Genomic DNA, 115,251 nt, shown 5'->3' on the forward strand with positions numbered 1-115,251 from the left:
CCACCTGCCGGCGACGCCAACGGCCCCAGAGACTTCCCCAGCCGCGGCGCGTGGGTCTTTGTGCGCTCGCCGGCGACATCGCCTGCTGAGGTGCAGCGCGGGCGCTGACGGTTGACTTGGCCTTTACTGGTCTGACCCGCACGAAGGTGCGGAGCTTGCTCCTTGCGGGTGTCGGCCAGACCGGGTTGCCAGCCTTGGGCTACGGAGGCGGAGGAAGCGCGAGGAGGAGCTGAGGTGTCCGCGGACCCGGAAGGCTCCACCCGAAAGAAGCTTTCGGCTTGAGCGGCAGGATGGGGCCCACCTCGTCTGTCCCTGCCCCTGCCCCTGCCCCTGCCCCTGCCCTTGTCCCTGCCCCTGCCCCTGCCCTTGTCCCTGTCCCTGCCCCTCCTCCTTCCCCTGCCCCTGTCCCTGTCCCTGTCCCTGCCCCTGCCCCTGCCCTTGTCCCTGCCCCTGTCCCTGCCCCTGTCCCTGCCCCTTCCCCTGCCCCTTCCAGGGCGACCCAACCTCCCATGCCTGAGACAGGCTGCACCGTCTGCGCATCCAGCGGATATGTCGTCCAAAGGAAAGAGCTGGCAGTGTTCCACGAAGCTGTCTTCTTGGGTGAGCTCGAGATCGTGCAGGAGATCGCTTCCTACCCCTGCTCTTCCTGCTCCAGAGAGCTGCTGAATGAGACAGACAAGAAGCACAGGTAATAGGAACCGTGAGCCCGGGGCTGGGGGGCGTGTGGGAGAAGCCCCCCTTCCTGGGCCCTGCGGGAGCCCGAGCCCTCCTGTCGCCCAAGGGGCTCGGCTTTCTCCCCTCCGCGGGCTCCTGAGACGTGGCATGAGGAAACCCTGGAGGGGTCCCGCTCCCAGGCCACCTTTGTGAGCAGCTCAACAAAAGCAAAACTTCATTTGGTTTCTGATCCTCTCCTAATCCCCCTTGTAGAGCACTGTATTGACCATTTTAAAGTGATTTACTTAACAAAAATTAGCACACGCAACATTTTATTTTTAATGTACACATTTAATGTATGCATTACAGAAAAGTACATAATGAGAGGAATAATTCCTATAACATATCAACTTCTGGGCTAAAACTTCTTTGGATAAAATCCAACATCCACTTTCTATCAGTGGGCCCCTATGTATATGTGTACCTATTAAGGGACCTTAGAGGGCAACTTTAAAGTGGGAAGATGATTCCGTGTTCCTGAATAGGAAGACTCATTTTCCCGAAAATGTGAGTTCTTTCTATGTTTGTTAATTTTACATCAACCCATTACAATACCAAAGTTTAAAAATTTTTGATTTGCACGTGGTGTCTGTCTTTTATTATTGTGATGACATTAAGAAATTTTTTGTAATGGTGTGAACAAAGACTCGCTCATCTAGATATCCACATGTGCTATTAATTTCCACAAATTGTTTACTAACATCTGAAAAGACATGTAAGCAAATGGAACGGCATAGAAAATCCAGAAACACTAAAATATAGGTAAGAATTTAGAACTTAATAATGGTCACATTTCATATTATTAGCAAAAGATGAATTTTTCAGAAATGAGATGTCTGTTAACTGGAAAAAACTAGGTAGATTTTCTTATCACAAAACTAGTTCATGATGAAATATACCAAATGAAAAAAGTACTAGAAAAAAAACCCACAAATGCATATTTATATAGATAACAATTTTATGTTAATGAAGCCCCTCCTAAAAATGACCTCACACACAAGCTTCCTGAAGATTGATTTAGCAAAATAAAAGTTAGAACCCCCGTATAGCAAAAAAATTAACAAAATAAAGGAAAACATACTTGCAAAATATTTATAACAGATATAAATAAATGAAAATAGATCTTCGTTTTAGAGAAAATTCTTTTAAATCAACAAGAAAAGAACTCTAAAATTGGGTAAGGTACATTTGTTTTTTACAGATCTACAGTTGACCTCTGAACATAGGAAAAATATTTAGTGTTCCTGGTAAGAGGACGAATTTAAGTTAAAAGAGGAATGAAAAATTGTTTTCTATCCACAAAGGTTTTGAGGATGAAGTGCAGTGGTATTTATGCTGGTGATTAAAGTTTGAGTTGCTCATGACCTGTCAAATAGACAATTTGGTAGTACCACATTTTAAAAAATGCATACTCTCTTTACCCATCAGGTTCGTTGTACTAAAATATCTTTAGGAAATGTTAATAATTTGAGATCCATACAATTTGTTTTTCTCAGCACTGCTTAAAGTAGCAGTGTATTAAGAATAACCCATATAATGGATTTGAAAATAAATTTCAGTGCATCCACAGGATGGAATGATATGTGACCATTAAAGGTGGTGTAGACACAGATGTTTGTTGACATGCAGAGGTGAACTTTAAAATATCTAGTGAGAAAAAAAATCAGTTTGGTTATAAGGTTTTCCTTTTTTACTGTGATTTCTGCAATGAGCATGTATAAAAGTTTTAGTTAAAATTTGTTATTAATGAAATCATCCTTGGGAAGGGCAAGGGTATGAATCTTGCACAGGAAAAATACTTTCCCATTTTCTATTAATTAGTTTGGATTGGTATCTTCTGCTAACTTTTAGTCTTTTCTAAAGTAAAGGAATGTTTATCTGTGCTTGTAGATTTTATTATGTACACATTTTATCGTGTACATATATTTTCACTTATATGTATTTATTACATATATACAAATCATTATAGATTAATCATTTTATTTGTGTCCTTAAGAAAATAAAAAATAGTGAATATAGATGATTATTACCATTGGAAAAGTATTGCTTTACTTTATGAGTTTTTTAAAAAATATATTGAACTCTTCAACTGTACTTATCTATTCTTTCAGTCTACTTATTCATAAAACATTACTTCAAAATCTATTACATAGCAGACATATTCTACTATCTCTCAGGGCCATTCCATCCTTAAAGCTTCATGTTTTACCTGCCCTGATGCAGCAAGTTGAGGGATTTAAAATTGTTGTATTAGGACTTGATCTCAAGTGAAGCTTTTCCTCCCTGCTTTCAAACAAAAGCATTTCTGAAGGTAGAAAATTACAAAAGAAAACCTTTAAGTGCCCTTTTGAAATTTTATAACATTCTTAAATACTAATATTAGTCATTGGAAATATCTGATTTACATATATTCTATAAATCTAAGTACTGAATAAAATGGGCCATACCTATTCATTTGAGTCCTGCATTTCCTTTGGTTTAAAGCTCTTTGACAATCAAAGTAAGAATTAACTTTGTTTAAAAAATGCATTGTTGTTGTTACTTCAGCCCTCTTTTTTCATAGCACTTTTAAAAACTAAAATTTCTTTAAATGCCAATCATATGAAAAGAACTGCAAGAGACCTGTTGTATATACCAAATTTCATTTAATGTAAGTCATCATGGATTGTGTGATGGCCCATTATCTTATGTATCAATAAGATAATTTTTAAAATGATGCCAATTATAGTTATAATAAATCATGAATTACAAGTGGCATTCCAATGTCAGTGGTGTTAAAATGTGAAAAAATGAGCATTTTAGAATCATGGAAATACAGCTGTATCTCTAGTCTTTAAAATGTACCACAGGTTAGATATTATTGTATCATTTTACTTAATCAGAATGTCATCATTATTAGGTAGTAGTCATGGTAATCGTTATAATATCTAACAATTATTGAGTTGTTATTTGTGCTGGGAACTCTTCAAAACACTTAGTGTAGATTCTCACGTAAGCATCACAGTGGTATCCTGGGAGGTATCTCCACTATTCTCATTTCCATTTTAATAGTGAGGAAACTGAGGCACAGAAAAGCTAAGTCACAGCTAGCAAGTGACAGCTTAAAGGAGGATTCAAACCCAAGTTGAACTGAATCCAAAGGCCAATGTCTTTGTATTCCAATAGGCTGCTCTTTCATTAATGCCGTGAGTACTAAGAGCTAATAAATATTGTCCCATCTTCACAAGAAAATTAAAGATTTGTTTTGAAAACAGATGGGCTACCATGAGATTTAATGTTTACAGTTACATGAATATGTTTTGAGATGGTGAACTACAATTTTCTAAAAAGTCCTCTCACCTTCATAGGACTGCTCTCCATTTGGCCTGTGCCAAAGGCAATGCACAGATGGTAACTTTCCTGCTGGGCAGAAACTGTGACCTTAACCCCTGTGACAGAAAAAACAGGACACCTCTGATAAAGGTATATAGCTGCCAACTATTTCAGCATGAGATGGGTTTACTTTAAACCCACAGAATAAAAATGAATTTATCTCATTGAAATATAACTCATAAGTGAAACCTGTGAAATGTTTATATTGAATTCCTAGAATTTACGGTCTATTTCTTGGTCTGACACTGACAGGCCGTACAATGCCAGGCACAGGAATGTGTCATTCTGCTCTTAGAACATGGTGCCGATCCCAATGTTGTGGATGACTACGGCAACACTGCTCTCCACTATGCTGCCTATAATGGGGATTCATCAATAGCAGCAAAACTATGTGCTCATGGTGCCACTCTGGAAACGATAAACAAGGTATAGATCAACCAACTTTATTTTCAAACTATTGGAAATGCCTTTGTTTTAACATTGACATAATGTAAGGGTCAATTTTCCATATTTGGAAGTTCAGGCATTCTCTGAATGAAAATATTTTGAAATAATTATCTAAGGTTTTACTTGAAATATTGATACTTTTAAAGAAGCATTAGAGGGTACAGCTTCTTTTATGCATTTATGGTAAATATTTGTGATAACACTAAAGGTAAAAATTTTTTTCAAATTCTTTTTCCACTCAATTTTTTTTTTTTTTTTTGGTTTTCTAATTAGTGCAAAACAACATGGCAAAGCAAATTGACCCTGGAAATGGGCTCTATCGTAAAACTCAAACAAAACAAATGCATTTCACAGAAATGGAAATCTTGCTGTTGTTGAGAAGTTCCTATAAAAAAGTAATTTCTATGAACATGGTTTACCTCTCAGTGGCAAGGCTAAAAAGGGAACAATGGACAGGGAGAAGGAGAGCTACCAGAAATATGCAGGCCAATTTGACAATTATGTAAGTCAGGGAAAACACCAAGAAGAGGTTTTTTGCATGTCCCCCCAAAGTTTTTATGTTTAGACCAGGAGCTCTTCAGCTGTGGGGATGATAATTCTCAGGTGGAGAGTGTTAGTGAGTGGTCATCCTGCCCAGGCATCCACTGTAGGAGGACTCCGAGGAAAGCAGATTGGTGGTGAGTAGGTGGTGATGAAGTGGGCAAGAAGAGGGAAGAACAAATAATTCATTGACTGATTATCCTATTGTGGCAGGAACAGCAACTTAGATAAGAGTCTAAACTCTGCTCTCAAAGCTAGAATGTCTTGATGGGAAGGTGGGAGAAGTAGCAAAACCAAGTTGTATTTTGAGTTTACTGGTCCCTGTTCTCCCCCTTCCCAGGAACATTAAATGGAATTTTCAGTAAATGACTCTACCTCTTACTCTTTCCTCTTTTTGGCCAAATCCCCAAATAATAACAGGAATTGGCCACGTGGGTGAGACATGAGGCTAAAGCGATCGTCTACTGCATTAGTTCTCAGCTAGAATTGTGCCGCACAGTGACCTGGGGAAACTAAAAAAAATAATTTGCAAGTCTAGGCTCTGCCCGAGAATTTTAATTTAGTAAATCTAATAAGGTCTGGACATGTATATTTAAAAATATTTCCTCGAAGCCAGGCACAGTGGCCTGTGCTTATAGTCCAAGCTAACTGGGAGGCTGAGGTGGGAAGATCACCTGAGCCCAGGAGCTCCTGAGTCCAGCCTGGGCAACATAGCAAGACCCTGTCTCTAACAGCAACAACAACAAAATTTCTCTCGAGATTCTGATCCACTCCTGGTTAAGAATCACTGAAGTGTAATATATGAATTTCCATATCTCAAAAACAAGAAATATCTAGAAGAGTTGGAGTTTGATAGGTGCTACTTCCTTCACATCTCTGCTTTCCAACAATAGTAGCCTGACTTTTATCTGTTTTTCTCCATCTGTGTGGTTGAGGAGTTAAAAGGATCATTATAGGCTTTATCTATCAGCTTACAAAATAACATCTTTCCCTTTCAACCATTCACTGCCATTGAGAGGGTCTTTTAAATAAGAAATTTACTTATGGGTAGTCTTTGAATACATACAGGCCGACCCTTTGAGAAGTTCCTGTCTTTTTGTTATCATTCAGGTGATTAGGTCAACACATGTTTATTACAATTAGGGTTTTCTCAGTTAGAATAGTAGCAAGTCCTGAACCTTTTTTTCAGCTGAAGCTGTGTTATGAACTATCTCAGTGTGTCTGTTAAGATCACAGAGCTTCAGCATAGTCAGGATGGCAGTTTTAAACACAGAAACCCATGAAGTTAGTAAGAATACAAATAGGAATTCTTTTAATAATTCAATTTAGGCAGTTCCTATGAACTAGTTATCCATTTGGTTAACAATCTGGGAGAATTAAATATAAATAGTAACTGAATAAATGCTGGAAAAGCTTTTGAAGTGGGTATTGTAAGTCTTAGCAATTTTTATTCCATGTTGGGGCCTGATTATTTTGTTAAAACATATGATATGAAACAAAGGAAAGATTTTACATGCAAATACTTGCTTTATTCACAACCGTTTGGAAACACATGTGTAGCAAATATAAAAGCACTAGGTGTGTAGTCTAAGTGAGGTTTAATATGCTTCGATAAATTGAGTCAACATGTAAAATTTAGCAGACATGCAGAAATCTGGATTTCACGCTTCTCTTGAAGAATCAAATCTGGTCTCAGGCATCTCTTCAGAAATGTCAAGGTGTCCCTTGAGCCCGTCTTGCTGGTTGGTATGCTGTGCAGAGGTTGCCCCTTTATATGACGCATAGATTGTCCGGTTCGGTACTGTGCCCACCTGGGTCCTGTACTTACTCAGGTCACCTACTTTGCCTCTGTAAGTATTTGAGTTTATGACTCCTGTGTTGTATATATGTTGGTAAAGGTTTCAAGGTTTTCCAGACAGTTTATCTTTATTTACAATGTATAACCTATATTTTATATGAATCCCTTAGTAATGGGGTTGAATCTTAGAATTCAGAAGGTGGCTTTTTAAAAACTCTTTTTTCTTAATATATGCCATAAATAATTGTCTTCCTATTAGACTGCCTATAAGCCTTTTTAGGTTAATCATGGTTATGGTTGGATTGGTTATGCACATTGCAGATGATGTTATATGTTTCTTCTCAGCATCGTCCCTTAAAAGTACAAGTGATTTAGTGACTTTACTTATGCTAGAAATAATTCATACACGTCAGTAGTAGAACTTTAATTAAAAAAACCATTATATTTCTATTTCTGATTCATATTTTACCTAAAATAAAAATAGTTTTAAGTAACAACTAAAAGGGAAACCAGAATAAAAATGGATTAAAAAGGTAGATATGCATTAGGGTCCTAGGATTACCATTATCATTGAGAATAAAATTTCATACTGAGTTTTTTAACAGCTGAGATAAAAATCTGTGATTTTGTAATAGGAGAAATTCCACGGACCATTTAATAATAAGCAATCAAAGTTCATTTGAAACCTGTCTCTTTTAATTCAAAGCCCATTTCCTTAATGACCCACTTGAGCAGGAGTGGCAGACATTGGCATCTGGGATCTTGTCACCATTGATAGAAGAGAGTCAAGTGAGTTGGCATCACCTGGAGAAATCCTCCACCTTTGTTGAAAGCTTTCAAACCTGGATCTCTGTATCTCTAATTTCTCAAATGTTAATGTTTGCCACACACACACAAAAAATGTATTGTCAAAGAGGGATTAGGCAAATTTAGAAGATTGCTTTGATACTGGACATATAGTGCACAATTTTGTAATATTTTTCACAAATAGATGATCATGCAAACTTTCTGTTGGGGTACATTACTTCTTGTAGGGCAGATATTCTTTGAAATATAGTTTAGGAAACACTGCTCTAGAGGTAATAATTTAGATCATTAGCTCAATAAAAATACTGCAAATGTTCACTACTATATCTTAGGGTCTGGGGGTGTAGAGACAATAGATCCTGCCCCTGCCCACAAGAAGCTCTTTTTAGATGAGAATCACTAAAATCATTACGATATACCATGATAAATGCTGTGACAGAAGCAAAGATTCTTGGGAGCAATGAGTGTCTGAAGTGAGCTTTGGAGATGACCAGAGCTAACGCGGTGAGGCAGAGGCGGCGTGTTTCCAAGGGAAGGAGCAGCACATGGGAAAGCACAGGGCTGAGAAGGAAGGGGCTACTCTTTACTCACTTTCTGTATTATATGTACATTCTTAGGATCTTATATAAGGTGTTCACTTCAGTTGAGAAATATTGAATTTTGTCAATTATTAATAGTTTTTGCTGTATTACAGGCTCATCTCACACCACTTTTGCTTAGTCTGAGAAAAGGAAACGTGGAAGTGGCAGAATTTTTAATAAAGGAGAAAGCAGATGTAAATGTGACTGATGCCTTGAAAAGGTACAGTAATTAGTTCTTTTTTAAAAAAGTGTTTTTCTAGAATGGTAACAGTCACTCAAGTCAGAAATATTAAGTGAATAAGATGATTCCCTTATAATTATTGGGGTATAGTGAAAAATATCAACAGAAATCTTCAGTTAGAAAATCAGTGATTTGTATGGGACAATGTAAAGAAGAGTATACAGAAGGATTCATCTTCTTTTGCAATATTGACTGATGTTTGTAATTTGATGTTTTTCATCATATTATCTTTTTTCAGTGCTATAATCTTTTTTGGCTAAAGGGGTTTCATATTAGTTTTATTAGTTTTATGAAGTGTGAACTTTAACTTTTAGATTGCTTTATGACTCAATATGAACTTCTTTACCCCGTCAGAGTATTTGTCTCACCTCTGCTTCTTACATAGTTTTCCTTTAAAAATGCTGTATTTCACACAGATAGGAGGTAAAATTCATTTTGTCTTTTGCATTACTCAATGAGTCTTTGCTTTAAGTTGCTTTCTTTGAAGTATATTGATGTTAGGTTATCCTTAAGTGACTATGAATTGCTATTACCAGACACTGTGGATTCATCAGCTTTTCCATTTGCATTTCTAGTGTATTTTGGTGTTTTTATTTTTAATTGGTATGGGCAGAGGGAAGAAAGACAGCTTTTATTGGATAAACTTTTCCTTGAATGAAGATGAGCCATAGGTGGGTGACAAAGAGAAAAGAGATAGATTTAGACTCCCAGAAACCTGGGTTCAATTCCTGGCTTCCCACTTGCTAGATGTGCACCTTGGGGACATTATTGATCACCACATATGTTTTCTGATATGAAAAGGAGGATCAAAAGATATCCACCAAGGGTTGCTGTGTGTGAGATTATGTGTGTGTGTGTGTGTGTGTCTGTGTGTGTGTACAGCGTTTACTTCAGTGCCCAGCACATGCTTCTCATCATCGATACCTGAAAGTACTCTGAGTACAGTTCTTACTGTTATTACTAATATTGTTGATGTAAGGCTGTAGGTAGCTTTTACTTCTGTGACCCCTACCTGACTTTGAATTAAAATATATTCTGTTTAGACTAGGGAAGAATGGATAATTCTCCATTTAAATCTGGGCCTATTTTAGATAAGTGACCTCAGCATAGTTTCTTGCCCATCAAAGGACTATAAATTAGCAACTTGTACTATGCCATACCCCAGTGAGACGGGAGGCTTTCTTTTGTCCCTTTCTTTTAGCCTCAGTGGTAATTTACAAAAGTGAACCCTTGAGCACCCAGGATTCTTGTGTCTACAAGTACATGTAAATGGTTAACTGTACACAGACAGGCAAGATAGTGAACTGGTAAAGTATATCATATTAGTTGTTTAAGTAACTTTATTAAAGTTCCTAAGGGTGGAGTTATCTCTCTGTTATTTTAGAACACCCCTCATGCTTGCCATACAATGTGAATCATCCAGTACAGTCAGTCTTCTGCTCCAGCAAAGTGCTGATGTCTTTGCTAAAGATTACCAGGGACGGACTGCAGAAGATTATGCTGTTGCTATTCAGTCTTATACGTAAGTGTACCCATTCAAAGACTAGTTGATACTAAATTGGGGTATAAGATAATTATAGCTATTGCATCTTATACATCAGGGGAGATTTCATAGTTTGGTTCAGGTAGTGCTGGAATGGCCGCGAGGTAGTCCACTTCATGTGCCGGGAATCAAGCAAAAGGCTAGCCTAGTCAGAAGTAGCAAAGGGTGCAGGATTCTTTTCCTCAGGACATTTAAGACCTTTATCCTTAAGGATCTCAACATTGTCCATTTTATTCCAAGTATAACCCCTATGCATGGGATAAAAATAAGGTCACATCCTTGATACTTCTAATTCGTTATTTGGGTCTTGAAATGTCCAGTTTAGCAGAAACTCTTGTATCATGCCCTGGGGGCTATCTCCTAGACCAGCGGTCCCCAACCTTTTTGGCACCAGGGATCAGTTTCATGGAAGACAACTTTTGCATGGATCGGGTGGGATGGTTTTGGGATAATTCAAGTGGATTACATTTATTGTGCACTTTATTTCAGAATTATTATTGCATTGTAACATATAAGGAAATATTTTTACAACTGACCATAATGCAGAATCAGTGGGAGCCCTGAGCTTGTGTTCCTGCAACTAGATGGTCCCATCTGGGGCTGATGGGCGACAGTGACTGATCTGACAGGAGGTGGAGCTCAGGAGGTGATGTGAGTGATGGGGAGTGGCTGTAAATAGAGATGAAGGCCCTCACCTCCTGCTGTGCAGCCCAGTTCCCAACAGGCCACGGACCAGCAGCAGCCTGCAGCCTGGGGGTTGGGGACCTCAGTCCTAACCTTCTCCTTGAATTTTAAAGAACTTAAGGGGTTCCAAAGTGCAAGGAAGATGATCCTCTTTTATAAGTCAGAAGGAGGAAAAAAAGAACATTCTAATCATTCAGTTGTTTCCCTTGATGCGGTTGCTGCATTGTTGCTATGGAAACTGATCCTGCCATCCGGTAATGATGACCTTTGGTACGAGGACACCCTTGCTGGTTCAGATCCCTCAGTCTTCATGGTCATCCATACTTAGACTTCCAAGTAACATTTTTTTTAGTTCACGTGCAGATGCTCATGTGCTCAGCCATTGTTCCCAAAGCAGCAGGACTCTGCTCTGCAGCTGGGCCTGCTAGCTTTAGCCACACACATAGTGAGCAAGTGACCCTTCCCCCCGCACTTCAAACCTTACGTAGAACCCACATTTCGGCTTAGACTTAGTCTAAACCTTCATGGTAAGTTATCCTTTGAAGCCCTTTTCTCAAGCAAATGTTAGTTGAGATTGTTCTAAACTGTCAGAGAGGTTCAAACAATGTTGCAGGAATAGATCAGAGTTCCCTTTCTTCTTTGTTACCAGCTCTGTACCCTGAGGTCTGTTTGTGTCCTGGGTAGCACCTTTTCTGAGGTAGCGAATGGTCCATATCATCCTTCCTGAGTAGTGGGCACCAACTTGCCCTTGGCCCTGAAGTGATCTCTTCCCCATAATAACAAAAATCTCCCAAGCTGCTTGGTTCTCTACCTCAAGGTTTTAAAACATTTTCAAATTCTGCTTCACAAAGAAGCCATTCAGCTGAAACCTCTGAGTCTAAACTAGGGTAGTTGGATGTAACAGGGCTAAGCCTCACCCAGGACTCATCGATACCCACATACAGAGGTGGGGCTTTGTGCTTTCTCTGGCAGCACGTATCCTAAACTTGAAACAATACGGAGCAGTTAGCATGGCTCCTGTGACAATATGATGTGCTCATTCTTGAGATGCTCCATTTTTGCACAGTCCCTGGAAGGTCATTTGACTGTTTGCTGACTAGATCCACCAAAACTGTGAGTCCAGCACAATGGGCGGCACTCAATATCGAAACTGTGATGTTCTTTACAAAGATATCTGTGTAAGGTAATCTATGAAATGAGAATGGAGCTTAGCAACACATGGCATGTTGTGTGCACATATGTTGTTGGTATGTAGCTCAGAAATGAGAAAATGTCAACTTCCTTTGTGGAACTTAAAAAGGTAGGATTTTATCTTCCATGTCGGTTGGAGATGAACATGGAGGTTAAGCATCATTCTAACAAAGGTCTGCTGGTTCAGAGTCTGAGCAGCTAGGGAGGGAACAGTAGTAGTGCAAGCCAGGTCTTGACATCTGTTTGTTTTCTGCCCTTTGCATGACTGATTGTCTCAGTGATGGAGACACTAATGTTATCTAATTTAAGGAGATAATGTATTTATAAATACAGTTTGTTAAAAATTGTGAAATAGCTGAGATGGCCTGAATTATGAGCTACAAAGAATAGAACAACTAACAACAAAAATTAGATCTTAATATGTTCTGAAAAATGCAACATTTGAATATTAGAACCTTGAAAAAAGACGGATTGGGTTTTATTTGAGCTTCTATAATAGCTTCAGCAATGAAGTTCAGGAACAAAGTATTCCATTGCATCACCATTTCTCTGAGCATTTCAAAAATGTTGTCTCAGTACATTTTTATAACAACCTAATTAAGAACCTAGTTAAGGCAGTAAAATACTTACTTTTAGAAGAAAATATTGAGCCTAAGAGAAGCAACATGGCCGTGAACAAATAGCTGTTTGTGGAGCTAGAACCTATTCTGATTTCAGGATATTTTCCATTATGTCTAGCTGGCTCTGGTTAATGTAGTGAGTTAATTCATGAGTACTTCACCTTTTTTTCTTTACTAATTAGAAGCTGTATAAGAAGTTTGTAGATCTTACAAATTTGAAGTGTATAACATTCTTACATTGGCTGTGATATTTTCTGAAGTGCTCTAAGAATTTACTATATTTAGTAAAAGTTTTTTATATCTGTATTAAAATACTAATTTTATTTATTTTTTATATATAGCTTTTTCCATCAAATTTTCAAATATAAGAAACAAATGAAACATTATAATCCTCCTCAAAATTGCAGTCCAGGTAAGACTTCTAATAGTGAGTTGCTGTTGGTGGTTCTACCATAATAAGAGTAGGAGGTTGTGACCACAACAGAGAAGTTAAAAAATTTTTTTTTTTTTTTTTTTGTTGAGACAGAGTCTCACTTTGTTGCCCAGGCTAGAGTGAGTGCCGTGGCGTCAGCTTAGCTCACAGCAACCTCAAACTCCTGGGCTTAAGCGATCCTACTGCCTCAGCCTCCCGAGTAGCTGGGACTACAGGCATGCGCCACTATGCCCGGCTAATTTTTTCTATATAGATTTTTAGGTGTCCATATAATGTCTTTCTATTTTTAGTAGAGACGGGGTCTCGCTCAGGCTGGTCTCGAACTCCTGACCTTGAGCAATCCACCCGCCTCGGCCTCCCAGAGTGCTAGGATTACAGGCGTGAGCCACCGCGCCCGGCCAGAAGTTAAAAAATTAATATTTAAATTTCTTAATTTCTTTCTTAGCAGCCTCAAATTCAGAATTACTTAAGAAGTTGGTTGTAGGTAATTTGTAATGCAAAACAATATTATGAAAAAAAATTTACTTAATTACTTATGGTCTCTGAAATCTTAAATGATATTTTTGTATGAATAAGAAAAGAGATGTTTAAGTTAGTATGTTGTAAATTTCCTCTATAGTCACATTATAATGAGTTGGACTTGCTATAAAAATGAATCTCCTATTTAGTATTATAGTAAATGTTTTGCATTTAGTAAAGGAATATTCATTACTGTTGACCCTTGAACAACATGGGGGTTAGAGGCACCAATCCCCCTTGCAGTTAAAAATCTGCATACAACTATTTTTTTTTGGAGACAGTGTCTTGCTCTGTTGCCTGGGCTAGAGTGCGCTGCCTCCTCATAGCTCTCTGCAGTCTCAAACTCCTAGGCTCAGGTGATCCCCTGCCTCAGCCTCCTGAGTAGCTGAGACTACAGGCATGTGATACCATGCCTGGATAAGTTTTAAATTTTTTGTAGAGATGGGGTCTTGCTCTGTTGATCAGGCTGGTCTCTTTTTGCCTGGTCTCAAGCAATCCTCCCAACTCAGCCTCCAAAATTGCTAGTACTATAGGCATGAGCCACCATGCCCAGCCGGTGTATAACTTTTGGATCCCCCTAAAACTTTGTTAAGCGTCTATTACTGACTGAAAGTCTTACAGATAACATAAATGGTTGATTACCACATAATTTTGGTATGTATTATATGCTGTATTCTTACAATAATGTAAGAATATTGTACTGTATTCTTACAATAAAGCTAGAGAACAGAAACTATTAAGAAAATCATAAGGAAGAAAAAGTATGTTCATTACGTGGAAGTGGATCATGATAAAGGTCTTTACCTTCCCGGTCTTCACATTGAGTAGGCTCAGGAGGAGAAGGGAGGGAAAAGGTTGGTTTTGCTGTCTGTTGGCGGCCGAGGTGGAAGAAAATCTGCTTATAACGGGGCCCTGCAGTGCACACCCCTGTTATTCAAGGGTCAATTGTATTACATAGTGATTTCTGTCAACTAAAAAAGTAATGTCTGTGAACTCAACAATACCTTTGTGGTACCATAAACAAATGGCAATAAGAAGTGCAAAACGTATCCCGTGTGCACCACCAGCAATAGTTGGTCATTTCTTAAAGATACCTACTGGGTAGAGAAGTCAGAAGGGCAATTCTTTGTTTTGAAGTACAAGGCATGTTACATATTCTTGTGCCAACATATTGTCACTATTATCGACTTCATTGCCCATAAGTTGAAATTGAATGAAATACATTTACTTTGTTAGAACAGGATGTGTTCTTCTCTCTGCTCAATAATTGCCACAGTATCTATCAGCAATGTTAGAAGAAGATATTCTGTTACCACTGGCTAGAGTTTTGTCATAATATTCCAATAGAACAACTCTGGGCACAACAAATTATAATAAAATTACAAAAATGTTTCACAGTAACAAAATGCTACTATGCTACCTCAGTCTGATACCAAATGCATTGTATAATCTAAATTGTAATGTAGTCTGTACTTCTGAAAGAATTTCTGTAACTTAAGTTTTGCAAGTTGCAGGAGAAAGAAGATGGAATAGACTTAGTTTAGTTCTTTAATGTGCTCAGAGTGGAACTATTTCTATTTATTAAGAATTTCTGTGATTTTTCAAGAGAATTGTCAAAGAAATCATTTTCATGCATTTATTCCCTTGCCCACTTAACAAATAACTATCAAGTCAAGTGTCTTTTAGGTGTGAAGCATTTTTCTAATGTTCCAGAAGACAAACATTCAAAAATACTGTCAGGAGCTGGTTATTATCATTGTCCTTTTTATTATTTACTACTTTATTCAGTGTTTCCCGTGTGTCTGATGCCCCCCGGGAGCACATAGTGACCACTTGTTATGTATTTATTATGTTAACTGTAACATATGCCTGACACTTTATGTCCATGGGGAGAAATTAAAGCTTTAAGAAAATAGGTAGGATGTGAAGTGAGCATGGCAGAGCGAATAAAAGTCTGCCAGATGAAGAGGCAGAAGGATGACGCTTGGCAGGAGGAACATCTTAGAGGATTGCGTGCTTGTCAGAAGGAACGGCAAGTGCAAAATCTGGTACTCACGAGTGAACTTTGCAGGGTTTAAAGCAGTTCGGTTTCCTACAGCAAAAGTGTAATGTGAGAGTGGCCGGGAATGAGGTGACTGCCTCGCTGAGATGAGCTCATGAAAGGCTTTTTAATGTACAGAAATGAGCAGATCTTCCCCTGTAGGCCATGGGCAATTTATCAAAATGCTTTTTGCTGTAGACAGCAGATGACCTAACTAACAGTGGCTAAAACCATAGGGACAAGAGTTGCTTTGGTGGGTCAGTGTCATCAGGATCCCACTTGTTGTCCCTCTTTCAGCTGTGCTGCTGGTGGCATTTTGCTCTTGTCTCCTTTCATGATTGGCTAATTAGCAACAGCTCCAAGCATCATGTTCTCACAGGACAGTATCTGAAGGCTGAAAGGCCTGCTTTTCTTCACATGTTTCTGTTAAATAGGGAGAAAACTCAGAAGCTTGCAGGGGACTTCCTGTAATGCTTTATTGGCTGGGTTACACCATGTGCTCATTCCTAAGCCAATCGCTGGGAAAGCAGATGTAATGACAGTGATAAGCTTAGAATAATCATTTCTGGTTTGGGAGCTGGGTTGGCGTATTGGGCTGAGAAATATCCAGCTAAGATTGTGTTTCCCCAGCAAGAAAGAATAAGGTGGCTGTTGTAGGGAGCCAGCAAAGTGTGCTGCAGGGATTCACTGGTGAATTTTGAGCAAGGGAGCCACAAGATTAGATTTGGTCTAAAACAGAGATTGGTTATGGTCTAAAGTAGAGATTGGCAAGCTCTTTACGCTAAGGGCCACAGAGTGAATGTTTCAGGCCAGGTGGTGGTCTCTGTCACATCTACTCAACCTTGCATTGTAGTGTGAAAGCAGTTGTAGACGGTATGTAAGCATATAGACACGCCTGTGCTCCAGTAAAACTTTATTTACAAAACCATATGGCAGGCTGGATCTGATGAGTGGTCTGTAATCTACTGAGCCCCCACATAGGGGATAGGTGGAAGGTAACCACATACAGACACTGGGAGACAAAGGAAGCTTTTGCAGTAGTCAAAGCCATCGTTTCCTTGTCACCAATTCTTGGAGTAGTCTCGATCTATTAATATTAGGAGGTTTTCACTGATCCGTGGTAAAATACAAAAAGATAGGGAGCTCAGTTTATTCATTTTAAAATGTTGGTCTTTTTCTTGGCATTATGCCTTTTCATTTGTTTTGCTTAATGTTTTTAATTTAAGAAATAACAATAATAGTTGGCAGTTTATTCTTCCTGTGAAAGCCATCCATTAACAGCACGTTAAACTAAGAAGTATGAATATAATTATTTTATATGTGAATACTTATGTATATGTTTCCAGTGGTAGTAGAAACATAAAGCAGAGGCAGAAAAGAGGTACAGTTAATACGACTATTGAGCGTGAAATGTTAGGGGGCAGAGAGAAATTTCAAATGATCCATAGATTTCCATGCTGTACACTGGCATTTAAACTGGACATGCGGAAGGAATAGGAAATTGTCAGGTAAGCAGAGGGGAGCAGCAGGTTAACAGGGAAGACTATGTTTTTTCTATACATACTGTGTTTCCTGGGATATTCATGTAGGAGATTTTCAGCAGGTAAGTGGATAATAGACATTTCTAGCTGGAGATGGAACACTGAGGTTGGAGATGCAGACTTGGAATAATCTTATTCTAATTATCAGGCAAAGTCGTAGATCTGAATGAACTCATCCACGATGGGGAAAATGCAGAATGAGAAGTCCAGTGGGAAAACCCTGGGCATATCAACATTTCCCAGAGGAGAAGCAGTTAGTGTAGAAGACTGAGAAGTGGTTAGGCAAAAGTAGGAGAGAAATCAGAGGAAATGATGTTGCAAAAATTTTAAAAAGTGAGAATTTCCAGGAGGGAGTATCTATTCTAACAAGTAAGATTACATGACATCCTTTCCAAAAGAACAAATTTATAGTTGTAAAGCCTACTGTTTATGTGATTGGTTGTTCTTGCATCCAAATGTGGAGGAATATAGCTGCCAAGACCCTAATCAGTTTCTGTAAGTGCAGCAGCTACCTATGCAGGATGAGGGAAAATGGTCTAGACTGGTGAGTACACCTCTCAGCACTTTTCCAGAATTGCCAAAACCTAAGGGTCACGTGTGAGGAAAAGTGTTGTCTTTCTTATCTGCCTCTTGTGGAATTACTTGTTTCATTCTCAAGCCCTTGACAAGCTGTTCTGCATCCATTCCAAACCAAAAATCTGGCAGTGAGAAATGGAACGTGCTGTCAGATGTACCTGCCCTCCCTGTGGCATAGGATCGTAACACAGTCATGTTTGGGCAGTTTCAAGTTGTCACCAGAAACAGTTTAGAGGCCAGCAGTTTGGAAAAACTGACATCTTTTAAATATTTTATTGCAGAAAATTAATATATATATATATATCAAAAGAAAAATATAAGGTGATATGCTGAATTTACTAGTTCTCAGTATTTTGGAAACTTTGCTGACATCGGTAGAAAAATTAGCTCCTGACTCTTTTTTGTTAGTGTAATTCTCCTCTCATTTGCATTCTGCTGATATCTCTGCTTTTACTGTTTTTTTTTTTTAATTTCATCCCAAAGGAAAATACTATCATAACACATTTGTGACATATGTATGCTTGACAAATGTGTATTATTTCCTTTTGAGAGAATTGGCTGCCTGTCCTAAAGTAGATCTGGCATTCTATTAGTTTCTCTTTTCTTTTCTTTTCTCTACTCTTCTTTTCTTTTCTCTTCTTTCCTTTTCTAGATAGGGTCTAGCTCTGTCACCCAGGCAGAGTGCAGTGGTGTCATCACAGCTCACTGCAACCTCAAACTCCTGGGCTCAAACCATCCTCCTGCCTCAGCCTCCCCAGAAAGTAAGATTGCAGGTTCATGCCACCATGAGCAGCTAACTTTTTTATTTCTTGTAGTGACAGTGTCTCACTTTTGATCAGGCTTCTGTTAGTTTTTCATGCTAATCTTCTTTATATCTTTAGCACAGTGACTGTTACTGATGATTGTTTGCCAGGAGTTTAAGAGTCTGTGGAATTGTCAAATACAAATTGTTTTATAGTTTTCATGGGAAGCACTTTTCCATTACTATATTTCTTTAGAAATTGGTAATCGGTGGCTTAACTAGAATATGTAGTTAATTGGATTACTTTACTTTTAACCATCTCTATGTAAGATAACTTCCCTTCTCCCCCAAACAAGTTAAAAGTCCTACTGAACCTTAAAGATTAAATTCAGTGTTTCTGCATAGCAGTGGATAGCTCCTCCTACAATGTGGATGTAAAGTCGTAAGGCAGCCCTAAGGAAGGAGATGCCTGTTTATCTGGGGAAGGAGGCAAAATGAAGGAGACCTTCACATAGCAGCCTGAGTCTTAAAAGATGGAAGGAAATTTGTCAGAATAGCAGAGGAAAGCATTTGCGATATGAGGAACAGGGTGTACAGTGCAAAGGCACAAAAAGTGAGGGTAATTGTAGCAATGTTTACTGAGAAGCACATGCGCTGCATGTGGATAAAAAGCTAGGGTTACTGTTATGAAGTAGACAGCAGTACCCAGTGTTCCTTTCTATGTTTTGCTATACCTTACAATTTTGTTGTGTTTCTCATGGCTTTGTTCATTTCTGGTGAGTGGATGATTTTGTGAGTGGATCTTTGAGATGCTTGTGTGCCAGGTGGCTGGTGACATCCGGTGCCTCCGTGAGTGGTGTCTTGAAGTTTTACATAATTAGGAGAGATTTTTAAGCACCTAAACATTTTGCTACCTATTAAGCTTCATTTACAGTCTCTCAATTTATACAAATCAAAAGTCTTTAATTTTCTGTTTTTATGAGGACTAAAGTTTTTATGGATTCGTTCTAAGTAGCTCATTTTCACTAAATCTGTGGAATTGACAGCAGAACATGACTTTGTGACTTCAGAGCAAGGGGAAGAAGAGCCTAAAGGACCTGAAATTCCGGTGATACAGGTACCAGAAAATTACAATCAAATTGAATATTGTTTTCTTTGCATGGCTGAGACGACATAGCACAGGGGGCATTTGCTTTTGCAATTGCATTTTAGAATGAATGGGTTATGATTCTATATTTAATTTTAAGTACCTTTTAAGTAGTAACAAAACTCAAGACATCCTTCAACTAAAGAGTAACTTCTAGCTAATCGTTTCCCTTTGAGTAGAGGCAAAGGCTTTCTGGAAGTTTGTGTCCTCTTTAATTTTTATCACCTCCTTATATGATGAGGAAGCCCACATCAAGAACTGACACATAGTTCTAAGCAACCCAAATTATGAACGATTTCACAGTGATGGCCATTGAGTTGGACTGATATCAAAGAGTAATCATGGGCAGTATTTGAAGATGTACATTTCCATATTGCCAGTCAGCAATGGCTCGATTAAATATTTCCTCTGCCGTGTGGTGTCTGATTCCCTTCAGTGTCCACACTCAGGGAGAGGATGGGGTCACGGGGCCTGTGCCTATGAAGAGATTCGTACCTCCCAGAATGGGGTCTTCAGTGTTAGGCTACACCAGTAAACGTCCAACTGATTTCCATGAGGGAAGTGATCAAATGGTACCGAAATTATTACGTCCGGTGTCATTAGTGGTAGTTAGAATACGCTAGGCCTGGACTGAATGAGAAGGTCTGTGTCAGTATAACGCTGTCATGTTGTGGTGTATGATCTGCATTAAGATTTAATGTTTGGCTTTCTTTTCTGACTGGATATGATTTGGGCTCCTAGTTTTGTAAAGTTTACATAGTCTCCAAATATTAACCTCTGGAAGCAGTGTTTAAATACATTATAGGAGTTGACTATTGAAAGTATGTTACACTTTCTTTCAAAGCCCACTAAGCATGCCACCATTTGGGATGTTCTTCCTCAGACAATGGGTGAAGGAAGACTAGGGGTGGAACCAGCCAGACCAGGTATGTATATTTGTTGTTGTTACTTAGAACCAAGGTCTTGTGGTTCACCGAGGCTGATGTGCAGTGGCCCAATGAGGGCTCCCTGCAACCTCAAACTCCTGGGGTAGAGGTGTTTCTGCGTCCATGAAGTTCCCAGTTCATGGGAATCCCTGACTTTGTTCGGAAATTGAGGGAGGTGAATGAGGAGAGTGCGTGATTTTTCTAATGTTTCAATTGCTTATTGGAATTCTGATCTTTTCCTGGAGGAAAGCATTCTGCTAACATGTCAGTCATGGTTTACCTTTAGTAACTTTACCTTATTGTCGTTATACTCATGATATTTAGGGAGTTATACGTTGCGGTTGTCTGACTTTATGTCTGTGTGTGTGAGGGGGGAAGGTATCTGTGAATAATGAAAAGGGGAAAGAAATGAATCATTTCTTAAGGACTCTTTGGTAGACTGCGTCTTTAAAATGGTGATCCTGAAACTGTGTGGGCTTAGGGTCCTTTTGTAGGATCAAAAGACATTGTGTAGAATGAAGCAACACCTGAAAGTAGCCAGGTATCATTCCCATGCCCTCTCATGACATGGTCCTACATCAGTGTTTGGTTGTAAATATTGTATAGACCTTTTTTCCATGTTCTAAAATTTTATATAAATAGTGTGTACTGTATGTATCTTTCTGCATTTTTGTTCCTCAACATTATGTAATGTCTTTGAGATCTATCTGTATTGATACAAATATCACTGGTTTAAGTTAAGTTCCCTTTAATACTGCCTCACCTATATGTACCATATTTAATGAAATATTTCATATGTGGATAAGAGATGGCTAGTTGGAAGTAAAATTACTGGGAGATTGCTGACAGCTTTTACATTAAATGCTGTGTATCCTTTGATGTTTAGAATATTGTACATTAAAATGAAAAACATGTAACAAAAAACAAAATTATCTGTCAATGTATTCAGTTACAATACATAGTATACAGGGCACAGACATTTTAGATTGGAAATATTTCTGCAAGCTGTCATTCATTCGTGTCAGGACTGCCTTGCCTTTGTTTAGCATTATTGCCTTCTACTTCATCTCCTTCCATTTGCTTATATGCCTCTGGAATTCCTTTTCCCTGTAGTAGTTACAGTAAAGTCTCTGCAATGGGAACAAAAAGATGACCGTTTCCTTCAATTATTACTCTGCTACTACCTTCCAATTTGATATAAAGCTCTCATAATCTGACTTCTGCCCACATGTCCATCGTTAGCGCTCTCCCTGTCTGCCTTTTGCTGTGGCACTGTGGATAGGAGGAAAGGCCTTTTCACCGGTCCTCTATGTTAGACAGATGCACATGCACTTTCAGGCTTCTCTCTCGCTCCTGCTGCTTCCCGGCGGCCTCTCACTTTCTCCCCGTCTTCTAGAGCTTTTCTTCGGGCTTCACCTCCATCTTTAAGTCTCAGGGCAGGTATGACCTTTGGAAAAGCCATTTTCTTTTTTGGCCCCTTAAGCCCAATGCCAGTGTTTATGGAGCAAAGTAGATAGAGAGTGTTGTTCCAAAGATGTTTTGGAGGGTTATTCCCTACGCTCCAGGAACAGAGGGGACAGCCATGGAAAGAAATGACTGACAGTTGAGGTGGGGATGTTAGAGTAGAGACATCAGTAAGGTCCTGAGGCAGCCCCAAGGAAGGAGATGCTTGTTTCTGTGGGGAAAGAGCCAGAATCAAGGAGGACTACACACAGGAACCTGGGTCTTAAAAGACGAAAGAAAGTTGTCAGACTACTGGAGGAAAGCATCTCCGATATAAGGCATAGGGTGTTCGCTGCTAAAGCTACACAAAATAAGAGTGATTTTTTTTTTTCAATCATTAGTAAGAAGCACATGCTCTGCATGTAACTCAGAAGGTCCTGAGTATGAAGTAGACGACACTATACAGTGCTCCTTTATGTGTTTCACTGTAGTGTTCAGTTGTGTTTTGTGTCTGATGCTTGTGTTCATTTCTGTTGGGTGTGTCAATTTTGAGTGAAGGTTTGAGATGTTTGTATGCCAGGTAGCTGGTGACATCGAGTGCCTCCCCCGAGTGGTTTCTTCAAGTTTTAGATAATTAGGAGCATTTTTTTGAAAAGTAAACATTGTGCTATACTTTAAGCTTCATTTGCCGTCTCTGAATTTATAAAAGCAAAAAGTCTTTAATTTTCCATATAGTTTTATGAAGATGATAGCTTTTACGGCATTGCTCTGAGCTCATTTTAACTAAATGTATGGATTTGACAGGAAAACAAGACTTTGGCACACCATCAGAGGAAGACGAAGAAGAGTCTACAGGAAGTGAAATTAATGAGACACGGGTATGAGAAAATTATGTATAAGTTTCTTGTTTAACATTGTTTTCTTCGTATGACTAACATGACACAGCAGAGGGGATTTTTTTCCTTTTGGAACAGCATTGTAGAACCAGTGGGTCGTAATTTAATATTTCATTTTAAAAATCTCTTAAGTTGTCATGAACCTGAGAACATTCTCAAACTGGATGGTAAGTTACAGGTAGTCTTTGCCGTTGGAATAGACGCAAAGATTTCTGAAATTGTGTTCGTTCCTTAAATTTTATACCCTCCTGACGTGAAAAGGAACGTAACATAAAACTGAATCGCATGTCTAGGCGATTCAAATTGTGAAAAATGTCACACTCATGGCCTTTCGTTGGACTCACATTTAATGAGTCATCATTCCCAAAGTTTCAAAGTTTACATTTCATATTGCTGGTCAGTAAAGCCTAGGTCAAATGTGTCTCCTGCCCTGTGGTCTCTGATTCCCGTCAGTGTGTAGGTTCAGGGAGAGGATGGGCTCATGCAGCCCGTGGCCCTGAAGAGAATCGCACCCCCCAGAATGGGGCCTTCGGTGAGAGGGTCCGCCAGTGGGTTGCGACTTACATTATGCAGGAAATCAGCAAATGGTTTGAAAGTCATTTTGTCACCTGTCCTTAGTGGGCATTAACGTATACTAGACCTGTAGTTAAGCACAGAGTCTGTCGGGTACTTGACACTGTCCTACTATGGTACAGAGTTTGAATTAGCATTTTAGGATTGGCTTTCCTTTCTGACTGGTGTTGATTTTCTCTACTAGTAATGTAAAGTTTGGCTAGTCTCCACTTATTAACCTTGAGAAACAGTACTGAAGTGCATTGTAGGGGTTGCCTATTGAAGACATGATACGCTTTGTTTCAAAGGACACTGAGCATCCCCTCCTGGTGAAAATTGCGAGACCAAAAACAGCTGTATGCGACAAGAGGCTGTGGACATCGAGATTAGGTAAATTTTTCTGTTGTGTGGAGGCGAGGTCTCGCTGTGTCTCCCAGGCTGGTGTGCCGTGGCCCGAGCATGGCTAACTGCAACTTCAAACTACTGGGCTCAAGGGGTCTTTTGCCTCCGTCAGGTTCCCAGTGTGCCATCCCTGTGTTGGTTAGGGAATGGACAGAGGTGAACTAGGAGAGGGCATGATTTTCCCAGTGTTTCCAATGCTTATTGCAATTCTCACCTTTACCTAGAGGAAGGCTGTATGGGAGCATGGTCAGTCATGTTTTAACTTGAGTTATGTCATCTGATGGTCATTACACTGATGATTTTGAGGCAGTCCTGAGTTCTGACTAGCAGACTGTGTTTTGTGGAGTTGGCTTGGGGCAGAGGTTTCCGTGATCATTGAAAACAGGAAAGTAATGTATGATCTGTTCATGACTATTTGGTAGACATAGTCTTTGGAACAGTGATCCTGAACCTTTTTGGCCTTAGGGTCCTTTGGTAGTATTGAAAACTATTGTGCCGAATTAAGCAGCACCTGGAATTAGCTGGGCTTCATGGCCATGTCCTTTGAAAATATGTTAGTACCTAGGTCTACGGTCATAAATATTATATTGAGCCTGTTATCAGGTGCTAAAATTTTACCGAAATGGTGTACACTGTATGCATCATTCAGCAGCTGTTTTACTTGCTCCCTAGTAGGCAGTATTTTTGAGATCTATCCATGGTGACACGTGTATCTGTGATTTAATGTAAGTGCCTTATAATATTGGATCACATTGAACACACCACATTTAACTAATCTCTCTGCATGTGGATAAGAAGGGGAACTAATGGAAGTATAAATTCTTGGGGATCCCAAGGAGCTTCTGTTGATCTTCATTAATATTTGCAATATTGTACACTAAAATCCAAAATATGTAAAATACGAAACCCATATTTCTCTATGTAGGTATGCAGTTAAAATGCATGGTAGACAGGGCAGTGATATTTTATATCTGAAATGTATCTAAGAACACTCGTTCATTTCAGGCCTGCATTGCCTTTCTGTGGAATATTGCCTTGTACTCCGTCTCCTTCCATTTCTTCATATGCCTCCGGAATTCCTTCTCCCTGTAGTACTTAGAGTGATGTCTCTCCAGGCCCAAGAAAAGGATGAACCCTTCCTTGAATTATGAGCATCGAAGTAGCTGAGAATTTCATACAAAGTTTTCATAACCTGACTTCCGCCCCCATGTCCACCGTTAGCCCTCTCCCTGTCTGCCTTTCTCTGTGGCACTATCCAAAGGGGGAAAGCCCTTTTCACCAGTCCCTCTATGTTAGACAGACGCACATGCACTTCCAGGCTTCTCTCTTGCTCCTGCTGTTTTCCCGGCGGCCTCTGACTTTCTCCCCGGCCTCTACAGCTTTTCATCGGGCTTCGCCTCCGTCTTTAAGTCTCAGGCCAGGCATGATCTTTGGAAAAGCCATTTTCCTTTCTAGCCCCATAGGCCCACTGCCAGTGTTTATGGGGCAAAGTAGATAGAGATTGTTCTTCCAAAGATGTCTTGGAGGGTAATTCCCTATGCTCCAGAAACAGAGGGGACAGCCATGGAAAGGAATGACTCACAGTTGAGGTGGGGAAGTTAAGAGTAGAGAAATCAGTAAGGTCCTGAGGCAGCCCCAAGGAAGGAGATGCCTGTTTCTGTGGGGAAAGAGCCAGAGTCAAGGAGGACTTCACACAGGAACCTGGGTCTTAAAAGACGAAAGAAAGTTGTCAGACTACTGGAGGAAAGCATCTCCGATATAAGGCATAGGGTGTCCGCTGCTAAAGCTACACAAAATAAGAGTGATTTTTTTTTTCAATCATTAGTAACAAGCACATGCTCTGAATGTAACTCAGAAGGTCCTGTTAATATTATAAAGTGGACGACACTATACAGTGTTCCTTTATGTGTTTCACTGTAGTGTTCAGTTGTGTTTTGTGTCTGATGCTTGTGTTCATTTCTGTTGGGTGTGTCAATTTCTGAGTGAACGTTTGAGATGTTTGTATGCCAGGTAGCTGGTGACATCGAGTGCCTCCCCCGAGTGGTTTCTTCAAGTTTTAGATAATTAGGAGCATTTTTTTAAAAAAGTAAACATTCTGCTACACTTTAAGCTTCATTTGCCGTCTCTGAAGTTATAAAAGCAAAAAGTCTTTAATTTTCTATATAGTTTTATGAAGATAATAGCTTTTACGGCATTGCTCTAAGCTCATTTTAACTAAATGTATGGATTTGACAGGAAAACAAGACTTTGGCACACCATCAGAGCAAGACGAAGAAGAGTCTACAGGAAGTGAAATTAATGAGACACGGGTATGAGAAAATTATGTATAAGTTTCTTGTTTAACATTGTTTTCTTCGTATGACTAACATGACACAGCAGAGGGGATTTTTTTCCTTTTGGAACAGCATTGTAGAACCAGTGGGCCGTAATTTAATATTTCATTTTAAAAATCTCTTAAGTTGTCATGAACCTGAGAACATTCTCAAACTGGATGGTAAGTTACAGGTAGTCTTTGCCGTTGGAATAGACGCAAAGATTTCTGAAATTGTGTTCGTTCCTTAAATTTTATACCCTCCTCACGTGAAAAGGAACGTAACATAAAACTAAATCACATGACTAGGTGATTCAAATTGTGAAAAATGTCACACTCATGGCCTTTCGTTGGACTCACATTTAATGAGTCATCATTCCCAAAGTTTCAAAGTTTACATTTCATATTGCCGGTCAGTAAAGCCTAGGTCAGATGTGTCTCCTGCCCTGTGGTCTCTGATTCCCTTCAGTGTCTAGGTTCAGGGAGAGGATGGGCTCATGCAGCCCGTGGCCCTGAAGAGAATCGCACCCCCCAGAATGGGGCCTTCGGTGAGAGGGTCCGCCAGTGGGTTGCGACTTACATTATGCAGGAAATCAGTAAATGGTTTGAAAGTCACTTTGTCACCTGTCGTTAGTGGGCGTTAATGTATACTAGACCTGTAGGTAAGCACAGAGTCTGTCGGGTACTTGACACTGTCCTACTATGGTACAAAATTTGAATTAGCATTTTAGTATTGACTTTTCTTTCTGACTGGTGTTGATTTTATCTACTAATAATGTAAACTTTGGCTAGTCTCCACTTATTTACCTTGAGAAACAGTACTGAAGTGCATTGTAGGGGTTGCCTATTGAAGACATGATACGCTTTGTTTCAAAGGACACTGAGCATCCCCTCCTGGTGAAAATTGCGAGACCAAAAACAGCTGTATGCGACAAGAGGCTGTGGACATCGAGATCAGGTAAACTTTTCTGTTGTGTGGAGGCGAGGTCTGGCTGTGTCTCCCAGGCCGGTGTGCCATAGCCGGAGCCTGGCTCAGGAAATGGGGATCACTGTCCTGGCTGAGCTTACACTGAGTGGCCGAGCCTGCCTCAGGTGGTGAGGAGCGCACTCCTGGCCGAGCCTGCCTTGGACAGGGTGGCTGCTGCGGCTCAGAGAGGAGGGTGGTCGCAGTGCTGCAGCCACAGAGAGGAGGAAGGTGGACTGGTTCTTGCCCCCCAGTTTGAGAGCAATACAGGAAAACCATGGCCTCTTCCCCTTTCCCTCCCCCACCATAGCAGCTGCTGGAGTCCTCTGTGCTGAGTGGCCCCTTTCAGTGCCTGGTATGCTTTTTCACCCTGAGCCAGCAGGGCACTCTCATGTGGTGACCTTCCTGCCCACAGGTGTTTGGCGTGCCTGCCTGCTGATGGTGGGGCAGGAAGGCATGGGGGGAGGATCTGGTTTCAGGGTCAGGCAGTGAGTGAGAGCCCATGCCCATTGGGAGGATATAGAGGAGCACAGGAGAGCAGGAGTCTGTAAATGCATCTGCTCCACCCCTGCCCCCCAGAACTGCCATATTGGGGTTTACTGAACCTGGGGGACCCAATTTGCATAAATACTGGTTCCCATGGCAATTGAGTGCCTCTGGTGCCTCAGGCCAAATCAGAGCAGCTGCCCCCACCACCACTCAATTTAATAGGGAATTCAGCTTGATCCAAGAGTTCCTTGAGCTGCCACTATTCCCCTGGTGGAGCGTCGTCCTGTTGGAGTTGTCTGGGGTTAGAGAGCAGACTCTGTGTTTGACTGGCGCCACTTTAGCCCCTCCTCAGCAGCTTATCCCAGAGGTGGGGAATGGTCCTTTAGTCCCTGTGTACCTCTTACCAGCATTTGTGGAGCTGGAGGGCAGGCTCACCCAGCCTAACCTTGCCCAGCCTCATTCCCTGACCTGCCTCCGTTGTGGTGGTGTTGGTCACAGGATCCAAAAACAACACGGCAGCTTGTTCCCTCTAGCAAACACCACCTACTAACAGGAACCCAGCAAAGAAAAGAAAACTATAGACAAATATCCCTTATGATTATAGATGTAAAAATTGCCAATAAAATCCTAGCAAATTGAAGTCAGCTGCTCATGAAAAAAATAATCCATCATGACCAAGTGGTCTTCATCCCAGAGATGCAAGGGATGGTTTAACATACCAAATCTATAATGTAACTCACCACATAAATAGAAGCAAAAACAAAGACCATATGATCCTTTCGGTAGATGCAGAAAAAGCATTCAACAAAATTCAGCACCCTTTTATGATAAGAATGCTTAACAAAATAGGCATAGATGGGAATTACCTCAAAATGATAAAAACTGTGTATGACAAACCCACAGCCAACATCATACTGAATGGGGAAAAATTGAAAGCATTTCCACTTAGAACTGGTACAAGAGAAGGTTGCCTTCTATCACCAGTTCTGTTCAACATAGTGCTGGAAGTCCTAGCCAGAGCAATTAGACAAGAGAAGGGCATCCAAATGGAGGCAGAACAGGTCAAACAATTGTTCTTTGCTGATGATATGATCTTATATCTAGAACACCCCAAAGATTCTGCCAAGAGATTACTGGCATTGATAAGTAATTTCAGCAAATCCTAGGGTTACAAAATCAATGTACACAAATCAGTAGCATTCATACAAGCCAACAACACTGAAACTGAGAACCAAATCAGAGACTGAGTGCCTTTCAAAATTGCAACAAAGAAAATAAAACACCTAGGAATACATTTAACTAAGGAGGTGAAGGACCTCTACAGGGAGAACTATGAAACACTGAAGAATAAAATAGCAGAGGACACAAACAGATGGAAAACCAGACCATGCTCATGGATCATCAACATGGTTAAAATGCCTACACTACCCAAAGTGATCTACAGATTCAATGCAATCCGTATTAAAATACCAACATCATTTTTCACGTATCTGGAAAAGATAATTCTACACTTCATATGAAACCAGAGAAGACCCTGTATAGCCAAAACAACCTTAAGCAAAAAGAACAAATTGGGAGGCAACAATTTACCAGTCTGCAAGCTATACTACAAGGCTATAATAACCAAAACAGCATGGTACTGGCACAAGACTAGAGACATAGACCAATGGAACAGGACTGAGAACCCACACATAAAACTATCCTCATATGGTCTTCTGATCTTTGAAAAAGCCAACAAAAACATACACTGGGGAAAAGAATCCCTATTCAATAAATGGTGCTGGGAAAATTGGATAGCCACATGTAGAAGACTGAAACAGGATCCACACTTTTCACCTCTCACAAAAACCAACTCATGATGGATGATAGACTTAAACCTACGGCATGCAACCATAAGAATTCCAGAAGAAAATGTTAGGAAAACTCTTATAGACATTGATCTAGGCAAAGAATTTATAAAGAAGACCCCAAAAGCAATCAGAGCTACAACAGAAATAAATAAATGGGACTTGATCAAATTTAAAAGTTTCCGCACAGCTAAAGGAACTACCACTACAGTGAATAGACAACCTACAGAATGGGAGGAAATACTTGCATGCTATACATCTGACAAAGGGCTATTAACTGGAATCTGTATAGAACTCAGGAAAATCAGCTAGAAAAAAATCAAACAACCCCATTAAAAAGTGGGCAATAGACATGAATGGAAACTTTTCAAAAGAAGATAGGCTTATGGCCAAGAAACATATGAAGAAATGCTAAACATCTCTAATCTTCAGGGAAATGCAAATCAAAACCACAATGAGATATCACTTAACTCCAGTGAGAATGGCTCTTATCAAAAAGTGCCAAAACAACAAATCTTGGCACGGATGTGGAAAGCATAGGAGCACTCATACACTGCTGGTGGGCCCGCAAACTAGTACAACCTCTATGGGAAGTAATATGGAGATACCTCAGAGAACTACCATTTGATCCAGCAATTCCACTACTGGGCATCCACCCAGAGGAAAAAGAGACATTCTCTAATAAGGACATCTTTACTCGAATGTTTATAGCAGCACAATTCACAATTGCAAAGATGTGGAAACAACCCAAGTGCCCATCAATACATGAGAGGGTTAATAAAATGTGGCATATGTGTACCATGGAGTACTACTTAGCCACAAAAAAAGATGGTGAGCTAACACGTCTTATATTATCGGGGATGGTGCTAAAGCCCATTCTACTAAGTGAAATATCACAAGAATGGGTAAACAAGCAGCATATATACTCGCCATCAAATTGGTGTTAATTGATCAATACTTATGTGCACATATTGAAGTTACATTCATCAGGTGTCGGGCAGGTGGGAAGGGAGGAGGAGGTGGGTATAATCACACCTAATGGGTGTGGTATGCACTGTCTGGGGGATGCACACACTTATAATTCTGCCTTGAGCAGTGAAAGGCAATATATGTAACGTAAATGTTTCTACCTCCATAACATTCTGAAATAAAAAAATAAAAATAAAAAAACAACAACAACTGCCAGCCTAGAATCTTGTATCCTGCAAAACTAAGTTTCCCATATGATGGAGAAATTAAGTGTTTTCTAGACAAGCAAACCCTGAGGGAATTTGCCACGACCAGGCCTGCCCTGCAGGAAAAAGTCAGAGCATAATTATACATAAATCAGCACAATATATACCCACGAGTGTAAAATCACCCAAAAAATCTAACGTCCACAGCTCTTATAAAACAACAGCACAAGAGGGAAAACAAAGCAATAAGCTACTACCCAACATGATGAACAGAACAGCATCCCACAGATCAATTCTATCTCTTAACTTTAACGGCTTAAATGTGCCACTCAAAAGACATAGGCTGGCTGAATGGATGAGAAAAGACAACCCATGTATCTGCTGTCTCCAGGAAACACATCTAAACCACAAGGATGCACACAGAGTCAAGGTGAGAGGATGGAAAAATATTCCATGCAAATGAAAACCAAAAGAGAGCAGGCATACCCATTCTCATATCAGATAAAATTGCCTTTAAATCAACAAAGGTAAAGAAAGACAAAGAGGGTCATTATGTAATGGTAAAGGGAGCAATTGAACAAGAAGACATAACAGTCCTAAATATACATACACCTAACACAGCAGCGGTCAGATACATAAAGCAAATTTTACTAGAGCTAAGCAAAGAAATAAACAGCAGCATCTTAATTGCTGGGGTCTTCAACACCCCACTGTCAGTGCTGCACAAGTCATCAAAAGAAACTGACAGACATTTATAGAAAACTTTACCAAAAACTACTGAATATACATTGTTTTCAGCATCACGTGGGACATTCTCCAAGATTGATCATATCTTAGGTGGCAAAGCAGGCCTCAAGAAACTTAAAAACATTGAAATGATACCTTGTATCTCCTCAGAGCTCAGTAGGCTAAAACTGGGACTCAGTCACAAGAGAAACACTGGAACCTGCGCAAACTCACGCAGATTAAACCACCTGCTGCTAAACGGTCAAGAATGGAATTAAGATGGAAATGAAGATCCTTTGAAATGAGCATCAGTCATGTTTTAACTTTAATTATTTTACCTTATTGTTGTCACATTGTTTTAAATTTAATTATTTCATCTCATTGTTACACTGATGTCACTAATGCCATCACATGTTTTGATTAGCAGACTGTGTGTGTGATATCTTTGTTTATTGAAAATTAGGAAACACTTGGCCGGGCGCGGTGGCTCACGCCTGTAATCCTAGCACTCTGGGAGGCCGAGGCGGGTGGATCGCTCAAGGTCAGGAGTTCGAGACCAGCCTGAGCAAGAGCGAGACCCCGTCTCTACTAAAAATAGAAAGAAATTATATAGACAACTAAAAATATATATATAGAAAAATTAGCCAGGCATGGTGGCGCATGCCTGTAGTCCCAGCTACTCGGGAGGCTGAGGCAGGAGGATCGCTTGAGCCCAGGAGTTTGAGGTTGCTGTGAGCTAGGCTGACGCCACGGCACTCACTCTAGCCTGGGCAACAAAGTGAGACTCTGTCTCAAAAAAAAAAAAAAGAAAATTAGGAAACACTTGAAGGTGCTGACTCGGGAAAGGGGGGGTGGGGAAAAAAATATGAAACTGTTGTTTTTAACTTGCATTGTTCACTTAATATTTTATCATGAATATTTCCCATATTATTTCATATCATTGTACAAGAAATAATGTATACATTATGAGGACATACTGTATCTAACAAGATATACTGTTAGACTCTTTGATTCTGTAAAATTAAATTGTTATTAATGATAAAAAAAAAGATTACAAGGGCAATTAGATTCCAATTAGATTCTGGAGGAGAGGGGTTTTTGTATGATAGAAAACATGGCCAGATACTATGAAAATTATCATGCTCTTAAGTGATACTGAAAGAATAAAAGAATAGATGAATGATGAGTAGATATTCATATGCAATAGGAGTAGAAAATGAGGAATTCAATGTAGATAAATTGGCACTAGCATCTAATAACTATTAATGCTAATTAGACATTTATACTTAAAATTTTAAAAATCCTTCTATTATGCCTGTGTAAGGTATCATTTCTAGAGAAACATTTTGAAATTATAAGGTTAAATTTTTCCATTTCAGAAATCTAATTGCCTTGTATATTTTTTATCAGTATTCACATCAGGGGAATCTGATTATACAGATATTTGTTTTATTTTTTAAACCTCTGCAGTGTATTGAAATAAATAATTATTTTTAATTAAAAAAAAAAAAGAAAATTAGGAAAGTGATTAATCATTCCTTAATGACAATTTGGTAAACACAGTCTTTTATAAGAGTGATCCTCAAAATTTTGGGGTTTAGGGTCCTTTTGTAGTATTTTCTTTTTTTGAAACAGTCTCACTTTGTCAACTCAGCTAGAATGCAGTGGCGTCCTCATACCTCACTGCAACCTCACACTCCTGGGCTCAAGCGATCCTCCTGCCTCAGCCTCCTGAGTAGCTGGGACTACAGGAACAGGCCACTACGCCCAGCCAATTTTTTCTATATTTTTGTAGAGATGGGGTCTCACTCAGGCTGGTATTGAACTCCTGACCTCAAGTGTTCCTTCTGCCTCGGCCTCCCAAAGTGCTACGCCTTTTGTAGTATAGTATTAAAACTATTGTGTAGACAAAACCAATACCTGGAATTAGCTGTATATCATTCCCATGCACTTTCAAAATATTTTACTATATTTATGTATGTCATAAATGTTATATGGAATTAGTTTTCATGTCCTAAAATTTTACATAAATTGTGTACAGCATATATATTATTCTGCCACTTTTCAAAATATACTCAACATTATATTTTTGAGATTTATATATACAGTATCCCTGGTTTAATTTAAGTTCCTTACAAAAGTTTATCACACGAACGTACCACATTTAACCAAGCTCTCTGAATGCTGATACAGGAACAAAGTCAGTACAAATGATTGGCGTTTCCTCAGAGCCAGTTGTATTAAGTGGGTTGTATCCATTGATATTTACTATATTGCACATTAAAATTGAAAATTTTTAAATACAAAACCCAGATTTATACATTTATTTATTCAATAAAAGCCTGTTTGTCCAAAGATGTTTTGAAAGATTGTCCCCTACGGTCCAGGAGCAAAGGGGATAAACATGGGAAGAAATGACTTACAGTTCAGGTGGGATGATACAGTAGAGAAATCAATGAAGTGCCTAGGCTGGCCCAAAGAAGGAGATGCCTGTTTGGGGGAACAGCCAGAATCAGGGAAGATTTCATGTAGCAGTCTCATTCTTAAAAGATGGAAAGAAATGTGTCTGAAGAACAGAGGCAAGCATTTCAGATACAAAGAACAGGGTGGAAAAAGTAATAGTAAATGTGTGAATTTATTAGTAAAAACAACATACATACAATGGTGTTAAAAAAAGGCCCTATTATGAAGTACAGAACAGTATGTGGTGTTAATTTATATGTGTTTATTGTATTTTTATATTTTGGGTATTTTTCTGATGGTTTTGGTCATTTCTGTTGGGTGGATGAATTTGTGAGGGAATCTTTGAGATGTTTGTCTGCCAGGTACCTGGTGGACATCTCGTGTCTCCCTGAGTGGTTTTTTGAAGTTTTAGATAATTAGTATTTTTAAAGAAGTAAATATTCTTCTACAGATTAAGCTTCATTTACACTCTCAATTTATAATAAGAAAAGAAGTTTAATTTTCTGTCTACTTTTATAAAGACTGTAGCTTTTATGGAACCATCCTCAGTAGCTCATTTTGACTAACTATATGGATTTGACAGCACAACAAGACGTTGTAGCAACATCAGAACAAGAGGAGGAAAAACTGGAAGGAAGTGAAAATAACCAGCCACAGGTATAAAAAATTTAGATTTCAGTTTCTAGTTTAACATTGTTTTCTTTGCATTAGTAATGTAGGCTAGTCAAAAGGAAATTACCTTTTGGACTAGCATTTTAGAATCAATTTGTCATAATTTGATATTTATTTTAAAAACCTTTTAACTAGTTATAGCACTTAAAATGTTCTCAAAATGAATACTAACTTATACCTAAATTTGCCCTTGGAATAGAGGCAAAAGATTTCTGGAATTTTTTTCCCTTTAATTTTTATACATTATTGTCTCCTAATAATGTTAAGTTCCCCTAGTCTCTAATGATATGATAAGGAAGGTAACATCAAATATCATATCATATTACTAAACAATAGAAGTTCCGAACAATGTCACAGTGATGGGCACTGAGTTGGACTCAAGTTAAAAGTTTAATCATTCCCAGTGTTTCCAAAGTTACAGTTTTACTTTGCCCATCACCAATGCCTAGGTGAATTTCGTTGTGGTTTTTTTTTTTTTTTTTTGCCTCATGGTCTCTAATTCACTTCAGTGTCTACATTCAGGGAGAGGATGGGGTCATTAAGACTATGCCTATGAAGAGAATCGTACTTGCAGAATGGGGCCTTTGGTGCTAGGGTACAACAGTAAGTTTGTAACTAATTTACATGCAGGAAATTAGTAAATAGTACTAAAATTATTTTGTCCAGTGTCACTAATGAACATTAGAATGTGTCAGACCTAGACTTAAGCAGGTAGTCTGTGTATGTACGTAACACTGTCATATGATGGTGTATAATTTGAATGAAAACTTAAGAATTGGCTTTGCTTTCTGAATGACATTGATTTTGTCTCCTAATAATGTAAAGTTTACCTGGTCTTTAGTTATTAACCTTTAGAAACAGTACTGAAATGCACTATGGGGGTTCACTAAGGTATGGTGAGGAAAAGTCTTTTTAAGTGAGGAGGGCTTTGCCATACTACAAATCACCTGCTAATGAATTTTTGGTAGATTTAAAACATAATAAGTTAATTCTAAACAAAGAGTGCCAATGTTAAGTGTTGGGTTCATGTTTTTCTCCCACCTTAGGCTGAGGAAAATTATTTTTCACTTTATGTGAGGAAGCCTTTGTAATACTGTAAATCATCTCCTAATTTATTTTTGGTAGATTTAAAACACAATCTATTAAGTGTATTCCAAAGAAAAAGTGACAACATTTAGTTTGCTGGTTCATGGTTTTTTTTTTCTCTGTTTTTTTTTTCTTCTTAGTTATAATCCAGTGATTTGCAGGTAGCCAAACATAGATTAAGAAGTTTAACAGTTAATTCAGTAAAATTTTAATTATTTTCTAATATTTCTTTGCCCATTCTTGATTACTTAAAGTTATTTTTAATACATGCACTCTATCAAAAAAGATACCTGAGAAACAAAAATTAGCAAATTAATCATTTACTTTTTCTTTGGAAAAAATATCTCAAAAACTAAAACTAAATAAGGATTATTATGGAGTGAATATATCTGTATATTCAGGTTGTCCCTATGTGTAAAATATGAGGAAATATGAATCAAACAAGACAAAGTAGAGTGGAGGAATAAACTAAAGCTCATCACAGATGAGTTAAAACAGAGGTTTGGTGAAATTTGTGAAAAATGTAAAATTACTGTTTCCCTGCGGAGGAGTTTCCCCAGGCTAACTAACTCTAAAGGAGGAACAACCTTAAAGGAAATACCCTCTTATTTGACAAATAATATGCTCGATTGTGGGAGGAAAAATAAGTACCTCAAGTACCTATCTTGGTAGTATTTGTGGCATTTCCTGAACAAGGCCTCAGTCTCAGAGATGCCTTTCCTATGACGCATACTCTAGGTCCCTAAATGTGCTTCTGTCATCTTCTAAACTTTATTGAAATGGAAATAAATTATACTGTGAAAATGATAACTGGCAATGAACATGTTTTTAACAAAGATGGGAAAATTTTTACAATGATACAGAAATTATAAAAGCAGGGATCTCAGAAGATGTTAGAGTTGAAAGAACACCAAGAGTTTGATATGCAAATTACAAAAAATATCAACCCAAAACCCACTAATTGGAAATAAGACATCAGAAATATGCCTCAGTCTAGTAATCTAAAAAGTCTTTTTAATTTGTAGCTTACCTACCACAAAGAAATGAAACATATAATTCAAACAAAAAGGCACACTATTTTTGCTGTTACAGACACTTACAAGAAAAGAAAACCAATGCAGGACTTGTTCCAGGGACCATTATATGAGAACCACGATGCTAATAAATATAAACGCATGAAAACTTAATTAGAAAATGTGAGTTCTTGCCCACCATATAGTGACAGAACACCAAAAGCTTATTAAAAGGAATTACAGAAATATATGCAAAGGTTTGTAAATGAGGTAGGCATGTTACAAGTAGAATTCCTGGTTTTACAGCAGGAAAAAGTTCAACTTCAAAAAGACGTAGGGGCCCACTCGCTGCCACTCTTTTTCTCCCTGTCAACTGTGTGATCCAGTCTCATTTTCTGCTTATGGAAAGGCCATGTGTAAAATGGCACTATTGGACTATGTAATTGTGTGTAGAAATAGGTAATTTCTGCTATCTAAATGATTGGAGTTCAGGAAAACTTTCTCATAATCTTTGTTCTTTAACCATCCTTTGTCTCTCTATTAGTCATCAATGTGGTCTATGAACTGGTAATGTAATTGAGCCATATACCATGTGACTTTGTAAACCAGGACGGGCATAAAGAAAATTGCTAAAAAAATATAATAAGCTCCAGCATTTTTTCCCTGTTGACTTGAATGTGAACTGCATTTATTTAAACAATAAAATGGGAACACAATGGGAAGGAAACAATGACTGAAAACAATTTAAAAAAAATGTCTCTAGGCTTGAGAGTTGCAATAAATATTCCCAAAGGAATCTGTTTATTGTACTTTCATATGTACAAGTTTATCTGTTTAAATCAAACTGTTGGAACTTATAAATCCATCACTACCACTTTAAATATTTTTGACAGCAAATATATATATTTCCATACATTTAAAAAAAAAATCACCACTCTCAAATGTTTCTATTGCATCAGGCGATGACAGTATGTTGTTTAATAAATGGTACATTTTGGCATGTATGATCTTCCTCTCAGCCTAAAGTTTACCATTTGACTCCAAAGTAGAAAGGTGAGTTCAGTACATTGAGTTTTGAAAACAGACAAAATCTAGAGATTCTCTTCTTTAAAAGTAAAGCAGGTGAGGCCTCCCACCCCCTGCTGAGGCACTACATTACTTTGCCAAAATCACACTTTTAACTTTCTTGATTACTTTGCTGAATTTATCAGATGATTTATCTGATTCAGCATTGTGGAATTGTGTCATCTCTTTGGTGCCGTAAAATGCTAGGTAATGGCACTCTAGGAGCTTTGGACCAATCACTCTGTTGGCTTTACTTCCATTACCAGTAGATACTGGGGCTGAAGCAGATAATTACTTATAAATCCTCTGGCTATCAAATTTGATGGCTGCTGAAAGTGAATTTGGAAAGCATCTCATTTCCCCGAATTTCACACTCACAACTCGACAGTTTTGTTTTGCTTTTTGTGTTGTGGCAAACTTTGGTTTCAGTGAGCACCTTCAATTTTGTAATATTCCAGGATCCACTTGAAAAAAGATTGATAAAATGTAGTGGGGAAAGTATGGCTTAGTGCAGAAAGGGGCATCTTCCTTTCCATTCCTGAAGCCCCACAGTGTCACGTCCTCTAAATCTGGCTGTTTAATGTAAAATCCAGGTGTTAAAGATAGAAGATGACACATTTTGTGTCTTTGTCTTTTTATTTTTCAATTTTGGTCAGTCAAATGGGGTGAAAATTCATATTAGATAGCAAAGAGTAGATGGCCATACAAGCGAAAATTAATAAAGGTCCCTTTTTGATACCTGGGGAAATTCGGTTTCATTTACTCCAAGAGAAATGAAGCAGACTTTTTGAATAGTTCAATGAAAAATTATAACAATTGCATCCCATAATTATATGATAATACTTGTATATAATGATAAAATTAACATGATGACAAAATAGTTCTGACTATAATCATGACAATTGTTAATGTTGCATAAAACCAATGAAAATAAAAAAGTGCTTTTTATTGAATAAAGTCACAAATATTATTCTTTATATCAATCTTTTCTTCTAGGTTGAAAAAGCAAGGAAGAAGCACAAAAGTATTGAGAGAGAAGTATTTGAAAACTTCTGTGATGATGTGACTGATGACAGCGATGGTGACGGATTAGTCCAACAAAGAACTGTTGGAAAAACTGACCATCGGCAGTTTGCTAGGAAAGAGAATGAAGAGCGGGATAGGTGAGCCTGTAGCAATATTTAACAGTAGATAATTGTCATTGTACTACAAAATGTGTTCTAATTTGGGCTAATATTTATGATTAACAAATTTTATACTTTTACTAGGGATATTCAGCCTTTCCTGGTAATTAGAAAAATGCAAATAAACAAGCAATGAGATATGAAACTATTGTTTTTAACTTGCACTGTTCACTTAATAATTTATCATGAATATTTCCCATATTATTTCATATCATTGTACAAGAAATAATGTATACATTATGAGGACATACTGTATCTAACAAGATATACTGTTAGACTCTTTGATTCTGTAAAATTAAATAAAAAAAAAAAAAAAAACAAGCAATGAGATACCATTTTTTTCCATTCATCCTGATATTGTATAAACAAAATAATAACCAGTATTGGGAAATGTAAGGAAAAAGGTATCCTCAGAGACTGTTGGTCAATAAAAGTGGTAAAACCTTTTGGACAGGTAATTTAGCAGTGGGCATCAAAATCTTAAAATGTCACTCACTTAACCTAGCAGCTCCAATTCTGGGACTTGATCTTACAGGAAAACATGACACGTGGAAACACACAGACATGTTAAGAACATTTATTATCTGTGATACATACATATAATAGGCCAATGTATATATAATACATGTGAAGATATATAATATGTATGTTAAGGATATTTTTATAAATATGTTATATATATGTGTATGTTATAGAAATTTATTATAGCATTGTCATATCAAAAAGTTGGAGATAGTTTGATTTTTTTGTTGGTTTTTTGTTTGTTTGTTTTTGAGACAGAGTCTTGCTCTGTTGCCCAGGCTGGAGTGTCATGGTGTCAGCCTAGCTCACATCAACCTCAAACACCTGGGCTCAAGCGATCCTCCTGCCTCAGCCTCCTGAGTAGCTGGGACTACAGGTGTGTGCCATCACACCTGGCTAATTTTTTCTGCTATTTTTAGTAGACTCGATGTCTCACTCTTGCTCAGGATGGTCTCAAACTCCTGAGCTCAAGCGATCTTCCCACCTCGGCTTCCCAGAGTGCTAGGATTACAGGTGTGAGCCACCGTACCCAGCCAAGGAGATAGTTTAACTACCCATCCATAAGGAAATAGTTAAAATGCCAACCCGTAAAATAATGTGGTATGCAACCATTTTTAAAAATGAAGTTAGAGCTACAGTATACTGATCATTTCCTAATTAAAATATGCCTAAATCATTTAGCTTAGTGACACAACTTCAGCAAATTTTCTAAGAATTTTTGTAGTATCTGCTGAGTTGCAAAAGGCAGCTATATGCTATACTGGCACTCTCTGTATTACCAAGAAAGTTACAGGCCATTACATTTTTGTTTCTTGTTCTCAATGCATGAGTATTCAGATGTTGGAACCTCAAACTAATCTGAATAGTACCAAGCTATTCTATATTCTAATAAACATTTCAGTATATTGGATAAAACTTATTACAATATATCAAAGGATGTTTGATCTACTAAAACAGGAGTTGGCCAACTTTTCTATAAAGAGCCAGATAGTAAATATATTTTAGGCTTTGTGGGCCGTAAGGTCTCTGTTGTAGTCCAAAATCTGTCATAGAAAATAAGTGAATGGGCATGGCTGTGTTCCAATGAAACTTTGCCTACAAAAACAGCCAGTGGGCTGCATTTGGCTCGCATCTACTTGTTTTCTGACCCTTCTGATAAAACCAAGGTGCTGCTAATGCAGCAAGTTTTGTTTTTAAAGTTACCCTGCAGGCACGCATTATCCTTCCTTTGAACAGATTATGTATTTCAGTATGCGCCACACCATAGTATTCAACAGATCTCATGTTATATAATTTATAAAATTTCAGTTTAAAAATATGAGTATTTTTTGCATTTCTCCCCTTTTAATTTCCATTACAGAATTCAATATTTTAATGTGACTAATTACTTTGTATATTGGATGAGTATAAAATATCCTACAGTTGGCTGACTTTTTTTTTTTTTTTTTTTGAGACAGAATCTCACTTTGTTGCCCAGGCTAGAGTGAGTGCCGTGGCATCAGCCTAGCTCACAGCAACCTCAAACTCCTGAGCTCAAAGGATCCTCCTGTCTCAGCCTCCCGAGTAGTTGGGACTACAGGCATGTACCACCATGGCCGGCTAATTTTTTCTATATATATTTTTAGCTGTCCATATAATTTCTTTCTATTTTTAGTAGAGACGGGGTCTCGCTCTTGCTCAGGCTGGTCTCGAACTCCTGAGCTCAAACTATCCGCCCACCTCGGCCTCCCAGAGTGCTAGGATTACAGGCGTGAGCCACCGCTCCCGGCCCAGTTGGCTGACTTTTATCAAACCATAACTACTTCCCTTCAAATTTTCAGTCATTCTTTAATCTTATTTATAAACATGAGCAAAATGATAATCTCTTATAATATAGAAATGTTCAAATAGTCTTTTTTTTTTTTTTTTTTTGAGACAGAGTCTCACTCTGTTGCCCAGGCTAGAGTGAGTGCCGTGGCATTAGCCTAGCTCACAGCAACCTCAAACTCCTGAGCTCAAGCAATCCTCCTGTCTCAGCCTCCCGAGTAGCTGGGACTACAGGCATGCACCACCATGCCCGGCTAATTTTTTTTCTATACATATTTTTAGCTGTCCATATAATTTCTTTCTATTTTTAGTAGAGACGGGGTCTCGCTCTTGCTCAGGCTGGTCTCGAACTCCTGAGCTCAAACGATCTGCCCACCTCGGCCTCCCAGAGTGCTAGGATTACAGGCGTGAGCCACCGCGCCCGGCCTAATTTATAAATTTTTATTGAATAACAGTGTGACATTTCTAAAATTGTCATATATATAATCTTAAAAATGCTTGAAGTATTGAGATATACTATATAGTTATTATATGAGGATTGAAAAATGCAGCTGAGGAAGAAGAAAATTAGGTTGTTCATGATCATGCTGCTCAGGTATGATACCCTTTATAGAATTCTCTATACTCACTGGATCATATTTGCATTTACTTTTGACTTCACTTGAGTAATTTTCACTCCCATCACTCAGCCAAAATTGTTTTTCTCCAGATTACCACTTATTTCTCCTTTTGTTAATCTAGACATAATTTCTCAGACCTCATTGTATTGACCTACCAGCAATATTTGGCCCAGTGGCAAACTCTTTCCTCCATAACTCTTTCTGCACTTGGCATTCAGGATATCACTCACTCTCCTGGTTTTCCCCCTGCCTCTCCAGTCCATCCATCTTCGTCTATTCTGTGGGCTTCTCCTCCTCCCCCACCTTTTACTCATTGAACTGTCCCAGGACTCAGTCCTCGATCAGCTTTCTCATGACTTTTACTACCTTGTCTATGCTAATGATTTCCAAATTTATATCTCCAGCCCAGATGTCTCTCCCTAATTCCAAACCTATACACCAAACTTCTTACTTGACACCTCTCTTGGGTTAGCTACTGGGTGTCACAAACTCCTCAGGTCCGTGACTGAGCTGCTGCTGATCTCGCGCCACCCTCACGCAGTCTTTCCTGCTTGAGTTGCGGCAAGTCTTCCAGTCGCTCTGCCAAGCACCTCAGTGTCACCCTTGACTCCTCTCTCTCGGACAGCTCACATCTACTCTGTCAGCAAATCCCGTCAGGTCTTCTGTGAAAACATATCCAGAAGCCAGTCACGTCTCCCATGCCCAAGTGACCACCATCTGCTGTCTAGATGAGTGTGAAGGACTGATAATTGGTCGTCTCGTTTGTCCTTTTGTAAAATCCTCTTTCCAGCAATTCTTAACCCAGTGGACCTAGGAGAGTATAAATCAGATTCTGTCATTCCTCTGCTCAAACCTTCTAACTGCCTTCCATTTCACTGAGAGCATATTCCAGTTCTTCCTAACACCTAAAAGGCAGTGCGTGATCTAAGCTGGTATCTGTCTGACTTCAGTGTCTATTTTCCCATCCCGTTTGCTCTGCTCCCGCCACATGGAACTTCTCACTGTTTCTTAAGCTCTCCAGGCACACGTGTGTACTTGGCACTGCCCTGTGTCTGGACTCCTTTTTCCTCAGACACCCTCCTGGCTTGCTCCTTCCATCTCTTCGGCTTTTTACCTCAAAGCCACTTTCTCAGCAAGGCCTTTTCTGGGCATCTAATATTCCCACCACCCCCCTGCAACACAGAGAAATTCATTTTCCTGCTTTAGTTTTTCTTCTCTATCATGCTGTGTATGAATAAACAGTCAGATAGATAAATAAACGCCTGGCGATCAATTCCTTTAGAAAATTAAATCTTGAGCTTATTGAAGGTAGGTTTCCAAAATTGCCTAGATATAAAGGCTTCTTACTTTTAAAAAACAGAAAGATTCAGAAATGTTTATTTATAGTTATAGCCAGAAATTGAATGACTATATAGATCCATCTGCTATAATATCACTTGAAAACAGTTGAAAATACATATGACTTTCGTAGCACGTCATGAAACACGTGTTTTGGAGCCAGAACTGCTGGGTTCGAATGCTGGGTCTGCCACTGATCCGCTGTCTGTGCTCGGGCTGATTACTTGGCCCTTCTGTGCCTGGTTTCCTCCTTTATAAAATACCTCAAACAGTACCTACCTCATGGAATTGTGAGCATTAAAATGAGTTTAACACAGGTACAGTGCTTTAAATAAGACAGAGTAAATGCATAGTAAGTCCTGAAAGTGCTGAGGGATAACATGATTAAAAAAGTGTTTCCCTCCTATAAGCATGTAAGTAATATGTTGCAAATAAGTTTTAATGCCAGCAAATGGTTTCTTTGTTGAAAAGGACAATGAGAAAAACCCGGTATATTTCTTTCTGTCAAATAATGCAAGTAACATGTTTTCCCTTTTACTTTGAATGTCAGAAAGCTTGATCTAAATTTAACTCTTTATTATGACACTATTTATACATGTTTTCTTCATCCCCTAATGGTACTCTGTTTATACTTTAATCCCTCTTGTAGAAAATTATTGTATTTTACATTACCTGTAAAACAAAAAATCTGAAAACTTTATAAGCAGGAGAAATAAATGACAAATGCAGAGATTTTTATAAAACACAATAGTTTTAGATATTCTTTGTATGTTACATATTTACTATTTGCCTGAAAGAAATTATTTGTTTTTATTTGTTTTAGGCCTACAAAGAGAACATTTAAGAAACAGAACAAGGTATTGTAAAATATAAACCATCAACCAAATTATTGTTAAAAATACATTATAAAAGGTAGAGTAAAAACTAGAGAATCTTTTGTTAAAGACATTTGCTTTGAAAAAGTAATTAAGAAATTGTAGCCATAGATATCCTTTTAACACAAATCAGTACTTTTAAGAAGTATCTGTGTTTTTGCTCTTATATAAAAAAGGATAATTACCACTCCTGTACATTTAGTTTATGCTATACATATTTCAGGGACATTTTGAAATAGTGATATAATGACTATTTTATAGATGAGAAACCAAACACATTCTATGGATGACCGTGACGATTTAACCTGCTCATCTGAAGCAGCCTCAGAGGATTTTGAGTTGCCTTCCTTTATTTATAAGAACTTTACATTGTTCCCTAAACAACTTGGAAGGCATCGTACAGGTAGGACCACTGCATAAGTATAAGGCCTTTTTATGTACCTTCTAGTAGTGAATGAACACATTGCTTAGCGCTGCGGCGTAGAGCACCGATTTCATGTCAGAAATCCGGTTTATGTTAAAATAGAATGAGAGCTGGCATGTGTTGTGCACTCCCAGCCACAGAGCCATGGGAATTCCACTGTACCTTCTTCAGTGTGAATGGCACTCCTGGTTCTCTGTTGACTCTGCTTCTCTCCTCTGTCTTTACTCGAGGTCAGATTACCAGTATCTCCCACCTGGCATACTGCAGTAACCTTAGCACCGTTGTCCCTGCAGCCCCGTCTCCTGAAACCATGCTCTGCCTGCCAACCATATTATATACTGTTAAAAATTCAGATCTGATCATGTTAACCCCCCCCCCCCTGTTTAAAACCCAGCTACCACTTCTCATTGCTGTAAAGTTAAAGATCTTAATTCTGGCTTGTCCTGCATCGTTTTATACCCTCTTTCTCTCTGTGTCCCAGCCACTGTGTTAGGTGTTTGTTCCTTCAGTCAGTAGCTTTAGTGAGGTATAATTGACATATGATAAACTGCACGTATGTAAAATGTACAATTTGATAAGTTTTGGCATATGTATACACATGTGAACCCACCACGTATTGAAGAGAGTTAACATATCCGTCACTTACAGCGGTCTCCTCATGGCCCAGTATGCTCCCTGGTTAAGAAATTGCTAAATTATTTTCCAAAGTGTTTGTACCGTTTTCCATTCCCTTCAGTTGTTCTGTATCATTACAAACAGTTATTACCATTGTTTAAATGTTTAGCCATTCTGATGGGTGAGCATCGTGCATATCATTGTGATTTTAGTGCCCCCCACCCTAATGACGAATGTCGGGCATCTTCCCACGTGCTTATTTGCCAGCTGTACATTTTGTTTAGTGAGATGTCTCTTCAATCCTTTTGCCATTTAAAAAGTTAGATTGTTTATTTTTCTATTTGTTTAGTTTTAAGAGTTCTTTATATATTCTAGACACTGTTTCTTTATTAGCTATGTTTTTTGCAGGGAATTTTTCCCAGTTTGTGGTTCAGCTTTTCATTTTCTTAATAGTATCTTTTGAATAGCAGAAGTTTTAAATTTCAATAAAGTCCAGTTTATCTATTTGTTTAATTATGGATTTTGCCTTGTCATATCTGAGAAATCTTTACCTAGTGCAGGGTCACAAAGATTTTTCTCCTATGCTTGCTTCCAGAAGTTGTATAGTTTTAGTTCTTATATTTAGATTTATAGTCCATCTTGTGTTCTGCTTTGTTTATGGTTTGAGGTATGGATTCAAGTTGAGTTTTTGGAAATGGAGATCCTGTTGTTCCAGCACCATATTCCAAAAAGGCTGTCCTTGATCCAGTATATTGCCATTGTGCCTTTGTCAAAAAGAATTTGGCTGTACCTGTGTGGGTCTGTTTCTGGACTCTCTGTTGGGTTCCACTGATCAACAGATTCTCCTCAACTATAGGGTTGCATTCTGATAAAATCATCAGAAGTTGAAAATTCATTTAATGCCCCAACAAACCCATCATAAAGTTGAAAAATCATAAGTCAAACAGTCTGAAGTCAGGGACCATCTGTATTTGGCTCTCATCATACAGGATGAGCATCCCTATCCCAAAAATGTGATATTTGAAAGGCTCCTAAATCTGAAACTTTTTGAGTGTCAGTATGACACCAAAAGTGGAAAATTCCACCCGTGGCCTCATATACCCCAATTTGATTTCATGCACAAAATTATTAAAAATGAATAGAATTCCCTTAATGCTATGTATGTAAGATGTATATTGAAACATCAGTGTATTTCACGTGTAGATTTGGATTCCATCCCCAAGATATCTCATTATGTATGTGTACATATTTCAGAATCAGAAAACAAAATCCAAAATCTGAAACACTTCTGGTCTCAAGCATTTTGGATAAGGGATACTCAACCTGTGCAAGTATCATGCTGTTTTGATCACTATACATTTATAACAATTCTTGATATCAGCCCTACAATATTGGTTTTCTCAAGGTTTTTTTGGCTGTTCTAGATCCTTTGCATTTGCACATGAATGCTGGAGTCAGCATGTTCATTTCTAAAAAGTTGCTGGCCTGCTGGGAATTAGATTGGACATCTGATGAATCTATAGGTTAATCTGGGGAGAACTGACATCTTATCAATAAGGAATCTTTCCACTCCTGAACAAGGTTATTACTCCATTTGCGTAGGTCATAGTTAATTTTCTCAATGATGTTTTGTAGTATTCTATGTGTAGGTCCTTCCCTATTTTATCAGATTTATCAGTATTTTATATTTTGAGGATGTTGTAAATGCTATTTTTAAATTTTGTTTTTATTTTTTACTGCTAGTATTTAGAAATACAGCTGATGTCTGTATGTTGATTTTATAGCCTGTACCTTGATAAATTCACTTATGAGTTCTAGTAGCCCTTTTGGTAGATTTTAACATCATTGGAATTGATTTTTTAAAGTTTTGTTTAGAAGTTTTTTACAGACTTAATTTTTTTTACAGCCATTTTGGGTTTACAGCAAACCTGGGAAGAAGGCACAGAGATTTTCCATACACCCCCTGCCCCACACATGCGTAGCTACACCTGTTATCAATATGCCTCACCAGGGCGGTACAGCTGTTACACTGTGGGTCACAGATGAACCTACACTGACACATCATAATCACCCAAAGTCCATTGTTTACTTTAGGGTTCACTGTTGATGCTGTACGTTCTGTGGTTTGAACAAAGGTATAATACCGTCTATCCATCATTATGGTATCATACAAAGTATTTTCACTGCCCTAAAAATCCTCTGTGCTCTACCTGTTTATCCTTTGCTCTGCTCCCCACCCCTGGCAACCAGAGATTTTTTTTAACTGTATCTGTAGTTTTGCGGTTTCCAGAATGTCATATTGTTGGAATTGTGCAGTATGTAGCATTTTTTAGATTGGCTTCTTTCACTTGATAACATGCATTTAAGGTTCCTTCATGTGTCTTCATGGCTTGATAGCTATTTCTTCTTAGCAGTGAGTGATATTCCATTGTATGGCTGTACCGCACTTTATTCATTGACCTAATGGAGGATACTTTGATTGCTACAAAAATGGTTGAATTTTGATACCCATGCTCATGAGGGAGTATTCTTTTTTGTAATATCATTTTCTAGCTCAGGGTAATGCTAGCATTATAGAAATGAGTTGGGATGTATTTTTCCTTTCTATTTTTGGGGGAGAGTTTGTGCAGAATTTTATTTTTTCCTAGAACGTTTGGTAGCGTTCACCAGCATAGCTCTCTGGGCCTGGAGTTTTCTTTGTAAAAAGATTTTCAACAACAACTTTTATTTTATAGCTTTAGGGCAATTCAAGTCATCTAGTCCTTTTTGATTGAGGTTTGGTAATTTTTGCTTTTAAAGGAATTTTTCCACTTCATCTAAGTTGTCATGTTTATTCACATAAATTTTATAATATCACCTTGTTATTCTTTTAGTATATGTAGACTATGTAATAATGTCGCAGTGCTCATTTCTGAAATTAATAATTTATCTTTTCTTTTTCCTGATCAACCTGGCTAGATATATTTTTATCACATTTATTGATCAGCTCAAAGTGTTTGGTCGTACTGATTTTCCCTGTTGGTTTCATCTTTGATGTCATAGCCTCCTCAGCCTGCTACGAAAACATGCCACACGCTGGGTAGTTTATAAGCAACAGAAATCGATTTGTCACATTCTGGAGGCTGTGAATTCCAAGATCAAGCACTGGCAGATTTGGTGTCTGGTGACAGACCACTTTCCGGGTCAGAGGTGCATTCTTTTCCCCTGTGTCATCACAGGGCAGAAGGGGTGAAGGAGCTCTATGAGGTCTCTTGTATAAGGGCACTGATCCCATTCATGAGGACTTGGCCTTCAGGACATAATCATCCCCCAGAAGACCTACCTCCCAGCACCATCACCTCAGTGAGGAGGTTTCAGCACAGGAATGCTGTAAGGAAATAGACATTGAGACCATAGCAGATGGTTAGTATTTCCTTTCCTCTTGCTTTGGATTTCATTTGTCTTTCTTTCTTCTTTTCTTTTTTCTTTTCTTTTCTTTTTTTCTTTTTCTTTTTTTTTTTTTTTAGTTTCTTAAGGTAGATATCAAGGTCATTCATTTGAGACTCTTCTAATATAGACATTCAGTTCTAGCAATTTTTATTTAAGAACTGTTGTAGCTGTATTCCAAAAATTCTGCTATGATATATTTGCATTTTCATTCAGTCAAAATACTTTCTAGTTTCTCTTTTCATTACCTCTTTGACCCAGGGTGGTTTAGGTATGTTTTACTTAGTTTCTAAATATTTGAATATTTTCCAGAGATATTTTTGTTATTGATTTCTAATTTGATTGCTTTGCAGTCAGGGAATATACGTTATAGGTCTTAAATCCTTTGGACTTAACCTTTTTATTAAGGGATATTGAAATCTCAGACCGTACTTGTGATTTTTGTCTATTTCTTTTCACAATTCTGTCATTTTTTTGCCTCATGTATTTTGAAGTTGTTATGTTACTAGATGCATAAACATTGAGGACCATTATGTTTTCTTGATTAATTGAATCTTTTATCATTATGAAATGACCTTGTTTATTGCTGATAATATTTTTTTTGCTATGACATCTACAGTACTTTGGTACTAATATAGCCACACCAGCTAAGCCTTCTTTTTCCAAGGGGTAGTGTGGTATGTCTTTTTCCTTCTTTTATGCAACTTGTGTCTTGACATTGAAAGTGCATTTCTTATAGGCAGCATGTATTTGGGTTTTGCTTGTTTATCCACTCTGACAGTCAGCCTTTTACTTGGTGTTTTCAGACCAGTTTCATGTATGATGTGATGAGTGACATAGTTAGGTTTTCTGTCATCATGCTGATTGCTTTCTATTAGTCCCAGCTGTTCTTTGTTGTCTGTTTTTTTCTCTTTATGCTTTCTTTTGTATGAGTCTACTAATTTTTATGCTTCAGAGTTTTTTTTTCCTTTTTATTTCAACATATTGTGATTCAGTTTTTATCTCTCTTTTGGGGTGATTAGCTACAACTCTTTGTTTTGCTATCTTAGTTGTTGCTTTAGGAGTTTTAGTATATGATTTTAACTTATCACAGTCCACCTTCAAGTAATATGATACCACATCACATATGGGATAAGAAAATACAACAGTATAACTCTTTTCTTCTCTCCCAGCCAGACCCATCGTGCACCTGTGGGATTATAGTTTTTACTAAGTTGAGAAAGTTTTTGACCATTTTTTATCAAATTTTTATTCTATCTCTCTTCCTCTCTCTTTGGGGACAAATATTACTTCCTTGAAGTTTTCTCATAGATTACAGCATCTCAAATTTATGATTTTTTGTGATGTCTAATCTGTGTTTATTTCTATCCAGTGTAGTTTATCTCTTACAGTGTAATTTACATCTCTATCTTTTCAGGTTGTTTAAAAAAAAAAAAAAACATCTTCCATGCCTATACTTACTTATCTTGAGTTATGTATTGCGATAGAGTTGAGTTACTTATAAAGAGCTTGATCTTCTCTGGTCTTGCTTTTATGATTTGGGATGATGCCCTACCTGCAAGGCAAGACCTTTTTGATGATTCATTGTCTTGTGAAGTCTGTGTTTGTCCGGCCCTTTCTCATGGTAATGAACACGTCTTGGCACTGTGTGAGCACCAGGCATGGTTTCCTCCAATTTATTTATGTGGTTTTCCCCTCAGTCTCAAGTAGTTTCCTAGCACACATGTACTGCTCATAACTCTGTTCACTACCTAAAAAGGAATCTGCAGATCTCCAGGGTTCTTTACTCTTCTCTCCTCTTCAGTGTTCTGTCCTGTGGTCTCTGTCTGCTCTGGTTTTTTCAGACTCTCAGCTTCATCACTGCAACTCAGGGAGTCTGGTAGAGTCTACCTCAGTGTTTTCTCCATGTGTCATGTCCTGAAAACTCTGTCAAAGCAGGGATCTGGGACATTCCTAAGGTTTCCTTCCTTTGTTTTTTGTTTCTCAGGGATCTTTTTCTTCATTGCCTAAAGTCCACTGTCTTAAGAATCTTTGTTCAATGTGTTTATCTGTCTTATTTTATTTATTTTTTTGGTTGTTTCAGGTAAGAAGGAAACTCGGTACCTGTTCCTCTGCCTTGGCTAGAAGCAGACTACGGTAGAGCTTCAGCACCTGCCCTAGAGTGTCGAGAATGCTTTTCTTCCCCCTTTGCTTCACCGCTCGCTTCTCACCCTCCATTCCTCAGTGTAGCCATCTCTTCCTCAGAGCCATCTTCCCTGGGCCCAACACGGACCAAATCGTCCTGTGTGATCACACAGCTGTTTTCTCGCAGCACCTATCTGAATTTATAATTGCCACCTTTTTGTCTTTGTTCTTCACTACACCAAAGCTAAATAAGAGCAGAGGTGCTGTCTCTGTGATCTGCAGAGCTTAGTATAATGTGTTCCCCATTGTATGCACTCAGTATATGTTTATTCAGTGTATGAATGAGTGAGTGTAAAACTGTGCAGTCCTTTATATCGAAAAAGTACCCATGTATTTTATTTCTATCTTTTTTTCACCCTGATACAGGCTCTTTTAAGCTATTGAAAAAACATATCACAGTTCTTTTACATGAAAGAATGGCAGAACTTAAAAAACTTACAGAAAAAGCTAAAAAAATGGAAACTAAGGTTAGCATACTTCAAAAGGAACTATCTGAAAAAAAAGGAATAATATCAGAGTTAGAGCGACAAAAATTTGAGTGGGAACGAGAACGCTGCAGTTTGAGGTATGACATTCTAGTTTTAAAGAAATGTTTGAACTGTTTCCTTTAGGCTACAAATATGTTGGAGATTTTTTGAAATTGCTGACTTACCTTCTGGGGTTTAGCAGGGGAGAAATCATCTTAGTCTTGTGGAGTGTAACATTCTTGCAAATAATATAACAAGTTTGTAACTGTGAATATATCTAATAAATGCATATTTTTAAAATCATAATTTTAATAACTATGTTAGAAGTTTATCGTAGAGAAATCTCATTATTTATTTAACAAAGTAAATTTGGGGTTTAAAATTTTTTGTATTATAATTAATGTTGTGAGAACATTTTTATATAAATCTTTTTCTATATTTCAAATTATTTGCTTTAAATAAATTCTTCAATATAGAATTATTTGGTTAATGTATTGGAATCTTTTAAAAATGTCTTGGATCACTATTCCTAAATCGTGCTCAAGAAAGTTTATACTAATTTACAGTTCAACTAATAGAGTATGAATTGGTTCTTTTCTGGGTTCTTTTCTCAACCCAGAAGAAGTTTCTTTAAAAAATTACACACTTTTGTTCTTAATATGCAGGGAATAAAAGATAAGATGGGAAGTGATTATTTATTAGCTTATTCAACATCTCTCTCTCCTAACAGATAAAATTAAAGTTCTATGTTGAAAACACATTACTCCTTATCATTTAAGTAAATATTAGACCTTGTTTTTTTCCCAAAGGGATTTTAAAGTTGTTTATAAAATACATAGTAGTTAACAAGATAATTTGAAATTGTTTCTGAAAAAAGAAACATAGAAACAGTCAGGTAGCAGATATTAGTCTCCTTAGCCTAGACTTGAATTATAGTAAACCATAGGTACATGTTGTGTGAAAGACATCTGAAGGTGTTCTCTTACACTGCAAATCAGTTTTAGCAATACCCACAGTATTTTGTGAGGATGGAAATTTATTTCCAGTGAATTTATCAACTAGTTTGTAAACAGTAACTTTTTAATTAGTTATCTCTAAATGATCCATCCAAGTTGAGGGGTCATTATGACTGTAAAAAACGAGGTAATTTTCAACTTGTAACTTTACTGAATAATTTTGAGTCTCTTTTCCCATCATATTTACCAGAGTAACTAGTAAAAGAAACTTACCAATTAGGAGAATGTTTGTTCATGTCTACCTTGCAAGTGTTATGTCCTTTGGAAGAAATTCAAGTGACAAATTCAAAACCTCAGAACTGGAAAGGAAACATATTTAAGAACATAGAAATTTTATTAGGATAACAAACCATATGTGATGAGCCAGATCACAAAATAAACTTTCCATTTTCTAACACAATTAATTTTAAGAAAAATATATTTAACTGCAGATTCACCTTAAGACAACAGGAAGAGAAGAGGAGAAATGATCATATAGTGTCTGAAGAAAGTAGAGAAAAGTTAAGAACAACAAAGGAGCAACACAGGGAAGCAGTTGAAGTAAAACAACAACTTGAACAGACTCTGAGAACACAAGATGTGGAACTGATGGCTCTAAGAAAGAAATTGAATGAGATCAATCAATCTTGGGTAAAAATTTCATGATTATTTTATTTCATAAATATTACTTATAATATTCCTTTGGTTTAATATTTATTATTTAGTGCTAAAACAAACCCAAAATGTTACCCTAAAAATACACTATGACATTCAGAGCTAAAGCTATTTATTATAAATCTTGGCCTCCAAGTAGTATCTTATTTCAGTACAAAGAGCTTTTAAAAATGATGATATGCGATATTATGTACTTAATGATGATTTGAGTGTTTTGTTCCTAATAAAATAGTACAGTGCGTTTCCCCCATTTCACATTTATTACTGTCTCAAACATAATGAGAGAAAACAAAAATGACTGCAATAGCAAATAATCTTCTTCTTTTCTATGAAGACCTCTATAAATTTTATCTCATTTATCATTAATTTTTTTTTTTTTTAAAGACAGAGTCTCAGTCTGTTGCCCGGGCTAGAGTGCTATGGTGTCAGCCTAGCTCACAGCAACCTCAAACCCCTGGGCTCAAGCAATCCTCCTGCCTCAGCCTCCCGAGTAGCTGGGACTACAGGCATGCACCACCATGCCTGCCTAATTTTTACTATATATACTTTTAGTTATCCATATAATTTCTTTCTATTTTAAGTAGTGATGGGGTCTCACTCTTGCTCAGGCTGGTCTCAAACTCCTGACCTTGAGTGATCCTCCCACCTTGGCCTCCCAGAGTGCTAGGATTACAGGCATGAGCCACCACACCCGGCCTATCATTAATGTTTTAAAACAGAAATCTTCTTGAAAGGGTGGAAACTTACAAGGTGCTCACAGTGGGTGGAGAAGGAATTCTCAGACAAAGTTTAGGACGGACAGAAGTACAAAGTTTATTTATTTTCCTGAAAAAGAAAAGGAAAGAAAGGAGAGGAGAGGAGAATGGAGGGAGGGAGGAAGGAAGGAAGGAAAGAGGAAGAAGGAAGGAGAGAAAGAAAGAAAGGAAGCAAGGGAAAGGAAAGGAAGGCAGGAGGGAGAAAGAAAGAGAAAAGAAAGGGAGGAAGAGAGGGAGGAAGGAAGGAAGAAAAGGAAGAGGAAAGGAAAGTAAGAGAAAGAAGGGAGGGAGTAGGGAGAGAGAAAGAGAAGTAGCCATGCACACAGAAGAAGAAGTGAAAATGATGAGTAGAACTCCATGGGATACATATACCACATTTTATTAATCCACTCATGTTGATGGGCACTTGGGTTGTTTCCACATCTTTGCAATTGTGAATTGTGCTGCTATAAACATTGTAGTGCAGATATCTTTTTTATAGAATGTCTTTTATTCTTTTGGGTAGATGTCCAGTAGTGGGATTGCTGGATCAAATGGTAGTTCTACTTTTAGTTGTTTGAGGTGTCTCCATATTACTTTCCATACAGGTTGTACTAGTTTGCAGTCCCACCAGCGGTGTATGAGTGTTCTATCTCTCCGCATCCATGCCAACATTTATTGTTTTGGAACTTTTTGATAAAAGACATTCTCACTGGAATTAAGTGGTATCTCATTGTGGTTTTGATTTGCATTTCCCTGATGATTAGAGATGTTGAGCATTTTTTCACATTTGTTAGGCATTAGTCTATCCACTTCTGAAAAGTTTCTGTTCATGTCCTTTGCCCACTTTTTAATGGGGCTGTTTGATTTTTTTTTCTTGCTGATTTTCCTCAGTCCCTGAGACCTTTCAAGCCAGAAGGGATTGGGGTCCCATTCTTAGTCTTCTCAGAGAGAGTAATGGCCAGTCTAGAATTCTGTATCCTGCAAAACTAAGTAACGTATATGAGGGGGAAACAAAGTCTTTCTAAGATGAGCAAACACTGAGGGAGCTTGTCAAGGTAAGACCTTCCCTGTAGGAAGTACTCAGAACTGCATTATACACAGATCAGCACAATAGACAGTCACCGGTGTAAAATCACCCAAAAGCTAAAGGTCAAAGACCAGATACCGCAATGGCTCAAGAAATAAAGTAAGGCAACAAAGTCCTACCCAACAGGATGAACAGAAATCCACTCCACTTACCAGTTTTTTCAATAAATCTGAATGGCTTTAACTGCCCACTGAACAGACGCAGGCTGGCTGAATGGATAAATATATACAAGTCAAGTATCTCCTGTCTTCAGGAAACACATCTAACCCACAAGAACTCATTTAGACTCCAGGTGAAGAGATGAAAAACAATATTCCATGCAAACGGAAACCAAAAGAAGGCTGGTGTAGCAATTCTAACATCAGATATCTTAGTCTTCAAATCAACAAAAGTAATGAAAGACAAAGATGGTCATTATATAATGGTAAAGGGAACAATTCAACAAGAAGACATGACAATTCTAAATATTTATACACCTATCACAGGAGCACCCACATTCATAAAGCTAATCCTACTCGATCTAAACAAAATGATAAGCAGCAACACCATAATAGCCAGGGACTTCAACACCCCTCTAACAGAATAGGACAGATTCTCCAAACACTGCATAAAGAAACGATGGACTTAAACAGAACTCTAGAACAAATGGGCCTACTAGACATTTACAGAACTTTCTACCCAAAAACCACTGAAATTACGTTCTCATCAGTTCATGGGACAGTCTCTAAGACTGACCACATCCTAGGCCACAAAACATGGCTCAATGTAGAAATTATGCCATGCGTCTTCTCAGACAACAGTGGAAAAAATTAGAAATAAACTCCAACAGAAACACTCATCTCTATACAAAGTCATGGAAACTAAACAACCTAGTGCTGAATGATAGGTCAAGGAGGAAATTAAAATGAAAATCAAAAGATTCTTTGAACTAAATGATGAAGGTGACTCAAGTTATCAAAATCTGAGGGATACAACTAAAGTAGTCCTGAGAGGAAAGTTCATAGCCATAAATGCCTACATTCAGAAGACAGAAAGTTCACAAATCAATAATCTAATAATGAATTGTCTCAAAGAACTGGAAAAGGAGAGCAAAGCATTCCCAAACACAGCAGAAGCAAAGAAATAACCAAGATCAGAGCAGAACTAAATGAAATTGATAATAAAAGAACTATACAGAAGATTAATGAAACAAACAGTTGGTTCTTTGAAAAGATAAACAAAATTGACATGCCTATCACCAGATTAAGCAGAAGCAGAAAAGAAAGGACACTAATAATCTCAATTAGGAATGAAAAAGGAGAAATTACGACTGATACCATGGAAATACAAGATATCATCTCTGAATAGTATGAAAATCTCTATGCACATAACTTGGAAATGTGGAGGAAATGGACAAATTCTTAGAAACAGACAGCCCCCCTGGGCTCAATCAAGAAGAAATGGAATTCCTGAACAAACCAATATCAAGTACCGAAATTGAAGCAGCAACAAAAAAATCTTCCAAGAAAAAAAAAGTCCTAGACCAGATAGTTTCATACCCAGATTTTACCAGACCTATTAATACAAAGAACTGGTGCCTATCCTGCAGAAATTATTCCACAACATTGAAAAGGAAGGAATCCTTCCCAACACATTTTATGAGGCCAACATCACCCTGATACCAAAGCCATCCCAGAGACACAGGGATGGTTCAACATATGCAAATCAATAAATGTAATTCACCACATAAATAGAAGCAAAAACAAAGTTCATATAATGCTCTCCATAGAGGCAGTAAAAGCATTCAACAAAATTCAGCACCCTTTTATGATAAGATCGCTTAACAAAATGGGCATAGATAGAACTTACCTCGAAATGGTAAAAACCGTATACACCAAACCCACAGCCAACATCATAATGAATGAGGATAAACTGAAAGCATTCCTGCTTAGAACTGGAACATATGTCTTTTAAGTGGAGCATTTAAACCATTATTGTTGAGTGATAGAATTTATATGGCATGATGTTGTGTTCATCATGTTGGGTAGTACCTTATTGCTTTGTTTTCCCTCTTGTGCTATTGTTTTACAAGAGATGTGAGGTTTAGCTTTTTTATATAATTTTACACTGGTGGTTCCCTATTGTGCTAATTCCTGTATCATGAAGTTACGAGTATTTCCTGCAGCACAGGTCTGGTCATGATAAATTCCCTCAATGTTTGCTTGTCTGGAAAAAACTTAATTTCTCCATCAATTGGGAAACTTAGTGTTGCAGGATACAAGATTCTAGGATGACAGTTGTTCTGTTTAAGAAGATTGAAGATGGGGTCCCACTCCCTTCTAGCTTGTAAAGTTTCCACTGAGAAGCCTGCACTTAGCCTGATGGCTTTTCCTTTGTAGGTCAGTTGTTACTTTCGTCTTGCTGCTTGTAGAATTTTCTCCTTCATTTTGGCTTTGGCCAGTTTGATTACTCTGTCTTGGGGATGACTTATTTGCTATGAATGTTGCTGGTGTTCGATGACCTTCTTGTATCTGAACGTCTGGATCTCTGGCGATATCAGAAAAGTTTTTCTGAATAATTCTCTCAAATAGATTTTCCATGCTTTTAGCTCTTTCTTCTCCTCCCTCAGTGGTACCTATAATTCGTATGTTAGTTCACTTCACATGATCCTGCAGCTCTCCAAGTGATTACTTAGTGTTTTTTATTCTCCTCTGCCTCTTTAAATGTCTGGGTTACCTCAAGAGTCTTATCTTCAAGCTCTGAGATTCTTTTTTTTTTTTTTTTTTTTTTTTTTTTTTTTTTTTTTTTTTTTTTTTTTTTTTTTTTGAGACAGAGTCTCACTCTGTTGCCCGGGCTAGAGTGAGTGCCGTGGCGTCAGTCTAGCTCACAGCAACCTCAAACTCCTGGGCTCAAGCGATCCTCCTGTCTCAGCCTCCCGAGTAGCTGGGACTACAGGCATGCACCACCATGCCCGGCTAATTTTTTCTATATATATATTTTTAGCTGTCCATATAATTCTTTCTATTTTTAGTAGAGATGGGGTCTCGCTCTTGCTCAGGCTGGTCTCGAACTCCTGAGCTCAAACGATCCGCCCACCTCGGCCTCCCAGAGAGCTAGGATTACAGGCGTGAGCCACCGCGCCCGGCCTGAGATTCTTTATTCTCCTCAGTTTAGTCTGTTGCTAAAGCTTTCTGCTGTGTTTTGAATTCCCTAAATTACTCTTTCATTTCTTTAAGTTCTGTAGTATTTTATCCTCTCTTATGTTGTTTGGCACTTTAGTGACTTTTTCATTAATTTCCTGAAATATTTTTTGAGTTCTTTTTGTTGGTTTTCAACTTTCTTTTCAGTTCCATTGATCTTATTTGACATCCATATTCTGAATTCCATTTCTGTAATTTTGGTAATTTCCTTGTGGTTGTAGTCCACTACCATAGCTCCATTGTGATCCCTTGGGGATGTGAAATTGTTTTGTTTGTTCATGTTGCCAGAGTTGTTTTGCTGATTTCTTCTCATCTGAATCCTCTTCTCTGTGCTCCAGGCTAATAGGATCGCAGGGCACCTGTTCTCCTTTGCTGGGAACTCTCCTGTTTAGTCAGGGGAAGGGGAAGACCCTAGATGGAGCTTTTGTGTCCTACTCTGGGGTGTTGACCCAGCAAGGGAGGTGCAGGTGCACTGAGAGCCTATAGAACAGCTGTCCTGTTTTGTCCCATTCCCCTGTGATTCCCTCAGTGCAAGCCAGTGTGGGATGATCTCTGTGCAGGGTAGTGGATTGTTCCCTAGGTCATTATTGGACGTTTGAGTTGGGGGCTGGATGCGACCCTCTCCATGGAAGCTCTTGTTGTGAGGGTTTGCTCTGCACCAGGTCATCCAGTGGAGGTGACAGTGGCAGTTGAGTAAGTCTACCTACGCAGTGGTCATGGGTGAGTGGGTTGTGAGCATTTGCCCTAACCAGGTCCAGGAATAATGGCTGCTCAAGACTGGGGGTCCCTGTTAAAGTGTTGGACCTCAGGGTTGTTCTGCCAGCCCAGAGACATTGGTGGAGACTCAAGGGTGGGTCTTGGGACCCAGGCATAACTCTAGAATCTTAGGGGTGGTGTTATAGGTCCAGTGGGGGCCCTGGAGCAACAGTTGTAGAGCCTCAGTCTCAGGTGCAGCGATGGACTCTGAGCTGTATCTGGGGAACACGGGGGCAGAGCCACAGAGGTGGGGGCTGATCCACCAGCAGGGAGACTGCTGCAGCCCCATCAAAGCAGCGTTTTGTCCAAGGGGCCTCATGACTGTGGAGGTGGGCCAGGGCTGCTGGTCAGCCGAGGTTCTCCACCGACCTAGGTCCCACGGAGGCAGTCAACCAAGGCTTCCCAGATGGTGCCTGTGGTGCCTGAGTCTCGTCTTCTGCTCAGATTCCCCACAGCGGGGAGGGGTGCGTGGCTCCCCGTCACAGCGCATGGCACGGGGGAGCGTCTGTTCTGTGTGCTCCCTCCCTGGCCTAGCAGGGGTGATGTGAAGGCTACTGCTGGAAAGCCGAGTCCTGAGCAGACCTGGTGGCATGCACCTAAGCATTCAGGATGGCATTAGCTGCAGAAACCAGGATTGGCAGCTGCCATATCTCTGCAGTGCCTGCTTTCTGTTGCAATGTCTTTGCACAGACTCTGAGCAGTCTCCCAATTGCCTAGAGGTCTGCAGAGGTGGAGGGCTCCCCTAACAGGTCAAGCTGCCTGCAACTTTTACCCATCTCCTTAAAGGCAGTGCCCCCATGGGCTGCTTCTGTTTTTCTGTCTTCTCCTTCTCCCCAGCAGTGTGAGTTAAGTTGGGATACCCAGATTAATCTCTTGAGATGGTAAGTGGGGCTTGGGGTAAGAATCAGCCATGCCCTGTTGGACTGAGTCAGTAGATGCTGTAATGGGCTGTACAAGTGGTTTGTGCTTGCAGGAAAGGGCCAGTTGCAATGTTGTCCTTTGTGCCTGTGACCATGGCTAGCCCCTCAGGAGAAGCGCCTGGATGCCACAGGCAGTGGGAGGGGCCCTGGAGCTCCCAGGGGATTCCCAGTTCTCCGCCTCAGTGAGGTGGAGGCAGGAGTGAGGCTGAGTGGGGCTAGGTGGGGTAAGCCTGCCTTCAGGCTCCGCAGACGTAGGCCCTAGAACTGTCTTGCAAGGATCAAAGATCGGCTCCCAGGCTGCTGGGGAAAGCTGCTGGGAAGGGTGCTGATGCAGTTTCACCAAACTGGAAGGTCTGCTCATGGGCAAGGGCCCATCTGGGATTCAGAGACTGGCTGTCTGGAGTGAGATTCACTCTTCTCCCTCCTGCCCTGCTCCACAAGTCTCCCTCCAGTGTCTGGTTGCAAACGGGCATCTGAACTCACTGAGTTTGCCAGCAACGGTGCCAAAGGTGGGGGAACTCCCTGTCCAAGGTCCCACCCCAGTCTGCAAGTGTGGCTTTCCTGTGGGGGGAGCGGTGCTCCACCTGTTTGCTGCAGTCTTGGACCCACGCCGCACTCTTCTGTCAGCTGTGCCCAGGTGGGCTCCTTTGCTTCCCCAGTTTAGTTGTCAGATCTCCCCTCTGTGCCTCCAAGCAACCTGGTCGAGTCCTGGGGTTACAGGACCTGGCCCACATGCCGATCCCACTGGCAGGCATCCCCAGGGAGTGCTGGTGGGAAGGGAACTCCCAGACCAGGCACCCCTACGTCCACCACAGATCCTCAAAGGGAAAGGTGTGGGCCCCACTCTCTGGGGAAACCTCAGACTCATGGGTACAAGAACACAGGGGACTCAGCCACTTTTGAGAGTCTCAGCTCACTCATTGCTCTTGGCTGCAGTAGGTGGGGGAGGGGGGAGGAAAAGAGACTGTGAACAGAGGAGAGCCAGCACTCCAGCCCCTCCGGGTCCCTCTCCCTGGAGGGAAGCCCACACAAACTGTCCAAGCTCTGGGATCACACAAATTCTCCAGGGCCACTGTCGTCTGGGCAGGAGCAGGGAATTGTGTGGGTGCAGGTGACGTGAAAACTGAAGGGCCGGTGCTCTCTGGGGTGGACAAAGAGATGCCATCGGCAGAAAAGCAGTATGGTGCCTGCCATCTCGCTTCCAGACCATGGCTGTTTGGAGAGAGCCCAAAGGGGCTGGAAGCCTGATGCTTTATTTTCAAGAAGCCCCTACTGCGTTGGTTGCAGTAGCCCTTGGGCTCATGTGGGTGGAAAAGCTCCCAAGCAGCTTGGAGGCCGCCTGATTACCACAGGTGTGACGGATGGAGAAACAAATCCCCCACCCACCCTCTCCACGAGGCACCCAGCTTCTCTGGGGTTGATCTCTGCTGATGTCTTTTTTCTTCCTGCTCTGCTCTGAACCTTTTCCCTGTGAAACCTCTGGCAGGCTCTGGCAACTTCCCCAGAACTACACTGGAGCTGTGCCCTTTGCCCCCTCTGCTTTCTCTGAAACCCTTCCTTCCCTCCAGGATGATCTGACAGGTCGTGTCTCTACTCAGCCATCTTCCCCCCCTTCTCATATAAATTTTTGAAACTTTGGGAGTTGATGCTCTATAAGGTTTGAGGTTTGGATCCACCTTCTTTTTCCAGTTAGATAGCCACTGATTTGCAACACTTTCATTGTATAAATGTACAGGTTATTTTTTAACTTCAGAGGAAATTATGAATGGCGTTTTATTGAGTAACAGCTAACACGTTCCTTTGTTTCACTTAGATTTCTGCTAGTCATGACAAAGAAACAGATCTGTTGCATAAGAATCACATGTTGTGGCCGGGCGCGGTGGCTCACGCCTGTAATCCTAGCACTCTGGGAGGCCGAGGCGGGTGGATCGCTCAAGGTCAGGAGTTCGAGACCAGCCTGAGCAAGAGTGAGACCCCGTCTCTACTAAAAATAGAAAGAAATTATATGGACAACTAAAAATATATATAGAAAAATTAGCCGGGCATAGTGGCGCATGCCTGTAGTCCCAGCTACTCGGGAGGCTGAGGCAGTAGGATCGCTTAAGCCGAGGAGTCTGAGGTTGCTGTGAGCTAAGCTGACGCCACGGCACTCACTCTAGCCTGGGCAACAAAGTGAGACTCTGTCTCCAAAAAAAAAAAAAAAAAAGAATCACATGTTGTGTGATGAAATTGCCAGTCTAGGAGTAGAAAAAACACAATAAAAATGCAAAATGAAGAAAAGGAAAAGAAATATTTGGAGGACAATAAAATCTTACAAGAAAAGGATAATGACCTTCAAAAGACTATAAAACTCAACGGGGAAAGAGTCACCAATACAATATTCTTGCATGATTGCAATATCACTCTTCTAACGCATGAGAATATAATACTAAAACATGAACTGGAAGAAGAAAAACAAAACGAAGAAAAACTGAAAACAGAAGTTGAGTCATACAAACTTAGACTGGCTGCTGTTATTCAGGATCGTGATCAAAGTCAGACCACAGCGAAAGACCTAGGGTTTGTTTTCCAGCAAGCAAAAGATGAGTGGTCTGGTAGAGAGGAATATATGAATTCTCATGCCAACAACCTTTTTCAACTGCTTCATGAATCCGAAGGTAAATTCAGAAGGCTACAAGTTGAGTTCCGTCATACAAGAGATGCTCTCCAAGAAAAGACTCTGGTTTTAGAAGGTGCACAAAGAGACCTGAGGGAGACAGAGTTTCAAAGGAAGGAAATGGGACGGATGTTCCAAGGTGAACAAGACAAAGTGAATAAGTACATCATAAAGCAGGAGTCTTTGGAGGAGAGATTATCTGAAGAGCAACGTAAAAACATGTTACTTCAACAACAACTAGATCATGCTCACAAGGAAGTTGCCAATAAAGACAAGACATTAACTACTAATCAACACAAATTTCATGCGACTGTAAAAACACTTGAAGCAGAGAGTAAAATGCATAGTCTTCTGTTAGAAGAGAAAAATCAGAAGTAAATGCACGAATGTAATCGTTTAAAAGAAAGAGTGTACCAACATGAAAAAGAGAAAGTGGAAAGAGAAGTAAGTATTAAGAAAGAAATATTTTTTCTAACTTTCTAGAAGAAAATTTCATTAATATTTGGTGATGGCTAAATGTTGTATCTGGTTGAATTGTGACAATATCAAGATGATAAATGTGTTTGTGATATCAGCCTAGACACATCCTTGTTTCCAGCAAATAAATGTTGGAGCTGAGAGACGCTTTGAGTAAAGACAATGAGTCGCTTAGGAAATTTTAAGAGTTTAAGTTACCGATTTTTAATAGATATTGAGTAATATTGCTAACATGTTCCTTTAATACTGAAATAATTTAATCTCTTTATGTTGCCTCATTTTAAGACCATGATGATGCAGATAAAGAGAAGTGCTCACACCTGGAATGTGTATTTGGAAGTTAAGATTCAATTAAGTGGCTTACTTTGACAGTTAATACCAGCTTTTCCAGATGAACTGAAGTGTATTGCTGTACCTTGTGATACTTCCTCAGTAGATTTTTACACATTTTAGTTTCTATAATTTTTTTTATTCATGTCTACTTGACTTAAGTCTGAGAATATTTTAATCTTAAATTATGTATTTTATGATCATTCGATTCTTTAAAGGCATCCACTTTTAATTGTATCATAATTTGGGACAAATGGGCTGAAATTCAGCAAAACTATATTTGATTTAATCTTCCTACTAGTATTTATAATTTACTTTGAATATTTTTACAAACAATTTGCTCATAGTTTTCATTTCAACTCTCAAAGGTTGTCATTTGGATATAACTTTGTCCAGTACAGAGATTACTGTAGCTATCTGTGGTGTATTAGTTTGGTACTGGATCCCCATTTTCAGAGCAGTCAGGGGTGGTAGGATTTATGTAGAGTGGGAAAGGACTGGGTAGGGGACAGAGTTTGAGGACCTGAGGTCGGGGAGGAAGGTGGAGTCCATGTTACCCAGGGTCCGGAGGGCCACTAGAATTTTACTTTTCTTCTGAGATAGAAACCTACTGGAAGGATTTAAGTAAGGGATTGAATACGTGGGGAACTCAGAGGGAAAACGTTTCACGGTGTAGAACTGGCCACCACCTGTCCCACCCGCATACCTGTGAAGGTGGTCAGTGGGTTGTTAAGCATTTCACATTCGTCAGGGGAGGAATGAATAGTGAAGTAAATCTGTGTGTGGGTAACAGAATACTGATCTGGCAGGAAGACAGCACCACCTGTGGTGTCCTTAGCCAAATTCGGTGATAAACACGAATGGGTACACACAAGGAAAGGAAGGTGAATCGATGTATGTGGTGATATTTTTCAAAGTATATATGTTAAATATTGTTAACATAATTTAATAATGAGGTGATTTATAACATCAGTAACAAAAATGTCTTATCAGGCAGTTGTGAGACAACTTCAGCAAGAACTGGTGAATACTGTACAAAAGCTCTCTGGGTCCCAGACTTCGCTAGAGATTAAATCATGTTGTCACGCTCATTTAGAAGATGAGGCTCAGAATTCACAGAAGCAATTAAGTCAGGCCAACAGTCAAGTATGTATGAAATTTAACATGTCAACAGTTCATCTAGAGTTGGTTCAATAATATAAAGTATTTTAGGGTACAAGTTTCAGGGGACAGCTTTCTTTGGTATTTTTGTTATGATGAAATGTATTACAATTTTATTACCTTTATTTACACTTATTTCTTAAACTCTTACTTTCATTCTGCCATTTTTTGTAACCATTACTTATATGTTTTCTTATAATATTTACTCTTAGGAAACTTGACAATTATACATCCTTCAGAGAAGTTGAGAGAACATTTTTCCTATTAAAAATTTTATTTAGTGATATCTCTATTGCCATCGTGAGGCACGCCAGATTAAATCAGAAGATAAGATGTAATGGAATGATCTAGAACATAGTCTTACTTCTCATGTTCACTTTTGTGACTGGATACAGATTCTGTGTATACTTATTTCATGGGTTTCAGGTTCACTTGTACAGAAAGGCTATTATACTCTTCTCCAAATGTTTTATGTTTACAGTTATCAGGATAAAAATGAAATACTTTAATCCATACCAATAATTTCTTCTCTGCAACAGTGACATAATAAAGTTTTATTCTAAATATATTTTAAGCAATCACATATAAAACTGCAACTACTTACACTAGTGGAGGAGAGTTGTTGAATCAAATACTCATGTTTTTCTCCTTATGAAAAAGAAAATTTAAGTTAGCCTTCCTTCACTATGTAGCTCGAACTGGGATTTGTAGATTAATATCACTGCACCAGCTGCAAAACTCTGGCTGCAGCCTTTCGGCTGTGCTGTTCCGCACAACCTTAATGTGCTCGTCAGAGTGCTTGCTAACGCAGCCCAGCATCCACAGGCGCTGGGAATGAGCTGATTCGGGCATCCTGACTTAGCCACAGGTTCCAATGTTTTCAGGCAAATGGCTTTACTCTTCCTCTGATGGTCATGTCAGTCCCATACTACTCAAGGCTCCAGGCACTCTGTGCCCTGCGGTACATGATCATCCCACTGAGTATTACAGAGAGAAGTAAGCTGTGAATTCTTAGAAGTGGAAAAAAGTACCGCTGACTAGTGGAACTGGTGAGTTTTGTGCAGTACTGGAGGTGTATCATGGGCTTCATGCTTCCTGTTTGATGCCACTTTCGGAGGTGTGAAGAATGATTCAGTGCAACTGTAAGAGATCACTTCCATTGGCCTAAAGTATGCAATATTGTTGGAACATAAAATACAATAAAATAAGAAATCACATTGTCACGCTCATTTAGAAGATGAGGCCCAGGATTCAAAGCAGCAGTTAAGTCAGATCACAAGTCAAGTATGTATGAAATTTAACTTGTCAACAGTTCATCTAGAGCAGGTTTAATAATATAAAGTATTTTAGGTTACTAGTTTCAGTGGACAGCTTTCTTTCATATTTTCCTTATGATTAGTTTTATTACAATTTTATTATATTTATAATGCACTTATTTCTTAAACAGTGACTTTTGTCCTGGCATCTTTTCTTATAATTACAAGTATATTTTCTTATAATATGTGCCGCCCTTAGGAAACTTGAGGATTATGCATCATTCTTCACAGAAGTTGAGAGAATGTTTTTCCTGTTAAACAATGTTTTTAGTGATTTCTCTATTGCCATGGTAAGGCAGGCCAGATTAAATCAGAGGATAATGTCTAAGGGAATGTTCCAGAACATAGTCTTATTTCTCATCTTTGCTTTTGTGACTCGATACAGAATCTGTCTACACTTATGTCCTGGATTTCAGGTTAGCTTGTACAGAAAGGCTATTATACTATTCTTCAAAATGCAAATGTTTTAGGTTAATTTACAACCTTTTTGAAAGGTTAAGTTTCCTTTCATTTAAATTGTATCATAAAAGCATAGAAATATTCAGGCCATGTATAGCACGTACGTCAAAACAGAGAATTAAGAAAATTATCCAGATCCTGCCCTTGGATTTTTATTGAGGTCTCATTCACATACCATGGCGTTCACCCATTTAAATGTCTCTTAGTGTATTCACAGAGTTGTGTAACCATCGCCACAATCAATTTCAGAACATGGTCATCACTGTAAAAAGAAACCCTGCATCCCAGAGCCATCACCTCCACCCTCATCGTAGCCCCCCAGCTCCCCCAGTCCCGGGCGACCACCATCTACCTTCGTCTCCATGGATTTGCCTGTTCTGCACGTTTCCTATACCGGAGTCACACGGGACGTAGTCCTTCATGACCGGCTCCTTTCACATGGCGTGTTTGCAGGGTTCGTCCGTGCTGTAGCGGGTGTCACTGCTGCATCGCTTAATATTGTCCAATAACACCCTATTGTCCAGCGACCCATTCAGCACTTGATGGACCTTTAGGTTGTTTCCACCTTTTGGCTATAACGTATAATATTGCCATGAACATTCATTCACAAGTTATATGTGAATGTACGTTTTTATTTCCCTGCCATTGAACATTATCCTCAGAGTTAGTTGGTGGATTTCACCATCTTTCTGCCTTTCTCATGCTGTCCTTGCTGCCTTTTCAGTTTCTGGTCATCTGGCCTCATGCATTCAGACCTGGCGCACAATCTCCCCTTCTTCATGGAGCTTTTCTGACTGTTGTGACTCTCATTGATCTTATGCCTCAGCCCTTGTTGTCTAGTCTGTGCAGAATAAGTTAGTCCTTCATTTTGCATTGCTTTGATTTTTTTATGAGAGTTAATCTTGTCTAATCATAAATTTGTCTAAGGGAGGAATAATATCTGATGTGCCCATCACTTATGCTTATATAAATTGAAAATGTTTTTTCTTTATAGTTGTTAGGGTAAAATTAAAGACTTTATACCATACCAAAAATCTCTTCTCTGTGAGATTGATGTAATAAAATTTTATTCTGAATGTATTTTAAGCAATTAAATCTAAAATGGAAACTACTTAATCTAATAGGGGAGAATTATTCATTCAAATACTCATGCCTTTCTCACTATCAAATAGAAAATTTAAATTAGTCTTCCTTTATTACATAGTCAGAACTGGGATTTGTAGATAGGCACTGCTTTACCAACTGAAGAGTTCCGGCTGTAGCCCTTCTGATCTGCCACACCACGTAACATTAATCTGCTCGTCAGAGTGCTTGCCAGCGCAGCCCCAAATATACAGTTGCTGGGAACGAATTATTCCAGGCACCTTGATTTAGCAATAGGGTCCAGTGTTTTCAGGGCAGTGGCTTTAGCCTACCTCTGGTGGTCACGTCAGTCCCATGCTGCTCAATCCTGGAGCTGGTCTGTGCACCGCGGTACGTGACCATCCCACCGAGTGCTACAGACAGAAGAAAGCCATGAATTCTCATAAGTAGACAAAAGCTCTGCCGGCTAGTGGAACTGGTGACAGTTCTAGGAAGCACTAGGGATGTATTCTGGACCTCATGCTTCCTATTTGATGCCACTTTCAGTGGTGTGAAGAGTGATTCAATGCAACTGTAGGAGACCACTTCCATGGGCGTGCCACCTGCCTAAAAGATAAAATTTTATTAGAACATAAAAAATAAAATAGTAATGTTAATAGTAAATATATACATCACTCACTATGTGCCTCATAGTTTTCCAAGTACTTTAGGTATATTCCCCAATTTAATCTTTTCCACATCCCAGGAAGGAGGACACTATTATTCTCTCCATTTATAGATGAAGAAACTGAGCCGTTAGTTTGACCTTTTTGCACAAGGTCACATACCTAGGAATGGTGGAGCTGGCATTCAGACTCAGGTCTTCTTTCCTGTGTGTAGACCTTGCCTCTCAAACTATTCCACGGAACTTCTCATTGTCATCTGCAGGATCAACCCCACTGACCCTGTGGGTGAAAATGAAGACATGCTCCCCTCACTCTACTGGAATCTGCAGGGTGCTATGCCCCTGTGTAGGGATGCGTAGAAGTCTAGCTTTTTTCTCTTTTCCCTTTATATTGGACTCAAGAGAGTACACTGTGTCTCTCTATGAATATAGACAGTTCCATTTACCAACTGGTATCTATCTGCTTTCTCTTGTTTAAAACAAGAAAAAGAAAACTTTGTGTGGTCGTATGTGGTCAGCAAAGCATGGCTCTGACATGGCTGGGTCGGTTAAGTGGAAGTTTTAACATGGCTTCTCCTTTGGCATGTTTAATTTTGAGGTTTGACAGTCATCCTCACAGTTTAAGATGACACTTTAAAAATAAATTCTCTCCTAGTGATGACGTGAGCCCTGCCACACGATGGGAGAGTCAGCAGAACCGTAGGGTCCTACTTGGAATTGACATTCTCTATTGCACTTTTGATCCTGTTTATTTTTAAATTGTCTTTTTCTCTCCCTGAAAAGGAAAGATGATGGTCAGTATTAGATGTTGAAAGTTTGTAAGTTGCCTTGTTATAAAAAGCTAAATATATACATAAAAATAAAATAAAATGCCAGTTCAAGTGGTGGTGCTTGGAACACAAAAATAGAAACGCTCACCATAATGTGATTTTCCATCTTTTCCCATTTTACCACTTTTGTAAATTTGAGTATTTACCTGGTATGACATAATTTGAAAACAAGAATAATGTTGTATTTTCATCCTAGAACAGGGGTTGCTAAACTTCTGTGTAAAGGGCCAGATAAATCTTAGGTTTTGTGAGCCAGAAGGTCCCTGTTGCAACAGCTCCACTGTGCGGTTACAGCACAAAAGGAGCCATAAATAATATGCAGAATGAAGGGGTGTGTCTGTGCTCCAATAAAATTTAGCTACACAAACAGGTGATGGGCAGATCTGTGCTAGATTATTATTTTTTTTTTAATAAAAGTGTGTTAGTCTAAAAACCATGTTTTCTATATACCACGTTTTGTTTATCCATTCATGCATTGATGGAAATGCAGGTTATTTCCAAATGTAATTTTTAAAAAATTCCTTGTTTTAGCTACAAGAAGCGCACAATCAGCTGAAAGAGACTGGACGACGTGCTGAGAAGCTGGAAGACCACAGGACAAAGTACAATTTAAAGCAGCACAAAAAATGACTTGAGTATTAATAAAGCAAATAAGCTTATAGTTTGAGAATTGTACCGGTTATGATAATAACTATATCTGTGTGAAGCCAAGGAAAAATTTCAGCTTTAAGCTATTTTGAAATGCATACTTTTTGTACATTAGTTCTAAATTTGCACATTTTCCATGAACATAGCAAGAAAAAATGATAGTTGCCAAATCATCTACTTTTCAAATCTTTAAGAATTTATGTAGTGATATCTTCAGATGTTTGGTTTGAAATTACATGATATTTTTAAAAATTATCTGAGATTATTTTATGATGTATATTTTAGGCTCAAAATAGAAAATACAAAATTAAAAGTTACCATCAAAGAGCAAGCGGACAAACTTGAGCAGCGTGAGAAACACCTGTTAAGTGCAAGTTCAGTAAGTCAGTCTCTTCCTTTCTGTCATACCCAAAAGGAATTTTATTTCTCTCGTAGTACAGGTTGAGTATCCCTCATCCAAAATGGTTGGGCCCAGAAATGTTTTGGATTTTGGAATATTTGTAGATACATAATGAAATATCTTGGGGTTGGGATCCAAGTGTAAACACAAAATTTATTTGTTACATACACAACTTACGCACAAAGCCTGAAGGTATTTTTACATAATGTTTTAAAATAATTTTGTACATGAAACAAATTTGAGTGTGTTTTCACTGCAACCTGTGACATGAAGTCAAATGTAAAATTTTCCAGTTGTGGTGTCATGTCAACCCTCAACAAGATTAAGGTTTTGCAGCATTTTCAATTTCAGGTTTTGATATGATGATGCTCAACCTGTAGTACAGATTCTCCTTGACTTACAGGGGTGTCATACTATGATAAACCCGTCGTAAGTTGAAAATATCATACGATGAAAACACATTTAATACATGTAAACTACTGAACATCATAGCTTTGCCCATCCTACCTGAAACATGCTCAGAACACATACATTAGCCTGTAGTTGGGTAAAATCATCTAAAACAAATCCTGTCATATAATAAATATTGAATATCTCACATACAACATGTTGCTAGCCTGGAAAAAAGGTCAAAATTCAAAATTAAAAAATACATTGAAATTGGGATGTCATACCATAGTAAAGTCAAAAAATTTTAAGATGAACCATCATCGTTATGTCAAAATTGCAGTGGTTTCACACCATTATAAAATCAAAAAATTGGAAGTAAGACCATCGTAAGTCAGGGATTATTTATATATAAGAATATTTTATATAATAAGAAAAGTCTCACTGATGAAAACATTACTCTATTTATAATGATAGTACTTACTAGGAGTAGTGCAAGTCCCCTTGACTTTATAGAAGAAATTGACTTACTTTCTAAAATTAATGATGTGGGTAGTAAGATTTCAATAAAAATATTTCAATAGTATAAAAATATTTTATAAATACATATACCAAATTTTGTTTATCCATTCATCTGTTGATGGACATGTTGGTTTTCCAAGTGTAAATCTTTACAAATTTTTTGGTTTAGGTGCAAAAATCCCTGGCAGATCAATTGACAGAGGCTTTAAGATGGAACAAGAAGATGGAAGACCACATGCAAAAGTATAATTAATAGCAGCACGCAAAATAACTTGAGTATTTATAAAGCAAATAAGCAGTGTAATATGAGATTATATCAGCTGTGGTAATAAGTACATCTGTGTGAAGCCAAGGAAAAGTTTTAGCTTTAAGCTATTTTGAAATGCATACCTTTTGTACATTTTTCTAGATTTTGCATATTATCCACAAAATACAGCTAGAAAAATGATACAGTTGCCAAATTATCTGCTTTTCAAATCTTTAAGAAATTATGTAATTATATTTTCAGATGTTTGTTCAAAAATTATTTGGTATTTTAAAAATTTATCTGTGATATTAATTGTTTCAAAATATACATTTTAGCCTTGAAATTGAAAATTCAAAATTAAAAGCAAGCATCAAAAAGGCAATGGACAACATTGAGCAGTATGAGAAGCAACTGTTAAGTCCAAGTTCTGTAAGTCAGTCACTTACTTTCTGTCATACTGAAAGGGAATTTTATTTCTCTGATAGTACAGGTTGAGTATCCCTCCTCCAAAATGCTTGGGATGAGAAGTGTTTTAGATTTTAGAATATTTGTATATACACAATAAAATATCTTGAGGGTAGGATCCAAGTCTAAACACACAGTTTATTTATGTTTCACAAATACCTTATGCACAAAGCCTGCAGGTAATTTTATGGAATGTTTTGAAATGATTTTGTGCATGAAGCAGAGCTTTGAGTGTGTTTGCACTGCAACCTGCCACATGAAGTCAGATGTGGAATTTCCCACTTGTGGTGTCATGTCCACATGCAAGAAGATTAAGATTTTGGAGCACTTTGAATTTCAGATTTTCAGATTCAGGATGCTCCGCCCATAGTATAGATGCTCCATGACATACAGTGGGGTCCTATCCTGATAACCCACCGTAAGTGGAGTATATCATAGGACAAAAATGCATTTAAAACGTCCAATCCCCCTAAGCTACTGAACATGATAGCGTAGCCTAGCCTACCCTAAACATTCTCAGAACACTTACGTTAGCCTAAAGTTGGGTAGCATAATCTCACACAAAGTCTACCTTATAATGCAGTATTGAGTATCTCCTGTACCACATATTGCTAGCCTGCAAAAACATCAAAATTTAAAATTCAAAACATATTGAAATTGAGATGGTTTCACACCATTGTAAACAAAAAATTTTAAGTTGAAGCATCATAATTATATCAAAATTGCAAAGGTTTTACACCATTGTAAAGTTGAAAAATTGTAAGTTGGGTCATCAGAAGTCAGGGACTATCTGTATATAAGAATGTTTTAGGCAATATGAAAAGTCTCACCGATGGTATATTTATTGCATTCATACTGATATCACTCGCTACTGGCAGTGCAAGTCCTCTTGACTTTATGGAAGAAACTGAATTCATAAAATTAATGATTTTGGCATTAAGATTTTAATAAGGAGATTATGATAGCCTGAAAGGAATATTTTATATATGCCACATTTTGTTTATCTATTCATCCACTGATGGACATTGGGGTTGTTTCTGTGGTTTTTGCTATTGAAAATAATGCTGCTGTGGACGTGGGTGCGCAACTCTCTGAGTCGCTGCCAGCAGTTTATAATATATTTTACAATTCTAAGAAGAGATTTGAGGAATGATTCTAGAATTCCAAAATTCTCCTGTAATCTAAAACTGTCCAGTGAGATTTTGAGAATAAACTGCTTTTAATGTTGTGATTTGTATTCCCCGTCAAGAATGGGAACTAGGTCATTATGTGAGATTGTTCCTCTGAAGGGATGTGTTTTTCTGTTTGGATTTTAAAACAAAAGAAATGCCGTGGCAGGCATTACAGGGTAGCACACTGCTCCTAGCTCCGGAAGTTCAGAAACTAACTTTTTCCTTTTCACATGTGTTCATCAGTCTTTTTAAGGCTTAAGTATGATCTCAGAAAAGACTGGTGTGTATTCCAGGATACTATAAGAATTTATTGATGTGTAGTGAAAACTATGTAACTGTTTACCATGCAGAACAGGAGTCCTGTGTCATCGTGCTCTCCTTTGTAGGAATGAAGATCAGGTGACTTCCTTGTGAGGACTAAATTAGAGCAATGAAGCAGATACACCTACTAACTAGTTTCTTTAAGTCATGATAGGAAGATTGATGCAATTCTGTTTACAGATACACCTATCGGGGAAACTAAACATTGTTGTTGACTGGCCTTTCTCTTAGGTTTCATATAAATTGGTCACATTTTATTAGCATAGTTTTCATATAAGTGACACGACAATATTTTGATGATGAGTCTTCTGTGAGTGAGGACGGCAGGAGACATGCCCTAAATGTGTGTCTTACAGGAATAGATTAAGGCATCAAAAATTAAAAAATTCGTAAGAATACTCAAAACCTATTTAGGTTATTGACAAACAATGAGGGATTTTCTGTAGATTCCCATAGAAATGAGTTAGAAATATGGCCTAGAATTACTCACCACTTTGAGGTGTACCCTGTGAATCAAAAATGCCATAAGAAACAGCTTTGCACCAACTGAATCAATAGCCTTAACTTCTCCACAAAGCTCTCATCTCATGAATTCCTAAGCCAGAGACTGCCTGGGTTAAGGTATTCAATGGACACAATTTTGAGGTGAAGAATCCAGATTGGGAAGACACAATCCTCCAAATGACAGAGCATCTGAAAGAGCTTTACAAGACTTCATATGGTCATCTCTCTATGGAAAAGGAGATTATTCACAAGGAAACAAAGGCATATAATAGATAGTCTAACACTCATGGAAAAGTTTTGCATTATAAAAAGAAAAAAAAGACAAAATATGCTGGTCAACAGCCTAAGGGTGAGGGTGCCCCCAAGATTAGAATATGAGACTATGCTCAAAGTAACACAATAGGAAAACACATAGACTGTAGAAGAGTAGCTGTATCTGTCTGCACAAGTAATCCACGGCAAGGAATGTTGCTGAGTGTGTGGCTGAGAACATTGTCGGTGAGACGTGAACTAGAAGGAGCCCTCAGTACAGAGGTCAGGGCTGCACAGATCAGGGAATCTGGGTTAAAGCCTTGATATTTAAGGGGCTCTGAGAGAATTTAAAAAGAGGAATAGGAGTAAACATCAGGGGTGCTGCATTTAGAAATAAGGTGGGGTCAGAGGAGCAGAGGAGAGGATATGGTCAGTTGGTGCTGAGAAAAAATCAAATTAAGGACTAAGAATAGGGCCTTGATGGCCCTCAAAATGTTTTAATTGGAAGTGTAGGATTGAAAATCAGATTTTAGTATGAAAGAAGACAATAATGAAAATAGATCTCTGGATGAGACTATGTATTAAAGAACATTAGAGTATATCTAACCCCAGCCCTTTGGGAGGCCAAGGCAGGAGGATCACTTGAAGCCAGGAGTTCAAGGCCAGCCTGGGCAATATAGCAAGACCCCGTCTCTACAAAAAATTAGGAAAAAAAATAGCCAATCATGGTGACACACACCTGCAGTCCCAGCTACTTGGAGGCTGGAGGATCACTTGAGCCCAGGAACTCAAGAAGCTGTAGTGAGCTGAGATGGTGCCAGTGCACTTTAGCCTGGGTGATGGAGTCAGACGCTGTCTCGAAAAAAAGAATATTAGAGTTCAATGGAAGGAGAGAAAAAAAGATGATAGAAAGACCACAAGAGACCACCCATGGTGGCTTACACCTGTCATCCAAGTACTGTGGGAGGCCGAGGTGGGAGGATCACTTGAGCCCAGTAGTTCCAGATAAGCCTGGGTAATGGGGTAAGAATTCATCTCTATAAAGAAAATAAAGCAATTACCAGGAGTAGTGGTGTATGGACTGTACTTCCAGCTACTTGAGAGGCTGAGGCAGGAGAATAACTTGGGCCTCAGAGGTGGAGGCTGTAGTGAGCTATGATCATGCCACTGTAGTCTGAGAGACACAGTGTGAGCCTGTCTCAAAAAAAAAAAAGAAAGTAAAAAAACAAAACAAATCAAAACCCCCAAATTAAAAAACAACCAAAAAATGAAAAGCTATAAGTATCAGGCAAAAGATACATTATTAATGTAGACAAGACTTATACTTTATTTTGTTTTGTAGATTTCTACAGGGAAGACGGCATCTGTTTCTCCCTTTAAACATTTCAGTTTCCGTCAGCATTAAAACTAAATTGGTCTTTCAGATTAATGATTCTCACTATTGAATTAGTTGATTATTAAGACCAGTTTGCATAAAACAAGAACATGAGGAAAAGAAAAAGTTTTGATTTAGAGATTAGACCACACTCCTGAATTGTTCTTAAGATACACAGTTCAATTTTTAAGGATTTAAAGTGACTCTATTATTCTTTGAATTGTCAGATTACATGAGTACTAAAATAAGAATGATTCCTTTTTTATAATTTGATTTAATATTGAATTACATTAACTAGTTGATATTGATGGTAAACATTTTAAATTTCTGCTTTTTTCACATATTTAAAATGGCTCTCTGAATCACTAACTCAAAACATAAAAAAATACAATAACTATTCATATTATAATTATCTAAAAATGTGTACTTTCAATTTGTTTTAGACACAACCATCATCTCAGATGAAAATTCAGATGGATCTCAGCGTTACATATGGGGAATCTGAAGTCTCCGCAATAGAAACTTCTCAAGACGATTTTGATGAAACCACATTTAGAAGACATAATCAACTCTATGTGAAAGAATTAAAACGTAGAAAATCCTCATGCAGTGAACTAAGCGAGTAAGTCAAAATATGGAACCATAAAAAATAAAGTAAGCTCATTAATTTGCCTCAGAAACATAAGTTTTGGTAAAGGAGGCTCACGAGATTAGTTGGAAGTGAAAACTAGATAATATCATTTTGGTAAATGATGCTTGTGAAATTACCTTTGACATATTGCTTTAGGGTAGTTCATGTCTTTCTCCCTTTGTCTGGTTTTATATACCTTTTCTCCATGTAATACCATGTAGTTAACTTGATCTCTTAGTCCTTGTTTGAAGCTTTATACTTCAGACAGTGCTATTGTTACAAATTGCTTGCCAGCATTTCCCTAAGTAGAAATGCTAATGAGTTTAACTGCCTTTTGGAAGACAGAACTTACACCGCAACAGTCACGTGCTGCTGCGGCTGCTCTCTCATCATATTCTGCCACTTCGTAAATCACCTTCCCTTGATTGCGATCTTTGGTATCGTCACTAGTGGGCACCTTGGGACAGACTATCCTGTGTAGTTTTCCACTCTACGCAAAGGCAGACTTGTGAAATATGGAAAGATCAACACAGGGATGAAGGGGTGGATACTTCACAAAGTGGTTAAAAGTGATACATTGTTCAGCCTGAGGGTCAGGTGTGTGGAAGACAGAAAGGACAGGTCCCACCTTGATACTTGGTAACAATGTTGGCAGCTCATTTTCACTGGAGCTGCATTAGCTCTTTTTGATCACCAGCTCAGTGACCTCATTTTCCCCTAGAAGTTGTTGGTATGAACTATTCCTCACTGCCAAATACTTAATTTTTCCCAGATAATGGGTGAAATGTACAAGGGCGGTGAAAGCAAGTGCTTGACAATGTCTCTGAGATTTTCTTTAAACCTCTGAATGAATTTACTAAATGAAAGTATTTCTAGCTTTGTTTAAATTTTAATATTTTATTGTGTATACTTAAGGAGTACAACATGATGTTTTAACACATTTGCACATCACTACGTTATTATGGTTATTACAGTCTAGCAATTTAACATATTTATCATCTCACATAGTTACCCTTTAAACACAACCATTTCTAGTGGCGTCCTCAAGAGTCTTACAGAGAGAGCCGTTCCAGCAGGCAGCAAGCGCTGCCTGTTAAGCAGTGCATCATTGACGGCCGTTTGTCTCCCCGCCATACTTTGTCTGAACTACTTGCTTATTAGAACTTTCTCTAGAAATGAATGTACATCTATGAAATGATTTTAAAAGTATGATTGCAAACAGTAGGCACGCTCTGACATATATTCAGTGTTAAAACGCTGTTTAATGGGAAATTTTATCTACTTATGGCAACTTTATAAAGTGCAAGTCATTTAGGAATAATTTACAAAAAAATGAAATACTAACCATTTATTTTTGCAATCTTCATAGAGCTCATCAGACTCTAGCAGCGGTCGGGACTGAACTGCTTGAGGAGAAACACAAGAGTTCTTAATATACCAGTCCTACTGTGTGTGGCCAGTCCTACAGTGCTAACTGTGGACACTTAGATTACTCTGGGACATAGTTTGAAAGATACTAAATATGAGAGAAGCTGTGTACTTACCTAAAATTTGTTGATACATTGTTGTTTTGTATATTATGTTTTCATATACTTATATTTAAAAATGAAAAAGTATAAATGAAGTTTCAGATATGCTCTTTGTATTAATGTTGCACTTGAAGCCACCTCTGCCATGTGTAAACCTAATCTGTACCTGGAAATAAACAGAAAGGAACAATGTTTTTATGAAAAGCGGTTTACGTATTTTACTCCATAAGGCTAAGTAGCTTTTGATTTAGTATTATGCATAAAATGAAGATTATCAGCTTTTTCATTTTTTCTGGCAACATTCAGTCTCTCCTAAGCTATTATTGCTCCACACACTTCAGGAGCCACTGAGGGCACCTTGTCTGACTGAATGGGACAGGGATTAATATCACCAAGAGGTTTTTCTCTCCTTTTTGCTGTGATCTTTGCCAGGCAGTGTATTAAGTCACTCAAGTAGGGTCAAAAATTCTACATTTCTAGTAAGAGGAAAAATGTGTGATTCAATGGTAAAATAGGAATAAATGAAAGGGACTTTTAACAAGTCCTTTAATATTTGCCAGTTTTCACTTATGAATATGGGCAAAACCACCCCAGCCTCCCACCAACTATGACAAAACTGGAGCCATCAAAAATCGAAACACTGTCACTAAGCACTTGGGTAGCCGTCCCAGAGCAGCTCCCTCTCCATTGCCTGGGTCTGTCCCTTTTCCCTCTGAGCGCTCATGTTTGACCTGGTATCTCTTTCCCAACGTCAGTTGCCCTCAGCAGTCACTTGTGTGGTGACATATTCAAGGGTCAGTGAAAGGCTGGAAGAGACTTGATGGAGGCGGAGGACACTCCAGGGTCGGAATAGAGGCCGCTACTTCCAGCAGGTGCTCTTTAAGAGTTAGGAGAAAAAGATGGCCTCTAGTTAAATTTGTTACGCCATGAAAATTCTCTATCTAGAGAGAGATTTCTTCAGTGCAAAGGTAAGCAATGTGTTGAGAAGAGTATTTCATTTTTATCTAAGTGAAATGTGTGTTATGCAAGTCCCTGCGAAAGGGGTATAAAGAAGTAATAAAACCCATCACGCATATGTAGGAAAATACTCAGGAGAAGAGCTTTTGGGGGAAAGGTAAGATGATTATACCTTAGCAGTTCCTCAGTTCAGGTCAGGTAAAGATGTACATTTTACACAGTGTTTCTTAATTGTAATAAAAGATTCTTTCAATGAAGCCTTCTCCTTTTATATCTGGTATTAACATTTAATTTTTGCTTTTGTGAGGCCTAGCTAGTAGTGTTATTGTCACATTCACACATTTTATAAAGCCTGTCCTTTATGTTATTGTCACAGAGATGTAACGGAAAACTGTCTCTCAAAATATTGGGAAATCTGTTCATCAGAAAAAATTGTCTTGGCAGGCATGGTGGCTCAGTAATGCAGCTTTTTGGGAGGCCAAGGTGGGGGGATTACGTGAGGCCAGGAGTTCGAGACTAGTCTGAGTAACATAATCAGACCCCATTTCTAAAATTATTTTTAAAAATTAAAATAATTGTCTTCACACCTAAAATTTGTAAAGGCATTGAATATCATATTATCATTACCACCAGAAAGTATTTATTATGTTTAATAGAGTATCTGAGATCCCGTTCTTGACATTTAGTGAGAGAATACTTTTGTATGAAAGAGTCAAGAACACTCTGGGTGGGAACACTTGCAGTGTTGTTGAAATATTTTCACACATTTCGCAGTTCAGTAAATTAGTCAGATATTTCAAAAATTGGTAGTGATTTCTGAGAAGAAGTCAAAGTTACGATCAAAGAGCAATAGATTGTTTTATTTGTTTCTAATCTAATTCAAAGTCTTAAATCAAGGAAACTAAGTTCTAGAACTAGCTTCAATCTATATTTATTCTTCAAGCAGATTTTCTGAATTCTTTATATATGAATAAGGAAAAGTTAATAATAATACAGATAGCATAATATTTTTACTTAATTTTTTGCTAGTAGAATTTTCACAGGACATTATGACAATAACACTTTCTTCATGTATGTATTTAAGCTTCTGTGCTGAAAAGTTAGTAGCATAGAGCATACCTTAAAATTCTAATTTTCAAGAACTGAAGAGTGGAAAGTTCATTTTGAAGAAAAATCCATTGAAATATAAAAAATGATTAAACTTTTATAAAGAACAGAGTGCTGCTAAGAATGACAAGGAAATGCATTCATTGCAAAATATGACTTGAATTGTTTAACCTTTATATTAATAAGAGGAAACATCACTCTTCTGAAATGATGTGTGTTCAACAGACCAATATTAATTGTATTTTTATCAGATTAAACAGAATTACACAGAGATTTTCTCTGTTACATAAACTTAAAACAAGTAAAAATTTTATTTTATTCATCTGATTTTTTTAATTTAAGCAATTCTGAAATTAGGTCTAGTCTCTAAAAATGTTATGTAAAGGCCACATTTTGTAAGCAGTATATCATTTCCATGATAATGTCTCTGTTTAGCTTAAACGTTGTAAGTAATATTTGTCTTATTTCATATGCAGGAGTTGGGAGAAAGCATAACTGAGAAACTAGAAGAAGGTATGTTGCCAAAATTTATGAATTAAATTGAGATTAGTTGTTCATTTCTGAAATAAACTGTAAATAGCAAGCATCTCTTTCCATTGCTTGGTAAGAGTACATTAAATATTTTTTCTACCAGTACCATGCTGTTTTAGTTACTATAGCCTTGTAGTATAATTTAAAGGTAAGGTGATGTCTCCAGATATGTTCTTTTTGCTTAAGATTGCTTTGGCTATTTGGGCTCTTTTTTGGTTTCAAAGGAGGCATAGAATTCTTGTTTTCTAGATCTGTGAAATATAACATTAGTATTTTGATGGGGATTGCATTTAATTACTTTGGGCAGTGTGGACATGTTAACAATGTTGATGCTACCCATCTATGAGCATGGGAAGTTTTCCCATTTGTTTGTGTCATCTGTGATTTCTTTCATCAATGTTTATTAGTTCTCCTTGTAGAGGTCTTTCATCTCCTGGGATAAGTATATTCCTAAGCATTTCATTTTCTTTGTAGCTATTGTGAATAGTATTGAGTCTTTGATTTGACTCTCAGCTCAACTGTTCTTAGTATATAGAAAGGCCGTTGATTTTTGTAACCTGAGACTTTGCTGAATTTATTTATCAATTCTTTTGGCAGGGTCTTTGGGATTTTCTAGATAAAAGATCATATTATCAGCAAGAATTAAGTTTGTTCTCCTTTTTCCTGATTTGGATACACTTTCTTTCTTTCTTTTGCCTAACTGCTCTGGCTAGGACTTCCAGTACTATGCTGAATAGAAGGTCACCATGCATACCCTTGTCTTGTTCCAGTTCTTAGTGGGAATGCTTTCAGATTTTCCCCATTCAGTGTGATGCTGGCTGTGGGTTTGTCACATATGTCTTTTATAATTTTGAGGTATGTTCCTTCTATGCATAGTTTGTTCAGGGTTTTTATCATGAAAAGGTGCTGGATTTTGTCAGATGCTTTTTCTGCATCTATTGAGATGATCATATGGTTTTTGTTTTTGCTTCTGTTTATGTTCTGAATCATATTTATTGATTTACATACATTGAACCACCCTTGCATCCCTGGGATGAAGCCCACTTGAATATGGTGAATTATTTTTTGATGTCCTGTTGGATTTGGTTTGATAGTATTTTGTTGAGGATGTTTACGTCTATGTCATAAGGGATATTGATCTGCAGTTCTCTTTTTGGTATCTACCCAAAGTAAAAGAGATCATTTTATCAAAAAGACACCTGCACTTGAATGTTTATTGCAGCCAAATTCACAGGTGCAAAGATGTAGAATCACGATCAATTTATGAGTGGATTAACAAAATGTGGTATATATACACTATGGAGTACTACTCACTCATAAACTGGGATAAAATAATGTGTTTTAAAGCCATTTGGATGGAACTGGAAATCATTATCCTAAGTGAAGTATCTCAGGAATAGAAAAACAAACACCACATTTACTTTCTAATAATTAGGAACTAATTGATGAGAACATATGGGCACAAAGAGACATAAATGTAATTGGAAATCAAGAAGGGGGATGGGGAGGAGAAGAGGGGCAAAAATCTACCTATCAAGTACAACGAACACTATTTGGGTGATGGGCACACTGATAGCCCTGACTTAAGCATTATAAAAGGTCCTCATGTAACAAAAACATTTGTATTCCCTTAATGTTTTGAAAATTTTTAAAAATTTCTTACACACATCTAATGAAAACTGTGAAAACATAAACACTCATCATGAAGAGTGTTTATATGCTTCATATATTCTTATGTTTTATAGCTTCAAAAACATCTCAGGAAGTCTATGCATCTTTTCTTTTTCTGGCTCTACACTTTCACTTCTGCCATCCCCGTGGAACTGTTGGACAGCACACTGAAGCTGTCCTCAGAAACCAGAGGCCTTATCAACTTCTCAGGTTTATGGTGGTAATTTAAGGCCCAAAGACCCCAAACTCATCTAGTAACACTTGGTCAAGCAATTATAGTTCGTAAGCAGTCCGTTGACAGGTGACATTTTCAAGCTCTAGTCATTTACTTGTGATCAGTTTTCTTTTGCCCTCAGGATAGGTTCCAGATTCCTTAGTATGGGATAAAAACGCCTAAATCAATTTGGTTCTTGTGAAGTTATGTAGCCTCATCTCTCGCCACTTATCATATTCGGCCCTTTGCTCTAGCATGCGGACAAATAGACCACTCAGAATTCGCCAGTGTTCTTCCCCCTCCAGCTCTCTGCATTTGCTTCACCCCTCTATCTGCCGTACTTTCTCCTTGTCCTTCAGATATCAGCCGATATACTGCCTGCACCAAAAAACCTATCATACTGACACAAACCTAAGATGTGACCCTTCTGTGTGTTCCAGTAGTGCCCTGTTTTATACCTGTCATGGTATCTATGATTCTGTACGGTAATAGGCTGTTGGCCTGTTTATTCAGGTTATAGTATACAACTGTTGAAGGGTGGACTGGATCTTTATCTTGTAATTCTGGTGCTTCCCACAGTACCTTGGCACAGGGTTGTTAAATGAAAGAAGAATGAGAGTAGCGGATACTCTGCTACTTAACCACGATGATAATTAATTCAGTGTGCAACTATGGGTGAATTATATTTAATAGTAATTTTGTAGTGTTTATGCATATTTTTCATTCTTATTAACTGCTAGAGTTCTCAACTCTTTTTTACTGACTTACACTGAATTAACTATGTGTAGCTGTTAGCTAAAGAGTATAATTCTTTCTTTTCCTTTCTAGCTGCCTCTGAATTTGCATCTGGATCCCATATATCCTCTCCTCTAATCTGCTGATGAGCTCAGTGTAAATCAATACCTACTTTGAAAACCATATGAGAATATATGCCAATTTTATGGAAAAAAAATCTGTGATCTAAAGAATGATAAAACATTATTACTGCACTGTTTACATGGTGTTTTAATTTTCCCAATAAATATATCACGTGGGAGAATCCTTATGAAAGGAAAATATTTTTGTACCATATATGTATGATGAAAATTTTTACAGTGTTTTCAATGATGTTTCTTGGCTTCTTTACCTTTTAAGTGAATTTTGCAATTGAAACCAGTGTTACTGAGTTTTACATACTCAAACTGCCCTCATGTCAGCTGTTTAAGCAGCCAAACAACCAAGTTTTAATATTTTAGTGAAGTGGTGGGGTATTTGTATTTTGTAATTTTGATCACTATCTGTAGTGACAGATTCTGATTTAGACAGACATTATTTTGCTATACTGGTACTGTGGTCATTCTCAATGTTTGGATTTATTACAATTATGACACTGCCATCCAACTTAAACAATTCTTATTCTGAGCACTGATTTATATAGATATTTCCTCATGGAAGAGATCATTAGCAAGATTATTACTTTATTTCACAACTTATGTTTATGAAAGCATTTACCCTATTCAAACATGTGCATAAAACAATGCTAATGATTAGAGGTAGCACATGAACAAATAATAGTAGTGTGTCATGAGCAGGGACTGCATGATAATTTTTTGACTGTAAGGTTCAAAAAGAGAAAACAATTCTGTGGAATTAACTGGGACCCTGTGACTGGGATGTACATCAGTTTTCTTATTTAATCCTCCCAATAACCTTGCCATTTATGGATTGGATATCCACTTAACATGTGACATCAATAATGCCCAGAAAGTTTTTCTTAATGTACCAAAATTTCATGATAGACAATGACAGAACTAAAATATATATACTTAGGCACACATGAGTACACATGCTCACGTGCACAAATGTGGACACGCATTGTGCATATAACACTCTGGGGCAACCTCCAGAAGTAGCTCTTGGGAAGAGAATCTGAGACCTCTAATCTTAGGAGAAGAGCTACAGTTCGTTCTGAGACGAGGACGGTTCCTCCAGAAATCCAGGTCAGTGGTCACACAAAGAAGAGAGAGACAAGGGCACCCGCTGTCCATCCTTGGGCAAACTGTCTAACTCCCCCTGTGTCCATTCCTCCTCTTTATCGAGACTGGCTCCCTCCAAATTAAAACTGACTGGACAGCAAAATTTACTTCCTGGTCTCTGCCCCCACTCCCATCCTTGCTGGCAGCTTGTCAGGAGCTCCACAAACACCAAAGACCCACTGGGGCAGTGGTGGGCTCCGGTCGGGAACCCGACCTTAGTACGAAGCATCAGTTCTCACCTGGGGGACTGGGGGCAATTGTGTCCCCAGGATGGCCACGTCTAGAGACATTTTTGGGATCTTACAACTCAGGAGGAGGAAATACTACTGGCAACTCACCAACAAAGACCAAGGGTGCTGTTCAACACCGTACAGTGCACAGGACGGCCCAAGGCAAAGAACGATCCAGCCAGAAATGTCCAGGGTGGTGTGTTTGACAAAGTCTGCCCTAGAGACCTGGGCCTCACCAATGAAAGGTTCCTGATGATCCACTGTGTCCTAGAAAGCCCAAGGAGCCATCTCTGAAGTCATCTCCTGCCCGGGCCTGTTTCTGCATCAGGAAAATAGGAACAAGCACCCTCTTTGCTGGTGGCTGGCAGAATAAGAGAGTTGGGACGTAGAAAAGCATCTACCATAGGAGATGTTCGGTAAAGGGCTCTGCTTGTGCAACCCCTCTTCCTGGCTTGGGTTAACACTCGGTACCTTTCCAGCTTTGACTCGGGGCCAACCACCACTTCCGAGGAAACTTGCTGGGATCCCCCTCATCCCAAAGCTTGTGCCGGCTGTCCCGAATCCTGCCCCCACAATATCTCATGCCACCCGTGTGGCTGCACTGACCGCCTGATCTGAACTCCATTCTTTCCATGGGGAGGGCACTAGCATGTCCCCCCTCCAGGGCATGAGGGCTCATCTCTGTCCCTGGGAACCAGCCAAGCGCCTGGCACGATCGGCCCTTAACTGAACTTGGGGCCCACCCAAGACACACCACTTTGGAGAGATGAGGAACGGGAAGCACCAAGTTAGCAAGCCCCTGCTGAGGAGAGAAAAATGAATCCTGCAGCCAAATAGAAATGGGGAGTCACCATGCAGGACCCGAGGGAGGGTCTTGCTTAGGGATTCCAACCAGAAGGTTGCAGCCAAAGCTTTGGGAACAGGTGCAATGTGCCAAAGCTCATTCCACACCATGATTTCCTATTTGGAACATAAAGAAGTTGTCAAACATGGTTCTTCCATATAAACTGTTGCATGGAAAGTCATACAAAAGTAGGACCACTGTAGCAAAGAACTGAGAGTCAGGGGCTGTATAAAGTCCAGGTGCTGTGTGTACTGGAGAGAAGAATGTTACTGAGAGGGGTTGGGTATCAAGGTCGAGAAACGCTGATGGAGGCCAAGCCATTCATTTTGCAGGCGCAGAAACAGGCAGAGGCTTGACCAAGGCCAGGACCTCCAACACATGAGACCCTGCCTAGCCACACACCTAGAGCAGGGAAGAGGCAATTCCGGGGCCCTGGGATCAGAAGATTCCAGACCTGATCATCAGAGTGTCTTGGCCAGGGCAAGTCCACAGTCATGTCTGCGGGAGGCACAACTGTGGGCTGTAATCGTGCCCTCGGGCAAGCAAGGCCCAAAGCCACCTTTCATAAAAGCCACAGCATTTTGGAAGTGGAACAGGTGGTTACACCCCTGTGACTGTCTTTATATCCAAACTATCCAGATTCGCCTCCTGAACCAGCTATAATACACCAGACACAAACCTGGGCTCCCCAGCACTTCTGGCAGCTCCCAGACAAAGATCCCTGCAGTCGGGAAAGGAGACACATTAATGCGGACAAAAACAACCCGAGGCCCTTGCCAGAGCCAGAGTCAGACCCGTCAGACAGTGAAATAACTCTGTTTGCCAGGTCACCTCCCGCTAGCTGCTCCTGGACACCTCAAGACTCTGGAGACCTGAAGACCAAAAATGAAGTCAGGAAGGTGGAGCTGGGACCCTCTGGCTGCAAAGCACAGTGTCCCCACCAGCTGCCACCTCAGACAAAGAGGCACAGAGAAGTCTTCCCTTAAAGACCCCAGGACTACAGGGTGCACAGGAAAGAAGGGAGGGCACGCAGCTGCCCAGCCTCTCCAGGACCGAGCTCAGGGCCGCCTGGGGACAGATTTCCTGTATGTCGTTTTATCCACTTAAGTCCAAGGATGCAACTCCGCAGAGGTGGTGACAGCCCTGCACCCTCGGGTGAGTGCACACGGGCTCCCTCCCTCCTGAAACACAGTTCCGGCCCCACTGCAAGCCCTGAGGCTCCTTCCTTGCTCTCTGGGACCCCAGAATCCAGCCAGTTTTAAGAGGAGAATGGCGCAGTTTCCGAGACGAGGAGACTGCTACAGAGGGTGCTGGGACTTGCCTGGGTCACCCAGCTGTTGGGTGTGAAGTCAGGAAGGAGAGGAATCAAGAGAGATGGGGCGATGGAATCTCCACAGCTGCACCCCAACATCTGCATGGGGCCATTCTGGCCCTTTCCTTCTCTCCCCTCCTCTCCAGGCCCTCCCTGGACCTCCCTCAGTTCTTGCCATGACTTCTAACCCTTTCTTCCCTTCCAGCCCTACTTCCTGCCTTCCCAGTAGTCGCCTGCCACATCAGTGGGTTCAGAATCTCTTGCGTTTATTGAGCACCCACTGGGTGCCAGGTGCCCTTCCTCCGGGGCTTCAATCGCGCGGGTAGACGCCCCCAGACCGGTCCTGTACCCCTTCCCCCCACCGCTCCCCAGCTGTTCCCCCATCGGCCTGGCCCCCTCCTCCAGCCTGGGCCTCTCAACCCCGCCTCCTTGCCTTCCCCCAACCCCGTTTCCTGCGACCCCCCAATAACCACCTAAGCCACGTCCTCTTTGCAGAAGCTGCTCAAAGGCACAAGACTCACCCCTCCCACGCCCGCAAACTCTCTCTCCAGCCCCCATCCCAACCAACCTTCTACTTCTCGCTTCCACTTCGTCCCCAGCAACTTCCCCACGACCCCCAGGCTCTTTCCCGCTCCTTGGACCTCCACCGTCGCGTCCCAGTTGCCCTCAGGGCTTCGTCCCTCTCCTCTCTGCAGCCCCCAAACGCGCCCTTGGAGCTCGAAGCCCCAACCCGCCGCCGCCCGGAACTCACCTGGGCCTCGGCCGCCGCGCGCCGCCGGTCGCGGGCCGGGTCCCCGCCCGGACGCCCGTCCGCAAGCCTGCCCCCCGGGCCTCCGGCCGCCCCGCCCCGCGCGCTCTGAGCTCCGGAGGGGACGGGCCGGGAGTCACGCCGAGCGCGTCACGGGGCGGAGCGCCATGAACGCCACGCCCCTTCCTAGAGATTCGCCCCTCCCCCCACACCTCCCGCCGCTCGTGGGCGAGACCAAGTGCGAGGGGAGGAGGGGAAAAGCGCGGCGCGTGGTCGCCCCTCCTACAGCTCCGCAATTGGTCCGGCCCGCCGCGAGGGGGCGGGGCCGGCCGTGAAAAGCCGCCTTTGAGTGGAAGGCGGGAAAATGGCGGATTCCTCGGGGCGCGGCGCTGGGTGAGTAGAGGCGCCGCGGGGATGGATGTGTGGGTGCCAGAGGGAGGGGCGGGGCCCAGGGCCGGGGCGGACCGGGCAGCACAGCTGGGGACTGGGGGTCCTCGGGGCGAGTCCGGAGCCGACCCCTCCTAGAACCGCTCGGGAAGCGCAGGCTCCAGGAGGCCCCGGCGGCGCGCGGGCTCTGCGCATGCTCAGGAGCGCGGCGCTGGACCAAGTTTCGCATGCTGGGCGACCGCGGGCGAGTGGCCTTACCTGTCTGTGCATCGCTTTCCCGCATTGCGAAATGGGGCCGATGACCCCGCACAACCTTGTAGGTGTCGTGAGGCGTAAACCCGCTTAGAACAGCGCCTGCCCGAGTCTTAGCTGGGCTGTCGCTCTTAGAATTGTCGTTTGCAGTGAGCAAGTGACAACTAAAGTATCTCCTTTAGTCCTCTGTCCCGCTTTATTCTGTGCTCCCCGTTTACGGAGGAGAGGATGGAGACTCAGGGAGGCGAAGTCATTTGCCCAGCGCGAACAAGAAAGAAGTTGAGCACTTTACTGGGTGCCAGGCGTGATCCTGAGGCTGTTTGTCCAGTTAATTTGGCCAATGTTTATTGTCCTTGGTGTGAATTGACGTGAAATAGGCCAGCAGGAGGAATCACTCCACTGTTCCTTGCCCGAACTGTGAGGTTGACATTAGTGCCTCCCAGTAACAGGTGAGGTACCTGAGGCTCACACAGGTGTAGTGACTCCCCGCAGGTCCCAGCAGGTTGGGCCTGGAGCCCATTCGGTTTGACTCCAGAGCCCTGGGTCAGATTCCAGAGGGAATCCAGGTTCTGCCCCTTCCTGCCCCTGAGACTCCCCAGGGGTGACCTGTGTAAACCTCAGACGCTGGCCTGGAAAATGAGGAGAAATCAGGTGAACAGTTAGGAATCTGTAGGGTTGAGAGGATCCCGCGAACGAGCACAGCTGCCGGCACCTGCCGAACAATTGTTAAGTTGCCTCTCCCCACGATGGGCTCGGGGTGCCCCCATCACTTCCCGGGTGTCACTTCGGGGTTCCAGGAGCCCACGCCAGAGGAGGTGGCTGCAGTGGCCACTGGAGCCGCTCCTAGTGGTGGCAGCAGGAGTTCCAGTGCCCGACCTTGTCCCCGCTCCTCCTGTGCCACTGGTCTCTGTTCCTGGCTTCCCCCTCCTCCCACTCAGGCTGAAACCCAGGAGTCATTCTGGACCCTCCCGCACCCCCACAGCTGGTTAGTCAGTGATTCCTGTCTCACAGCCCCTGCTTGTGACATCACGTGTCACTCATTCTGTGTTTCAGTTGAGATGAAATATACGTAGTGTGAAATTAACCCTCTTAAAGGGTACAATTCAGTGACATTTAGTATGTTCACAGTGTGCGAAACCATTGCCTCTGCTCTAGTTTCAGATTTTTATCACTTCAAAAGGAAACCCCATCCCCATTAGCACTCACACCTCACCCTCCTCCCCAAGCTCCTGGCAGCCACTAAGCTGCTTTTGTCTCTACTGATTTACCTGTTCTGGATATTTCATATAACTGGATCCTGTATGACAGAGTCTTTTGTGTCTGGCTGCTTTTACCCAGCGCAATGTTTCTGAGGCTCATCCTTGTTACAGTGTATCAGAACTTCACTCATTCCGAGATGAATAAGATTGAGGCTTCCTTATTTCTTGATAGGAGTTTGTGGCATCTTGTAAGTCCTCTCCCTGTCTTCAGTCCCAGGCTTCCAGTCACCCACTCACCACGGCAGGGGCTCTCAGCCTCAGCACTGTTGACATCTGGGGCTGGATCATTCTCTGTGGTGGGGGCGTCCTGTGCGTTGTACGGTGTTGAGCAGCGTCCCTGGCCTCCACCACTATGCCAATAGCTCCCCGTTTGCATGACAATCAGTAATGTCTTCAGATCCAATAGGATCCGTATCCCATGGGGAAAGACACCAGACAGCTCGCTCACTCACATTCTGTTCATGCACCCACAAAGAAGAGGTCACGTGAGCACACAGGGAGATCGCGGCCACCTACAAGCCAAGGGAACAGGCCTGAGAATGAAACCCGCCTTGCCAGCACCTTGAGCTCAGCCTCTGGCTTCCAGAACTCTGAGAAATAAACATATGTTGTCTAAGCCACCCAGTCTTTGGTATTTTGCAGCCCAAACAGACTGACACACAGGCTGTCGGGTACAGTGAGGAGCAACAGCAGACTGGGCCCTGTCCTCCCAGAACACTGGAGCCCGTCTTCCTGCCAGCTGCCCGTGGTTTCCATGAAGCACGGCTCTGACGTCGTCCATCTCCTCCCTGTCTCCCGGTGCCCACAGCAGGGCTTGGCCCTCTGTAGGCTGCAGGTGAAAGCTAGAGTAAAAGTGGCCTGACTGGCAACCTAACAGAAAAACTATCAAACTGAAAGCAAGAAAAAAAACTCACAACACATAATTGCCCCTTTAAGGAAAAAGCTCTTTGTTTTAACTAAAACACCTGTGGCCTAACTCGGTAACAGTTTTTCCTTCGCCTCGAAAGGCCCTAAGCGGACAGTAGGGATGCGAGCTCCCTACTCCAACTCTCTGCCTCAGATCCTGCCAAGAAAACAGATTTCAAAGACTCGGATAAGCTGGTTTCACAGAGCAAAAGAAATGAAAAACACCTGCAACAGCTTTGCCACCACTCCTGTTCTCAGTTTACTGAAGCAGAGGGAAAAAACCCGTTTTTACTCTCTAAAACTCCGAACAACATTCCTCAACTGCCCGCACTTTCACTCCTTCGTCAGGGGCCGTGGCCATTCCTTCCTTCTCTCTTTCTTGGAAAAGTAAATAAACATGGTACTTCTTTCTATCCTAAACTCTCTGTGAAAGATCTTTCTCCAACCCATGCCGTGAGCCCTCACCCTAACACAGAGTGCCCCCTTTTTGTTAGGCTGGTAAGCTAAGAATGGTTTGTACATTTTTAAATGGTTGTGAAAAATCAAAAGAATTTCCATGACACATGAAGATTGTATGAATTTCAAACGTCACTGCCTATAAATAAAGTTTTATTGGGACATAGCTCATCCATTGCATTCTCTACCATCCATGGCTGCGTTCATGTTAGAATGGCAACGTTGACTAGTTTCTAGTTTCAGCAGTGCCCGGGTGACCTACAAAGCTACAAATATTTACTGTCTGGCCCTTTACAGAGAAAGGTCGCCCAGCCCTGGGCTGCAGGAACAGGGCTGAGCCCTTAAGCTAGAATTCAGGACTCTCACAGCCCGGCCCAACCGTCTGTCCTCCCTCACTTCGTGTCCCTGTTCATCTTCTGTAATTAAACCACAGGGCTGCTCAATTCCTGTGTTCACATCTTTCTCGCCCCAGTGCCAGGCCCTTGTTGAACCATTGTCTCAGGATGTCCTCTGTCATGTGCCTGAGCCTGCTTCACTCTGTCACACCCATCCCCCGGCCCTGTACCTGTCTGGGCCACTCCTCACACTTGCCTGGTGAGGAACATGCTGATCTGCCCTTTGTGGGAAGGAACTCTGTGTTTTGTTCACCGCTGTGTCCCCAGTGGCGTACAGTGGGCACATAAACGGCTGGTGAACGAATGAACCCGTGGCTGATTTGAGCTCGTGGACACAGAGCACAACGGTGATCTCTTCCACACAGCTCTTGTCACTTGTCCCTTCTTAGCTCGGGTGTTCAGCCACACTGTGTTGCCCAGGTGGGCAGGGCTGGCAGCTGCCTGTGTCAGTGTTCCCGTTGAGGTGTCCCAGCCTTGCTGAGATAGTCCTCAGGCAGCACTGGGATGGGGTCGTCCTGAGGAAGCCCGAGCTGCAGCTGGCGGAGGTGCCTCAGTGGCCCCCCGTGCTTCCTGGGCAACGATGAACAGGTCGCTCTCTCTCTTGGAGGAAGCCTGCCTCGGCCGGTCCCAGCACTTCCAGCGGAGCCAGGAGGAAGGAAGGAAGAGCAGCAGGTGAGCGATAGCAGGATCCATTTTAGTAAAAAGTGATTGTTTTCTTTCATTACGTGCTTTTGGGGGAAGCAAAAACTAGCCCAGAGAAGAGGGCCTGTGATATTACTTCCTCGTGGTGACAGCTCTGGAGATTGAGTCTGGCCATCCTAGCCCAAGGCCCGGGATGTGTCATGAGACGGTGGCAATCATTTTGGACGGTGGGGTCCCTCTCAGCCATGGGGTTCACGGGCTGTGTCCAGGACACATCCCTGGGAAGGGGGGTGTGGGGACCCACGAGGTGAATTTATTACTAAAATCAGTCTCAAAACGAGAGCGCGTTAGTTATATGGGGATGCCCGTATGTCCAATTTTCCTCCCCAGTGGGTCCGGGGTCACTGTTAACAGCCCCCCAAGCTCACTGAATCTCAGCAGGGCCTGGCTTGGATGGTAGATTCTTGGGTCTCAGTCGTTGAAAGTCAAGACTACGACACGATGAAGTATTTCTCAATGTCTGCCGTGTGGCATTGCCCAGTTCACAGATCATAGGATAGGATTTTCGTTGCAAAGGAGTCGAGGCTTAGGTGTTCCAGCGTCGCTTTTTAATCTTGTGTAGGACATCTGTGATATTTGTGTGCTGCCTAGTTCTTAGACACAAGCTACACCCTTGATTGTGTCATTGCTTCTGTGCAAAATTCAGCACTGTTTAAAACAAAACGGGTATCCTAGTGTTCCAGAAATGGAAACTGCTTTTCTTCCCCACTGTGCCAGACAGCCAGAGCCTTAGAGCCTTCTCGTTGAGCAAAACCATTTGCTCATGGTCTTAGAAAGACCCAAAGCAGGATGGTCTCCCCTGCTTGGAACTGGGGGTGTCCTTTACCCCACGTCCTTGGTTGCCATCTGGTGGCAGACCCTCCATAGGGATCAGTTCTGTCCCCGAGACCCTGCCTGGTCCTGGCCTTGACCCTTGGGTACCTGCACCCTGAGAGTGGCCTCCTGGTTGTCCCCAGCTTCCAGGCACCCCCCGCCCAGTGCTCTGAGCACACTCGCTCTGCCAACACAGCTCATCCGTGCCCTGGGGACGCTCAGATTGCCCACCAGCTCTTTGGCTGACTCTGGGGTCCCCGTTAACAGTGGGGGTGGCTCCATTCCTCTTACTGTTGTGGCTGCTGTCCCAATCCCCAAGGCAAGAATTGAACCCTGGCATGAAGTTATGGTTGAAGTCACAGTCGCACTCGCAAACGCTTTTGAGCTGTGTGGCATTGACCATGTCAAGCAAAGGGAAACCTCTGGGCTCTACAGGCACCTATAAAAATGTAGAATCATTCTTTTGACATATTCCTGAGCACCTATTCCATGCCAGGTGGTGGAATATAGCAGCAAGCAAAGGAGACAAAATCCCAGGCCCTCGGGGAGCCCTAGGGAGGGGAGGCGGCAGCGTAGCAGAAACACAGGAGACGTGGTGTGTTAGACCATGGCAGATGCTGTGGACGAAACGGGCAGCGTGTGCTGGGATCTGAGCTGAGTGGGGCCCTGAAGAAGGGAGGTGCTGGGGGCAGGGGGCACTGTGAGGGGTCAGGGTGGCTGAAAGGAGCAAGTGAGGGAGGCGATGCAGAGCCCTGAGGGTGCCTAGAGGCTCTCAGGCCTCCTGAGCTGGTGGACCCCGCGGGCCTCAGCCCCCAGAGGGGGAGCCTGGAGGCCCAGCGAGGGGCTTGTCAGGGAGGAGGGAGCTGCTGATGGCTGTGCTGACGGCTCATATGACCAGGACTGAGGGTGGCCCGTGGGCTCAGGAGTGGGGAGGTCCCGGTGGTCTGGCCCGAAGGAGTTCAGTGCAGGGGTGGGTCTGAAGGTAGACTGGGGGATTCAAGGGAAGAGGGACGAGAGGAAGAGGAGTGGGCGAGTGCAGGGTGCTTGTTGTAAAGGGGGACGGAGAAATGGGAGGTGAGGTGGGTGTGGGGTGCACACTGGGATCCGGTGGAGGTGTAGAACAGGAAGGGGAGAAGGAGTGACTCCATGACAGACGGGACCTCCTGGAATGGGCCTAAGTTTCCGTTTCCCCAACTCGGGTCCTCGCCTTCCCCGAAATGCCGCTGATAACAACTAAAAGGTCCTGGTGGAACCAACCAATCAGAAGCCAACATGACCTTGGAGCCAACCAATCAGGAGCCAACACGATCAGCCACTCTTGAAGGAGCAAATGAACTAAGGGAGGGAGGGGGATGGTGTGCCCAGTGCATGTAACCTACTGAAAAGTATAAAAGCTTAGTTTTTACCCCAGGGCGGGGTCCTGGTTCATGGAGAGGGCACTGCGTTGCCGCTCTGGGACTTGGACCCTAGCTCAAACTAGCCAATAAACTCCTTTGCCTTTTTGTAGCCTCGGTGACTCTGCCTCTCTGTTCCTGGGGCCGAGGGGAACCGGTTCTAATATTTTGGGAGCTCGTCCGGGATCCCGAAACCCCTGGAACGGAATCCAGACCCAAGGAGGAGTTGGAACTCTGAAAATCCATACGGTGCAGATAACTAGGCCCTGGGAAGTGACCAGCAGAAGGCCTAAGTGGACGTGCTGGCGGGTCGCTGGTCGGGAGTGGAGGGAGACGTCCCTTGCCCCCTCAGTAGTTTTCCGGCACGGGCCCGGTAGAGTCCGTTTGGGAGGGAAACCAAGTGGGCCACAGGGCCAAGAATTAGGGATTTGTGGAATGTCTTGTCGTCGTTGTGGATCCATATTATTGTCTTGTCACTATCATCGTCCCGTATTAGAGTTTTCTTTTTTTTTTTTTTTTTGGTTTTTTTTGTGTGTGTGTCTTCCATATTTGAGCTTTTGGTGTCAGTTTGTCACTCGCCTTGTCGCTTTTGTCCGTGTTTTATGTTTCTTCTTCATTCATAGGACCACGAACTTGATCCGATGTGCAGGGAGGCGATTCCCGGTCCCGAAAATTCCTTGATTAACAACGGAGTTAGATGTCCCGTTTGTCGCAGAGGGGGCAGACGAGGGTGGACTGATAATTCTCCACGCCCCATTACTTCTTCTCCTCCGCAGCCCACAGCGTCTCCCAGTCCTAGGCCCGCGACTCCGCCGAGGCCCCGGGACCCCGTTTCCTAGGGCCATCCTTTCAATGATCCCCTCGGTCTCTGGAGTTACTGCTTTTTGGTTGCAACTTATCCTCCTTGGCTCACTAGCTCTGGTGTTTGGTATCGGTCTATGCACTGTTACACCTCCATCTTGGGACCCCCACAGAGGTGCGCCCTTACACTTTTCTACTGGGTTGTGGTAGGAGTCCTAGTGTGGCTCCGTATCAACCCTCCTATGTAAAGTCTGTCTGTCTGATTGAATGAGTGAAGCGTGACTGTATGAGGTTCCACGGCGACAGCTACGGAATCTGAGTGGGTCCTAACCTGCGATTCTGTGGCGGCGTCGTACGGCGTAACGGTGATTCACTCCCCTAAAAAGGAGTGACCAGGCCCGGGGTTTATACGGGTACACCTTAGCCAAGATGCACCTAAGTTCCCGCGAGGGATCCAGCCAGGCGGACACCTGAAAGAAACTCCCTTTGCGAGCATTGGGCAGACACAGATGACGTCTCTGTCTATTCTCATAGATCATTTTAAAGAAGTCAGGGATCGGGCTCATAACCTCTCTGTAGAAATCAGGAAAGGCAAATTTATTAAGTTTTGTGAGTCCGAGTGGCCAACCTTCGGGGTTGGATGGCCCCAGGATGGAACGTTTGACCTTGGTATTATCTGCAAAGTAAAAGAGATAATATTCAACAAAGGGCCTCACAGCCATCCTGACCAGATTCCATACATCATTGTCTGGCAGGACTTAGTCCAGGACCCCCCACCCTGGGTGAGGAAGATCCTGCCCCCAGTAGGACACAGCAAGATCATGGTAGTGAAGGAGGCCAGGAAAGAGGGAGAGTCCAAATCGGGGCCTATAAATGGCGCTCCTTCGGACTCACCCCCCCATTCTTCCGGATTCCACTCCATATCCCGACCTAATAGACCAGGAGTGGAATCCGCTCCCCCCCATAACCCTGCTGCGGCCCCAGCCCCAGCCGCTGCAGCTCCTTCGGTGAACGGCCCGGCGTACGGGACCGGCAGCGGGCCGCAAGGATGCCAGACCCAGAACCAGTAATGGCTCTCCCCCTGTGTGCAATAGGGCCCCCGCAAGCAGATGGGGAGCAGGCTTACCAATATTGGCCTTTCTCGACTAGTGATCTATATAACTGGAAGTCTCAAAATGCCAACTTCTCAGAGAACCCTAAAGATCTGATTAACCTCTTAGATTCTGTTTTGTTCACTCACCAGCCCACCTGGGATGATTGTTAGCAACTACTAAAAGTTCTTTTCACCACTGAAGAAAGGGAAAGCATACAGGGGGAAGCACAGAAACTGGTTCCAGGAGATGATGGCAGACCCACCACTAATCCAGGGATCATAGACCGAGCGTTTCCACTCGAACGGCCCCCCTGGGACTACAACAAGGCTGAAGGTAGGGAGCGTCTCCGGGTCTACCGCCACACTCTAATGGCCGGTCTCCGAGCGGCGGCACGAAAGCCGACGAATTTGGCTAAGGTAGGAGATGTTTGCCAGGGGCCGGAGGAGAGCCTGCTGGCCTATTTAGAAAGGCTAATGGAAGCCTTTAGGCAGTATACGCCTATGGATCCCACCGCGGATGAGAGCAAGGCGGCAGTAATGATGGCCTTTGTAAAGCAGGCAGCCCCCGATATAAGGAGGAAAGTACGGAAGATAGATAGGTTATGTGAGAAGACACTGCAGGATCTATTAGAGGTGGCTGAGAAGGTCTACAATAATAGGGAGACCCCAGAAGAAAGGCTAGAAAGAATTAGACAGGAAGATAGAAAATTCCAGGCTGGGGAAACTAGAAAAGCCAGCAAAGAGATGGCCAAGATTCTTCTGGCGGCTACAGGGAGCACGCTAGGGAGAAAAGAGTTCGGGGAGGAGAGAAAGGGCCGCCCCCGTAGGGGAAGGCTAGAGAAGGATCAGTGTGCATATTGCAAGGAAAGGGGGCATTGGGCTAGGGAATGTCCAAAGAAAAAGGGGGGCCCAGGGAGAAAAGCATCGCCTAAGAGAGTCTTACTAGCGGGGCAAGGAGAAGATAGTGAATAGGGAAGATGGGGTTCGGATCCCCTCCCCGAGCCCAGGGTAACCTTAGATGTGGAGGGGAGCCCAGTCAGTTTCCTGGTAGACACAGGGGCAGAACTTTCAGTAGTTACTGAAACCACTGGAAAATTGTCCAACTAGACTAGTTGGGTGCAGGGGGCAACCGGAACCAGGCCCTACCAATGGACTACCTGGCGAAAGCTAGATCTGAGCTCAGGGCAAGTGAGCCATGCCTTTATGGTCATTCCAGAGTACCCCACCCCCTTGTTAGGAAGAGACATACTCACAAAGCTAAGAGCCCGTATCTATTTTGAAGAGGAAGGAATAATAGTAACCGATGCTAAAGGGAACCTTATCAGCAGCCCTCAGGTTACTCAAGTCCTGACCCTGGCCCAGGCGGATGAATACCGACTGTATCAGCCTGTGGGGATCCGTCAGGAAGGAGAGATGGAACACTGGCTTCGAGAGTTTCCTAAAGCCTGGGCTGACACAGGGGGAACAGGATGGGCGAAACATCGGCCTCCTCTTTACATTGAACTGAAAGCAGGAGCTGAACCGGTCCGAGTCAGGCAGTACCCCATGCCCCAAGAAGCTAGAGTGGGAATAACGCCTCACATTCGAAGGCTCCTAGACGCTGGGATTCTCCGGAGGTGCCAGTCAGCCTGGAATACTCCCTTGCTGCCAGTGAGGAAACCGGGTGGAAAGGATTATCGGCCTGTGCAGGACCTCAGGGAGGTCAACGCGCTTGTCCTAGACATCCACCCTACGGTTCCCAACCCGTACACCCTGCTGAGCTCCCTTTCTCCGACACAAACCTGGTATACTGTCCTGGATTTAAAGGATGCTTTTGGCCAGGTGCGGTGGCTCACGCCTGTAATCCTAGCCCTCTGGGAGGCCGAGGTGGGCGGATCGTTTGAGCTCAGGAGTTCGAGACCAGCCTGAGCAAGAGTGAGAACTCATCTCTACTAAAAATAGAAAGAAATTATATGGACAGCTAAAAATATATATAGAAAAAATTAGCCGGGCATGGTGGTGCATGCCTGTAGTCCCAGCTACTCGGGAGGCTGAGACAGGAGGATCCCTTGAGCTCAGGAGTTTGAGGTTGCTGTGAGCTAGGCTGACACCACGGCACTCACTCTAGCCTGGGCAACAGAGTGAGACTCTGTCTCAAAAAAAAAAAATAAATAAAGGATGCTTTTTTCAGCTTGGCAGTGGTCCCGCACAGCCAGGAGATATTTGCCTTTGAGTGGCAGGACGAGGAGAGGGGAATCCAGGGGCAGTGGACGTGGACATGGCTACCTCAGGGGTTTAAGAGCTCACCCACCTTGTTCAATGAGGCCCTCCACGACGACTTGGGTGAGTACTATGCCAGCCATCCGGAGGTGACCCTGTTACAGTATGTAGATGATCTGCTACTAGCTGCCCCAACCCCACAAACTTGCTCAGAGAGCACCAAGGACTTACTCAGGGTGCTGGGTGAGATGGGGTACCGGGCTAGTACTAAGAAGGCCCAAATCTGCAAGGAGGAAGTCACCTATCTAGGATACAAAATAAAAGGAGGTCAAAGATGGCTAACCGAGGCAATGAGACAGACTGTGCTAGGGATACCCACTCCGACCTCATGTCGAGAAGTGCGGGAGTTCCTGGGATCGGTGGGGTACTGCTGCCTCTGGATGCCAGGGTTTGCAGAGAAGGCTCCACCCTTGTGTGAAGGATGCAAGGCAGGCCAGGCATGGGAATGGACTATGCAAATGGAGGGCGCCTTCCGAGCCCTGAGAACAGCCATGTTAGAAGCCCCGGCCCTAGCGCTTCCTGACCCCACAAAGGAGTTCCACCTGTTTGTAGATGAAAAAAAGGGGATAGCCAAAGGGGGTGCTCACGCAGACACTGGGACCTTGGAGGCGGCCGGTAGCGCACCTGTCCAAGAAACTAGATCTGGTAGCGGCAGGATGGCTGGCGTGCCTGCGGATCATTGCAGCTGCTGCTTTGCCGGTCAAAGATGCAGACAAGCTCACCCTGGGTCAGCATCTGCAGATTACCACCCCTCACGCCACAGAGGGGATCCTGAAGCAGCCGCCAGGACGGTGGGTTACAAATGCGAGGCTGACTCACTACCAGGGGTTTCTGTTGGATGCTCCTCGTATTGAGTTTCGGGCTCCTGCCATCCTGAACCCAGCTACGCTCCTGCCAGATCCTGAGCTGGCAACGCCCGAACATAGCTGCCTTGAGATCCTGGCGGAGACCCAGATGGCCCGGAAGGACCTGCAAGACCGCCCTCTTGCAAACAGTGACCTGACCTGGTTCATGGACGGAAGCAGCTTCGTCCGGGAGGGACACAGGTACGCAGGGGTGGCCATAGTGGATGGGCAGGGCAAGGTTATCTGGGCTACACGCCTTCCACAGGGGACGTCTGCCCAGCAGGCTGGGCTGGTTGCATTGACGGAAGCCCTTCGCCGGGCCCAGGGGAAGAGGCTGATGGTGTATACTGACAGCCGCTATGCCTTTGGGACAGTACACATACATGGAGCCCTCTATAAGGAAAGGGGCTTCATCACGGCAGAGGGCAAAGAAATCAGGCATAAGCCTGAAATACTTCAATTGCTAGAAGCCATCCTGTTACCAAAGGCAGTGCCTGTAGTCCACACTCCGGGACACCAGAAGGGGGACTCCCTAGAAGCTCGAGGCAACCGGGCCGCAGACGCCGAGGCCAAGAGGGCTGCAGAAGGACTTACACTGACAGATGTCCTACACTTGAGCCTGCTGCCCCCGGGGATGGGAGAGATACCCCCTCAACCGGACTATTCCAGTACGGACATGAACTGGGCCAGGGAAAAACTGTGGGCAATGCAGGGTAAGGGCGGCTGGCTCCAAGATGGAGAGCACCGCCTAGTAGTTCCTGAAGCCTTGGGGAACCATCTGCTGAGACACTTGCACCAGACAACGCATCTCAGCAAGAAAAAGATGTTGGAGCTGCTGGACACTGCACAACTCAGATTCAAATCACAAGGAAAGACAGCAGAAAGCATTGTCAAGGACTGTCGTGTCTGCCAGGTTATGCGGCCGCGGAGGATCAGAGGGACCCATGCAAGTACCAGGGAACGGGGGAGGCGGCCAGGATTGTTTTGGGAAATAGATTTTACGGAGGTAAGACCAGTGAAATATGGGTGCGAGTACTTGCTGGTCATGGTAGACACCTTCTCAGGGTGGGTAGAGGCTTTTCCTACTAAAGGAGAAACTGCTTTAATAGTGGCAAAGAAAATGTTAGAAGAAATAGTTCCCAGGTACGGGCTGCCGGAGAGCATAGGGTCTAACAATGGGCCAGCCAAGTCAAGTTAGTCAGGGACTCGCCCGGGCTCTGGGGGCAGATTGGAAACTACATTGTGCATATAATCCCCAGAGCTCAGGGCAGGTAGAAAGAATGAACAGAACCCTAAAGGAGACTTTGACTAAATTGGTCCTGGAGACTGGCGGGGACTGGGTGACCCTCCTTCCCTTCACCCTGTTCCGAGCCCGGAACACCCCCTACCATTTAGGCCTAACCCCCTTTGAGATAGTTCACGGTGCTCCTCCACCGGTAATACCAAAAATGAAATCTGGGGCTCTGCCTGAAAACCCTAAAGAAGTGCTGCCGGCTGTACAGGCCCCGCAACGGGTTCAGAGCCAAATCTGGCCTGCCCTCCGAGCCGTTATCAAGTCACCCGACAGGAGGGAGAAAAGGTTAACGGACATCCCTACCAGCTGGGAGACTGGGTATGGGTAAAACGGCATAATAGCAAAACCCTGGAGCCCAGGTGGAAGGGACCTTTTCAGACTATTCTTGTTATCCCCACTGCCCTAAAGGTTGACGGAGTGGCGACCTGGGTACACCACTCCCACGTAAGACCTGCCAACGAGGACGAGCGGGAGCAGCAGCAAGTTCAGTGGAGGGCTTCGGCAGATCCAGAGAATCCACTGAAGACCAGACTGACTCGCGTGACAACCAGACCACCACAGGACCAATGATGAAGACACACAGAATAAAAATGCTTGTGGTGACTGTTATATTTATAACCCTTATGGGAAAAGCAATGACTGACCCAAATTCCCACATGCCCTATAACCTCACCTGGGAAATCACTAACTTAGAAACCCATGAAGTTTATAGTAGGACTTCAGGAACGGCCCCACTAAACACTTGGTGGCCGGACCTGTATTTCAACTTAGAACAATTGCCAGGCATGGACAATCTGCAGTACGACCCTAAGCGGCAGGGATTGGGCTATGAATATCAGTATACCCAACGCCAGGCCCGGATAGAGTTAAGTAGGAATGGGTTTTATGCATGTCCAGGATTTAGAACAGGGGAAATGAGGCGCGCGTGTGGGGGGATCGAGTCTCTCTACTGTGCAGCCTGGAGGTGTGTGACCACCAATGACGGAGAGTGGAAATGGCAGGTCCGACCTCTTTTCATCGAAATGTCTTATGTCCGGCCATGCTCACGAACCAGGTATGCCTCTGACTGTAACCTGATACGTGTAAGGTTCACAGAGGAAGGAAAAAAGGACAGACGGTGGGTCTCGGGACTATACTGGGGATTAACTCTCTATGACCGCCACTGGGGGGGGCGGGGCACTGTAATACAATTTAAACTAAGGGTTTCTCCCATCTCGGGCGCTGTAGGGCCCAATCCAGTGCTGGGGGGAACCGGTTCTAACATTTTGGGGGTGCTGGGGGGAAAACAAAACAGCCCACGCCCGACTGTCGCCCCACTTTCACTTTCAAGGACCCCGGTGGCGGAGGTGGGAACGCAAATAACCCCCAGAGCAAAGGAGTCAGGAGATCCCTTATGGAAAATGCTGACAGCAGCATATGAGGCATTAAACCGCTCTGATCCCAACGCTACGGAAGCCTGTTGGTTGTGCTATGACATCAGACCCCCTTTCTATGAAGCAGTAGGAATAGATGCCACCTTCAACCGTTCGGGAGAGGAGCCCCCCAGGTCCTGCACGTGGGACCGCAAAGGCCTGGGGCTAACACTTCAGGCAGTCACTGGGAACGGAACCTGCGTAGGGAAGGTGCCCCCTAGCCATGCACAGTTTTGTGCAAAAGTCCACCCATCTGTAAACTGGACTGGAGGAACAAAATGGGTGGTTCCGGGGCTCAATGGATGGTGGGTTTGTTCTAAAACAGGCCTGACTCCATGCCTCAGCCTGTCGGTCTTTAATGAATCAGAGGAATTCTGCATCATGGTGCTAGTGTTCCCTAAGGTTATTTACCACCAAGAAAATATAATGTATGATGCATGGGCGAAGGGCACAGAAGGCGCCAGGTTGACTAGAAAAAAAAGAGAGCCCTTTACAGCAATAACCTTAGCCACCCTTTTCGGCCTGCGCGCAATAGGAGCAGGGACAGGTATCTCATCCTTAGCGGTGCAGCACAGGGGGTTCAATAGCCTGAGGGCCGCCGTAGATAAAGACATATCCAGGATCGAAGACTCCATCTCCCATTTAGAAAAGTCACTGACCTCACTGTCTGAGGTAGTGCTGCAGAACCGGAGGGGACTAGACCTACTACTCCTCCAACAGGGGAGGCTATGTGCGGCCCTAGGGGAAGAGTGCTGCTTCTACGCTGACCATACCGGGGTAGTAAGAGAATCCATGGCTAAAGTCAGGGAAGGACTGGCGAAACGGAGGCGAGAGCGTGAACAAAGAGAAGGGTGGTTCGAGTCATGGTTCAATAGCTCCCCTTGGCTGACTACTTTGCTTTCCACTTTATTAGGACCCCTAATTGTGCTTCTGCTCATCCTCACTTTCGGACTGTGTATTCTAAACAGATTAGTGACCTTTGTAAAAGAACGAGTCAATACCGTGCAATTGATGGTACTGCGACAACAGTACCAGAGGCTGAGCCGTGATTCCTGCTTAGAAAGAGGGGAAACACGGGACCCCATGGACGAGCAAGAGTGCTCGTAGGGACAAGAAAAAGGGGGGCATGTAGAACATGAAGGGGAGCAGGAGTGACTCCATGACAGACGGGACCTCCTGGAATGGGCCTAAGTTTCGGTTTCCCGGACGTGGGTCCTCCCCTTCCCCGAAATGCCGCTGATAACAACTAAAATGTCCCGGGACTTGGAAACAACCAATCAGAAGCCGACACGACCTTGGAGCCAACCAATCAGGAGCCAACACGACCTTGGAGCCAACCAATCAGGAGCCAACACGATCAGCCACTCTTGAAGGAGCAAATGAACTAAGGGAGGGAGGGGGATGGTGTGCCCAGTGCATGTAACCTACTGAAAAGTATAAAAGCTTAGTTTTGACCCCAGGGCGGGGTCCTGGTTCCTGGAGAGGCCACTGCGTTGCCGCTCTGGGACTTGGACCCTAGCTCGAGCTAGCCAATAAACTCCTTTGCCTTTTTGTAGCCTCGGTGACTCTGCCTCTCTCTTCCTGGGGCCGAGGGGAACCGGTTCTAACACCAGGAGCTGAATTTATTACTAAAATCAGTCTCAAAACGAGAGCACGTTAGTTATATGGGGCTGCCCGTGTGTCCAATTTTCCTCCCCAGTGGGTCCGGGGTCACTGTTAACAGCCCCCCAAGCTCACTGAATCTCAGCAGGGCCTGGCTTGGATGGTAGATTCTTGGGTCTCAGTCGTTGAAAGTCAAGACTACGACACGATGAAGTATTTCTCAATGTCTGCCATGTGGCATTGCCCAGTTCATAGAACATAGGGTAGGATTTTCGTTGCAGAGGAGTCGAGGCTTAGGTGTTCCAGCGTCGCTTTTTAATCTTGTGTAGGACATCTGTGATATTTGTGTGCTGCCTAGTTCTTAGACACAAGCTACACCCTTGATTGTGTCATTGCTTCTGTGCAAAATTCAGCACTGTTTAAAACAAAACGGGTATCCTAGTGTTCCAGAAATTGAAACTGCTTTTCTTCCCCACTGTGCCAGACAGCCAGAGCCTTAGAGCCTTCTCGTTGAGCAAAACCATTTGCTCATGGTCTTAGAAAGACCCAAAGCAGGATGGTCTCCCCTGCTTGGAACTCAGGATGACCTTTACCCCACGTCCTTGGTTGCCATCTGGTGGCAGACCCTCCATAGGGATCAGTTCTGTCCCCGAGACCCTGCCTGGTCCTGGCCTTGACCCTTGGGTACCTGCACCCTGAGAGTGGCCTCCTGGTTGTCCCCAGCTTCCAGGCACCCCCCGCCCAGTGCTCTGAGCACACTCGCTCTGCCGACACAGCTCATCCGTGCCCTGGGGACGCTCAGATTGCCCACCAGCTCTTTGGCTGACTCTGGGGTCCCCGTTAACAGTGGGGGTGGCTCCATTCCTCTTACTGTTGTGGCTGCCGTCCCAATCCCCAAGGCAAGAATTGAACCCTGGCATGAAGTTATGGTTGAAGTCACAATCGCACCCACAAATGCTTTTGAGCTGTGTGGCATTGACCATGTCAAGCAAAGGGAAACCTCTGGGCTCTACAGGCACCTATAAAAATGTAGAATCATTCTTTTGACATATTCCTGAGCACCTATTCCATGCCAGGTGGTGGAATATAGCAGCAAGCAAAGGAGACAAAATCCCCGGCCCTCGGGGAGCCCTAGGGAGGGGAGGCGGCAGCGTAGCAGAAACACAGGAGACGTGGTGTGTTAGACCATGGCAGATGCTGTGGATGAAACGGGCAGCGTGTGCTGGGATCTGAGCTGAGTGGGGCCCTGAAGAAGGGAGGTGCTGGGGGCAGGGGGCACAGTGAGGGGTCAGGGTGGCTGAAGGGAGCAAGTGAGTGAGGCGGGGACAAGGTCCAAGGCGGTGCAGGGCCCTGAGGGTGCCTAGAGGCTCTCAGCCCTCCTGAGCTGGTGGACCCCGCGGGCCTCAGCCCCCAGAGGGGCAGCCTGGAGGGCCAGCGAGGGGCTTTTCAGGGAGGAGGGAGCTGCTGATGGCTGTGCTGATGGCTCATATGACCAGGACTGAGGGTGGCCCGTGGGCTCAGGAGTGGGGAGGTCCCGGTGGTCTGGCCCGAAGGAGTTCAGTGCAGGGGTGGGTCTGAAGGTGGACTGGGGGATTCCAGGGAAGAGGGACGAGAGGAAGAGGAGTGGGCGAGTGCAGGGCGCTTGTTGTAAAGGGGGACGGAGAAATGGGAGGTGAGGTGGGCGTGGGGTGACCACTGGGATCCGGTGGAGGCAGGACCTGAGGGGCTGCAGGGCGGGAGGCGGGAGCTGCTGGGTGTTTCCTTTGGGGGAGAGGGCCGGGCTCTCGCGCCCAGAATGGAGAGTTCGCTCTACCCAGGAGCACAGAGGTCCATCCATGGGGCGGGCAGGATGCGGCTCTCGGGCCTGGAGGGGCTGGATGCGGTGGCGGGAGGGTCTCCTGGGCCCACTTCTGTCCTCCCATGAAGCAGGAAACAGGCCAGCAGCTGAGACTGGGGGAGGGGCAAGGGGGGAGGCACAGGAGCAGGAGGTGGGCGGAGCAGGTACAGGGAGGGGTCTGGGCGAGGGGTGGGGGACAGAACAGAGGACTGGCTGAGCCCAGTTGAGATGCCCACCCCCTAGGATGGGGTGGGAGGTGGCATTTGCTCCATCCACATTCAGCCTCACAGGAGCCGCCCTGGAAGGGGACCTGGGGTGGGGCCGTCACCAGGGATTTGGCTGTGTCTGCAGAGGGCCTGTGGGTGGAGTGTGTCTCAGGGGAGGGTCCTGAGCTGGAGGTGGGTGAGGAGAGGTGGTACCAGGAGTGGGTCCTAGGCTCATGCAGGCAGGGGAAGGGGCGACTGGGGTCACACCCACAGGGACCGAGCTGGGAGGAAGCAAACTGGAGGCTCTCAGGGAAAGTTCTTTCTTCCTTTCCCTCCCCCACCCCAAGTGCACTTGCTGCCTTGACCTTTGGGCATGTTCCTTGATCTTGGCTCTTCTGCTACTCTGTGGTTCCACCCCTGGCTTGGGGCTTGTACACTAGGTGTCCCGTAAATGTTCTTGCATACAGTGGGTGTCCCATTCATGCTTGGGGCTGCTGAGGGACAGGATCAGAGAGGAGCAGGGGAGCAGTGGCTCCTGTTCCTGTCACTGAGTAGGGAGAGTCACAGCCTCTGGCTCTCTGGCGCGTGGGGTCCTGGGTGGGTGTGGGGTCTGGGTGTGTTGGGTCTTCTCAGGCCACGACAGTAGTTTTGTTATAAACCAACAGTGTGTCCCCCACAGGTGGAAAAGTGGTTGCGTCCCGATACATGGACTACGAGAAGAAAACAACCAGAAAGGTAATACAGCGCTCAGCTTATGCTTGAAGCAGTTCTGAACATGGTTCTGAGTAACTGGAATTTTGAAACACTCAGGCAAGCCGGTCACAGCCGGGTCCTGAAGGAAGCAGGTCCCAGGCTTTCGTCCAGGTGCTTTTGAGACTGTCAGCTCTTCACGCCGAGTTGGCGTCTCTGTCGTGAGCAGCCCACTGCTTTAAGCATCCTTCTTACAAAGCTATGATCTCTGTCGAAACATGAACTTGTTCTTGCCTTTCAACCCAATAGTGCACTTTCTGGACTTTGCAGCTGTCTTATCCAATGCCCAGCGCACGGTCCTTGGTGCGTGGCTGGCCTTTATTCTGTCTGCAGGAGGGAAGTTTTACTTTTTCCTTTCCAACCTGTTTGCCTTTTGTGTTTTATTCTAGGACCTCCACTGTGATGTTGAATAGGAGTGGTGTCTGTACCTTGCAATATTCTTGCCCTGTATGAGATTTTCCTTTTCTTTTGGTTATTATAAGGACCGTATTCCATGTGTTGCCTGGTTTTTTTTTAATAAGTTTTGACAATTAATACCTGTATAAAAACTTTGTCTTTCCTGGTGACCAAGATAATATGTTGTTTCTAGAAAATGAGCAGATACTGAAAAGTATCCAGAAAAATCAGTCACCTGCAATCTACCATGTCAGAGGTAATCACCAACAGACATTTTGGTGGTTTCCTATGCTCTGCGCATGTGTGTGTCTACTTTTTGAAAAAATCATTTGGCCTGTGTATATGAGATAAAATTTCCAAACTCTTTCAATCTCTCCCTTGCCTCAAAGTAAGAGCATTTACGAAAAGCAACGTAGACTGCGTCAGGGACCCTTCTCCTGAAGGGAAGGGGTCTTGCCCTCTGAATGTCATGTGTTCCCATCGCAGCCTCCTGCAACAGATGCCTCAGAGACCGCGGGAAGATACCTGGAGGTGGAGAAACCCAGCCAGCTCCAGAAAGCAAAGGTACGAAGCAGCCGTGACCCCTGGTCAGTGAGGAGCGCGGCGGTGAAGTTCGTTTCCACGTGTGCTGAGTCAAAGCTCCCTGTTTCCTTTCTGCGAAGGGTCAGAGCTGCTATCAAAGAGTCTGAGTGTAAGGACAGATGGGGGCGTGTGGGGAGCTGAGCGGATGGCTGGGAAGTGGGGGGGTCACTTCCGCCCTGTGTGGTCCCAGAGAAGGGCCACGTTGCCACCATGGCGCTCCCTTGTGACATCACTTCCTTGTCTACGTGACAGTTTCCCCGCTGGCACTCAGAGCGGCACTCTCGGAGAGGATGTGAGGCCTTATCCTCCCGCCTCTCGCCGCCGTGGGCTGCCTTCCTCGTCTCCTGCGCCAGCAGCTGCGTTGGTCTGTCCTAACCCCTCCTTCTAGAAGCTACCACCAAAGTGATGTGAAAATCTTTTTAGTTTTCCTAATTGTGGATGTGACACGTATTCATTATACAAAATGGAAAACGAGGACGAGGTTGGGGGACCTCCCTCATGATCCGCCCACTCTGACAATCACCGTTGGTGTATTTGGTGTTCAAGGCCGGTCAGCATGCCCCGTCACGAAGTCTAGGAAGGCCCCTCCTCAGCGTGGCGCTTCACCCTGGCTCTCTGTCCGAGTCCTCACGTGCCTGCCGCTGCAGCACCCGTGGGCCGCTCTTTGCACGAGGCTCTTTGCGCTTCCAGGTCATTCATTTCCCCAGCTGCATAGTTCCTGTTCAGTTCCCAGCACGAGAGAGCGCATCTTAACATGCCACCTGTTGCCGTTTGCAGTACTCTGGAGCCCTTGTGTAGCTCTGGCGTGCTGCACGCCGGTGCCGATTTTGGGCAGCGTAAAGCAAGATTTCACAGTTTCAAATACAGGCTCAAAGATGAAGGGAACTCCCAGGGGAGACGAACAGTCCAGAAGCTGCAGGAGAAAGCAGCCGAGAGCACGGAGGGCAGAGCAAGCATGCGGCGCTGTCTCTGGCTCTCAGCATCTTCTAAACCAGAAGAAAGGCCTATTTGCATGTTTTTTTTTTTGTTTTGTTTTTTGTTTTTTTTTTTTGTGGTTATAAAGAATGTCCCTTTTCTCGTTGTACTTTAAAAATGGATTCAAGCTGCTGGCTGGGAATTTCCACAGGTTTTTCAGTCCTTTCTGCTACCTAGGAAGAAATCGGGGTTTTGAAGAGAAGGGGTATGGTTTCAGAAGGTTGCCTGCGTTTCCCCACTGACTGCGCTGACTTTCCGGGACTCTTGTCTGGACAGCAGATCGCAGTGGGGTCGCAAAGGGTGACCTGCAGTCCACGTTGCTGGAAGGGCACGGCTCGGCCCCACCTGACCTGGGTCTCTCTGCCAGTAACGGTAAGTTGTTCGTTTCACCCCTTCTGTCACTAGCTGGGGGTTGCGACAGATCTCAGCAGGCCCCCAAAGTACAGACGCTCCTTCACTCACGATGGGGTCCGCATCCCGAAAGACCCATCATGAGTGAAAACACCATAAGTCAAACATGTATTCAATGCCCCGATAAAGCCATTGTAAAGTGGAACAATCTTAAAGTGAACCGTCATAAGTCCAGATGGTCCTCAACTTACGATGGGGTTACATCCCAATAAACCCGTTGCAAAGTCAAAATATAAATCAGGGACCATCTGTATGCTTTTCTCACCATTAAAATGCTCTTGTTTATCTTAGAGAAAAGTACAGTCAGAAAGACTCCACAATTAGAAAAAACAAGATCAGAGAAAACGGAGTCGACGTCATTTTCTGCCCCTCGGAAAAAGAGCCCAGTAAGTGTCCGAGATGGAGGGGTTGCCGTTCACAGTTTGCATAAATCTGATTCTGCGCCTCCCCTCCGCCAGGTGTCACCTGAGGCCCCAGGGCTCCTAGAGCAGACAAGCCAGCCATGCCCCTTAGGATAAAAATTAAGAGCACAAACGTTCTTAGATCATCTGTGGAATTATGTTTCCCCAAGTACACAGACAGCAGTAGAAACCAACATGGGACCATGTGAAAAGTGAGATTGCGGCCTTCTCTGTGCCGGTGCTGTGCTAGGGAAGATGTGAGGCCAGGCCCCGTCCCCTGGCAGGAGGACAGCTGGGCTGTGGCCTCACCTGGGTGAGGACAGGACCTATGGGTGAGGTCTGGTGCCGGCACAGCACCAAGTCGCTGGGTGCTCTGAGCTGGCCTTTGCCCGGCTGCTGCCCCCACCCCTTCCCCTGCCCGGTGCCGTGGGAGGGCCAGACCTCCCTCCTCCTGCTCACAGGGTGCTGGGAAACACGAAACACACGAGAAAATAGAAGCAGCGGGGCCATAGAGGGTTCCCAAATTATCAAATTAAACACAGGAAACACGAGTCACGTTCCGCCCCTGCTGGGTTCACCCCAGCTCCCCGGGAACTTGAAGGGCCTTTTTCCTCTTCTCAAGAGCTTGTCCGAGGAGAGGGAGATGATGGAGTCCCAGACGCTGCTGCTGGCGCTGCTGGTGGTAAAGGTGAGGACAGTTCCCTGCTCACGTGTGACGTGGTGCAAGGCGGCCCCGATGAACCACCAGGAGGGCGTCCCCTCCAGCCTGAGCCTTCGTTTCTCGTTTAACAGATGGAGAAGGGTCTTGCCCAGTTTGAAGAAGAGGCAGAAAAACATTTATTAAAACTGTGCAAAGAGGAGGAGGAGCTACAGAAAAAGACCCAGAGCTGAAGCGCAGCCTTCTCCTCTGTCAGAGGAAGCAGGAGCGGGAGGAGGCCCTTGATGCCCAGGTGGGCTGTGAGCCACACCTGTGACCGGGGGCTCTGAGCTGAGCATCCTGGCGGGGCCGTCTCCCGCCATTTCAGGGGGCGTTCGTGGTAGGATGTCACTGCTCGCTCACGTCTCACTCTTTGCTGGGCTTTTGGTGACGCCCACACTCTGGTCCAGGTGTTGGTCTATGACAGTTTCCCAGAGAATGAGGCCACAACGTAACGTGCCAACCAGGGAGGCGACCGGTGCCTTCAGCTCACTTGTGCAGATGTTCCTTGAGCGCCTCCTGATCACCATCGTGTGCGGTGACAGGAAGACACGGTCTGGGCCTGCCCTGGAGGGTCAGTGGGCTGGTGGGAGACACGTCAGTCTTGGCACCGTGTGGCCAGCACTGGCACAGAGGTGTCCGCGTTGGGGAAGGACACGGAGCAAATGCTGGGAACCCAGAAAGGCCCGGCCAGGGGGACGGGCCCCCGTGCCCGGCGCATGGGTTTCCTGCGGCTGCTGTAACAAGCACCACAGCGGTTCATTGTCTCGCCGTTCCGGAGGCTGAAGGTCCAAGGTCAAGGCTTTGGTGTGGGGAGTGGTGATCTGTCCCAGGCCCCTCTCCTTGGCTTGTGGACGGTCGTCTGTGTCATCTTCTCCTGTGTCTCTTCGCGTGTCCTCCCTGTGTGTGTCTGTGTCCAAGTTGCCCCCAGGACACCAGCCATGCTGGGTTAGGGCCCACCTAGTGACCTCACTCTAACTTGATGACCCTGTAAAGACCCTGTGTCAGGATAAGGGCACATCCCGAGGTGCTGGGAGTCGGGACGTCAGATAGGAATTTGGGGGACACAGTTCAACCCGTAATGCCCAGCATGTTCACGTTAGCGGCCCTGCAGCCAGGCCTGGGCTGAGACCAGGGCCCCTGACCTTGTGGAGCTCACAGAGGAAGGAAAAGAAAAGACGCTCAAGTGAGCAACTACGGTTGAGCCTTCAACGTGGGTTAGGACTACGTGCGTCCACTTATCAGCAGACTGTCTTCAATAAATACATTGGAAAATCTGTTGGGGATCTGCAACAACTTGAAGAAACTCACAGATAAACCTTATGGCCTAGAAGTATTGAAAAAATTAAGAGGAAGGTATATCATGAATGTACGAAATATATGTAGATAGTGGTCTATTAATGTGCTAATCAACTGTGTTATCAGCAAGGCTTCTGGCTATTAGTAGTTCAATTTAGGGGGAGTTAAAAGTTACACACAGGCAGGCACGGTGGCTCATACCTGTAATCCTAGCACTTTGGGAGGCCAAGGCAGGAGGATTGCTTGAGGCCAGGATTTTGAGACCAGCCTGAGCAAGAGCTTGTCTATTTCTACAAAAAATGGAAAAATTAGCTGGGCATGGTGGTGGCTCACCTGTAGTCCCAGCTACTTGGGAGTCTGAGGCAGGAGCAACACTTGAGCTCAGGAGTTTAAAGTTGCGGTGAGCTATGATTGCATTATTGTCCTGTAGCCCAGGTGACAGAGTGAGACCCTGTCTCCAAAACAAAAACAGTTGTAGGAGGATTTTCTACTGCTATGGGTCGGGGGAGGGAGGTGACAGCCCTAACCCCCAGTTTGTTGAAGGGTCAACTGTATATTGTCACAAACGCCCGTGAAGACCCAGGCAGCACGTATGGGGTAGGGGTGGGCCGTGCCAGGCTGGCCTTGGGAAGGCAGGCCCGTAAGTGGAGTGCTCCAAGGCAGGAGGGCCCAGGCCCGGAACACACTGGAAGGGGACACGTGTCCGTGGTGAGGAGCCTGGGCCGCCCTCCTGTCTGCTGGGCCGTTGCCGGGAGGGGGGAGCACACACTCGCCCCTCACACCCTCAGAAACCTCCTGAGCTCTGATCCCCTCGGGGCTCGTGAAAGAGCAGAGCCGTATCTTAACCTTGCTTGAGCCCTTAAACTTCTGGGCTGGTGACTGCAGGGTCCCCTCCCACGGTCCCCTTCCGTCCTGCTTGCAGATGGAGATGCTCAGTCCCTTTGAAGCAGTGGCCGAACGCGTCAAGGAACAGTACAAGACGTTCGCCACGGCCCTGACACCACCCGGCACGAGCTGCCCGTGAGGTCGGTCCACCTGGAGGGAGACGGGCAGCAGTTCTTAGGTAGGAAACGGACGTCCGGCTGCGCCGCGCAGGCTGCGGGGGTGAGGAGCCTGTGTCAGCGCTTCCCATGGGCCTTACGTCACTTTGACAAGTGTCCTCTTCCCCGTCTAGTGGCAGAGGATGGTGGGGACTGGCCAGGCTGTGGTTCCTCCAGGGTCTTGCCCTGAGTAAGCGACTTTTGGGATTTGAACCCAGGGCTGTGGGATTCACCGTGATCTCCTGTCCTGCTGAAAGACATTCTTGCGGGGGCAGCCTGCAGTCCCCTGGGCCCTACACGTGCCAGTCGGTGGCTGGAGGGGGCTACAGGGCCACCAGCCCGCCCTGGCTTGCCGTCTCTGCAGAGCGGTGAGGTCCTTTCTGTGCACCGGTTTCCCACCTCGTCCCCACTGGAGCCCTTGGCAAGTGTGAAAACCGCCACGCCCCATCCTAAAACCCTCTTCAGAACAGCGGTCCTGCCAGAGCGCGACTTCAGCTGCCCTGGAGTCTGGGTGTTCCTGAGAGGAGCTCTCATGCATCATCTCAGTACGTTTTGCTTGCGGCTGTTGCAGGAGAGGCCGGTATCTAAGACCCAGAGGTGGGCTTCCCTGCGAGCTCCGCCGGGAGCGCATCTGAGGCAGAATGAAAACACGGTCCAGGGTCCCAAGGGTGCTGCTCGATTGGCAGCCTCGGACAGAAGTGGTTTTCAATAAATCGAGCTTTCTCCAGTGTTACATGGTATAGGCATGACATCGAACTTTGGAAAGTGAGCCAAGTTGTAAAGAAAAAAGTGACAATTGTGGGTAATGTCACGGTTCCAGGATAAGCGCTGTTTGTCCATTGGAGTGTTTTCTTTCCATCGTTGGTGCAGCATAATGTCTGCGTAAACAGACTTGACATCGAGCCACGCGTGTCCTGGTTTCCCGCTTATTTCGCACACGTTTCTTTGTTGGAAGTCGTCATTAGAAGGGTGTAATGAGCACATAACTCGTCACACGGGTGTACACAACTCCGCCCTCGTTGGATGCTTGTCAGCGTCTGGGTTTCTGATTTTATGGCGACCGCAGTCACTTCCGCAGCAGTAACTCTTGGGCTCCGTCCGTACTACGTTCCCTAGGTCGCTGCCAGGAGCTGGACTAGGGACTTTAGGCATTTTCTGCGGCTGCCGTGACAGATGGCCACAGACTGCGTAACTTAAAAGGACAGAAGTGTATTCCCTCGCAGTCCGGGGGGCCGGAGTCTGACGTCAAGGTGGTGCAGGACTGGGTCCTTCCAGGCTCTCGGGGAGAAGCTAGTCCAGGCCTCTCTCCTGGCTTCCGGTGTTGCCGCCGCCCTTGGCGGTTCCCTGGCCTGTGGCTGCATCACTCCAGTCTCTGCCCTGTCGTCACGTGGCTTCTGCCTCGTGTCTTTATCTACATTCCCCTCGTCTTGTAAGGACACCGGTTATTGGATTAGAGCCCACCCTAATGACCTCACCTTAACTCAGTCACATTCACAGAGACCCGGTCCCCAGCTAAGGTCACACTCACAGGTAGCTGAGAGTAGGACCGGAACATTGGAGGACACGGTTCAGTCCACAGCAGGACGGAGATGCTGTTTGTGAGGCTCTTAGGTTCCCAGAATGTGACCCTAATGTACAGCTGGCCTAGATATGGCGTGTGTCAGAGGGGAGAGAGGTGTGTTGTCTTAATGCACCTGGCGTACGTACGTGGGTTGCAGGTGTCCCTCGGCTCAGGGGATGCAGGTGCGCCAGGATCAGGGAATGCAAAGGATGGGGTTTTAAAGTTGCTCCTGACCTGGCTGGGAGACCCCGAGTGAGGCTGACACAGTGTGGCCTTTCCTGCATCTCGCATTGGTTTCTGTTGAGGACCCCAGTCTGTTTGAATGAGCACCTGGTGGACGTGCCTGTCCCACTATCTCCGGCCACCGTGATCTCTGGCCAAGGGACAAAGAGAAGGTACCAATGCACAAGTGTCTTGCTTTGCTTACCCTTCTTGCCTGTGAGCTCTAGCAGAGCATTACATTGGAGTGAGAAAAATCTAGTCGGCTACTCAACTCGTGCGTCTGTTGCTTTGGGCACCTTGCAATCCATCACTGACGACCGCTTTCCCCCACCCCAGACGCCCTGCAGTCTGAATTGAAGACCACTCAGAAGCTCCTGAGAGAACTTGGCATTGGCAATTCAGAAACAAACGTGCAGGTGCTGGACTTGCTGGGCGAACTCAAGGACGTGGCTGTGAAAAAGGACCTTGAGCTCCAAGGTCTCTCAGAAAATATTTTCAGAACAAGGTGGCACTGCGTCCGGGCAGGACGTGGGCCGCTGGGGGCCGCACTGTCTGGAGTGGCTCCAAACTCCCCCTGGGGCTCAGCTCCCTGGGCCAGCCGCTCTTTCCCCAGACCGTGCGCGCTGCGGGAACAGCCAGCAGGTGTCGCTGTCGTCCGGGTTGTGGAGAAAGTCTCAGTCCAGGAGCACCTGCCGCGTCTTATGTCCCCTTTCTCCCCGCTCTGGAGTCGGTTCTGGGGGCGCGGGGGTGCTGGTGCCTTGGGGGTCAGAGACGTTGCAGGGTGGGCCCCAGAGTCACAGCGCAAAGGTCGGGCGAGGCAGGGGGAGGGGATGGCGGGAGAACTGACACCGGCTCTGGAAGATCCGAGAAGTTCTCAAGCAGCCCAGAGAGAAAGGGCCTCGCCCCTCACGCACCTTCGCCCCCGGAATAACCGGCACAGAACAGGCGCCCTCGGATCAGCCCTGTTCGTGTTCTGCGTGTCTTCCAGGGCTAGGGTTTGGGAGGATGCTTCTGAACTCTTTATTGAAGTATAAACACATGCAGAAAAGACACAGATCCTAAGGGACTGCTCGATGGCTGACACGGAGCACGTACCCTTGTGGGACCAGCCCTAGATCTGACACAGCCCGTGACCAGTGCCCTGAAACCCCTCAGGACCCCCTCTTTTCACCTCCCCCAGGAGATTTCTACCTATGGGCTTTTGCACCTCTTCTAGAAAAGAATCTTGTTTTCTCTTCCTTACGATGCTCAGTCTGTCTCCTGAGATGCCTAAAATATTTGGAAAGGACTCATGAGAAACAGCTGCCACCTGCTGTGGCACGTCTTCCGTGGGTGGCTGCAGGGTGAATCAGGGCACACCAAGGCTTACAGATGGCAGGGGTCACGGGTTTGAGGGGTTAAACACGCAGGTGTCACACACGCTGCTCCATTGCCACGTAAGTGGCATAAGCAGGGACTTCATCCTGTTCACCGCTGTCCCGCCTGCTCCTGAGACAGACGTGCCCAGCTGTCTTGGTTTTCTGTTGCTTCAACGATAACTGAAACTGGGTGCTTGGTAAAGACAAGGAATTTATTTCTTACGGTTCCGGAGACTGAGAAGTTCAATGTCGAAGGGTCCCATCTGGTGAGGGCCTTCTTGCTGCTGGGGACTCTGCAGAGTCTGTTGGTGGTGACGCAGGACATCACGTGGTGAGGGGGCTGAGGATGCCAGCTCAGGTCTCTCATAAAGCCACCAGTCCCACTCCCGTGATAATGGATAATTAATTAATCCTTTAATTCACGAATGGCAGAGCCCTCATGACCCAGTCACCTCTTAAAGGCCCCACCTCTCAGTGCTGCCACCGTGGGGATTGCGTCTCAGCATGAGTTTGGAGGGGACAAGCGTTCAGACCACAGTGCCAGCACCGTGCTGATGCGCTCTGAGTATTTCTGGCCCAGTGAGCCTTCTTTGACGCCTGCCTGGTTCCGTCCTGGCAGTGTCCCTGACGGAGTCTTCTCAGACCAATCCTCTCCCCCACGCTCTGCCACCGAGCACACGGGGGACGTGGAGATCCCCCCCCGCCCCCCAGGCTGCAGCCCTCGCTCGCCGCGAAGGGGCTGTGTGACCTGGCGCTCAGCTGGGAGTGAGAGGCCTCCGCTCCTCCTCTCGCTGCCCAGGAGCCTGGCCCAGCTGCGGGAACTCTCCGCCGAGGCGAGCAAAGAGGCCGCCTTGAGAAACCAGGGAGTCTGGGAAGAGGCCCAGGGCCCGGCGACCCCCAGCCAGTGGTACTTCAGCGAGGACAGCGCCCGTGAGGAGTCCCAGGGAGCAGTTGAGGGCACACCCTCGCCTGAGGACAACGCGCCACATGCCCCGGGAGGCCACACTCATGCCGTGTTCGCCAACCCCATGAAGACCGTCCTTCCGGCAGACGAGCAGAGAGCCTGCTGTGCCTCTCGTCCAGCGGGGACTTGCAGGGACGTGTTGGTGAAACTCAGGACACTTGAGCACTCTGTACACGACCTTGTTTGGTACTTAAAATAAACCCGTTTGCAATTGAAGCCTTCGTTTTCTATGCAGGGGGACACTTGG

General features: G+C 43.0%; 2 protein-coding genes and 1 non-coding gene across 3 annotated transcripts; all 3 read left to right on the forward strand.

Moving 5' to 3' along the window:
* Positions 1-476: 476 nt before the first annotated feature.
* Positions 477-10,026, forward strand: LOC138392169 (putative ankyrin repeat domain-containing protein 19). The gene is made up of 6 exons (XM_069482678.1): positions 477-688; positions 4,062-4,176; positions 4,339-4,512; positions 6,859-6,871; positions 8,356-8,479; positions 9,885-10,026. The coding sequence occupies exons 1-6, from the start codon at positions 510-512 to the stop codon at positions 10,024-10,026; spliced, it is 747 nt and encodes a 248-aa protein (XP_069338779.1). The 5' UTR covers positions 477-509.
* Positions 10,027-11,683: 1,657 nt separating this feature from the next.
* On the forward strand, positions 11,684-11,789 carry LOC138381089 (U6 spliceosomal RNA). The gene has a single exon (XR_011233032.1). It is a non-coding gene; the product is annotated as a U6 spliceosomal RNA (small nuclear RNA).
* Positions 11,790-20,423: 8,634 nt separating this feature from the next.
* LOC138392185 (ankyrin repeat domain-containing protein 26-like) lies at positions 20,424-70,938 on the forward strand. Its single transcript, XM_069482731.1, has 13 exons — positions 20,424-20,463; positions 25,992-26,065; positions 26,944-27,025; positions 34,315-34,388; positions 38,564-38,730; positions 43,861-43,894; positions 44,174-44,315; positions 50,928-51,126; positions 63,834-63,986; positions 68,885-68,955; positions 69,287-69,380; positions 70,480-70,553; positions 70,893-70,938. Exons 1-9 carry the CDS (start codon positions 20,424-20,426, stop codon positions 63,841-63,843), a joined length of 822 nt encoding a protein of 273 aa, XP_069338832.1. The 3' UTR covers positions 63,844-63,986; positions 68,885-68,955; positions 69,287-69,380; positions 70,480-70,553; positions 70,893-70,938.
* Positions 70,939-115,251: the final 44,313 nt, after the last annotated feature.

This window comes from Eulemur rufifrons, chromosome 2 (assembly GCF_041146395.1).
Source record: "Eulemur rufifrons isolate Redbay chromosome 2, OSU_ERuf_1, whole genome shotgun sequence".
Classification (NCBI taxonomy): Eukaryota; Metazoa; Chordata; class Mammalia; order Primates; family Lemuridae; genus Eulemur; species Eulemur rufifrons.

Coding starts and splice junctions, on each gene's coding strand:
- LOC138392169 (XM_069482678.1), top strand. CDS start 510: ATGCCTGAGACAGGCTGCACCGTCTGCGCATCCAGCGGATATGTCGTC. Junction 689..4,061: donor GAGACAGACAAGAAGCACAG/GTAATAGGAACC, acceptor TCACCTTCATAG/GACTGCTCTCCATTTGGCCT. Junction 4,177..4,338: donor ACAGGACACCTCTGATAAAG/GTATATAGCTGC, acceptor TGACACTGACAG/GCCGTACAATGCCAGGCACA.
- LOC138392185 (XM_069482731.1), top strand. CDS start 20,424: ATGGGTGAAGGAAGACTAGGGGTGGAACCAGCCAGACCAG. Junction 20,464..25,991: donor GGTGGAACCAGCCAGACCAG/GTATGTATATTT, acceptor TGGATTTGACAG/GAAAACAAGACTTTGGCACA. Junction 34,389..38,563: donor GTGAAAATAACCAGCCACAG/GTATAAAAAATT, acceptor CTTTTCTTCTAG/GTTGAAAAAGCAAGGAAGAA.